General features: G+C 42.0%; 2 protein-coding genes and 1 long non-coding RNA gene across 6 annotated transcripts; 2 read left to right on the plus strand and 1 right to left on the minus strand.

Moving 5' to 3' along the window:
• Positions 1-38,296: 38,296 nt before the first annotated feature.
• Positions 38,297-41,034, plus strand: il12ba (interleukin 12Ba; the record flags this gene model as incomplete). The annotated part of the gene is made up of 9 exons (XM_082505451.1): positions 38,297-38,312; positions 38,424-38,455; positions 38,951-39,035; positions 39,125-39,412; positions 39,503-39,605; positions 39,878-40,107; positions 40,194-40,357; positions 40,507-40,628; positions 40,872-41,034. 9 exons carry the CDS (start codon positions 38,297-38,299, stop codon positions 40,921-40,923), a joined length of 1,092 nt encoding a protein of 363 aa, XP_082361577.1. The 3' UTR covers positions 40,924-41,034.
• An 8,060-nt stretch (positions 41,035-49,094) lies between these two features.
• LOC309719694 (transcription factor COE1-like) lies at positions 49,095-104,750 on the plus strand. 4 transcript variants are annotated; one of them, XM_082555988.1, is made up of 17 exons: positions 49,095-50,102; positions 51,025-51,181; positions 52,348-52,411; positions 53,116-53,171; positions 54,511-54,584; positions 56,033-56,101; positions 78,707-78,788; positions 80,682-80,823; positions 83,194-83,324; positions 85,291-85,417; positions 92,424-92,512; positions 95,876-95,941; positions 96,521-96,683; positions 98,240-98,419; positions 100,014-100,211; positions 100,453-100,521; positions 101,724-104,750. In XM_082555988.1, exons 1-16 carry the CDS (start codon positions 49,969-49,971, stop codon positions 100,518-100,520), a joined length of 1,800 nt encoding a protein of 599 aa, XP_082412114.1. In that variant the 5' UTR covers positions 49,095-49,968; the 3' UTR covers position 100,521; positions 101,724-104,750. The 4 variants fall into 4 exon arrangements, with proteins under 4 accessions (XP_082412114.1, XP_082412113.1, XP_082412115.1 ...); XM_082555987.1 differs by having other exon boundaries at positions 101,727-104,750; XM_082555989.1 differs by lacking the exon at positions 100,453-100,521 and having other exon boundaries at positions 49,096-50,102.
• A 1,030-nt stretch (positions 104,751-105,780) lies between these two features.
• LOC309720467 lies at positions 105,781-111,147 on the minus strand. Its single transcript, XR_014280492.1, has 3 exons — positions 110,943-111,147; positions 110,436-110,588; positions 105,781-109,009 (listed from the first exon to the last, which is right to left on the minus strand). It is a non-coding gene; the product is annotated as an uncharacterized lncRNA (long non-coding RNA).
• Positions 111,148-134,895: the final 23,748 nt, after the last annotated feature.

A 134,895-nucleotide genomic window follows, 5' to 3' on the forward strand; every position in this document is an offset into this window, starting at 1 on the left:
CATCCTTTACTTAGTAGAAAACCTAAAAGCAAAACGACAAAAGAGCCACAATTAAAGGCTTCCCGGGCAGAGAAGACACTCAGTGAAAGGCTTGAAAAGAACATAGCATTTCTTAAAAATAAGGAATTTTTTTTTTTTAAATGGTGCCATTAGGAGCACAATATATCTCATCTTCCTGGTTGCTAACTGCTTCTGAAATGTTTTGATGTTTATTATTATTATTGAAACACCACTCTGTAAGCTGCACAACCAGTTAGTGGACTTCTTTTTTCTAACCAAACTGTAATCAAAGGCAATAATGATTTTCATTTTCAAGTCATATCCCAGTAGAGTGGCAATTAGCAGATGCCCTATTTTGGGAGCAGACACAGAACATTGGCTACCTTGTGAGTACATACGCAGCCTCGGTCCTCCAACTCAAGCCAATCAGACCCATGTGGAGATTAAGGCCAAGAACTTGGTGTGGGGTGCGACTTGAAAGAGTTCCACATCAAAACACACCACTACCTCACTCGACTAGAGGAGATAAAAATCTACTGATCTCGTATCTCACTGTGTCATCACTGCTAAACACATTTAAAACCTCTGAGTTACAGTTTGTGTAGCATTTATAAGCTAATCTTTGGCTATCTCTCACAGGCCCTTATTGATCAAACATGTTGTTAAGGTTCAAAATTGAGGAAGGAGAGTACAAACCACCCTTGGTCCAGAAGCTCTTGGTCAAACAATGATTTTAATGAATACACGCGTGGGAAGACCACTCTGTACGCAGACAGGGATTGATCTTCAACTTAATCAAAGCATAAACAGATATTTTATAGCATCAGGGTTTGATTTACTGACGCCCCTTCATACGTCACAGACAGGATATATACATACGTCAAATCAAAACCACAATGACCTTTTAACACAGTTTAAAAAGAACATCGTCTTCCATCTTCATAACAGGTGCATCCTGTCACTGCCGGATGCTCGCTTGTCATCTTGACACCTCAGCAGCAGTTCGGCGACAAACTGCTCTTTTTGCAACCCCAAGCAAAACATGATTAAACTTTCACCTATAAATGATTCTCTAACTGAGTGTGTGTGTGTGTGTGTCTGTGTGCTAACCACAATTGCACCCTGTTTCACCTCGCGACTAGCGCCTAACCTCTAACCAGACAGAGAGACAGAAGCCACTCTGATATGTAACAACTGAAACTATGTATGTGTCCTCTACTAAATAAATGTTTTAATCAAGAACCCCTACTAAAAGCTTGATACAAGAATATGAACATATAAAAGATATTAAAATGAACTGTTGTGTAAGCATGTACTGCAATTCCTTCTATGTTCTAGTTTTCCCTCAGCATGGATCATCTAGACACTCTCACTAGATGAAGCTTAAGACCATTAATGAACCTGAACATCAACTCAAATAAGCACAGATATGCATTGTGTACACAATAGTTATAACTGCATCTGAAATACAAAATTAACATCATCATAAACATCTTAAGGCCATCTTAAAGCTATCTGTTACATTGTCAAAGCAATGATCATACTGCAGATTATATTATTAATGCAATGGTAATAATGATGATTATTTAACAATAGCAGTAAAATAATTTCCCTGCTCCACACTCCCTCTCTCGACCTCTGGAACACCAGAGGTCGCAATACATTTTGTCCTCGCTCAGACCCTCTCTAGCCGTCCTCTGGCTCAACCAGCTCCCATTCGAGAACACTCCATGTGTAAGCTTAGGTTTTCTCGGTCCCTCTCTGGTGGCCTCGGACCTCCCTGTGGTCGTCGAGATCTGCAAAGGAAACAAAACACCTTTTCCTGCACCTCCCTAACTTATCCTATTTGGGACTCTTCAATCAAAAGCATGATCCTAATTATGCTCTTAACTTATTGACTTGTATTTATGTATATTCTTCAACGTTCCTCATCACTTTAAAATTCTTTAAGCCCTGCTTTCACGTCCGGTTGCTCGCTCTATTTTCCTATCTGATCATCGACCTCCTGTACACAAACTGTCCACCTTTTTAACAAAAAATCATTAGAACCAGCCTATTCTACTAAAAGCTCCAAAAGAAAAACAACCACTTTAATCAATTAAGTTTAAGCATATAAGCAATTACTCCTGTATACATTTCATCATAGCTAAATGCTGCCTTGAAACAACTCCTGTGTGTTAACACTAACTTCATTTTAAAACCTCACATTTCCTATGTTATCACCTGTTTTTGGTATAGCCTTTTATTTCATTTTGCTCATTTTAATGTAACAATACCTTCTAATTCTAGTTTATCAGACTTAACCAAAATATATGCTTTCCTTCCTCTTTGGTCCTTCTTTAAGTTCAGTTAAAAGCTAAATGAATTTGAGGCCTTTTGCCTAGAATCAATACTGTCATGTGTGTTTCTGTGTAATATCTGTCTGTGTAAGCCTACATTATAACCACTACTTCTAGAAATCAAAAGAAATCAAACCTGTTCTCCTCCTTCAACCCTCACTAATTTTCCCCTAAGGATATCTTTTTGTCAACGTGTCCCACAATTTCCCTCTAAGATTTGTGCACAGCTTTGAAAAACCGGCATTGTATCTTCTAAACAGGATTCAGTTCTTTAATCCTTTAACCTTAACATAAAAATAACAGTTTCAGTTTTACCATATCCAAATGATCAAAAACCCCAAAAGTCCTAAAATGATCCTAAATTATTAAACAATTAAATTAATACACCCTAAACCCCCCTTTATTTTGACACATGAAATGTGTCAAAATACTATACAAAACTAAAAATGCTCAGTTTTCCCCACTCATGTTCCAATCTATATCATAAAAATAAACTTAAAACAGAACAATTATCAGTCATGTGTTTCTACAATTAATGGTAACTGAGTTATATCAGAAAATGCCTCCCCCGTAACATTTGGCCTTCTCCCAACAATATACTATAATCCCATAATCTAACCCCAGTCAACAAAACAAAACAGAAATTTTCTCTGGTAAAAACAAATTGTTTGTCCACATGTATTCATCCACACCTTCATCCAGTCACACATTCATTCACATGCAGTCACACCATATATTGCTAATAATGGAGCAAGTAATCAGATTCTCCACCCTCAGCAAAATGAGCTCAGTCATTTTTTATTTTCCATAGGAAAATATTTCTTTATGCTTTTGGACTGGATTGACTCGCATAAAATCCTTTTTACAGGGACTTACAGGTAGCTTTCTCCTTAGCCAATTGTAATCTGGAAAGCCCCCTTATATTTGCTCTTCCCGAGAATTTTCAGCGCCGTTATTCACTGTTGCAGGCCTGCTTAAAACAGAAATGAAAAAATAGAGCTGATTGTTAGCTCACAAAACACAAAACAAAATCACCTGACAGGTTTTCTTTAAGTGCACTGTTACAAAATAATGGGCCCAATTTTAGACATGTCCATGTTTCCTAAAACTCCCTCTATTAAAAACAAAAACAACAACAACCCGAACCTAACCGACAGAATCAACCCATCACCACAACAACCTCAACAACCTTAAACACACAAAAGTTTTGCCACCACATAATTTCACCTCCTCAATACACCGAAAGTCTCATTAAAACCACACAATTTGCACACAAAAATCACCCCCTTTAACATACTTAAATTCAGCATAAAACCCCCTTACGACAACATATAATCACTAAACTATAAATTTCCTACCCAAATCTGCACTTCTCTTCTCTGCTATGCTTCCTCTTCTGAAAGTCACTTCCACACACACACACAGGAAGTTCCTTCGTCACCACTCACTCCAACTAATTTGCATACTGAGTCATCTCTCAATGAGTTGCTGTAACAGAAACATATGTTTAAACATTCCCAACTCATTAAATCATTTTATTTCTTTCTACAGTGATCACTACTTGATCACTCAGTACGAGAGAGCACTCCTAAGTCACTCTTTTTAAAACTACTTTAATCACTTTTATTTTCATAACTCACTCCCTTTGTCCTATGGCTTCTTCTATTCCTCAATTACAAACTCAAATGTATTTTATGTTTGTGTATGTCAATTTGCATATGTTGCTTTTGCAGTGTGTCAGACTCCTTCATAATTCTCCACTTAAGCCGTCAGTTTCTTTCCCAAATTTACTAACCCAAATTTTAAGTTCCCACCTTATTAACAGCATTCCTGCTCCTCAGCCAGAAGTCAGGGCTCCACTTGCCACTCTCCCCCTCTGCCTCAGCCCAGCGGCTTTACCCTTGAGGTCCCGTCTTCTTCACTTCATCTCACCAGTGAGTCTGAGCTCACAGGGACTGAGTGAGGCCGAGTAATCGTGACTGTGCCTGCCTTAGGTTGTCCCAGGGTTTCGAGGTGGGATCTTACCCGTCATGGGCTATCCAGCCTTCCATACTCGCCTGATACGGGGCCCAAGTGGGCAGGGGAGGGAACACACTGGCTCTGGAAATTAAAGGAGTGTAAGCTGCTTCCTTCATTGCATCTTATATTAAACTATCTCACTTCTGATTCCTTCCTAGAATAATTTCACATATGGCACTTTGTGTATGTGTGTTTTCTATTCATTAATGTAATTGTCAGTTATTTTCTCTCCCGGTCAGGGAACCACATTATTTTCTCTCTTCATTTTACCTTCTTTTGTTTGTTTGTAACGTTCTACTTTAGTTCTACTAAATCTTGATGTAAAAACAATACGCCCTTATTTCACGCACACACACTCTGCATTTTGCCTACGCACACACTTCTCTCTCAGACTTCCTCTGTTCACACACCGCCTTGCACTCACTCTACTATCAACTTTCATAGTGTTATTATTATTTAGTATTTTGTACACCTCTCACAGAATCATTCAAATCGAGTACTCACAGCATTCACATCACAACCTTCAACTTTCACTTTCAATCCTGCAAGACGCAGAGATGGACATCCCCTTCACCTAACATAAAACTAAATTACCATATCAACATACAATTACTGAAATTCAAACTCAAATACACCGTCCGTTTTAATAAAGTAAAAGAGTAAACGGGTGCACCCAGTGTATGTACTTATGCGTTCTTGAACTGAAAGAAAAAGAAACTCAAACTTTTATAACATCACTCATGCCTCTCTCAAATTAAAAACACTTTCAAACTTTAAAACATCCTACTTTACATCACCAAAGAAATACCTCTCACACCTTTATTCATCATTCAAAACCTTCTAGTCACCGCATTCACACACTTAAAGTGTGACCAGAGTTGAGGAATATAACTCAAAACACACTTTCCTAAGAGTATTTTAGACATGCTTGTCATAATCAAAAAGAGCAAGTAAAAAACAAACAAACAAAAAATTGAAACCTCCATTAATTCTCACCGCACACACAAGAAATTAAAAATAAAACACACCAGCAACTAATGCTGGAGCGAAGTTACTACTGAAAGTAATATGTTAATCTTAAGTATACACAGTGCACTCAATATATTTATATATCTACATCCAACTTCAGTCAATTACTATACATCCCCTACGGCAACTCAAAACTTTATTTATAGTCCTCTAATAAACATAAATGGCATTTTAAACACACACTCAACAATGTTTGCAGCAGTATTTGTAAAACCAACTGTGGCTTAAACAGTTCACTGCTTACTAATTTGCATTTTCACTCACACACACACCGTCTAAAAATAGCTCCAGCATTGCCTCAGACTCCTTTCACACAGAGATCTCTTATTTTATATTACAAAGACATCTTATATTTACAACCACTGTCAGATCTGTCAGCTTTAGCGCCTACACAATTTCGACAAATTTAAAATAACCGCCCAGCGGATAAACTCCCTGAGTTTTTTGCGACCAATTAACCAGTATCTGTCCAACAGTTTCTGGCCTCATCTCTAAAGTCCCTAACACAATTTAAAAGCGTCAACCAACCCAAACTTTGCCTGAAGCTCTATTTTTTTGGCGTTTCCCAGCCAAGGCTTTCCCCGAAGTTTTAAGTTAAAGTTACACGCCCGAAGTCCAACTTCTTCTGACCAAAAAAGCGCAGACTACCGTTCCAAACGGTAAGGAGACTCTAACTCCTAGCTATTCTGGAGTGCCCCAAGCTCCACAGTGACCAACTGACTATCCCTCTTCGAGGACAATGCCTAAGCGTCCTTGGCATTGGCAAGCGTTACCTCTGAGCACTGCGCTTCCTAGAACCCCCACGGTTCCGTTCTAAAATAATTTATAATACTTTTGAAACAACAGTAAACACCCAACAAAGTGTAAGACTGAAGCAGGTCCAACCTTATAACCAAAAAATAACCAAATTCCCTAACATACTAAAATCATTGAGCAGTCCAACTGCTTACCACGGTCCAACCGTATTAAATCCTTTTAGCGGTCCAACCGCATCCAATCATTACCAGCAGTCCAACTGCTTTTAAATCCTCAGTACTGCCATGAGATTCTCATCAAAATCAAAGCAGACATTTACCGGCAACTTTTACTGAATAGACATTTAATTTTATCATCCAATTCAGCACACTTCGGATAAAATCAACAGGCCTGTGCCTACCTCTTTTTAAAGGCGCCTGTCCCCTCAGTTTGGTTGCCGGGTCACGCCTGCCTGTCTGACCACAACGGACCATACATCACCGTCTACACCTCCAATCCTCCCTCCTCAACCACCGGACGAAGCCCCCAAATGTTAAGGTTCAAAATTGAGGAAGGAGAGTACAAACCACCCTTGGTCCAGAAGCTCTTGGTCAAACAATGATTTTAATGAATACACGCGTGGGAAGACCACTCTGTACGCAGACAGGGATTGATCTTCAACTTAATCAAAGCATAAACAGATATTTTATAGCATCAGGGTTTGATTTACTGACGCCCCTTCATACGTCACAGACAGGATATATACATACGTCAATCAAAACCACAATGACCTTTTAACACAGTTTAAAAAGAACATCGTCTTCCATCTTCATAACAGGTGCATCCTGTCACTGCCGGATGCTCGCTTGTCATCTTGACACCTCAGCAGCAGTTCGGCGACAAACTGCTCTTTTTGCAACCCCAAGCAAAACATGATTAAACTTTCACCTATAAATGATTCTCTAACTGAGTGTGTGTGTGTGTGTGTCTGTGTGCTAACCACAATTGCACCCTGTTTCACCTCGCGACTAGCTCCTAACCTCTAACCAGACAGAGAGACAGAAGCCACTCTGATATGTAACAACTGAAACTATGTATGTGTCCTCTACTAAATAAATGTTTTAATCAAGAACCCCTACTAAAAGCTTGATACAAGAATATGAACATATAAAAGATATTAAAATGAACTGTTGTGTAAGCATGTACTGCAATTCCTTCTATGTTCTAGTTTTCCCTCAGCATGGATCATCTAGACACTCTCACTAGATGAAGCTTAAGACCATTAATGAACCTGAACATCAACTCAAATAAGCACAGATATGCATTGTGTACACAATAGTTATAACTGCATCTGAAATACAAAATTAACATCATCATAAACATCTTAAGGCCATCTTAAAGCTATCTGTTACATTGTCAAAGCAATGATCATACTGCAGATTATATTATTAATGCAATGGTAATAATGATGATTATTTAACAATAGCAGTAAAATAATTTCCCTGCTCCACAATGTCTACTTTTTTATTCTTTCTTTATGCTAAAATGTGAAATAAAGATTTCTTCTTTTAACCAGTGTTGGGGTCATTACTCAGTATTAACAAATACTCGTTAATGTCCTTAAAAGTAACACAGCACTTTACCTAATTATTTGAAAGTAATGTGATACACTAATCATTACATTACCACCTCATTACTCCAATAAATGAACTGAATCACATTTTCTCATGCTTACCAGTTAACAATATCAACCTCAGGCTACATTTCCACACACTAAGACAAATCACTAAGCTGACAGCACAACACAATGATGAAACCACACTAAAGACTTCACAGCGACTGTGAACAGGTAGAAATGGAGGCTGCAAGCATGATTGCTCATCACTGCCTTTGTTACAGGTCTGAGTACTGGGCTGGGGCTGACACAGGTTTATCATCACTGTGTGTTCTTGGTTAGTTTTGTGTTAGCATGGTTTCTGTGCACATGATTGCAAAGAGCTGAAGTTGTGTTAGCAGTATAATGTGATTGTTTCTGTCCTTGAGTTTACACTTTACTGTCATGCTCTTGTCATTATGTGCAGTAAAAATAAGAGTAAAGTGTCTCTATATATTTACTCCTTAAATGCTGTAGACCACTCCACCATTTTCCTCCTCCTGCAAACAAACTGAAATCCACTAAATGTCTCACAGGTGTGCAAGAAGAAAAGAATGTTTGTTTCCTTGTAATTATACTACTCAGGATTTCTATGTGTATCCCATATACTCCAGGGTCCTAGGCTTTTGTATCTCTGATTTTTGGAGTCTTGTTTATTATATTTTTATGTCTTTGTCTTTTGGTTACTTCCTGTTTCACTTTGAAGGTTAGTTTTCTGTTGTTTCTTGCTTTGGTTTTGCTTTCTGTTTTCCCCACCTTTATTCTTGTCAGCCCCACCCTAAAAGTCTTCACCTGCACTGATTTTTTTGGGGGGCTGTGCAACCTGTCTCAGGCTGGCTAATCAGGCCTTTGTGTTCCTCCTCATGCCCTCTCTTGCCCTGGATTGAGTGATTTCCTTGAGACTTCATGTTTTCTTTCCTTTTCCAGTTTCAAAATTGATAAGTGATCATCTGCCAAAAGGTTATTCTTGATGTTCCTGAATGTATTTTCAGTGTCCGAGATACTGTAGATAGATCAATACTTTGTTGATCCCACAAACATGATCAATTTTAAAAATAGTACTGTGTACAATAAACAGCAAAAACACAATAAAAAGTGCCAGCAGTGTCTAGTAAGGGCTTTGTACTATGAGATCAAAGAGAAAAAAAAACATATATACAACAGTAATAAACAAAGAAAAGTAAAAATTAAGTTAAAAAACATTAAAAGTAACACTGACACTGTGTCAGAGTAGTAGTAGCAATAATAAATATTATATACACTATAAAAACAGCTCCATGAAGATATAGTACCAAAGTATTGGATCACATCAATGATCTTTATGCTTATAGCCCTGTTTTCTTAATAAGTTGTAGTCAACAGCATTTATACATAAAATGCAGAAATGATCTGTTTTGTCAGCTATCTTATGACTGCTTTATTGTCCCTACTCTCTACTCTACATTATTATCGATCTTGCCCTTCTTTGCCACTTCAAATATATTTATACAGCTGGCATTTTGTGTTTGTTGCAATGTCTGCTCCTTTTTTGGCCTGGTCTGTGTTATAAGGAGATTTTTAATCTCAATGGGACATTTTACAAGGATCTAAAAAATCCCTCTGCCAAAAGCTGATTGCAGATTCTACCTTGTGATGGAAATGTTCTTTCTGGTTTCCAAATGGCTTCATATCATGCATGAGAGATGTGTTTGGCAGATTATAGGTCAACAAGTCATTTACAACAGTTTAAATACCAGCAATCACTTTTTGGCAGATGATCACTTTTTGGTCCAACACCAGCGTTCTTTCCTGGCTTCCAACCGGCTAAACTTCATTAATGTAGCCGCACTTTTCCAGTTTTACTGACCAAAGCACTTAAAGCTGACGCTTCATGCTATATTACTCTACAGTGCTTTACCTCTCTTTCAGTCTGTTTTATGTGCTTAACCTTTTCTTATATTTCCCACAAAGTAGCTTCAAACCCAGGATATGCTGAACTTGCTTTCTGGTACAGGCCTCTGTTTGGCTCATTCTGATCAGGGCTTTAAACTGGGTCGTTCTGCCCTGAAGTCTTCCATCTGTCAGTTGAGTTACACAGGTTAAAATAATGACAGTAACATGTTTTGATGTTATAAGTGCAGACTATATTTTTTTGTATTTTTTTAATGTCATCATATAAGGCAAACAGATAGTGGCACTGCAATAAGTAAAGGATTGCAGTTGGCCTACAGTATCTAACCTTGACATTTTACAAAAAAAAAAAAAAAAACAAGCTTAGGAACAGAATTCCTTGTACTGTGTTCAAGATTTGACATTACATCAACTGACATCTAATGCGTGAGGTTAGAGTTTTTTTCATTTGGCAGCTATAAGGCACAAAGGCTGTACCTGCTGCGGAGACTCAGGTCGTTTGGAGTGGAGGGCCCACTCCTGAAGACCTTCTATGACTCTGTTGTGGCTTCTGCTATCTTTTATGGCGTGGTCTGCTGGGGCGGCAGCATCTCTGCTGGGGACAGGAAGAGACTGAACAGGGTGATCCGAAGGGCCAGCTCTGTTCTAGGATGCCCTCTGGACCCAGTGGAGGTGGTGAGTGACAGGAGAACGGCGGCTAAGCTGTCATCCCTGATGGACAACATCTCCCACCCCATGCAGCAGACTGTGACAGCACTGAGCAGCTCCTTCAGTGGGAGACTGCGGCACCCACGGTGTGGGACGGAGAGATTTCGCAGGTCTTTCCTCCCCACTGCTGTCAGACTCCATAATAAAGACTTTAACTGATCAAGCACACACATCCATACATATGCAATAATACTAAGTGCAATAATCCTTTCTGTCATCGTTGTATTTTTACTCAGTTGTATATAGTATTTGTATTTGTATTTGTATTCTATTTTTATCTTATTGTATATTTATTTTATTCTACTGTATATAGTATTTTATTTTATTCTATTCTGTACAGTTGTGTACTGTATTTATTCTTATTGTATTCTAATTTTTGCCTCATAACTTTTGCACTGTCCACTCCTGCTGTGACAAAACAAATTTCCCACGTGTGGGACTAATAAAGGTTATCTTATCTTATCTTATCTTATATTTTGATTTTTATAGAAGCTGCTTACTGCACCATGGAAATGTATCCATACACTTTAATCAGTGAATTTTTAATCTGCACCTTAGGAACAGCTCACCTGTCTGTTCATTTGCTTTTACATCCCAATCAGTCATTTTTCAATGTGGAACATAATTTATTAGAAGTTATTAATTGGGCCCTGCGACAGACTGGCGACCTGTCCAGGGTGTACCCCGCCTCTCGCCATATGACAGCTGGGATAGGCTCCAGCGACCCTGAAAAGGATAAGCGGAAGCGAATGGATGGATGGATGGTTATTAATTGGTGTCCTATAACATTTCATCCAACCCTTTCTTTATAAGAGCCATAGGTGGGTTTTGTTGTTTGATGCTGCAGGTATGTCGATGGAAGCGAAAAACTAACTTCAATCATATTAACCGTTTGTCAATACTGAAAACAGCGAGATCAAACTGTAGCAACAATCAAACAACCACAACCTGCTGTGGCTGTTTGATGGAGCTTCCGCAACCTGGTGAGACAGGAGCTGCTGTCTGGAGGTTTCGTGTGGCAGCCGGCTTTGCGTGAAGGAGCTGCCTGTGAGGGGCAGTTTAGCAGTGGTGCCGAAACTGGTTGGATAATTGGCCTAAAGTAAGAATATAGTTAAAGACCTTGTTTTCTGTCTTTAAGTCATGCAGTTTTCCCCAGCTTTGATATGCTGCCAAAATATGTTTCTGACAGAGAACTCAGATCCTGAGACTTAGTGCTCACACTGACACATTATATCAACTGGGAACGCGCTTTTTGTTATTTTCGATACAAAATCTTTAATATAATCCCTTTTGACCCAAAGACGGAAACACCTACTGAGTTTCTAAATGAGTGGTTAAAATCATCAGTCAGTGACTTTTTCCCCCTTTAAACAAAACTTCACAAACCATAAAATCAACATAACATTTGACTCCAGTTGAAGTAAGAACTCTTCACAGAAGATAGAAAATATGTCTTAGAGTTAATTTTAGATGTTCTTCTTTCAATATTTGTATATTTTCACAGTAAATTATTTATTTTATTGTACTATTTCTTTTTTTTTAATCAGAGAGTAACACCATAAAACAAATTCTGTGAAGAGTAGCATCAGCCTTCTTTTAGAAACAACAACATATACATAAAAAGATAGCTATCACTGACATACTTAGAATTACAGCACAGATATTAACCATTAACCAGTGCTTTATTGCACCATTTGGCCCGTTTAAGGTCATTATAAACCACTAATTAATGTTTTTTCTGCATCATCATATTTTTATAGTACTAATCGTTTAAGTATAGCTTTTACCTCAATAACCTGTGCCTGACTGTGCATTGATAGTACAGGAGGTGATGTACTTGAGCTGTCTGACTATTATGAAATATATTTTATTGTGTGCTTCTGTTTATATGTGCTATAAAGAGATAGCACATTTGAAATATCTTATTAAGCAAATAATGTTATTTAGATGGGTATTTAAAGAAATACAAAATGGCAAACAATAAGAGTGTGAATAACTTAATTCAATTTTTCAAAAATTATATAAAAGAATAAAGTAAGAACTCCACACAAAAGTAAAATAATACTGAACAATGGTTATTTTACTTTTCTTTTAATGCTGATATATTTTTAGTGTAAATTTGCTTTTGCTTTATTTACGTATTTATTTTTTGCGATAAGCACTGGCTTCTTCTTTTGCATTTTTACAAGATATTTATATTATAATACATGCAGCATTAAATAGGGGCTTATTATCGTGTATATTAGCCCAGTGTAACCTTTTAAAGTCAGTTATAAACCACTTGTTAATAGGGTTTTTTTCAGTGCATGATCATATTATCAAAGTACTAATCCTTTAACAATGACATTTACCTAAATAAGTTCATAGTAAGTATAGCCGGTGATGTACTCAAATGGTGCTACCAAATAGACTATGTTCTCTTTATGTTGTGTCTTTTATTTACGCCTCAAGTTGTGTTATATTGTTGGAGTTTTCTTTCCATTTTTTAGGTTCCTTACTTTATAATCAGATGACTCCCTATGCGCAAGCTCTTGGCAGGGGGGGGGGGGGGGGGGGGGAATCATTTTCAACAGGAAGAAACCTTTTTTCATATTTCCAAAAATCTAAGAGCAACTGCAGTGCCTAGATTTGGTGTATAATTACCAAACATGTGTTTTTAGTTTATATAGTATCACAGACATTTTCTGTTCTCTGTTACGCTTTTATTGATTGGTCACTGAAAGGTTAGAGCATGAAAACAATGTGGATTATATGTCATAGCCTTGATAGCCACCACATCTGAACCACAATATGTCAGAATTAAAGCAGCAGCCTCCAGTGTTTGACTGCATTGAAAGTAAGTACAGATGGTGATGTACTGTAACTGTGTTACTATAATGTATGCTGTGCTATTATTTATTATTGCTCTCTTTATATGTACTATAAAGAGGTAGCACATCCAAAATAGCTTGTAACAGCTGTTATGTTATTTATATATTTATGTAAAGAAACACAAAATGGCAGGCATTACTAGTGTCTAAATAATTCAGAATTGCATCTTTCTAAATCAAGAAGTTCCTCTGTTGTTGTTTCATTTTTTAATTAAAATAAACAATGTCTGGGCTACATCTTTAAACATTTATTCTATTCAACAATTATTCATATAATAGAAAATCACAAAAGCAGTCACCTCAGCATGATTTATTTCGTAAGGTACAGAACCTACAGTAATAGAGAAATCCCCAACAATGAGCAAACACTTGGCACACTTGGCAACAGTGGGAAGGAAAAGCTCCCTTTTAAAAGGAAGTAATCTCCAGCAGAACCAGTCTCAGCGATCTGCTGTGACCAGTTGGAAGTGAGAGGAGGAAAAAAACAAATTATTGAGATCATTAGGTTGCATTCCCAGTCAGTGGTTAAAAAAAACAAAGTTAGCACAACCGCTGACATTTTGAAACTAACACTGTTTTATTTTTTTTGTATTTCCACAACACTAAGAACAAATGTACTGACTAGACTTGGTGTATAATTTCCTGACAGATGTTTTTAGTTTATACAGCATCACAGACATTGTCTCTTCTCTGTTACGCTTACATTGATTGGTCACTGAATGGCTAGAGCATGAAAACAATGTGGATCATATGCTATAGCCTTCATAGTCGACACATCTCAACCTGGTATATTTTAGACATGCTAGCTCAGTGGTTCCCAAACTTTTTTCGCTAGGCCCCCCTTTGTTTTACAAGAAAATCTTCACCATTCTTTGTTTTCAAACTCTATTGCAGTTTATTTCACTCCTCAAACATTTAGTGAATAATTAAACAAATAAAAGTAAACTGCAATAAATTACAGGTAGCAACAAAATAAACCACTAACTCTTTTACGTACACGAGTATTTTTGAAAACCCAGCGTTTTCTATGCGTTTGGACCTTTCGTCCACAATAAATGGCGTTTTGGATAACCGAAAACGGGGATTTTAAAAACTCCTGCTGGGGTGGAGATTTTTGAAAACAAAGTATTTTGAAGACAAAATACTGTTGCTGTTAAATTTACTATCTGCAGGTTTTACACGCTTACATATTCACACGTAGTTACTGTCTCTCCATTTAGAAAGGCAGAGGCGTCAGTGTAATAATTTTACGTGTACTGTAGTTGTCTTTTTCCTGTGTAATAATATTCAACATCGCTATCAATATATTTTTCAAAAAATGCCTCTCTGTGCAAAATGGGTTCAAAAACATAAAAAAAAAACCTGTGGGATACTGTTTGTTTCCCAAACAGTTATTATTTGTATCTCACTGTAACTTGACTGCATAAAGAGGTAACATTGCCAAAATTTCAGTGTTTGTGAAGTAAAATCAAGAATGTGGGATACTGTTTGTCCGTAATTTGCACAGCCCAGCGCGTGCTCCCCACGCAGGGAAAACAAATTCTCCTGGGGATACCTACCTTGGCACTTGTGCAGGTGAAGCCAAAGGGAAGATATGTTTCATCACATTTTGTAGTCTTTCGCTTGGAAAGAAGTTGGTTTGGAAACATATTTGGCTTTCCTTTCTTTTATTGCCCCCTCGCAATGGCTCTGGGGTGCCCCCCCCCCCCCACTTTGGGAACCACTGTGCTAGCTAATACTTTCTAACACCATAATCAAAACAACAAATTAAAGAACATTTTTTCTTGAGGAATAGTATTCACACTCCTTTAGAGCCCTGTTGTATTTGAGAAGTAATACCGAAAAAAAATCCAACAGAAAAACCAGAGTGTCTTGTAAGAATACAGACGCTGCTGCAACTATAATAATAAAACAAACACTTACATTTCTTGTGATATAAACCAAAGTCAGACAGCACACACTAGGAAAATGGATAAAATGAAGACAGGAAATGTTGCTGAGAGGATTTGCAGCTTTTGGAAAGTTAAATGTTTAGTCACTGGCGTACTAATTTTTCTGTAAAAGCCTGGTTTACGTCTGGATTGATACATTTTTTGTGCAGTCTAGTGCCACTTAAAATAATTGCATAACACACACAGAAGAGACGTCATTAGAGCCCTGACTAAGCATGAAAAATAGGACCTTATCACCCAACCCATGCCCCTATCTAGCTGATGAATTGTAAGTACTGGTAGGTAGGAGTAATAGTAACATTTCATAAAGCAGCACCACCTACAGAAAAAAACATTGCTCGATTGTACTGAAATAATTATGAAGTGTTACTCTTATTGTCCACATATAATACAGTAGATAGCAATCGAAGCCCTTACATGCACTTTGTGCCTGTCTGTAATTTTAAATAAAGCCAGCTGTGATAACAGTGGACCGAAACGAGGATCACTTTGATGAACTTTCCAGTCTTGCTTGAGGACAGGACATGCAGTGTTAACTTTACCAGCAGATTCCAGCCTATTCATTAACAGATTATGACTCAAGATCATCAGGGCAAAAGTTGTTAAATCATAAAATCATTTGGCTTTGCTCTTGAACTTGTTTTGTAGCAACGACATAGTAAAATTAGCATGACTGGCCACAGTGTACTTCTATGAGACATAAGCGTACGTGGATGAGGGAGACAGTAGAATGCGACAGGAGCCGGTCACATCAAGGTGCTTTGTGTTGTAAAGCAGAGAGTATAATAGAGAAAATATGTGTTAGTTTGAAGTAGAGAAAGTATCGGCATGCCGATGGAAACATTTTAAACCTCTCAAAAGTGCAGTACTCTACTTGTGCCATGACACTAACACGGCTAAATAAACTGTTTATTTGATGTTAACCCCATCAAAGTTTATATCAAAGCTCTGCTGGGACTTGAACAAAATTAGAAACTTTTCCACATTCCACACTCGTTTTGACAAAAGGTTTCAGAAAGAAGCCTCACTTTTCCAGTCTAAGCTCACTTACACTGTTCACTAATGGGTTTTCTCATATTTGATGCCAGTTAATAAACACAAATCTTGGATTTATTACATATGCAAATACACATTTATTATACTGCATCAGTTAAGAGCTAAATACTTCACCAAAGGCGGTAAGGAATAAATATTTTAAGCTTGCCCATGTACACTGTTTATACTAAAACATCACCCCTGATTAAATGGGCAGACAGAGAATAACTAAACATGTCTTTCATAACAGAGGTTCTTTTTGTATGTGCCTTCATTCCATGTGCCCATCGTGCTAGCTTAGCTAATGACATCTGCCCTCTTTACTCTAAACCCTGTAATTAACTTGCCATTTGTGTCGTTATTCAGCTTGCACACAACTTTTTAACATCAGTGATTGCACTGTATAGTTTAGATAACTTTACTTGTGTTGTTTTACACATAATTGTTCCTAAGATTATGCCTGGAAATTTTTTAAGAGCACTTGCTTATCTTCAGTGCTAGTTTTAAACTGGGAAAGTTGTTTTGAAGGCGCACTATTTATCGTCTAACAATTCAGAGACCTGGTTTATTTGTCTCCAAAATGATTTTTGCTTTGTTTTTTTGTTGCTGTTTTTTTTTTCCTTTTAATTTTCCGGTTATACATATAAAACAGGGGCACTGAGTTATCAGTTTATCTGAAGCACAGACAAATGGCTGCTATTAACCAATGCATGATAGGCTTTGGGTTTTCTACCCAGGTTCTGTTCCAAGATTGGGAGTGATGAATAATGTATCTTTTTAATTCAGAATTTAACTAAAAGATGCATTAGCACAATCTCTTATATTAGTGTTGTGTTCCGGAGGAGAGTGGATATAATTATAGAATCTGATTGCGCTCCATCTTCGCCATCATCTCTGACGTGTTGTTTACGAAATACGAATCAAAGGCATAATAGACTGGCATGCACCTGATCACTCACCTGCATATAAATGGGAATATTTAGCAAGAGCAGAACTGAATCCCAAAGAACCTGTGAGTGAGAACAAGAACAAAGAGGCAGGATGTTCCAGGACCTCCTTTTTTCTTCTTTTTTCTTCATCTTTTTTATTCCCACAAACCATCTAATTATAACCAATGAACTGGAAGATGTTCATTCTTAACAGGTTTTGAACCTTTTTTTTTTAAAAAAGAAAAAAAAAAGAAGAAGAAGCCAAATGTTAAGTCCAGTATTTCTGGCTTTGGATGATGCTTTTGCTACTAATATTCTTTGTGACTTACGGCACACAGAGATAAGAAACTGTGTGCGAGGTGGGGCTGCTGCAAATATTATGGTAAATTACTCCAGAGTTTGTCTGATGTTTTATTGTGTTTTTTTAAACACAGATTATACAGGATGTTGGCCTCTTCCTGACAGCGGTTGCTATAGCAGCAAGATTGCAGATGTACCCACTTAGAACGTTTTGTATATAAGAAAACTAAAACTCGCAAAAACCCCTATAAAACCAGGCAAACTAAACAGAAATGAAAGCAGACTGTGTAACATCAAGGATTCTTAAAAACAGACCCTTACTCTTACTCGACTTGGTGGTGATACCAGTTGTAGGACATCTGGTGCGTGACTAAAACCTATACACATTTTACAATCAGAAGAATAGCATTGATCATCTTGTTACAATGCACTGCAATGGTTTTTATTTATGTTGATGTTATGGTTTTGTACCACCCTCCATAGCAATGTGGCCTGCTAAGCTACAAGAAGTGCTTTGGAGGAACACAAGAAGGATCCCGATACTTTGGCACAGCCTGAAAACACTACAGAACGACAGGTTAGCCGTAAAGCACAACCTGCTTTATCCTCCTTTTGGACACTAATGATGTCAATAATATACAAAACAAACACATTGGCTGAAATAAGACTTGAAGTTCATTAAAGCGAATCTTCCGAGGTCAAAATTCATGGTTGGAGTAGAATCATTTTCTGATAGACTTTTATACAATTTTCTTTCTTTGTGAAATCAGTGTCAAAAGAATGGATGTTTAACCTCCATCTATCAGTTACACACAATGACTGGAAGGCTGCTTTAATGTTTGTGGCTGTTCTGTGTAGGTCTTGTTAATGTTGTGGGCCTTGTTCAAGCTGGTTTAGATTGTGTGCTGGGTGAAGAAAATATAATGAATGAACAGCCTCTGTAGACCACAGTTAATTCTCACATCAAAAGATGTGGTTTTGTCATCTTAAAAATGTGACATGCACACAAAAGGATGATGAAAACTTATTTTCACCTGCATTTTAAGTCCTGGTTGGGAAAAAAGGCTGTTTTGTGTCCTCTCGCCAGACAATAGTCAGGGAGCACAGCAGCGATAATCCTTCCAGTAATAGGAAGCAAATGAAAACGGGAAAAACATCAAAACAAGCAACAAGTATTCATTCTGAGTCCCAATTTTAAAAAAAAACATATATTTTTAATCATTTTATTATGTAAATTTTCACATTTTTTCTTTGTGAGGATTTTGCTGTGTACAGATTAGCATCAAATTGAAAGAAAGCACAACTCTAGTGGTTGCAAGTGGTTGCTCTGTTTTGCTGTGGAGGGCTTTTTTATGACTTGGTCCACTTGTCTCCATAGAGGTAATGGTTATAAATCAAATGCAAAATGTTACAATGTTGTTCTCAGTAATCAAAATAAAACATTTCTATCCCCATGAGATTGGTCAGGTTGACACTGTTCTTAAAGGTAAAAAAGATAAATTGAATGATTATGACCAAAAATGCCATGTCCAAGCACCCGGAATAGGTTTGAACAAGTAATAAAAGGCCTTTTTAGTGTGTTCGAGACATTGCAAAAAATAAAAATAAATAATAATAACATCCTCCACTGATAGATTTAGGATGCTTGAGTCATAGGTTTTTCTTTAGGATGCATTTTGATTTTGCTGAGCTGAGGCCTCAAATGCAAGACACAGAAATAATGGAATGAAATGGAAAAACAGAGCTTTATTTAGGCTGGTACAAAAAGTCCACAAATATGTCCAAAAATGCAAAGTAAAACTAAAATCCACAAGAGAAGCCAGGCAAAACAAGGGCACAAAGAGAAATCGGGGCTACACATCAGGGAACATGAACAGACATCTTGACAAAGCAGGAGAGGAGAGACAAGCTACAAACACTCTAAGGGCTGACTCCAAGGGAGGACAAACGGCTCGGAGATGAGACGCAGGTGAAAGTAACAACAGGTGAAAAGAGTCAGGGAATCAAAGGAAAGCAGACAGGAAGTAAAACTAATACAGGAGATAAAAGAAACTGGCCTACAGAAGAGAAAAGACTTCTCACTAACATGAAAACAGTGGCAAGGGAACAGCTGAGGGAACTGAAGAAACTCTGTTCCAGTAAAACACATATGAAAACTACTGAAAGGTAAGAGTGGTAGGAATGAGAAGAAAATAATGTAAAATAAGAATCAACACCCACATAATAAGTGAAGCTTTACATCCTAGAATGAAAACATCGGTGGCTGAAGGCACTAGATCACGGGGGCGTACTACAACGCCAGATTAATGGATTACTGAGCCATAACGAGCTAAAAGTCAGTTTAGTTGTGTCAGGGAAAAAAAGCTTCGTGGTTACTTATGCTGAGCACACAGCTCATCAAAACCAGGTTTTGTTCAGAGTTTTAGTTTAAAATTAGAAAGAAAGTAGCATTTTTCTCTGGTTCCTTTATTGAATCTGTATTGCACATGGTTTTAAGTGCAATACAGATTCTGCTCCACAAATAAATATTATTCATGCAATTTGTTAAGCAAAACCACCCAAAGAAGTCACGTGAGTGCAAGCAGTATGTGACATTGCAGCTGTAAATTGCATGTGTTCAGTTGCTGATGGTGAAAATATATAAATATGTTTTTATTCTTGATTCTAATCGGCTGCAAATTCTCTTTTACATTCCTGGAATTTCAACTGCTTTTATGTTCTTCTTTATAGGTTTTTATTACCATTTTATATTCACTGACAGTGCTGTCAGAAGAGCCACATGACTCCTTTTTTTACGTGAGCATGCACAGAGCCCAAAGCAGGAAGACTGGTTTAACAGCAAGCAGATAACAACTGTCATGATACCCATTATCACTGGCTGGGGTTTTAGATTTTGTAAAGAAAAAGCAAGAAAAACGCAAAGAAACCTGGTTGTGTTGAATTTCCTTTATAGCATACCTCTCACACTAGAGAGCACTGTGACACCTTTTTAATGGCAAGAAGATTGGATGGTTGGTTTGAGCTTGACATTAACCTGTAAAACAGCAACAGCTACAGTGTGTAGGACTACACAACAGGAATAGGGCTGAGGCTACATAATACAGTACATAAATCCACAGTTCATTACCCATTAAATATGTGCTGTCAGCACTGCTATAGATCATGGGCTGCTGGTCTGCAAGGACATTAGCCGTCAAGCGCAGATGGCGACATCTAAGCATAGTCCCTTGTCACTGTGCAGGTGTAGAAACTGTGACTTTGACATAAAACACTACACCATACCAGCAAGCGCTCTGCCAGACCTGGTATGTAACTCTTTCCGAACCGTGAGCTGATATTTAAGCATTTAATTATCCAGACTGTCTCACACCCTGTCCATTAAATTCCCAGAACCTGGATGTAAACACCTGCGGACCAGTTGTGCTCCCAAACAGGTTTTGGAACAGATCCAAAAACAAAACTAGGTCATGTGTTTGCGAAGACAATGTGGCTGTGTAGCTTATAGAACACTAGAAACCAGTTTAGTCTTACATACATTTAAAAATGATTGCTCATCTGGAATTAATCACACAGAGACACATTTGTACCTCTGATGCTGTGTTGTAGCCACCACTACACACTCGTAGCATGTGTGTACTTAAGGGTATAAGTGCAGCTGTTCTTTCTCTAGGGAATGCCGATGAGTGCATTGAGCTGAGACAAAACATCATTAGAACCCACTGCAGAATTCTACCAGTCACCAGAGTGTGTGTTACAAGTTTCCCAAGATATTCTAGCTCTGTGTGAAGTTACTTGCACCGATGAATGGTGGTAAATTGAAAAAAAAATGTTTAAAAAGGACAGGGAAGCGGTAAGAAAAAAAGAAAGAAAGAAATGACATGGAAATCGACTGAAACAGCAAACAGCAGAGTTACGTAAGGGAAGAAAATAAGTTCACCAGAACTTGCATGAGTTATGACCATGGGAACATTTTTTCTTTGTTTTCACTTGACTTAAACGTCCTAATTGCGGGGAAAAACATCTCATTACAATGAAATATTTACTTTTTCACCCTCCACATTATTCCCAAATTCAGATGAGTTTTGTGCGTGTGTTTGCACGCACAAAATGTACTTAATCTAATTCCACAATGTTGCTGTATTATGAAGGCTACTAGATTATCCACATCTTGTGCATTCCAGTTGAGTTAAAAAGGTCATTAACTTAATGTTTATTTATGACAAATCTTCTATCTATAACCAGGTCAAGTAAACAAACACACACACACACACTTGTCATGTAGTTTTTTTTTCCTCCTTTTTTTAATGTTTTCATTATATTCAGCCACAGAGTATATCAAATGGACATTCTCCCTTATCATTCATAATTGTGCTAAGTTCTGCTATGTTCTTGAGTTCCATCCAACCCTGTGTACTTAGTTCTAATGTTCCTCTCAGTGCCATGCCATTGGTACAGATGTGTACACACATGTGCACACGTTGCTTGTGAGTTATCCGCCATATTGGATGTGATACAAACATCGGTTGCAGGGGAAAAAATTGCTAGCTGTTGCTAATGGGTGCTACACCAAAAACCAGTTTGTGATTGTGTCGGTGTGTAGCTGTCATGGTCACCTGTAGTTTTCATGTAAGACACCAATGTGTCTGGTTGTAGTAAAAGTGCTGCCAACGTGCTGCCTCTTATATTGCCACAGATCCACAATAGCAGACATGTGGCACATAAACCAGATACTGAGAAATCTTGTCTTCAAAGTAAACGTTGTGCCTTTTGAGCTTAACTTTAACTTTGAAGGCAGATGTTCTCAGTTTCCGGTTTATGGGGCACAGTTTCACTAATGCCTAGAAGGTTGTTGGTGAGAGTTTGCATACAAGTTGGTGCATTCCATGAAAATTACAGTTGACTGTGGCAGTCTGCTATGATAATAGCTGATGGTGCAGCACCTCTTAGCGACACCCAACATTTTTTTCCATTTTTGCCTTTTAACTGGTGGTTGTATCAAATCCAATATGGTAGACAACTCTTGAGCATCATGTGCGTGACATCACACAAGAAACCTCTGTATCCACTGGCATAGTGCTGACATAAACCCCAATAATCACAAACTTTTTTGTTTGTTTCTCACTTGTACCTATTGTGGAATTACATGTGATACTATAGCCTGTAATCTTTGGTTTGAGAATGTAAGCATATACAAATCAGAAATGCTTACTTGACTATTGAGCTGATCTCTTGTTGCATGTTGTTTGTAGTTTTTTTTTTTTAAACATGCACCAAGTTTTTGCATTTTTATCTCCACTATTGATCTATTCCTAGATCTATTCTAGTCCAGCCACCAGCTGGACCCTCTGCAGTTTGCCTACCGGGCAAACAGGTCGGTGGATGATGCAGTGAACATGGGGCTGCATTACATCCTGCAACACCTTGACCGCCCGGGAACTTATGCCAGGGTCCTGTTTGTGGACTTTAGTTCGGCTTTTAACACCATTGTGCCTGAACTTCTTTCCTCCAAACTCTCCCAGCTCAGCGTGTCACCAGCTACCTGTCAGTGGATCACCAGCTTCCTGACAGACAGAAAGCAACAAGTGAGGCTGGGGGAGATCACCTCTGAAACCCGGTCCCTCAGTATTGGTGCCCCTCAAGGATGTGTCCTCTCACCACTACTGTTCTCCCTCTACACTAACGACTGCACCTCCAAGAACTCAGCTGTCAAACTCCTAAAGTTTGCAGATGACACCACTGTCATTGGCCTCATTCAAGATGGTGATGAGTCTGCATACCGGCAAGAAGTTGAGCGGCTGGTACTCTGGTGCAGTCAGCACAATCTGGAGCTGAACACTCTTAAGACTGTAGAGATGACAGTGGACTTCAGGAGACATCCCTCAACTCTGCTCCCCCTCACCATATCAGACAGCCCTGTGTCGACTGTGAAGATCTTCAAGTTCCTGGGTACAACCATCTCCCAGGACCTGAAGTGGGAGACCAACATCAACTCCATCCTCAAAAAGACCCAGCAGAGGATGTACTTCCTGAGACAACTGGGGAAGTACAGTCTCCCACAGGAGCTGCTGATCCAGTTCTACACTGCGGTCATTGAGTCTGTCCTGTGCTCCTCCATCACAGTCTGGTATGGAGCAGCCACTAAACAGGACAGGAGCAGACTGCAGCGGACTGTACAGGCAGCAGAAAGGATCATCGGCACCCCCCTGCCCTCCATCCAGGATCTGTACCTCTCAAGAACCAGGAAACGGGCAGGGAAAATCATCACAGACCCCTCACACCCTGGACACAGACTTTTTAATCTGCTGCCCTCTGGCAGACGGTACAGAAGCCTGCAGACCAGGACCACCCGACATAGGAACAGTTTCTTTCCCCTCGCCATCTCCCTTCTTAACAGTTGACCTGTCACACTGCTCCCACTGCCAGACTGCAACTGCACCTTATGTAGATTTTGTAGTATTCATTCCACCTCATTCATTTCTGTATTTTATGTATATAAGTTTAGATTCGTTATTTATAGTTGGTTTACACAGCTTTGTGTATGTATGTGTAATGTGTATATATAGAGATGTGTGTGTGTGTGTGTGTGTGTGGTGTGTGTGTGTGTGTGTGATTTACATTGCTGTGCTTGAGAGCCACCATCTACCGGAACCAAATTCCCTGTATGTGTCTGCACATATACTTGGCCAATAAACACGATTCTGATTCTGATCTGTACTTTATCTAAGTATTTTTTCTAGAGTACATTGCAAATCAGACGAGTAAACTATACATGTAAACATGTCAGGTGCAGTTAGTCACTGAAGTAACTATGTTATTATTTTCTTACGTTCCTGGAAGGCAGTTTGACGGTTGGACGTGATCCACCAGCTTCTCCATTTCCTGAACGTCTTTCTCACACTTGCTCAAGCTGTTCATTGAGTGACGAAAGAGAAAGCAAAGTTTTGGCATGACTGCGCTTGAAGAGGCTGCCTTGTTGGACATTTGACATTCCACTGGCACAGCATCACAGGTCTACTTCTCCACATATCAGCTTGTGCAGCCCAGATAATACAATGTAACCAGACCAAAATAGACCATTACATTGGACCGCTGTTAGCTGCACTACCACTAATTGTGAATCACCCTCTTTGATCCAAAATTACCCTTTAATGCTTCTGAGATATGACGTACCACCTTTAATCAAATGTACAGACAAACAAATGCCTCAGACCAGAGAATGTACGAGTACTTTCTGTCTGTCATACACAACTGCCTGTACAAGGAAGCTGCTCAGTATCACTCAACACCTCTGAATGACAGGAATAACACACAACATTTCACGGAAGAGTCATTCCTGTTTATATTTCTGAAGGTTGATGTTTAACTAGCACACCTTCTTTCAAACCCAATTACAATCATAGACACAAATATACATCAGCCAGAGCTTTTTTTGGTCAAAAATAAATACAAAGCTAAATTTGTAAGGCTCAACAAGGCCCAACAATATGTCAGCACTTTTCTGTCTTCCTTCTGTAGTCCTTCAACCAAAAATGGCAGCTGAATGCAACATGCACTATGTTTTCACTCAAAACATTTCTAAACTCTTCCATTTATGTATATTATTCTTACTTGATCAGACAACAGATGAGATCAGGCGAACAACTCCTTGGACTATGATGTCTGCAAATGGCATAGTGATCTCAGCATGGATGAGAGGGAGGACAGTGGAATAGTTAGGATGGCCAAGGCGGATGGGTTTTTAAATACTTGGGGTCAACTATCCAAGCCAATCAGGGCATGTGGAAGAGAAGTGAAGAAGAGCACAGAGGCAGGTCGTTGAAGATGGCCTTCCGTTGTTCCCTCTTAGGAAGAAGCTCAAAGAGGTGGTTTATGGATGTGGTGAGAGAGCACATGCAGATGGTAGGTGTGGCAGAGGAAGATGCAGAGGACAGGAAGAGCTGGAAATGGATGATGCACTGTGGTGGCCAGTAACAGGAAGAACTTTGTTTGGGCATGCAATTAAAGCCATGTTTAGTATTTTGCAGGTTTAAAAATATTTGAAGAAAATGTATTTTTCCCCATGTCTATATAAATGCTTATGGATTCGTAAACAAATAAAAGTGAAGCTGCAGAAAAGGTTATCTCTATAGTAACATCACCCTTGTCATAGGCTTCAAATGGAAATCTCTTAAGTGTTGGGGCCACTAAAGAAATGACAGGTCATTCAAGCTCCCTTTGTCTCTTTGTCATCCTTTCATTAGCATGACCGGACAGGCAAAAAAACATTTGACGTTGCTATGGTTGGGAGGTTCTACAGTACACACAGCCGGACGACTTAGCCCTTTTTGTCTCCGATTTCTTTGGCTTTACTTCTGACTAGAAACGCTCCCAGGCAGAATGCCAGGATCCCCGAGAAGAGTTCAGACGTTTGTCCTGTGCCACTATTAGGATGCCAAGATAGAAAGAATTAGATTCATTACAAGAAATATGAATTGGGGGAAAAATGAAAAAGAGATATTCATTCTTTGCTGGGTCAAAGGTTGAATCATTCGGAGCAGATTTGGCAAGTCCTTTTGTGCAGATGATGTCTCTGATACGGGCAGATACTGGAAAACACACAGAAAGGGGAAGTGATTACACTTATTTATCCTAGCTGATTTTAAGAGTGCGCACTTTATGCGAACACACAAACACAGACAGTAAATGACCTCATGAGACAGCCTGATAAAGTTGTCAGACAAAAACAACAACATCTTGTGCGTGAGCCAGCAGCTCCTTTTAATCCTACAGTACCACCCACAGATTCAGGCAAAAAAAGGCCAAAGCTCTGTCCCACACACCATGAGCTCTTAGAAAGGAAAAGCCATCCTCCCTGGGAATAAAAGACATTTAAAGTTGAAATTAAATAGCCTTGCGTGATACACTTAAATTAATCCTGTATGTTCCAGTATAGGGAGTCTTTGTAGAAACTGCCTATAAAGTCTTGGCAGTATTGGAATAATCCAAGTGTCACCATTTCAGAATGCAGCTCTAATTGTTTCAACCCGACATATGATTTTCTAGAAATATTAAAATCCTCCAAATTTGAATTAACACTATTGTGTGAAACGGGAGGAAGGAGCCATTTCATTTCCTGGCCGGTTCCTCGTGGCAATTCAGAAATATCAATTAAGTATTTTATAAGATATCAATCTTGGGATAATGAACACCTCTTCCTCCTGCCTTTGTGACAAAGATGTCAATGTGATGTTCCCCATAATTATGTCTTGCTTCAAAAAATACACAATGGGGAAAAAAATCAATGTCCCAAACATTTTGTGGAATTACTGTATTCTTCAAATTGATTGTCCCCTTCCTCCTCTCTTGTCTGTTGAGATAATCATTGCTTGAATCTTAGGACTAAAAAAGAAAAAAAGAAAAGAAAACACACAAAAGGCCTCTTTGTAAAACCAAACCATAGAGCTATTTGATAGACATTTTATTCTCTAACAAGTTTTTTATGTCAAAATCCATCCAAAACTTTAATAAAGTGACTTACTGTTGTGTTTAAAGAGATGGTTTATATGCAGTCTGGCAAAAGGTGATACAATGTCGAGAAAATCCCCCACCTACCCCTGCTCTCCAGCAGGCTACCCCTCACTGACTGTGTTCTTCTGAGAGAAGGTGATAAACGGTGCAGCACAACCCATTTTCCTGAGAGAGGACTATAGAGATTGTACGACCGTGGAACGTTCGTTTCATTAATACAGTTTCATCTGTACCAAAAGATGAACTCTCTGAACTTTTATTAACTGTGGTGAAGGGAGGGGTGTTGGCGTTTATTCCCCTTTAAAATAAGTAAAACTTATTGAGTCAAAAGTTTTCTGATTGCATTGTGGATTCAGAGAATGTTTTTTGTCAGTGAACCAATTTGTGAAATCAGGGTGTGCATCTTTTTGCAGTCTTTTAGTCTAAGTCACAGGTGTCGAACTCCAGGCCTCGAGGGCCAGTGTCCTGCAGGTTTTAGATGTGTCCTTGATCCAACACAGCTGATTCAAATGGCTAAATTACCTCCTCAACATGTCTTGAAGTTCTCCAGATGCCTGCTAATGAACTAACCATTTGATTCAGGTGTGTTGACCCAGGGTGAGATCTAAAACCTGCAGGACACCGGCCCTCGAGGCCTGGAGTTCGACACCCCTGGTAAGTTGAGGACCTTCAACAGATTCCTGCCTGATGATCTGGGACTGTACACTCATAGAAAAATAACAGCACATTTGTTAAAGATCCTATGGCTTTAATTGTTTTAGTCTAATATTTAAATCAGGACTGAAATGAATCTTGAGCAGGTCTAGGGCCATTCAATTAAATTCTGTCCAGTTTTATTTATACAGCGCAAAATCACAACAGCGATTGCCTCAAGGCCCTTTATATTATAAGGTAAATACCCTGCCCTTTTACCCTAGTATTAGGGTAAAGACCCCAATAATACAGAGAGATGACCCAGCTATGAGCAAGCACTTGGTGACAGTGGGAAGGAAAAACTCCCTATTAACAGGAAGAAACCGCTAGCAAAAACTGAAATTTGATATTCACTTTTCTTGGTTGATGTTTTTTTGCTACAATAGGGATTCTAAAAAACAGAAATGAAATAATAGCTATTATAACAGCCCAGCAATGAAGAAATAAAAGCAAGAATGAAAGTTATGTGTCACTAAAACACATTGTTTGGATATGAGGTTGGAGACATGGTAGCAACATGACATGGCAACCTTCTTAGTGTTTTTTTCTTTGATTAACATCAAATAATAAGGGGCAGGGAAAGAAATACTAGGGGGCACATATTCATTGTCATTTTTTGACAATAATAACATAAGAAGATGCATTATTATAGATATAAATATAACTTTTACCTGTCGGTTTAATGTAATTTGGTGGTATAAAGTGTAAAGTGGTGCCATATAGGGTTAAAATAAAATGAGTCCTTACCATAAACCCTGAGGAACTCCAGAAATCAGTGAGCGGTAGCGTGGACTCATGAGTGGAAAAAAACACAACTTTTATATTGTCATATAAGGACAAAAACACTTTGCAGCTGCTGTCTATAACATGACTAAAGTCTGATAAAAAAAAGTTTTATAACTATGAGTTGTTACATTCAGATGGCTCGAGGCCAGTTTCTTGAATGAGTGATTACACAGTCTTGAAAAATCTTGGGACACAGCCAAAGGATAAAGAACCGTTAATTATCCATTACTTCACACAAAAATATGGCAAGCCTTCACAGGGCTTAAGGGGTGTTTGGGCTCATTTAAGGAGACTGGTTTAAAACTCAATATATTAAAAAATATTTTGAATATTCCTCAACAGATAGCTTACACTGATTGAAACATGAACGATTTGAAAGACTTTAGTGTAAAAACAAAAGAGTGCAAAACTGTGTTAATAAGTCTGAATTAAAACAGGGATGAAGCATGCACTGAAGTTTGCACTTCTCACTTGGGTCATTTCATGTCAAATTAACCAAACTTTCTGCTTGACCATCTCCAAGTTGCATAAAAATTGTATGTCAGAACATAAAGATGTTTTTTTTAACTGGTCCATCAATGGCACTTTCAGTCCCTTAGTTTGGCACATTGAATGTTCTCAGAGATTATTAAAGATAAAAGCCTGAAAATTTCCCTGGTCTTTTTTTATATCATCAAACCGAACCAGATTCTGTAATTTGGAATGGATACATCAAAAGTTATCAAAAATGCAAATTGTTTTAGATGGAGTTACGTAGGTTTCGAAAAGGAAAAATATTCACATATTAAACAAAATTATTTTCTAGGTTATAATTAGGTACCATCTTCATTTTATAAATCAACTTTATACCATTCAGAAATTATCTGTAGTTGTTTTTTATTAACATTGCTCAATTATGGTCATTTACATGACTGTTGAACTTTTTTTTATGATAAGAAAAACCAGTGAAGATTTCAGGCGTTTATCTTTAATAGTCTTCAGGATATTCATGTTCAAACATTGCCTCAGTTTTCAATGAAAATGAAACTAGGTCAACAGATCAGTTTTCAAAGAATATATATCTTGAAAACTACTATGATGTATGAAGCTGAAGTTTCACAGCACTTATTATATAAAAAAACAAACAAATTGACATTAATAATGTGCCTAAAGCCTAATCTTCCCCCACCTCAGTTTCACTCGTCATTCTTTTCTATAAGTGCAAATGTCATAATTGATCCAGAGTGCCCAGAGTATCCTACACTTTAAAATGTGCAACCGAATCTAAAGTGGATGCAGAAACTAAGCTGAAAACACTTAGTATGCTGTTGCTACCAAAATTAGGTTAAAATTTCAACCCACTTCCATGCTTTCAAAAGCGCAAGCATATTTTGAAACCCTTGTTTACCCTTTGGAAATTACTATCAAATAAAAACAGTGATCAGATATGCAGAAGTCAACAAAATTTATGAGGCCAATACACATGCCCTTGGTAAATGCTTGGTCCAAAATATGCCTGTGATTAAGTGTAGACTGAAGAACATGTGGTGTTGTAAAACAGATTAATTAAATATGTTTAGAAACTCTGTGGCAAATGAGTGGGAGTTTTGTCAACACGGATATTAAAACAGAAGCGGAAATGATTTTTACCGCAAGCAGTGGATGATAACAGATCTGAGAAGATCTATGAAGGAGGATCACAATGTCACAAAGAGTGGGGTAAAACTACAAAAATCTTAATAAAGGGGTGTTTGAACAGTCCATCAATCCCAGTTATACCAATTACTACTGGTACAAGGTAGCCTGGATACATCGTCAGAAACATCAGCACATGCTCCATTCACACTTCACTTTTTTCCGTAATCTAAAGGTAGTTTTTCTTTGGCCTCACTGTTCATGCAGATGATGGACAATCCAAATACATGACGACATACCTCTGGTACAGCGTAATGGCCCACTAAAGGTTATGTAGATACTTGACACGTTAAAAAAATTTGACCTTTTGTATATCCTCAGGATCAAACAACAGTAGGAGTGAACAGGATGCAAAGAGTCAAGTACGGTACAGTTTGAGAGATTAAAGTAAGCTTGCTGTCTTTAATCACTTTAATACTATCTCCGTGTTGGAATGTCTTCATTTTAAAGTTTGACTTTTTCTAACTGCTACAATTTTGGTAATGAGTGTTTTTCTGTTTTAAAGAGCAACTTGACATTTTCAGTCACTGAGCTCCTTGACCCCATGAATGTGTGCACGGATCCATCTTCCTACTAATAGAAAAATAGAAAATTTGCTTTCATTTCCAGAAAACGTACCTAAACGAATTGATCGCCACCAAGGCAGTTGTTTGTACTCAGAAATACAAAGAACTCTGGGCAAAAAGAAAGCGGTTTAAATAAGGTGGCTTCTCTATACGTCTGTCCACTCTGTTCCTCGCGTTTTTCTACCACACAGATTAGGTCATTACGGTCTTCTCCTTTCCCCCTTTGTTTTCCTACTTTCCATCCCTCGGAAATGAGATCATTGCACTGATTTCATTCCAGCTGTTATGGGCTGAGGCCACATTCCAGCACACAGCCACAGATCACAGGCTTATACAGAGAGTCTCTCCCAGCTGTGTAATTCTTAACAGCTGCAGCGCAAGTTATGAGATTTGAGCAAGAACACCAGTCTTACTCAATTAAATCCCAATCCATGGTGGAAAAACGTTGAGCCACAGTATTAGTGATGGACTAATGTTGCTTGCATTGTATTGAGGGCATAACTGATCAAACCACAGAGATTTAATATGTGGCCTTTCTGAATGTTAGGTTGCTTTAACTTCTTAAACAAGTTTAAATTTGGAGGCTGAACGCCTGTGGCCCTCTGGGGACATCTAGTGGTTGCAAATAAATAGTACACAAAAAGGGTTATTTTTATGGTAAGTTTATAACCAGATTCCTCTTTTAACATTTACAGAAGAATAGAAGCCACAGTAAAAAAAATAGTTTAATGCAGTTTCTCTATATGAATCACACCCATCGCAGATTATTCTCTGGCAGATTTTCTTTGGCAGATTTTCTCACTAAACTACACACACAAAAAAAATTTCATTGACCGAGATGATTTTTTTTTAACCCTGTCGGTTTGATTTCAGAATTCTTTGTATATCATACACAAAAGAGAACTTTTTAAAGTAAATTCAACCACCAACAGTTATTGTCTGCACGTTTCTCCCTGACACTAAACAGAAGGTTACACAAAGATGAGGCTGTTCAACCTGGGCTATTCTGTCTGCCAAACCATTGAAACCACTGAATTTTCAGTCACACAGGCCTTCCCTGCCCAATAACATACGTCACTAACCCTTGTCATCACATTCATGCTGTGATTGTTGTGTTGGCTGTTTACGAGTTAGATGAATGGGTTAGAGAAGTGAATATTGTAAAGATGTTGTAAATGCTGTCTTCAGGAAACATTTACAACATCATAAAGCTGTCAAGCTCCCATTGTTCCAGATTAGGAAATGATCAGGCGGCATTTTTTCCTGATTTAGCTGTAATGAAATCTCACTAAGCCAACATGTCTTACAGCCATACACTATGTGAACAGAACATCTTAATAATGCCATCATACAATGTCTGCAGTTACAGCTACTGAAACTGTAGACTTGTTTCCATAGAAATGTTTGAATTAGGTTGCTGCCTATTTTCTCTGATTGGGGTTTCGTTTTGTCAAGTCAGTCAGCGGCTGGGTCCCTCCCGGTGACTAAACAAATCATGATGGCTATGATGAATGTAAACAAAGCAAGAATGTACAGATTCTCCACAGGAAAGTACAGGGAGAGCTATTGAAACCCCATCAAGTACAATAAAACTGTTATTCTTCAGGACCTGATTTACACAGGTCACAGACCAAGAGATGGGTAAATCACAATTTGGACAAGTCCAACTTCTCAATTGCTAAAGAAAGAAGGTAGTTGTTTTAAAACTAATACTGTGTGTGTGTATGTGTGTGTGAGTGAATGTGCATGTGTGTGCATGTGTGTTGGGGGCTGTTCATTATTTTGTTCTCCTCTTTTTTAATCCCCAGCTACCCGGTTTCATTCTGACTCCCTGGTTTCCCCCTGAAACCAGGAAGTGTCTTTTAATTTGTTTCAGTTTCCATTTGAAGATTTTGTTACAGTAGATATTATGTCATTACTTGACTGCTCTCTGTGACGTCTGAGAGAAATTTCTGTACCACAAATAAGCCTCGCATAGAAGTGGGATACCTAACCTATTAGGAAAACAGGTTGGGCATGCCCAACAGGTTAGCAAGTCATGACATCACAGTGACATAACAATAAATGGTGAGCTAATGTAGTGTTTGGTCCTGGAAATACTAATGAATAGGTTCTCCAGATTTAGTGTATTTAGCTTTTGTTGCATTACATTTGTTAAAAAATAAATCTACATACACAATTGCTTCTTACTGAAAAGTTGCTGTGGTTCAACTCTTTCACCATCGGAATGCACAAACATCAAATGTTTTGTCACCTGACATACATGCACGTAGCAGAGCAGCCTGTCATGTCAAAAATATTCCAGCTACAAGTATGATCCAAAACAACTACAGCTGAGAGCAAATGACGAATCATGTCTTCAATGGGAATGTGCAAGGACTGGGTTTAATAATATGAATGTCAGCGACACAGTGCTTGAGGCTACCTAAGTATTTTTGTCTGAGGCCTTGGGAAGAAATGTGAGTACAGTAGATGCCTCCCCTGATGCCTGAAAGTGCCAAGAAGCACCAACGCCTATCCATATATGGACCATCATTGAAAAATTACATCTCAAGGGGGAAATGGATCCAAATTATTCCTTGTTTCCAAGGAAATAGAAATCAAAGTGATTTGAGTAAGAAGGCTTGTGGACCGTTGAAAATCATTTTGTGATCCAGGTGTGCCATGGTTTGCTTGGGCCTCCAAAATGATGACCTATGCTCCATCCTGTGCTAAAACTATGACGCCATCAGGTTCAGGCAAGTGGATCGTTTTTGTAGCTTGGTCTCAGTGTGCTAAAACATGCATGCTGCTGGTTTCAGAAAAACGTCAGCATGCACAGTTATTTCAGAACATAGAAATCAAATCTAAAATAAGTTACTTATCTTTGATTACTGCAATAAATAAATAAATAACCCTAATATTGCTTGCTGAATTGGACTGTGGTTACACAAGGTTAAAAGGATTAGTGCATCTGATTTTTGGCATGCAGTTTACTATATGAAGAAGCTATTTAAAAACTATTTGCTTAGTGGTTCAAAATTGCTGGTTCTATTTTTCTTACCATTTACTTCAGCTAGGTTTAATGTAGATTAAGTTTTAGCTGTTTAGCCACATTAATAATACAGTACAATTATCTGACAAATTTAAAGACAAGAGGGTACAGACACGTTAACAGCAGAGAATACAAAGTTGCAGTTCGATTCACTTGGTATGAGGAAATAGTGTGGCCAAAGGAAGGGGAATTTGGAAGTACTGATGATGAGGCTGTAAATTGCAGGAATTAGCCTGGCAGTAGCAACAGCCATTCAAAATATGTTTAATGTTCATTATTGTTTTGCAGAGGAAGAATGTAACCAGATTCCCTTATTGTTCACTTCTTGTACTGTTTTGAATTTTTTTATCCAAAAAGAACCAGTATTGGCCAATATAAGTTCACATGACAGAAAGAGGTTCCTTCTTTATATGTTTCTACTGTAACCTTAGACATGATAGAGGAAATCTGTTCTGAGCCATGACATGTTCCAAACTATACTTAAAATTAATCCTGGATAGGCCAACTTTGATAACTTAATAAAAATGCTCCTTAGTGTATTACGGTCCTGTATATGAATGTAAGGGGACCACTGTGGAAGCTCTGATGCTTTATTGCACAGAAAAAGTGCTTTGAATTTTAGCCCTATTCACTTACATTGAAACCACACTTCCCAGGAAGAATTCTCAAAGGCTCACTGTAACAAACCAGGTACCTGTCATTTAAACCAATGGCACTGATGGCTGTTCTAGTCACCTATATTCTAGATAACTGGTGACTGAGCTCTTAGTCTTTTTATAATATGAAAACACTTCATAAGCACATCTAAGTGCAAGACATCACAGTGTGATCAAGAGAAACATTATGTCTGTTTCCTCTGACTCTACTTAAACAGAGGGAAGACCTGTTTGCATGACTGTTGTTTTTTTGTGGACCCAAGCAAGCACTAAACGCAGATATTGTTGCACATTTCCTGCTTGTAAGTAAACTGAACTTTTCTCTAAGAGTCCATGCCCCTGACAGAACGATCGGGCCACAGAAATGGATTCAGTTGTCCAACGTTCTTTTGTTCAACATGAAGCTCAATTGGAAAGACATGAACAAATACTGCAACACATCTCTGGATAACAGGATGCCATGCTCCAAAGGCCGAGTTCACCAATGTCTAACCCAGTTTCACCCCAATCAAATCCCAGTTCTTCCTCTGTTGCTACTGTTTCTCCACCTCAGCTTACGACAAGTCTTCTCTGGTGAGTTGGAGAAAAGTGGTGGCGTCTTCACTCAGTGTTTTCTGGCATTTAGGTAGCAGAGCCATGCCTATTCATCTGACAGTGCTAAGCTCGCATTTTCTTGTAGAACTATTACAAGAACGCATGCTGCAGTGGGCACAGGTGGTCCTAAATTCTCACCCTGACCTGTCATATGTGGATTTTCTTTCCAAGTTCAGAAGTTTTTTCAACAAGGCATAGACTGTTTTCACTTCACCAAGATAAGAGAAGTTTTGCAGATTGATCCACTGATTTTTAGATTCTTGCAGTTGAAGCAGGATGTTTAACCATGTTAAATAGCAGCCTTACCTCAGATGTGAGGAAAATCCTTTCAGATTGGATTTTTGCATGGTTTATGACACAATATGGGGACTGAGTTTGCATCATAAGAACTCTCTGCCTCTTTGGAATTACTTATTTTGATGTGTATCACGATTGATGATCACATATGGGAGTATTGGTGCCCATGGGTCACAATTCTCAGGGAGCATTGCATTGGAGAGTTCCCAGCTCTGGTGGAGTTTCCACAGAGAAGCAAACTATGCTATGCCGCAAATAAGACAATGAATGAGGCCAACCCATGCAACTTGGCCTAACCCATCTCACCCCCACACCCTATATTGTCCTTCCTTTCAACCTGTTGCTACCGTGTTCACTAAAACCTGACCTGTACAACACCTATCACTTTGTCCCAATCAAAGAGTGAACTGGAAGGCTGCTTTCGACATTCACCTAGCTCAGTTTCAAGTTTCCAGTAATGCCATGTGGCCTCAATAACACACCTACAGTCTTCCAATTCTACTTAAATTGTTTTGTTTACAATAGCTCTGTTAGGTCCACCAAAAATCCTTCAGAACAAATTCTTTATTAAGGGAAAGAAATGTGAATTTTATGTTTATCCCGTTTCTTTCCTACGCCACATCATTGACATCATTGAATCAACACTGACCTGGCCAAGGTGCAGGCAGTAGTTGACTGGCCCGATCAGTTCACCCAGAAACAGCTCCAATAAGTTTTGCTAACTTTTATCACCTTCCTTACACTCGTTTCACCTCATCACCTCATCCAAATTTCCTTTTCTCATTGTTTCTCCCCAGCAGAACATAACTGTGATGTCTGTGACCAACAGCTCTTTATCGGGAAACTGAACTGGCCCTGGAAAAGTGGATACACAGGTTGGTGGGCACTGAGCATCCTTTCATTCTTTGGACAGATCATAAAAACCTCACCTACCTCAAAGCAGCCAAACACCTCAATGTCTGGCAAACTGGGTGGACTCTGTTCTTTACCCTTTTTAACTTAGTTATCACTTACAGATCCTGATCCTAGAATATAAGACCAGACCTGTCAGTTTTCATCCTCTGATTTTGCTTCTCTTACATAGGAGATTGAGTTCCTGTTGCCTTCTGACCTCATTGAAAGTGGGCCTGTCTATTGTAAGAAGGATCATGGATGTCAGGAGACATGGGCGAGGACTCCAGTCATTTTGGGATTCCCACCATTTGTATGGCATTACTAAGCACACTTGTGCATCATCTTCAAATTACACTGCCTCTGCTCAAAAGGAGGGAAGACTTTCATTCAGGACATGATTGCTGAACTAACACCCCATAATCAGCTCCTGTCTGAACATTTGGCTTTGTTTTTGTCCATCTTCCAACTCCTGTACAAGAAATCCTGGTGTACTTTGGGAGAGAGTTTGGTGACAGCAATTATCTTCATTAGATTGTTGTTTTGTGGAGCTAAGCTTGCACTAAACAAAGAGTTTTGCACATTTCCTGCTTGTAAATAAACTTAACTTATATTCTAAGTCCCACATTTGAGTTCATTCAGTCTTTTTCCCTTATCACAGCTTCAATATTTAAAATAATAATACTTTCAATGCATTTCTTTAAAACTGGCATAGTGTCACAGTGGCTGTGTGTCTTGCAAATGCAGGACCCAAAACACGAGGAATAAACTATTAGGTGGTTTTATTAAAGTAAACTAAAGCACAAAAATAACATGAATAACAAACCCAGGAAAATCACATCTTTGACACAAGAACAGACTGCAAGGGAGGACACAAACATGAGGGAGACCAGAAGCCCACTTTAGGATGAGTATTTGTCAGACACGAGAGCAGCTTTTTCTTCCCCCTATAAACCTAACTTTTGTATTTGTCGTCAAGGTGACATAAGACGACTGTTAGGGTGGAGGCAGAAAAAAGTTGTTCAGAAGGTTGATAATGAGGTCTTTTTATTAGTTCTTTCACATTGTTATATATACAGTGCAGCCAACTAAAGCAAAATAAATTAGAAAAGTTTAAAGGAAAAAGAAAACATTTCCATTTAAAGATCATCCTAACAAAATTGAAACAGCATTGTACTTCATGGGCAAACCCCCTTTAACAAGGGCCTCTGACACTATGGGCCACCTACATCATGACCTACCATACTGCCCCTCCAAGAGAGTGGCCTCCCACTCGTTGAAATAGCAGTTAAATACCACTTAAGGATTAAATAAATTAATAACGCTCAATCTGTCATTCAAATATAATGATGATAAGTTAACAGTTGGAACATTAGCAAAAATATTTTTAGAAAATGCCTCAATTCTGCAAATGTTTAAAACCAACAGATTCTTTAACCTCACCAAATGCCACCCCTCCTTCATCCTACACTTGGCACATTCCCTCCCAGGAACTTTACCATAAAAGGAGGCCAGAAATGGCTTTTGCTAGCTGGAGGTCAGGTGTAGTCTGGAGGGGAGGTGAGAAACAAAGTAGACACAAATCTTAAAATACTATGCAACTTTTTCCATGGATTTTAAAATAGTCTGTTTGCGAAATATACAGCAGTTAGATTAAAGGCACTGCGGGATGATTGGAGATCACAGGCTCCCTGTGACAATGACATTTTGTCATCATGCAGCTTATGTACTTCTGCTTGCGTTAATTCATAGATTAGCTAATAAAACTTCGGTTTTTTTGAGGGAAAATATTACAATTGTGTATTTGTATGTGACTAAGGAGGGGTTTTTTTATTTTGTTTTTAAAAAGTGAAAAAGTTAGGGTTCAAATTTGGTTTTATTATAAAAAAAAAAAAAAGGTCAAGCGGGGGGTGCTGGGAAGTGTTTTAATGCCGCAGATGAGGCGCCAAAACTGAAAGTGAAACTTTCGCGAGCAGCAAACGAGCAGGAGCTACGATTAACGGTGCTAGCAAAGACAAGATGATAATAAATAAAGGTTACACACGCTTACAACTACCGACACATTCACACTGATTGATGTTTAAGGTGCATCGTACCTGTTACTGCTTTGTTCAATGAGACACGACTGGGAGTGAGTAATGAATGGGTATATAGGTTTGTTTATTTGGACGCAGGGAAAGCGAATTTCCTCTGGACTTTTTCCCCTCCATCAGCACGACGAGGGGAAATTTGGCCATCAGCGATAAAAGGCACCCAAAATAACAGGATCTTCGTTAAGCGTGGAAGGTACTGACAAGGTAAGGTTGTTCTTTACAAATCTGTTGATATATATCTTAAAAACAAAAAAGGTTAATGTTAAATAATGACGTAATAATACAAAATAAGAGTGGTTATAAATTGCACAAGTATTATAGAAGTAGGTGTGGCTTGTTTAATATTTAAGCTCTTTGAGTTGACTGATTCCTTTTAGCATCACAAATGCTGCCGTTAATATCAACTTCTCTTTCCACAGAGTGTGTTATGACTTTATTTATCTAATCTTATTATTTATTTATTCAGGCAGTTGGACACTGATCAGAGTTGATGGCAGTGCATTTCTGCTATTGCAGTGGGTTATTACAAGTGCAGCTTTACTGCCATTTGTAAATACAGGTGTAATGTCTTTAAGCATGTGCATCCAAGAGCCTGTACTACTTTTATTGCATTTTTACTGACTTCCTTTGTGCCCTCTTCTTCCAATTTTTATTGATTTTTCATGATTACCTCCCTGTTCTGTCTTTTTTTTCACTCAGATGAAGTGGTTTGCTTTCAGCATCATCTGTGCAGTTTTCCAAATCAGTTACCAGAATCCAAAGCACTGGACTCTGTTGCCCAACAGTAAGTTTGATAGTTGGGAGAATCTGTCACCCTAAGTTTAAATGATTGATTCTTTTCAATCCCTTGAATGTGAATCTGTCTCCCGATAGTTCTGGTTTTGGAGGTGGATGGCACTTTGGCTGAGCAGAACCTGTTGTGTATGGAGTCGCCAGAGGAGCTCATTGGGAGTGCCAACCAGAGCCAAGAAATCTTTTGGAAGAAGAATGGAATAGATCAAGCTCAGAGGGGAAACTCATATCGAGTGCAGCTAGAGGAAAGCTTAGGGGGGGGCAACTACACCTGCCACAGTGAGGATGGATCTCTTCTCAATCATACTATTGTTCTCATCAAAGAAGATAAGAGCAAAAGGCGGAAGATACTAGTGAAAACTGACGAAGGTGTGTGCAAATTTGACACAAATTATACAGCTGAGAAAACTGGATACATTTTAAAGTATTTGTCTTGTGCTCTCTGAATCGTCTTGTTAGATTATCTCAAGTGCACGGCTCAAAATTACAGCGGCGAGTTCTACTGCTCCTGGACCTGGCACAGCAGCCGCAGTGGCAGAGTAGCATTTATCAAAGCTCATCGGTAAGCGCACGTTGTACTGCTGAAACCCTTTCGGTTCTGCTCACCAATAACAACAATAAGTCATCATGTAGGAGCTGAGATTGCAGAAAGACATCCATAAACGCCCAGTTATGAAAGGAAACATGTTTGTGATTTTTAAAGGTCATGTACAGGGAACCGTATTCCATGTTTAAAAAAGATATGATAATAATAATACAGCTGCAAATGTTTGTCCATGAGAATCTTGTACAACCACTTGACTAGAAAAGTAAAAAAAACATGCATTTCTACAGTGTTCCTGACAGCAACGCAAAGTGCTCTGTCGATACCAGCGGCCAGTGGACGTGCTCCTCAGGTTACGGCAACTTCAGCTGTACCTTGAGCGACAACAGGATCTCCTGCCTGGACAAACAGCATTGCCCTTACGCCGAGGAGAGCAAGCAGATCTGCGTCACTGTGTTCGTGTTGAGCCAGCACTTTCTGTTGGAGGAATATTTTCAGCGCTTTTACTTGTCAGAGATTGGTGAGAATTCTTTGGAGGAAGCTTCCTCTTTTATGGCTTTTCATTGTTTTGGTCTTACTCTGGTGTTTTGCTTCCGTCTTAAACAGTGAAACCTGACAAGGTGGAGATTGCTCAAGTCAACACCACAGTGATACAGTGGAGTTACCCGAGCTCCTGGAGCAGCCCCTACTCCTACTTCCCTCTCACCTTCCAGATTGCACAGCTCAAGGATGGTTGTGAGAGCTGTGACAACCCTTGCAACAACTATCAAGTAAGTGCCATTTACAGACTGTAAATATTTCCAGAGGAAGAAATGAATATAATGATACACCATATGTGTTAATTGATATGATACAGTGCATGAAGGGTACATGTATAAATGCGTTGGGGTTTTTTTTGTTTGTTTTTTTTTAATTTCAGGCTTTGACACTCCACTCTACAGACACTTTTCAGTTCAAAGTGAAGCAAAGGGCTAAGGCTGTGTGCGTCAGAGCAAAAGATGCTTTCTCTTTCTCACAATGGAGCGAGTGGAGCCATAAAAGGTTGGTGCCACTCAGTACTGTAACATGGGACACTCGGCATCCGTTTCTTCTGTAAATCTTGCAAGCCACACGTTTTTCCCCATAGGTTGTGATCACATGTCAGAGTGCCGACTGCGTGTTGTCTCTTGGCCTTGTCATTTCCACTTTTTACATAACTCACCGATGGCTGTGGTGTGTTTTTGAGCCTTAAACTTCAGTCTGTCACAGTGCCAAATGATTCTTTTATTTCTTTTCTGTTTACAGGCTGAGGAACCACAGGAAGAAGAGGAACAAGCACCTGAACAAACGAATATAAAAGAGGAGAATCGTGGCGCTTTATATATTTATTTTACAGAATAATTTTTTTTATTTATTTTTTTTTTGTAATTTCTAATTGTGCAAGTAAATAAAGTTGAGTTTTGCTAAGCTTGGACTTTTTGTCACCTGTCTGTTGCATAATATTGGTGAAACCAAATATAAGCTACCAATCAAATTAACACATCACCCAGATTTCAGACATAATCAGGAGACACTATAGAAGTCATTCAAGAAATGACTGTAGCACTGTTTTCCTATCAGCTTTCAGAAAGGTCAGTGATGTAATATTAAACCCCATTTTGCAGAGAACAATGTTTGAATAACACATGTAGATGGAAATCAGGTGCACAGAATTTCTGTCCTTTCCCTAACCAGTTAGGTGAGAGTGTAGTTTTCGGTAGAAACTCCTCTTTGCTCTGGGACAAAAAACAGAAGTTTCATTAAAACAATTGTTATTAGTCAAGATCTGGCACCTGTGGTTTCCTATATGTGCTTCTTGCAAGGACTTTTTTTTTTTTTTTTTTTTTTTCTATCAATTGCCTTCTCCATGGTTATATTACAAAATTATAATTTCAGATTAAATCATCACGCATCTGCTTTATACTGAACTAGCTGGCAGCTCTGACTTTTCCATGGGATTCTCTAAAGGACAATACTTTTCTGTAAGGTCAATATATAAACAATTTCTGCCAGTATTGATATATTAGTAGAGCAGCATTTTCCCTTAGCTAAATACAGTAATATCAAAACTGAGCTCAGAGTTCCTCAGCATGCTTGGTTTCGAACACTCCTATAAGAGGAAGCGCACATGTGATAATGTAAGCTTAGTCAAACAGCTCGGCAGTGACCTTTAAACAAAGGAATTGTCAATGTGATTAAAACTATTAGTCAACACAATCTGGCATTTTCCTTTGCCAGTAACTCTTCTTCAGTGACATTGGCACATCGCTACAAGCATGACTGGTTAACAGCCTAGCGCTGGTGGCAGTAATGTTTACCCTACACACTTTTTTTATATAGTTGAGGACAAAAACAGTGCCAGGCCTGAAAAAAGAATAATCCACAGTAGATGAGCAGTATCTGAAAGCCATGTCCTTAAGAAAAGGGGGGGGGGACATGCATGTGGTCCTTAAGTTTCAAATGAGACTCATTGGAAATGGTCTCAGTGGAAGGGTGACTGCCAAAAAGTCATTCTTAATGAAGAGAAACAAGGAGTAAAAGGCTGAGGTATGCCAAATTACACAAGTATTGAACTGAAAAGCATGCAGTGGCGCACTATCAGTCATGGATTGGCCTCCTCAGAGCCTGGATCTCAAATTTATTGAAACAGTGTAAGATAAACTGGACAAACAGCATAAAAGGCAGCCAACATCCAATAAAGATCTTTGAATGTCCTTCAAGAAGCATGGAGAACTCTTCCTAAAAACTACTTCAATGACACAAAAGGTTGCCTAAGAGAGTTCAGGCTGTGTTGAAGAATAAAGGTGTCCATACCAAATATCAAGCTCGTTAGAATTCCACAAAATATATTATTGCCCGATATGCTGTGTTTCCATTTATGTGTCCAAATGTCTGAATAAATTGTTGAAACTACTTCCCATTTTCCAAGCAAAATAGAAAGAAATGAGAGATGGTTCAAGACTTTTCCAAAGCAATATAGCTATAAAGAATTCTGTGTTTAATACTGTGTAATGTTCACCTGTAGTTATAACCTCTCCTATGAAACTATCTTATGCAGTTATAATAGTTTGCAATACCAGTACCCAGTCACTGATGCCCACTAGGACTTTCTTGGCAAATATATTGATAAAAAATATTATTCTCAAACACTATTTACAGTGGGGCAAAAAAGTATTTAGTCAGCCACCGATTGTGCAAGTTCCCCCACCTAAAATGATGACAGAGGTCAGTAATTTGCACCAGAGGTACACTTCAACTGTGAGAGACAGAATGTGAAAAAAAAATCCATGAATCCACATGGTAGGATTTGTAAAGAATTTATTCGTAAATCAGGGTGGAAAATAAGTATTTGGTCAATAACAAAAATACAACTCAATACTTTGTAACATAACCTTTGTTGGCAATAACAGAGGTCAAACGTTTACTATAGGTCTTTACCAGGTTTGCACACACAGTAGCTGGTATTTTGGCCCATTCCTCCATGCAGATCTTCTCGAGAGCAGTGATGTTTTGGGGCTGTCGCCGAGCAACACGGACTTTCAACTCCCGCCACAGATTTTCTATGGGGTTGAGGTTTGGAGACTGGCTAGGCCACTCCAGGACTTTCAAATGCTTCTTACGGAGCCACTCCTTTGTTGCCCGGGCGGTGTGTTTTGGATCATTGTCATGTTGGAAGACCCAGCCTCGTTTCATCTTCAAAGTTCTCACTGATGGAAGGAGGTTTTGGCTCAAAATCTCACGATACATGGCCCCATTCATTCTGTCCTTAACACGGATCAGTCGTCCTGTCCCCTTGGCAGAAAAACAGCCCCATAGCATGATGTTTCCACCCCCATGCTTCACAGTAGGTATGGTGTTCTTGGGATGCAACTCAGTATTCTTCTTCCTCCAAACACGACGAGTTGAGTTTATACCAAAAAGTTCTACTTTGGTTTCATCTGACCACATGACATTCTCCCAATCCTCTGCTGTATCATCCATGTGCTCTCTGGCAAACTTCAGACGGGCCTGGACATGCACTGGCTTCAGCAGCGGAACACGTCTGGCACTGCGGGATTTGATTCCCTGCCGTTGTAGTGTGTTACTGATGGTGACCTTTGTTACTTTGGTCCCAGCTCTCTGCAGGTCATTCACCAGGTCCCCCCGTGTGGTTCTGGGATCTTTGCTCACCGTTCTCATGATCATTTTGACCCCACGGGATGAGATCTTGCGTGGAGCCCCAGATCGTGGGAGATCATCAGTGGTCTTGTATGTCTTCCATTTTCTGATGATTGCTCCCACAGTTGATTTTTTCACACCAAGCTGCTTGCCTATTGTAGATTCACTCTTCCCAGTCTGATGCAGGTCTACAATACTTTTCCTGGTGTCCTTCGAAAGCTCTTTGGTCTTGCCCATGGCGGAGTTTGGAGTCTGACTGTTTGAGGCTGTGGACAGGTGTCTTTTATACAGATGATGAGTTCAAACAGGTGCCATTCATACAGGTAACGAGTGGGGGACAGAAAAGCTTCTTACAGAAGACGTTACAGGTCTGTGAGAGCCAGAGATTTTCCTTGTTTGAGGTGACCAAATACTTATTTTCCACCCTAATTTATGAATAAATTCTTTACAAATCCTACCATGTGGATTCATGGATTTTTTTTTCACATTCTGTCTCTCACAGTTGAAGTGTACCTCTGGTGCACATTACTGACCTCTGTCATCATTTTAAGCGGGGGAACTTGCACAATCGGTGGCTGACTAAATACTTTTTTGCCCCACTGTAAATATGTTTGTATGTCAAATGTTGATGTTAAAAAAATAGCTTTTAGCTTATTTAATCCCCGTTATACAATGAAAAGGGCACGCAAACACACTTTAGTGTCTTGTGGCTCTAAAACGTTCAGTTCAGCAGTTCACTAAATTAATGTTTACTGGTATTGGTGTGTGTGTGTGTGTGTGTGTGTGTGTGTGTGTGTGTGAAGGGTCCTAACAACCTGAAACTCCAGTCTAATTGTTAATGAAGTATCATTTAGGACCAAATTTCCATGTCACATGCAAGAAAAGTCCAAATAAACAACATCAGACCTAGTGAATCATAAGCGACTCTTGTGTGCATTGGTCTGTAGGTTATGGTTGTTTGTCGCGAGGCCGTGGTAGCTGTCGCGAAGCTGTGGTGGCTGCTCTGTTCACTTCCCCCATCTTAAAAAAGCAGAAGAGGTTAAGTGACATAATGACTTTCGGGGCGAAATACCAAACAAAAAAAAAAGATATGACAGTCCTGATCTACGTTTTAGTTGTCTGCATGTGACAGAGAGTATTTGTTACATTTTTGAGAAATGTTTCAACTTTTATGCTTATGAAAAAGTAAAAGAATACTATGATTTATCTTAAATTTTTCATTTTTAAAAGTGGAAATCTTCTTTAAAAAGCTTCTTTAAAAACACTAAATCGGTATCTTAGGGTTATAGTAGATAGGCCTCTGAGGTCAAATGAGACTTTATGAATGCTATGACATGATCTTTTGATAAGTGATTAAATTAGATCCTCACTGGTTGCAATAACACTTTTACTGGCAGTTAATCCATTAGTTATTCTTTGATTGATGTAAACCATCAGAAAATTATTAAAAACAAAGGCTAATTGTGATTTACCCACGCTAACGCTGACATCTTACCACTGACATCTTTCTAATCTAGTCAGACCACAAACCAAAGATTTTAATTGACTTGCATAAAGAACAAAATATCAAATCTGCACACTGGACTTCAATATATCATCGAAACAATCTTGTGTTTTCAGCTTTAGTTTATAGTAGGTGTAATTTAAAGGAGACGTCTGTGAGGAATTATAACATTTGCAGCGAACATGACCTCAGCTCCAATCTAACCACAATGCTGAATGCATCACGTGTTACATTAGCCACGTGGTCTGACTGGAACAGCATACAGTGTGTCTCTGATTAATGTAGGTCAAAGGGCATGAATGAAATCAATTTGTATGTTTCACAGCTGTCAGTACGGTAAATACAATACTGTTGGTTGTGACTAAAGACAAATAGAATACTTGGTTCTGACATAGTCAGTTTCTTACAGTTTCTTCTAAACCAAGTAAAGATAGTTTCTGTCTCAGTTTCAGTGTATGGATGGATTCTTGTGCAGAGCTGGTAGAGTTTGATTTATATGCAGTTTAAATAATTGTCTCACCTGTCGGAAAACATGAAGGGCACAGCCTGATACCCACTACAGAGTCACTGTTCTTTGCTTCCACTTAGTTCTACTTTTGACATTTTTATATACATGTATTTATGTGTATACATGTGATGTGTGATGTGATGTGTCACTTACGCCTAGTCTTTAAAAAAAATTAAAAATTGCTTAAATTGTCTCTGTGGGGTTTACACTGTGGCCAACATATCCACGGAAATGGGTTTCTATAAGCAAAATGAGGAATGATTATGACTTCTATAAGACAAGGTCATCCTTACTGAGCCCATCAATAGCAATTGGGGGGGGGGGGGTGATATTTCAAGGCCAAGGTCATGTTTTGGTACACTGAGTGTATATTGTGTGCACATAAAAATATTGTTTCTTTCTATATTTTGAACAGTTTAACTTTTAAACACTTGGTTTAAATACACAACGGGATTAGATTAGATTAGATTAGAATTGCTTTCATTCATCGCTGCCGTCTTACTGACCTTATCCACTCATTTCCTGACTATGACAATCATGGTACAGAAATGCAGCCACATGGACATGCTATGCAAGTGCTGCTGAGACTTGATGGCCCTCTTGCGTCGTGTGATGTCTTTTTTACCCCACTAGATGGCAACATTGCACCTGATACGTGTGCTTTTCATAGGTCTTGACCTGAAATGAAACGAGACTGGGGATTGCTAGAGATATGTAGCCTAAAGGACTGAAAAATGTACAGCACTCATTTTTCATCACAGCAGTTTATTAAATTTCTAGTCAATATTTGCTGACGCTATAAAAGCACTTTAGGAACAACAATTATACTTGTTTTTTCCTTTCATGTTTTATGCTGATATTAAAATGGATCGAGTCTACTGGTGGCTTGACACGTTTTAAAAGGCAAACACCTATATTTGTCCACTTTATGTCGACTGGAGAGCATATTGTAAGACATACGCTCCGCTCTCATAAGCATATGCCCTGATTTTACAACTAGTGATTTTTACGAGTCTTCCGTTCAATCAGGCCATTATTATCATCAGCCCAACCTTTTTGATTTACAGGAACATCTGGCTGTACAAGAGACGGACTGCAGCGCCTACAACTCCTTTCTCATCAGTTACTTCAAAACGTCTAAATCACGCAGGGAATTTTAATAGCCTTCCCATATGTGGACACTTGAACATGAGTCCTCGTCAAGTGTCCTATACGCACACACATATGCAGACGCACCTTTACATCATTTAAATGGCGTGCGCATTCCTGTTTGCGAGTAAGGACCTGAGATATTTTGCAAACCTTACGTCCGGGTGCCAAGGAGTTAGTAAATCGCGGTATTAGCATGGCTGGGAGATCGGGGCCCAGACTGACATGCCTGTTTTTGGATACTGGGACAGTGATATTTGGGGTAACCGTGTGCGTTGGTGTTTGGGGATATAAATATACGCCACCCCGGAGGCCTCCGGTGTTCGCGCGGGCCTGCATGCCGACCAAGGCAGACAGATCACTTTGAGGGAGCCACAATCAAACAAATGTGCTGAAGGATAGATATGAACTTGTGCGTGCGTGTGTGTGTGTGTGTGTGTGTGTGTGTGTGTGTGTGTGTGTGTGTGTGTGCGCAAAAAAAAAAAAAAATCGTGAGAGACTTTTTATCACTATTTATTGTGTCGTGTACTCACGTGGTAGGGTGCTCATATTTCTCCTCCCACAGCAGGAGACATAAATAAACAGCTACAGAAAATGATGAGATGATTGCCGCGGGTTTGGTGTCTAACCTTGACCGTTTATGGCATTTCTCGGCGGTTTGCTGGTCGCTTATTATGCCGAAAGGTCACTCAAAAAGTAATAGTTAAAAACAAAGTAAAACTTGTTTGGGGTTATTAGAGTGCCAAAATATATAACCTCATAATTCCAAATAGTCTGTATTTTGTTTTAATTATACGTGAGCTTTTTTCCCTGAGCCCGCAACCGCCAGCATCAACGTGTCAGACTCTTTCATTTGAGCCGTTTTTTGATAAAATCTTAATTTTCAGATATAGCCTCCTGATAAAAACAACAAAACCAAACGACTCTTTCATCCTTTCCATTTCATTATAATTAAGCAAACAGTACTTAGTGAGCAGATGCCTCCCCCGGACAATTCAATTTGACAATTTAGAAATGACTCTAATGATCGGAGGAAAACCAGGACTGGCGAGCAAAGTGGGGAGAGCTGCAGCAGCATCCTCATTTCCTGCTAGAGCTGCTGGATTTGTTCGTCCGGTCTTCATGCATGTGGGCTCACCGCGCAGTTTCATGGCTCCGTGAGCAACCATGCAAATTTTTTGTCACACTTTTTTTCTTCATCTCTTTTTTTGTGCTGTTATTGTTTGTGAGCAGTTGCTTTTGAGTGACTGCAAATTTCTTTTTGGGCAGCAGGACGCAGAACAGTTTAGCTGTAATCCTCATATTTATGTTGGATTCAGCATTTAGTCCCGCAAGATTTATGTAATGCATCTAATCAAAGCTAATTTCAAACCACCGGGCTGTAACACAAAATTGTGCGCAGCGGCTGCCAGGCTCTGTTTTTTCTTTTTTCTTTTTTTCCTTTGGTGCGCTGAAACTTTGTTAAGCCCATAATCTGCCGGAGTTGATACTCTGAATGAACACTTGGACTTCTCCGTGCAGTTGATTCCGAATCTCGTGTGAAAACAACAAGACGGAGCTTCAGTTAAAAAAAAATACAAATAAATGTTTGAATAAAGTCCTTTTTCTCCACAGCACACGCGTGCAGAATGTGGACAATTAAAATATTGGTTTTTTGGTTGTTTGATGTTGAATTAATCTGAGATATACGCATAAATCTGCGCGCAGATGGTGAGTGCTTCTCGGATTGTTTCACTCCACTAGTGCATGCTTTGTCACATAATAACGAGACAAAAACGAAAAAAATGTTTGTATATGATCCTCATTAGAACATTTAATCAGAATCTGTTTGGGCTTTTTGCAGATGGATGCGGGGATATTTCGTGGCGTGCAGTTTCTCTTGCTCTTCTCTTTGCTCACAGACGGAAAACTATATGGATCAAACTAACTTCCTCCCTGGAGCTGGTGTTTGATTGCCATGAACATATTAACTGTCAGCTCTAAACACTAAACACAAAAAAGATTTAACACGCACACATCACGCACGCACAGAGAGAGAGGGAGAGCGCGCGCAAAGCTTCAGGCTAAGTGGCTGGGGCGGGACAGTGCGCGGAGCGAGGCGGGGACAGAAGGCAGGCGGGCGGGCAACGTGGTGGTCGGGTTGGTGGACAGATGATTGTCCGCGTTATTAACTATGTTTGAGGCGTGCAGACCACGCCTCCTTCACCTACTAGTCCTCCCCTTTGCGTGCAGACCACGCCTCCTTCACCTACTAGTCCTCTCTCCTGTTTGGCATCCCAGAGATGGTCCAAAGTGATTCCTCAGGGAAGGAAAAAGAGCGCAAATCACCCGAGCGGGAGATGAGGAGGAGTTGAGCCGCTGCTGCCCGGGACTGCCGCTTAATTGCGCGTAATCTTCCGTTTCATTCATCTGAGCTGAGAGAGAGAGGAGGGGAAGACTTTGTAAATAAGGAAACGGAGCTAAGGAAAGCGAAACGCGTTTTCATCTCCTCGTTTTTCGTTTTCTCTTTGGACTGTTTGTTTGCAAAGAAAAAAAAGAAAAGAGAGAGAAAGAGGGGGAAACTGACATTTTTGCTCGCGTTTATGTCAGCTGCACCTTGATCCCGGGGACTGTCGCCAACTCAGTGCAGCCTCTCATCCTGCGCTTCCCCCCTCTTTCATCGTTTCTCACGCTGTTCATCTTCACACAGCTGCTGCTTCCCCACTCCGTTTTCCTTCTGGAGTCGCTGACACGAGGTGCAGCTAACCTCGGATGCTGACAGCTCCCGGCCTCCCTTTATTCTTTCTTTCTTTTTTTTCCCTTCCACATGTCGCATCTTTTGTTTACTTTGAGAAACACGCCGCAACTAAACGCCGAGTGAAACAGACCACGCTACTTTGCTCGTTCTGACAGCGCGATCAAACAGACAAGCAAGAGGAGGGGAGGCAGGAGGGGAAAAGAAGAAGAAGAAGAGAGAGAGTGAAAGGAGGGAGCCGAGGAGAGGAGGAGAGAGAGAGGGGGGAGAGAGTGAGTGAGAGATAGAGACAGTGTGAAGGTGCGTTTTGATGTTTGGCATCCACGAGAGCATCCAGAGGAGTGGGAGTAGTATGAAAGAAGAGCCCATGGTGGCCGGGATGAACGCGGTTCGGACATGGATGCAGGGCGCCGGGGTGCTGGACGCCAACACAGCCGCCCAGAGGTGAGCCCAAGGCGGCCTTGGCGGTGCGCTGACTGCGGGGCGTGGAGACCGGGGATATGGGGGGGAGAAAAGCCGCTCAGATCTGCGGTGTTAAAGACGGGAGAGCGGCTGCATCACTTGGGGCAGCACGAGTCCCCAGAGGACGCAGTTGTGGGATAATCACCGCTCCCCCTCCAGGCATTTCAAGCCCTTTTCCCCTCATTTTTCTCTTTCTTTTTTCTTTTTTTTTAGCTCAAAGTCCGACTTACTAAAATATTGTATGTGCCTCGAAGTTTTTTATTTAACGGATTTCAGGAAGAAGGGGCTGTAACAGTGACTAAAACTCCAGGGCGAGCGGGGTTTAAATGTTCCCTCAGCATAACTTTAGTTTGAAAAAGTGAGCGCTGAGTTTTGCTTAGACTTTTCAGCTCACTTTGTTGTTTACTCCTCCTTTATTATTCATATTATTAGTAGTAGTTGTGATTTTGTTGTGATAAAACCGAGTAGCTTATGTGCATATAGAATTATATTTTTCAGGTCTACAATTTCGCAGTTTTCCCACAAAATAAAAGAAAGTGAATTTGATTTCATTAAAGCTGCAGTAGAAAGTAATGACGCTAACATGGACGACAGGCCTACCATCGAGAGAGCAACTGATGTGTCCAAATTATGACGTTAATATTAAATAGTACGTCGAAGCAATTTAACTTTACGCTTTAACATTTAGCCATATTTCTGTAATTATTGTTGATGAAACTGCAGCTTTTTTATTCAACTGCACAGAGACGAATTTTGCCAGCGATGAGGTTGAATCTGAGGGCAGGTTTCTGTCGTGCTGTGATTCTATTTTCTTCATTTTATTCTTTTTTTTTATTTTTATGTATATATATTTTTTCAATGCCCGTCGTTTTGGATGCTAGTTGGTCTGTGCTTGTGTCCGCAGCGGAGTGGGTCTCGCTCGGGCACACTTCGAGAAACAGCCGCCCTCCAACCTCCGCAAGTCCAACTTCTTCCACTTCGTCCTGGCTTTGTACGACAGACAGGGTCAGCCTGTGGAAATAGAGAGAACCACTTTCGTCGACTTTGTAGAGAAGGAAAAGGTGAGTTTGCAAATTAAATATACAAACACACACACACACACACACACATATATATATATATATATATATATATATATATATATATATATATATATATATATACATGCCTTATTATTTATTTTCATCGTCTCACTGCCTGTAATAAAATATTCAAAGGAAAGAGTACAATGTTTAAATTGCAGCGAAGCATCGACTGACGCCTGACAATATAGTCAAAGTGATAAATTACCAAACGCACACAGCAGGGATTATTACTCCCGAAGGCTTTCCTGATGTGATTTTTAGACGTGGGTTCCTAAAAAAATATAATACTTTCAGACTTCTGATTATATTTGTCATTACTCTGACTTTCTTCATAGCTGCAAAATAATGAATATTACACATATTTACAGCAACTTTTGCGCTCATCTACCGAGAACCATATTGACTTTTATATTCTGTGACAGCTCAGCACAGCATGCAGCCCATTCCTGCAGGTGCTCTCCTGACAAGCTTCTTCATTTTCACATGTTTTTTTTAAATTTTCTTTAAAAAGGGAACTTTCAATATTAGTCTTTGAAGTCACATCGATATAGGAAAATGTTTTACTTATTAATAAGTGCTGCATTTATTAGCATTTAACAACGACTTCTTTATAATTAATTATAGTCAAATGTTTTTGTGCTGCCCAATAAGAAGACGTTACACATTGCGCGTTGTCGTGTTGGGGGGAGATAATAAATGTGTAGGAAGTTGTATCATTTTAAAAATAGGAAATAAAATAAAATGAAGCTGTGGGAGAACGGTAGAATAGTTTAGGTTACAAAGCTTAAAAACAAATTTAAAAAACAGTGTTTTAAAAAAACAAAAAACAAAAAAACAATTAATTATTAAGAAGTTGGGTTTCTTATTCTTTGTCAAATAGCCTCATTAAAAGTTACGGATTCCTTTTTTTTTATTTTTCTAACTCTTCTCTGCAAACTCGATACGAAGAGGTGAGAGAGAAATGAAAACTTAATTTCACTGTATATATATATATATATATATATATATATATATATATATATATATATATATATATATAGATAGATATATATATATCAAGTTGTAGACATGCAGTCGAAGTACCAGGACGAGGTGGCTCGCTTGTCTGCTTGCTTTTACCGGGTCTGGTTTAATTTTCATAGGAAATGACGGGGGAAAAGACCAACAATGGGATCCATTATAGACTTCAGCTCCTCTACAGTAACGGTGAGTTTGGTTTCCATAATTTTTATGGAGCAATAACAGAAGCAGCGTGTCAATGAAACGTCAAACGCAAGTGAGAAAACTCTGGAAATAAATGTTTTAGGTGGTCACTTGGTTGAGCTTCGGTTTAGAGGTTTTATAGTTTTCTTCTATGGATTTATTAGCTTTCAGGCAACATGAAAGATGATAACTTCAGATATTTTTAAATTATTGCATTATTACTCATAAATGAAAAAACAAAAGCATGTTTTTTAATTATTATTTGTATTATTTATGTATTTATTTATTGCTGTTTCATTTGCTTCTACCAATAAACGCAGTGTATTTCTCTTTAGGAGTAAAAAACTCCAAGCTGCAAAATAAAACGTCTTCCTTTTAAACTTTTTTTTTTAAAGTCTTCCTTCCTTCGTTGAACAATTAAGTTGTATTGATTATGTTTTAGTAGACTCCTGCTGTGCTTATTTTCAGTCTTAAGTTGATACTAAATATTTATGCAGATAAAATCAACACAGTAAAGACAGCAAATTGAATTTTCAAGTTCCAACCAAACTGACAGCGTGCAACAAATACTGAAAGTCATTATTAACAGTTTAGACTCATCGTTTCCATGAAGTGGCTCGCAGGGGAAACCAGAAAGAATACATTTTGTGCTCAGAGAGATTCCCCAGCCCGTAAACGCTTTGACTTTTTAACGTGTGTGTGTGCAGGGATCAGGACGGAGCAGGACTTGTATGTTCGTCTCATTGACTCTATGACTAAACAGGTAAGACGTGCTTCCTTAGACTAAAAAACAACAAAAAATGAACTCTACAATGGTTTGCTGGCTCTGTTGATCTGACTGTTGACCCCCCCCCCCCCACCCAGCCACCCAAACCCAGCCACCAACCCCCTCCTCTTGCCCCCCCCCCCCCCATGCATGCCTGTGTCTGGGACCCTCAACTTCAGCACAGCACAGCCTGCTTGATAAACGACCTGTCTTACCTGTGGAATACATTTACAGAGGCCCAGAAAAGTAGAGGACATGTGTCCTCATATTCTACCTCTGCACAGCAGCTAGTGAGGGTGTGTGTGTGTGTGTGTGTGTGTGTGTGTGTGTGTGTGTGTGTGTGTGTGTGTGTGTGTGTGTGTGTGTTTAACAGGCAATATATAAGTGTGTGTTCACATGAATGTGTATGTGTGTGTGTGTGTGTGTGTGTGTGTGTGATTGTGAGTGTGTGAATCTCTCGGTCGTGGCGATGTGTTAGTGTTTGAGAGAGACAGTGATGCATGCCAGCTCACTCTTTGAGGACCTTGACCCTCATTTCCTCAATGTGAAACAGAACAAACTATCCCAGAGTGTGTTATTGCCAATTCAATCGCACAAAGAAATACAGAGCAGCTCATGTGGGCTGGCGCACTACTGAGGGATTTCACCGCTCGGATGAATTAGACAACGAAGAAAGTGAGCCTCTTCAGCGCTGTTTTGATATCAGGTCTTTTGTTTTGCCAATTCTTCCTCTGGTGCCATTAGGCTTGAAGAGAGTTTGTCTGAGATTGAAAAGAGTAGGAGGAGATGTTGTTTGTGCGAGAGCGTGTGTGTTTGCATGTTTATCGGCGCCCGCACGCGTGTGTGAGTGTGTGTGAGATTGTGTTTGTGTGTGTGTGTGCAGGGCGATCACAGCCCTGGAGAGCATGTTGAGTGGGGTTGGAGGGGTAACCAGACTAGATTTTTGGACGCCGTGCTGTATGGACCAGATGGTGCACTATACTCCAGTCTGGCAGTCCAACTGCTCACTGTACACCACGTATAAACATACGTGCATGCACAAACACATATGCACGAGCAGTAGTACACACACACCAACAATTTTGCTCTTACTGTCTCTGTCAGAACAGAGAGTTCCTGTTCAGGAGGACTGGATTCCCACGATACACAGATTTGCCAGATAGACAAACACTACTCCCAGATGAAAGACACACACACATGCACACACATCTTTCTGTTTTTTACTTGCCCCCTGCATCGTAGTTTGACTTTTTTTTTTCTCTTAATACACCACTGAAAAAATGTAAACTACAATCATTTTAACTTTCTGTTATCTTTCCCCCTCCCCTTTCTTTAGGCCATTGTTTATGAGGGCCAGGACAAAAATCCAGAGATGTGTCGGGTGCTGCTGACCCATGAGATCATGTGCAGGTAAAACGCAAAGCATTTTATACCACATTTCTCACTCCGAAGATGTCTTTGTTGGTGTAAAGAGGGGGCAAGGACATGAGGAGCACTGCTAAATTGCAATAGAAATCTTATCATTTTCCTCAAAGTGGGTTGGGGAGACGGGCCCTGGCCTATTTCTGTTGTGCGTGTATGTGTCGGTGTGTATGTGCGCGTGTGCATCCCTCTCATGTTCAGCTAATTAGGACAAGGAAAAGCTCATTACTCAAACCCATCCTCCTCAGTTTGTGTAATACATGCAGTTTGCTGTGTCCTGACAGTGAGCTATGTGCAGAGGGAGACAGACTCAAATTACACATAAAATAAAGACACACACACACTCAGTCAAAAGTAGTAAGCTGGGAGGACTCTCACAGTCTCGTTGCATGCATTCACAATCAATAAAGGCATCACACAGCGTGCGATTGTCTCTTACAAAACCAGCCATCTAGAAGAACATGTAAGAATTGCATGGAGAAAAATGGCTAGTGGCAAAGTGTAGACACTTCCTGGTTATCACACAAGGCAATTTAGACCACTTGTTTTCATATGCTGCAGGAAACGGTCGAGATCAGAAATCTGATCTGGCTCTCCAGTCCTCTTGTCCTGGGGGACTTGAGAAAGCAGGGGGAGGGTCAGTCTCTCTCCAGCCTTCTCTCACTTGCTTCGATGTCTTTCTTCATCTCCTCCCACACACACACACAGATACAGTAGATGCACACATGTAGTCAGACACAGGTACACACAGACATGCAAAGGCTCAGGTGAGCAGACAAGAGAGAGAAAGGTAGACGCAATGATACTTTTTGGGGGGGAATACAGAAGGGGGGGTGTCGACGACACACAACACGCTGTTACATAGCGGTGCAGTCAAATGATTCAGAAAGGACTCGTCACATCAGTATGCAACCCCCTTCTACCCGGCATGCACTACTCTCCAGGTCCAGTGGGACCACTCTGTGACCCACTTCTGAGAGAGAGAAAGAACAAGCGAGAGAGAGAGGGAGAGAGGCGGGATAGAGGGAGGGGACGAGCACTGAGGAAAAATAGAGAACATAAGATGTCTGGTTTTGTGATGTCTGACAGAAATGGAGCTAACCTGAGCCCTGGAGGCTAATTCAAGTTTTTATCCAGTCCCATTCAAGCTCGTTCCCGTTCTCCTCCAAACTTTGCCTAAAAATCGCCCGGCTGATCTCGCCTACTGTAGTGCAAAAGCCCCAGTCTTACCTTGACAAGCTAAACAGAAATCCAACCCATGCTTCCTCTTGAACTCCACAAAAGTCTCACGCCCCCTTTACTCCCACATCCCTCTCCTATATGCTCATCTGCTTTCTTCTCCCCTTAATGCTGCACCTTATCTTGCTCTCGCTGCTGTTTGCATCCAGGTGACTAACCCCCCATCCTTTTTTTTGTCTCATCCCCATCCCCTGCAGTCGATGCTGCGATAAGAAGAGTTGTGGCAACAGGAACGAGACCCCATCAGACCCTGTCATCATCGACAGGTAAGCAAACTTTGCCCTTTGACCCCGGCACGATGATGCGCTGTCACCGCAAACACAAGTGCAGCAGGTATAACTGTGGAGGGGTGTGTGAAACAAGCGCTGTGGGCCAAGTACAGGAGCAGTAAATAATGGCAGAACATACAAAGCATGACGAGAAGCCATTTAAATTTTTAGCGAAAGAAAGCAGTTGGAAGGGGTCTTTGACATGTGATTTGGCTGAGAAATTGCAACCTGCAGGCCTAATAAAGCAGCCACAGGTTGTTTTCTGGGGGTTTTTGAGCAGCCATAATTGTCTGTGTAAGCAGAAAGTGTGAAACGGCAGTAAATTATATTCCAGCTGTATGTTTGTGTTAGTGTGTTTGCGTGCGTGAAGTGGAGGAGCAATCACGGAGCAGTCGAGCTCTGCTTCAAGTGTGGTCAAACAGCGTTTGTGTGGTCGTGCTGATGACTTAGCTGATGAGCAGTTAGGGTTACAGCTACTACGCTCTGGTGTGTGTATTTCTGTGTATAAATCTCACTCGTGGATGGCTATTGTTAGCTGGGTTGTTTTTTTTTTACACACTCACAGTCTTTTGCCTTTCTTCTGCTGTCATAAACTACCTCTGACTGATGCAGCAGCTTGCAGGATTTATAGTCAGAGAGATTTACTGTCCGGCCTCTGCCATGTGTGTGCGTGTGGCACGCGGGAGGACGAGGGAAGGTATTTTGCTCGTACTCGAGCTGTTCTCGTTCGTGCAGATTTAAGGCGGTTCTGATCAGGACTTAAAGAGAACTGAAGAGACTTTCCATGAAGGAATTTGGAATGTATTTTCTGATATTCAACTATGTCCTAGCCACTGCGTCATTGGGTAAAATGAGGCAGATTGTAGTCTATCTGATGTCTGATTTGAATTTGTCACATTTGAGTGTATTTGTGTGAGTGTTAATGAGGCAGTGACCTGTGCTATCTGATGAACACAGCTGTCCCGTTCTCACTGCTGCTCTGTGGAAAGCTACTTTTTTACCTGTGCGAGTGTGTGTGTACATATATATATATATAAATATATATATTTATGTGTGTTCAAGTTTGTGTGTGTGCATGCGCCACCCTTGTTCCGCTCCACTGAAGCAGAAGGCCTCACCTCAGCGCTCCCTGAGACAGCTGCACCCCACCACGTGGCCTCAGACAACACGCCTGCCCATCACTCTGTGCCATATTTCTGATTTTTGTTTTTCATGTGTGCATACTTGTTGAATTTCTCATCTGCACGCTCCGTTGCTCCGTCTTCACGGACGCCATGTGAAAACTTTTTCTTTGGGTTTGCCGCGGTTTGAGCACGACCAGCCTTAAGTGAAGCGGCCTGATCCTCCCGCCAACAGCTTTTCCAACACTGAGCATGTGTTGTGGTCGCTCGCTGGCGGTATTCCCCCGACGCCTGATGGCTCAGGTGTGAGGGCAGCATTAACGAACAACAAATTAGAACAGGGGGAGAGAAAACAACAGCAATATCTCTGTTTTCCTCTCCAGCGAGCACTCTTTCTGGACAGCAAAATAGGTCAGGTGAGAGGAGAGCAGTTAGGAAAGGTTGGGGGGTAGCTAGTTTTTAAAAGAGGGGGGGGGGGGGGGGCAAAGGGGATTAAGCAGAGGAGGGTTTATACGTTTGCTCATTTAGTACCAATATATTCTTGGCAATTGTAATAATCAGGGATTCATAAACAAACAAACAACTGTGAGGCTGAAACTGACTCAATTACCATGAGCTCCCCTCCTTCAAATTCATAAAGAAATACCATCAGCAGCCCCTCTCCACCCTTGAAGTTATTTAGTTCGTTAAATAAGGGCTCGTTAGCCCTCTGCTGTTTCTCAGAGATGATTAGATTTTACAGCCCTAATTAGCTGGGCTAGCTCTAACTCTTCTGGAAGAGTAATGGGTCTGATTGCCTAATTAGCTCTCTCTCGTTAAGATTGGAGAAACAGGCCACTGCAGCAAAACCACGGGAATGAGGAAAAATAAAGTCAGCTAATGAGAAACTTATTTGATTGTTAGGAGAACAAATCTGGTACAGTGTGGATTGGCAACGCTTTTGGGTACTGTACTCGCTCACCGGGAGAGTCTCAGCCCTTTCTTTATCTCGTCCCCACCCACCCCCTCTGTTGAAAAGAGAATTTGTTTGGGCTTTAAAGCATCTACGAGGAGCAATATGCTTCAGATGCTTTGTTAAGAAGCGTATTTGTTTAGGCAGGAGTCGCTTTAACGCGACGCCAATCTGTACCGCTTTCTTGGCTGTTTTGATTTAGGACTATCGTGGCTCGCGTTGTCATCTCTCTCTCTGCTGTCTGATGTGGATCAGCGCTGAGGAAGGAGAAGAAGAAGAAGAAGAAAGCAACTCGTGCCATATTTTATGTATTTAACCTCAGTAGCAGCGAGTTCTTGGAAATTCAGTCAGACCTTGACATGACACATTGAGTCTGTGCTTGACACTGGGCAGGAGAAGCATCTGAAAGGTGTGATGCTCCTGTGCTTCTGCTCCCCAGGGAAACATGTGTGGTCCACTTTAGCCTCTTACAGAATCAGGATAATATGAGGGGGAGCCCTTAACCCCTAAACCTCTACTTCCACTTCTCCCCATCACTCTCGGTTAGCATGGGGTTAATCGTATTCAGCCACAGTGTATGATCGCTCTATCACGTGCCCTGATGGGCCCCAAATCACAAACACATTTCCCTCTCACCCATGTAAAGCTTTTTTTCTCTCCCTCCCTCTCTCTGAGTCTTATGTTTGTCTTCTCACTGAACTATTTTAGTATATGCACTTGGTATAATTGTGGACAAATGTGTCAGCCCTATTTGCAGTGGAGGGGGTATGGCAATCCCTCCAGCACCATGTGTCCTCTCCTGCCTCTTACCACCTGTGTCCTGTAGCCCTTTCCTGCTCATCCAGCTCCCATAGGCCTGCTGCAGGGTGTCCCCGAGGCTGGGAGAGCCTCTCTGGAGGGGTGGGATAGAAACACTCTGTGACCAGCGATAAGAATCCACTGGTTATCATGCGTAGCCCGCAATCCCTCTTCCGTTTGCAATGCCAGGACGGGCACAAAGCGGTGTCAAGTTTACATGTACAGACAATGTTATTTCAGGTTTATTGCTGTTTTTTCTTTTCTTTTTTTGAGGGTGTGTTGGTGTGTTTGCCTTTGCACACACTCCTGCAGCCCGCTGTTGATGTGGCCCATTTCCTCGCATGCGTGTCTGTGCTTGTGTATCCGCATCAGTGTTGGTTATTTCCCCAGGAGCAAGTGTGTGTTTTGATAGAGGCCATTTCCTGACAAGTGTGTGTGTGTCTTGAGTGAAGAATGTCGGGCAGGAAGTGCTCCTCCCGGGGAGGGTGATGTCATGGCCGACAGCTTCCTGTTCTCTGAGCCAGTGGAACAGGCTGACTCCTCAGCTTCACGGTGGGTAGTTAGCACTTGTGAACCAGGTTTTGGTTCACCTATCAGCTGTGTCGGGTCTACACCTTTGCTTAAAATAAAACACAAATAAACATCGGGTCAGCGTTTTTTTAAACACATCATTTTTCCAGGCTCATGTATGGCTAGTTTATCTCAGGTCCCTCTCTTGCAAGCAGGGAACCCCCTTATTGTTTTGGTTGTTATGTTTGGATGCACTTCCTGGGGTGAGAGGTCATGTGTTGCCTTGGCTGGGCTAACGTGCACTAGTGAATAATGTATGTCATTGACTTTATGTCAGCCCTGCCAGCCCCCCAAGCAGAGCCCACCCATGTTTAATTCATCCATCTCATTTGTGTGTGTGTGTGTGCGTGTGCCTGCAAATATGTGTGTGTGTGTGTGTGTGTCATTTAGAGGCCCAGTCTGCACCTGTCCAGCCATTAGCCCCCTTCTCATTTGCATTTGATGCTAATGCGGTTTACTGGCAGTGCCTTCCGTCCCCGTAGCTTAGTTTCATTTTCATATCCATGACTGTGTTAGTGAGAAGGTGAAGGCTCACACTTGCACCGCAGTGATCCTCTCACTGTACACGCTGACACCTGAAGGTCTTTATCATTTGCTTTTCTTTTCCACATCTTGGGTCAGTTTTATTTTATGCAAGATTGTGATTCTTTTTTTCTTTCCCTTTTTTTTCTCACAGCTGGTTTTCTGTTGTCCATCTGACCACCTATCAGTAGTTTGGCATTTCTCTAGGAGGGAAAGAGAAACTAGAAACACCCTGGGAGTGACACTTGCATGTTCAAGTTGTCTTGCACTGTCTCCCCAGCGACTTTTTTTGTTTCCGTCATAACTTTTATGATCTCGCCTTGGCTTGATTTGTTGCCTTTCTTTCTTTCTTTATTTATTTATTTTTTTTTGGTGGGGGGGGGGGTAATGTGCATTTTCTTTTTTGTGCAGTCTTAAGCAGGATGCTATGGGAGGCTTTGAAAAGTACTGGCCCTTAGCTGGATCTGGTTGTTTGAACGGGGCTCGGGGGCAAAGAGGCGAAGTTGCCGGCTCATCGATATGCAAGCAGAACTCCCCTACCTCAGGTGCTAACGGCCTTGCAGAGCTGCCTGAGCTGCCTCCAGCCCAAGTGCACATGCAGGCACGCGCATGCCCAGTTGCAAGGAATCCACAGGCGTTCAGAAATATAGCATGCACAGATGTACACTGACCTGCAGCTTTTTGCATCTGTTTGCTTGTGTTCTTCCCCCCCCCCCCCCTTGCATTGGAGGAAAGCATGTCCCCAGGGTACGGGCAGCTACGCTGATTGACAGCAGGGAGTTTGGAGGTCGAGGAGCCTCTAAAACAGCGCTGCCACTTTCTCTCTCATACAAACCTACAACCTCCCCCCAAAAGCTGTCTCACTTTTATTTGCGATAAATTGCCACGCAATTCTCAGAGTTTATGCCTGGGAATTGTTCTGGGGGGGGGGGTGAGTTACTTCGTATCAAATTAACCCTGGATAAGTTCGTTTTGTGGAAAGGAAACAATTAGGTACATGTTGAACACATTATTTTATTAATGCTTTTTGTGGGCATGTGTGTGTTTGTGTGTTTTTGTTTGCTTAATTCTTTCCCCCAATAAACTAAAACTGAGCTGCAATCCCACTTTATAGGTATTTAAGCTGATTCTCTCCCCCCTGCTGAATGAAGGTAACAGCCAGTTTATTAGTCCATATAAAACATAATTTACAAATGTCATAACAGTGAAAAGTTCATAGTTTCACAACACCAGGGTTTTGGGATTTTTTTGTTTGATTTTTGGCCGGAGCCACATAGCACCGTTGTAAGCTCTATTTTCTCTCCAAACTGCTTTGTCATTACTGCTTGACATTCCCCGCTTGACCTGGCTGCTCTCCTTGGCTGTTCCCTCTGCCTTTGTGTCAGTGTTTGTTCTGTCCCAGAATGGAGGGGTTTGGCTGGCCAGAACTGACCCAAATGAGTAGCGTCCTACTTCTCTGAGAGCTATTTAAGACATTTTTTGGTGTTGGAAATTGCAGGTTAGAGAGATAGGGATAGAACGGGAGTGAAATAGAAGGAAGATATATTTGCACATGCAAAGGACCTCATGTGCGAGTGTGTGTGTGGTGTACTGCAAGTGAGGAAAGAGTAACGTTTTCCAGGATTTAGTCCATGATTCGCCCTAGAAGATGCGCTCAATTTGCTTTTCAAATGAGGCGTGAAGAGCATGTGTGTGCGCGTGCCCCTCCAAGTGTGATGCTATACATTTGGACGTGCAAAGCTGTGTGTGTTAGTGTGTGAGAGGCTTTGTTTTCCCCGTGCTCTGATGTGCGCAACCCACTAAGTGCTCTCTCACAGCCAATGTGATACACAGCTGCCCGTGTTGCTGCTCTTAATTGAATAGACACACCAGCTCCTCTCAGTGAAGGATACTCGGGCATCCTTTCGTAGCAGGCTGAGCCAGTGTGTCATCAAGCAGTGTAGCTTCAAGCTGCCCCGATCGCAGCCCTCACTGATGATTCATTGTTTACTGATTGTTTATGCTAAGTGAGGACACAGACAGTATGTCTCATGCCAGCTCCATACACCTCCCCAACCCTCCTGATGTTTCACTTCCTATCAGCCAGTAGTCCCTCCTCTGGTGTTTTACCTCAGCGCCGTTGCCCAGGATGTAAGTCCAGGTGTCCAGGATGAGCGCTTGTGACACGCTGTGCCCGAGCAAGATGTATATTCTGTTGATTGTTTCCCATCAATCTGTCCAGGAAGAATGGATCGCTGGCCAGGCGCTGCGAGCGGTGCTCTCAGTTTCACATGTCACAATGGAAGGAAAACCTGCACGCCATGTGGGAGATTGGGGGGTGGGGGGAGATGTGCTCTGTGATATCGGCCTTGGGATCCTGCGACAAAGTTACAATATTAAAAGTCATCTTCTGATTATTCTGCGCAAGATTTGCTTTTAGGTCCAGCGTTTTCAAAACCATAAAAAGAAGAAGAAGAAAAAGCAACCAAAGGCTATTTAGTTACTATGTCATCCTCTCCCAGTTAAACCTCTTCATATCTGCTCTTATATATGAGTTCTGTGACACTGAGCTTGACTAATTTGAGCTGCGATGTTAAGAGACAAAAGGAAATCTTCAAAGTAGCATCTCTGCCATAATTAAATGTAAAGCAGTGGACGTCAGTGTGCAGACAATTATGGTCAACAGCTCAGTTCGATCAAAGGGATGATATATTCTTACATTCCTAATATATTCTTTTCTTTTTAACTTTGCATTAATCAACAACAAATGAGACCTAAGCACATGTCACTGTTCCACCTCAAAAAGCAGAGCTGGATTTAAAGGCCTTTGTTTGTGTTTATGTAACTCATGTGGGGAGACAAAGTAAGGCGTAGGCAATCGACTGAGGCACTTTGTTGTTTTACACCGCCTTCACCCCCCCTCTCTTCTGTGCGTGCCTCTATCGTTGTTTGCTTGTTTACTGAGTGGCTTGACCTCACTCGGAGAAATGTTCACTTGTTTCCTTTGCTTCTGCGTCTCCTTCTGCAATCTGTGTTGCTCCCTCTGCTCTTCTCCATCCATGTGTCTCCCCTATCTTCCATCTCTCTCCCTGTCTGTCTGCCCCTCTGCCTATGTGTCTTTTTCTCTTTGGTCCTCCCACTCAGAACTCCAGATTTAACTCTGGAAGCTTTTCGGTTAATCACACTTGGAATTTTCCTCGCTTTTTGAACGCTTCTTCCTCGGCAAACGCGTTCCTCCTCGATCTGCTCCTCGGCTGCAGGAGAGACTGCGCGCTAATTATCCCCCCAGTTATTGGCTTCCCCAAACACAGGAGCTGTGATTTACATGAGGTGACATTCAGTTCAAACACACAGACCTTTGCAACCTTTTTCTCTGGAAAACAATTAACAGTGCCGCTTTCTCTTCTGCCTCTCTCTCTCTCTTTGCCGTACCTTCTCTTTTTTCCCCTCGCGCGACACCGCTCCCTCCCTGCCTCCCTCTTCCTCTGGCTATTGTCTTCGCACAAACAGACAAGATTTACTGCCAAAAGAATGAAGGGGTGTGTGAGGTGTGACTGGCAAAAATTTTTTATATTTTTTTGTCTTAGCAGGCAATTACTTGCTTGTTAATTTACAGCTATTCTGTCGAGGTAGCTTTTCAGAGAGGAGTTTGGAGGAGCCTTCGAGAGAAACAGATAAGGCGCCAAGTTTAGTTTTGTAGAGCTGAAGAGGACTTAAATTAGGTCACGTTTTTACAAAAAGAAAGAAAAAGATAAAATAAAAGCACTTTATCAGATTCGTCTGTATTTCCTCCATTGACCTGAGTAAATATGACACACGCTCCCTCACACGCACACACCTATGAAGAGACGTATAGCCTACACAGGCACGTTCAAACACAAAGACAAACTTACAAGCGTGCCGTTAATGAAGCGCATCTCTCTTCTGTCATGACGCCCATGTTAGCATGACAAGATGTTTACACACACGATCACGCCAGCACCTCTGATGTGGGCCCGGATCAAAGAGAGATAAGAGGAGAGAGAAAAGAAGAGGCAGGGACGCGACGGTGAGCGTCAGGTATGGGATGCTTTTCTCTGTTTGACAGGAGGACGGTTGTAATAGTACCCCACTGAGAGGCTGAGAGTGAGACAGATAGACAGACAACAGAGAGGGAGGCGTATACCTGGAGAAATATATTCTGAAAAAGGGAAGACTTTTCTTCTTCTTCTTCTTCCACTGCAGAGGACTTCTCTGAACTCAACCTCATTCTCAAATCTGGAGGAAAACAATTAGATCCACCCGCTTCCCCTTGTCCCGCAGTGTAGATTACAAATGAGCAAACCTGGCATTTATCACATTACTACAAACATTTATTAAAGCCGGTTCCCCTCTAAAGCTGCAGAGATAACAGTGGGTAATTGCAGAGACTGGCTCTATTAGTTAAGTATGCCTAATGTCACTGCCTCAGAGCATTAATGGACGCCGTAGTATTATGTTCCTGCACTCATTACCACCCCACTCCCCTTCAAACAGATACACACACACACATCCACACACCATTCTCTCCCCCCTCTCCATTGACCCTGCAGCAGGAGTCTGTGCCACTCTAATGAGAAATGGAAAACACCGCTCCGCGAGCTCCAAGACACGTACACACACACACACTCATTCACACATATACACGGACACACGCACACTCAATGGGAGACATTACAAGGGGACAGAGGGGTACACTATAATCACACACGCCCAGGGAAACAATTGTGCCGTTATCAGAGTGATCACATTATAAAAGTTTAATAAACACCAAACGGCCTAATGGTGAATTAGCCCGCATCTGCCCCGTGTTGTGCCAGGCTATAATTAGTGATTTAACAGAGACAAACAAATGTTTTTTAACCAGAGTTCGTCGCAGCTTTAACAGATTTTTAGTCAGGCATAAATTATCGAGTTTGTGCCGAAATTAAAGGGAAATGAAGGTCTTTATTCTGCGCTCCTCTTGACTCCAAGACACTAAAAGTCTCACACACACACACACATACATGCGCACACACAGAGCCATACAAACACTGAACCACCAAGAGGAGAGTTTGGCTCAAACCCCAGTCTGGTTTTCTAAGTGGCACTTGAGATGTGTATGGAGAGAGGCGGATGGGTGCTTGAGATTGTTGAGGAGGAGAAGAGAGAGAGAATGAAGGGGGGTGGTGGAGGGGGTGGAATGGAGAAAAGAAACAGGAAGAGATCGTGGTGAATGACGTGTAGTAAGTCAAGAGGAGGTGGGGGGCACTTTCTTTCTTCCCTCCCTGCATGGGCAAATGCAATTGTGTGACTGTTTTAATACGTGTGTTTTTGCGTGGACACATATGCATGTGTGCATATGTGGGCAGGGACGGGAAATCGATGACAATTTATAATTTAACAATCACAGGGACTATCAGTTTTTATACAGCCTCCATACTCATTCATCAATATTACATCAGGACTCAGACTCTCTGTGTTAGGGAGTAGGAGGGTGAGAAAACAGCTGAGGAGAGAGAATATGGCTTTGGTCCAGTGTGTGTGTGTGTGTGTGTGTGTGTGTGTGTGTGTGTGTGTGTGTGTGTATGGTGGGCTTGGGGGTGTTGGTAAAGGGGGGAAGGAGGGCATTTGCTGAGGTTGTAGAAAACATGGCTTCCAGCATACACAAATGTGCAAACGCACACCCCAAGCTGCATGAGTGTATGTGCGTCTGCATCTGTCCGGCTGCTTTTGTGTGTGTGTATAGGTGTGTGCGTCGTTGTGTGTGCGTGCATGTGTGTGCGTGTATGTGTGTGCTTGCCAGCTGAGTGACAGCTTACTATTGATCTGTGGGAGGCCACGGTGTCATTAGACCCAGTATGGACCAGCAGGCACACGTGGAGGTCAGGGCACAGAGTTTGTGCATAAGTGCATGTCTGTGTGTGTGTGTGTGTGTGTGTGTGTGTGTGTGTGTGTGTGTGTGTGTGTGTGTGTGTGTGTGTTTGAGTGTGCATGGAGGACTGGGGGACCAAGTGTTCAGTAGTGACAGGCTCAAGCCTCTGAAAGAAAATCAATCGTGTCATAAGAGGAAGGTTTCCTCCAGCCTCCTTCTCCCTCTTTCTTCCCTCCTCCTCTTTTTTCTCTCTCCTCTTCTCATCCTTTCTCCTCTTTTCTCCCTTTTTCTCCTTTTCATTCTCCTCATCTGAGAGGTCATCCACCCACTGCTCCATTTATACCTTTATCACACCCTTTTTTCTCTCTCACTTTTTTTTTTTTTTTTTGGAGACTGTTTTTCTACCACACGCTCATACACAGCACTCCCCGTGTCATGCATGTGTGACATACGGATCAATTCAAGAGGTTAACCTAGCTAAAACTGAGCCATTAGTGAGAGAACTGATCCTGGATCAGCCCTCATTAACTAAAAGGGTACGCAAACTGTTTGTCCAGATAAAAGAAATGACATCCCCACCCAAACCAAGGCCAATTAACCGAGAATGCTGAGACTAGTTGAATTGATGGCACGCCTTGTTTTGTTTAACAGAAGTTTGGTTTTGAAAAAGAAAAGAAACTGATAAGACTTTCTTTTATTGTGAATTTAAGATGTCCTTCAGTTATTTATCATTAAGGATGAGCACACACAGACACACACACACTCTCGTATACACATAGGGCAAGCATCCACCTGTTCTCCTCTCCCCTGTCTCGCCTGAGGGGACTAGTGTGGTAGATAACAGTTTGAGTGGGCCTTCTGCAAAACACTAATCAGACCTAACACTGCCTAATTAGCACAGAGTCCACTGATTGGCTTACAGCAATAATTAACACAGGTGAGAATAATTAGCTCCCCATAGACCTGTTTGTGGCTGCGTGTGTGTGTGAGAGAGAGAGAGAGAGAGGGAGAGAGAGAGGGAGGGAGTCTGTGTGTGTGTGTGTGTGTGTGAGTGTGTGTGTGAAGGATGTTATTATGCAGTCTTGGTCCCTAGTGAGACTGAGGAGGCAGAGAGAAGAATCAAACTCATTACTGAAACCAGGCCAACCTGTGTTAGGTGCTCTGCTTTCCCACACCCAGAGAATTAGCCACACAGAGATCCACCTCGTATTTCTCCTTCTCACTCACTCTCTCTCTTTGTATGCATGTGTGTGTGTATGCTTATACTTTTTCCCTTTTCTTCTTCTTTCTGTCTCCGTCCCTTTCCCTACCAACCCCACCCCACCCCTCCCCTCCCCTCCACCCCCTCCCCCATTCCCCATTGCTGATGAGTGAAGGTACGTTTGAGGAATCTCACCGCTAGCTGAACCTGCTAAGATGAGATGAAACGCAGACGCGGAGCATCTTTCGATCACATTCTGTCTCACCGGTGGTCTGCCTCTTTCTTGTATCCTGCACCCAACCCGTCTTTCAATCTCTCTTTTCGAATAGCAAGAACGTCAGTGACTGCCGCCCGTTCCTCGTCATATAAAAAGCTTTATCATGCGCTTCACCCTCTCCACAACACGCGAAATACCGCCAAGCCGCTCAGCTGCATAAAGAGGGGGACTGAAGAGCCTCATGTTTGTCTTACAGAAACAGAGAGCGAATGGGATAATGAGGTAGACTGGGGAGGAGAGACAAAGAAAAAGAGGACGTGACATTGTTTTGCTGCAAGACTGGCCGTCGTTCATCAGTCTGCGAGCAGTGTGGTGTCCTCCATCTCACTCTCCCCAGTTATTTTTACCAAAGTGCTGCTGCTTTGATCAAGCCGACATCACAGAGAAGGAGATGGGCATAAAGACATTGAGAGGGGGGTTAATATTGGAACACAATTGACGGCTTGTCACTTTTTAGCTCCCAGGCACCAACATCGCCAAGTAGTTAGTTAGAGAGCGTAAGATAGAGAGGGGGTAACACACACATACACTCACATATACACCTCCAAGAGCTTTTTGTGTGCTAAATAAATAACAACCACTGATGTAAATTGGTGTTTCCTGTAGTGTGCGGCTGTGTATTTTTCATGTCGAGGCATTTTAGAGTGGTTTCGGAGCGCAGCATGTACAACTAATGAATTTAACCCCCCGAAACTGAGTGTAAACTCACACAAATGCACAGTTTCGCTCTCATGCGCACATGCTCACTGGGAAGGGAGTCAACCATTTACCTGACCACAGGTGAGCCACGTACCAGGCGGCTGATTGCCACCCACGTCTTCCTCTCCACACAACTGTTCTCCACCCACCGGGATCCAAGGGGAGGCGCCAGGGGTAACATCAGGCTGTAATGGCAAACTATCAGAGACATTGAGGGTGCGGGAAGCTCACTGCTGGTCGACTGATCTCCGGCGTTTCATTGACAAGGCCTCACATGTTCACTAGATTTGTTTTATTGGGGGTTTTTTTGTTCTGTTTGCTCGTGGTAAACACTCACCTCTTGTAACAGGCAGCTACTGCCTCTGTCACACCGAGGCTGTCAACACAACATTCAACCTGCACCGTAATCCACATCACACTGAGCTGCACAGCATACAGATACACACACACACATGCATGCGAGATGTACTGTATGTATGAGCGAAATAGATGTACTCAGAGGCAGCTTAAATGCATATAAGGGCTGTTAAAGCTGTGTTTATGGGAGGCATTTGCATAGTGTTCACAGCGCGTTCTGTTTCCCATACACACACAGGCGCAAGCACACACTCCTAAGAGGCACTTCTCTACCACAAACACTCTCAATACGCCTTCCTGACTTTAAAAAAAATGAAAGAAGCTTGATTGAGGCAAAACAAGAAAGGCTGTTTTTTTTCCATATTTCCTGTTTCAATAATTAATATGCATGAGTTTTATGGCCGCTTAAGATGCGATCAATTATTCATTAACAGCATGTTAATTGCATCCACAGTCGTGAATATTTAACCAAACACTAAATCAATGAGGTCGAATGAGCAGCAATATGGACACTTTATAAGCTTTGCCAAAAAATTAGGTTAGGCTTTAATGAAAAACAGGAGAGAACAGATTGAAAAGGGACAAAAAAATGTGAAGAACCAGCTTCACAAAAGGAAGGGAAGTTTGTGTTAGAAAGCAAACAACTGGAATAAATGCATGATCGTTGTAATATTATAGTCAGTAACTCTTAGCCTTTTCTCCCATTTTGTCTCTTTTTTTTCTAATCTCCTTTTTTAAATGGAGAGGATGTAATCTCTTCATCTTTGCCCACTGTAGCCAGCCTTTTTTTCACTCTCAAAGACTCCAGACTGCTTTGTCCTGGATCTTTGTGTGCTCGTGTGTGTGTGTATGTGTGTGTGTGTCTGCGTGTCACAGCGGTGTCTGGACAGTGACATTTCTCTGCTTGGATAACCATCGCGCCCTCTGTCCCTCTGTCCGTCCAGCCATGACGCAGGGTAATGTCACCTGTCAGTCTCAAACTCCTACTTACAACCGCTGTCCCCCACCCCTCCTCAACTCTCCCCCCACTCCATCCGCATGGAACTTCACCACCCGTACACCACCTTCTCACTGCGACCCTAACTGCCCCTTCCCTGGACCTCACCTGGGGTACAAAGCCCTCACCATCTTCCTTTTCCTGCTCCTTTTGTCCTCTTCTCCACTACCTCATATGACTCCATATCCTCTTGGTCTTTCATTGTACATATCCAAATGGCAACCCCACCCCTTTATTCCCCTTATTTGCCCCCCTAGGACCCCAAAATATGGCATAGGAAGACAGCACATATAGCACTAGTCAAAGTCAGCAAAGTCAGGGGGGTGGGAAGTTGACTTTTTGACTGGGCCCAGTTGCATTCTGCGCCTGTTTTCAATTATTCTCCTGGCACTGGCAGGGTGGAGGTTTATGCATTATATGGGAATGTAATTGACTATAACTGCCCTCTTAACATTAACCAGGTGTACTAGCTGAGTGTGTGAGATTAGGCCCCGGGACTTGGCTGTTATGGAGTGTTGGCCTGTCTGTGAGGTTGTGTTGTTGTTGATGTATTTATATCCTACTCCTGTGCGGTGCCGCCCATTACCACCGCATTTAGATGTGCCTTTCCCCGACTCTGTGCGCATTTCTGTGCATGCCTGTGCTTATGCGTGCATGCACTAAGCTCCCGCTCGCTCCTTTTTGTGCAACTTCCATCATGCATCTGCCTGTGTGCGTGTAAGAGTGAGAGAGAAAGTAAAGAAAGAGGCAGGATACAGATACAGCCTGCTTCAAGGGGGGCCTGACTTTACAAGGACAAAGTCAAAATGGGCCCATTCACAAGGCTGACATGCTGTGATTTGTATGTATAGTGGTGTGCAGCCTGCAGGGCACTAGCCCAGGGGCTATCACAGACACCCAGACCAGTACACCAGCAGGGGGAGGTGATGGAGGCGAATCGAGATTGTGTGTGTGTGTGTGTGTGTGTGTGTGTGTGTGTGTGTGTGTGTGTGTGTGTGTGTGTGTGTGTAGAGAAAGAAGGGTGTGTGATGGAAAAAAAAAGAAGCATCAACAGACTGTCAATCAAGCCCTAGCCACAGCTTGTCACTCCTCGATAGAGCTCATCCGGGGGAGAATGGGAGTCCCTGGGACCCCGAGAGGAGAAAGGAGCAGGTGCTGGAGGGAGGGCGGAGGCAGCAGGGAGGAGGTGACTGTCTGCCTGTCTCAGTGACTCAAGCTTGATTTGATATTTGATACCGAGCATGTGGCATTTGAATGCAAATCTATTTTGATTGTCTCACCGTCTGATAGGGTTAAAAGGAATCTATAGGGGATATGCATGCGTGCATGTGTATCAGAGGGCCGGCTGGAGACATTCACATGCACAATATAAAAAAGAGAATTATTCAGATGGATTATATTACTGACCATTTTGCCTGCATCAAGCAATCCCCCGTCTGCTCTCAAAGTGATATACAGATATTTAATAGAATAAATTCAAAAGGTAAAAAGGTCAGAGGTCACACAAATGGGCCATGTAGTCATCATCGCCTCCTTGATGTTATAGCAGAACTGAAAAAACTCAACTGTGTGCACACACATGATGTGCACATGTACATCTGAAAATCTGAGCCCGTGCAGGATAATTATTTTTCCTGTATGCACGTGGAGGATTGTGTTTAAAAGCAAGCATGCCAAGTAGGTAGACAGACGGACAGATAGATCGATGGATAAAGTCGGTATTACTGCAGTATGGAAATCTGAGGCTCAGTTCCCCTCCCAATTAGAGTAGTGACTTCTGAAATGCCATAATACCCATTAATTAGCAGGCTGCTATTTTCTCAGTGATTTGGCTAATTAGTCTGCGAGGCTCTACACTATCTGGACCATTATTATTGGGCTGAAGCCATGCAAGCACACTCGCGTGCACGCCCGCATTCAAGTTGGTGCACAAACACAAGCGTACTCACCATGTACCTTACAACTGGAAGCACAGTCGAGACTAATTTAAGTGGCATCATTATTTGCTTGCGGGACAGCATGAAAGAGTTTCAGCTGAAGAATGGTTTGATGAAGACAGACACACACACACACACACACAAACACGCACATTGCCCTCATCGTTAGCTATATGGTCTTCGTAACATGGTACTGATACTGGCAAAAGCCCATCCTACTGTTAGAAACATAAGGAAAGCTTTTCAGCCCTCTGTAATGACTTGGCATGTATGTGTGTGTGAGAGAGAGTGTGTGTGCAGCTCTCTCTCTCTCTCTCTCTCTCTGCTTCGACAGTCCATCAGTGTCTCCCACCGGACAGACAGGCCACTGACACAGCACCACAAGGCCAGGAAACCTCTTCAATCACTCCCTCACTTTTCCTTCTCTGTCAGGCAGCAGAAAGACGTGATTGATCTGTTGTTTCATCACCACCATGATAAAAGAAAGAAGTTGCTCTTCTTTCAGTGTGTGTGTTTGTGTGTGGCATCCACCTTCTTAAAACTTTATTAATCATCTTCATCAATAACACAGCCCTAACATTGGTCATCTTATACTTCGCATGTGTGTATGTACGTGTGTTTGAGCGCACGTGTGAATGTATGCTCGCACCCCTTGCAGCCCGGTGAACTTCATAAGTGTCCCATCACCACTTTAATCAAATTACTTATGAACCAAAATTGACAGTTTTCATTAATTATAAAGGATTATTCTAATTGCGATTCAAATTTATTCATTTAGAACAGACGGCATTCAGTAATGTTTCAGGAAATTTGCATATTAAATGGAGAGGGTAGGCGATTAGCTATGCTAATGTATGCATGATTCCTTATTTTGTGATTGGTGGGCCATATGTAGCAGGCTGGGGGTGTGCAGGTGAGGAGTCTAGAAGGAGCTGTAATATGTTTGATAAACACAGAAGGATGCAAGGCCAAAACATACACGTGCACACGTATTTGCACACACACACACACACACACACACACACACACACACACACACACACACACACATCTGTGTTCAGTATCAGTCTCCCTCCGTCACACACTCTTTCTCTGTCTTGCATTTTCTCGGTCTCACCCCGCTCCCTGTTTCCACATTCCTCCCTCAAGACCCATTGGAGGAAACAACTTTTCACCCGAGAACAAACATGGCACACTAATTATGTTTCTGATTTCTGATCCTGCTGCATTTAGAAACATAACCTTGAGCCTGTGTACAGTTACAGTCACAGTTATGATTTAATGTGGTGTTTAAATGGAACAAAAAGAAAGAACTTTTGCGAGCGGCACATTCATCCCCACAATGTATGGGGCCGGTCCAGGGTTGACACAGTGCTCTTTATCAAGCTATATATAGTCGATGCATTATGCATTAAGTTTAACATGTGCTTAAATCAACAGTATTCAATATGAATGCATCAGTCTTTAAGTAAGGCAGAGGGGAGAACAGTTAAGGTAAATGACTGCACGGGGAGGTACACAAAGCAGGCTGAAGGGCCCGGTCTCACACACACGCACACACACACACGTGCGCGCATGCATGCATGCGGTCACACACACCCTTCGGCTGTGTGGCGGTGTCAACCCAGGCTGATGACAGGGCCATTATTCACTGGTCAGTCCCACGAGGGCAAGGTTTGGGCTGGACAGCGTAGTAACGCGTCCCAGCATGGCAGGACAGCGGTGAGGTGAGAGGGACCAGGACCCTTCATTACTCCCGTGGTTGGGGGCCTGGAGCCTCTCTTTCTCTCTTTGTCTCTGTCTCCATCAGATTAATGGGCCAGGCCCGACAGAGGAAGTGTTTCAATCAGTGCCGCCTGCCAAGATTGTCCATCACCTAGACAGCCTGCTATTCATCATGGCTTTGATACACAGACGCACATACACACACACATGCACAGATGTTTATTTGGTTGCATTTTTCTGTGGGTGGTTGTGGCGTAAAGCCAGCCCACAGGTAGCGATCTTATCCGGCTACAAGTTGTCGAACCGGGCGCTCTTTTCTCCGTCATCAGGAAGGCTCTCATTTCCTTGTGTCAAAGCGCTCGGCGCACAACTTCTCAGCTGAATTTTGAATGATCTTTTTCGGATGAAATGGATGAAACACAATTGGTTAAGTGTCTCTGGGACTTCTGTCCCCAAGCTGGGACTTGAGCTCCGGATCCAGGGGGAAGCGAGGAGAGATCTTTCCCCAAGCAGAGCCTCTCCCCAAGCGGCAAAGGCACAGCGTGGATCCCCCCACGCTCCCTGACCCGTCGTCTCCCTCCTCCTGGGTCCATTTGTTCTGAGAAATATTTAACGACAGGGCAAATTCAACCGGCATGACGTGCACACACATCGAGCAGATAAAGAGGAGGATGGGACGATGTGTGGAGTGAGCTCGAAATGAATTTTTCAGCGCAGTGAGATGTTCTATTTGAATAAATCATGACACTTAAGATAGACATGAGGGCAGTATAGAGGTGCCCACCACTACTTTGAGGAGTAGCACTCCAAAGGAATGAAGTGCGTGTGCGTGTTTGGGAACGAGACAGAGAAAAATGGCCTCTCTTTGTCCATTTACTTCAAAGTTTTTGTGTTCAGTATTATTTTTTTTACATATTTAGTTAAATATTTTCTCTTTTTAGTCAAGTCACATCACTTTATCTTGCACCGGGTGTTTCTGTCACTGTCTATCTAAAGTGGGCCATTGCAGACTATTACAGGCTGGTGTCCGAGACTGAGGGCCAGGCCCAGAGACAGACCTGGTTCTGGATTATTAATGTCCCCCCAACCCCGTGGAGCCAGGCCGCCTCCTCCACCCAGTGCCACCCCCCCTTCCTCTGCACTACACCCCTGGGGTCAGCCTGCATGGCTCCTGGTGCAAGGCCCCCCTCATAAATCTCCCTAAATTAGTGTGTGTATGTGTGCACGCGCGTGCGTGTGTGTGCCTCCATGCTTAAACATATACTGCAGGCAGGGAGACAGGTCACCACAAAAACAAGCCAGTCAGGCTCTCGGTTGAAGTGTCAGTGATGCATGGCGGAAAGAGTGCAAGAAAGAGTTGCAGAGGAAAGAAAGAAAATGAGAAATGAAACACGAGGGGAGGAAAAGAAAATATACAAAACAGGAGTTGAAGAAGATATTTGATTCCGTGAGAGCGCCAGACTTCGCTTTTAGTTTGGTCGCCTATTTATTGCTCCTTTAATATTTTTTTCTTGTTTTTTTGTGCTGTAACATTATATTTGCTTACAAATATTTACACTTAATTTGAATCTGCCTCTGACTTCATTAGGATTGATTTCCTGAGCAAATCTTAATGCTTAATTGCTGAAGTGCAGGAACTTCCATCCTTCTACCTGCCTAGATTAGTTCAACATGTCCCACGGTGGTAACAGGCATGGGGAAGTGCTGTTGTGTCACTTAGTTAACCCCGGAGACAAATGGCTCCCCTCCGGAGCACAGTGAATTACACACCTCATGAAGCATATTAGGAGCCAGACACAGGGGCTTTTCTTCTGGAGATGATCTGTACAGCAGAAATGGATGGAGGGAGAGGAGAGGGCTGAGTTATGGTATCACCCGCAGCCATTTTTACAGCGCATCAGCATCAGAACAAAACAGAGAGAGAGAGCGAGAGAGCAGCATGAGGAGGGGTGAGGGAGAAAGAAATGGCAGAGAGATGTCCAACAAAAGGTGGAAAAGATAAATAAACCAAAGCTGCGGAGGAAGATAAAAAACCCAGAGTTCCAAAGTTATCTGTGTTAGATTTGACAAGGAAAACAACTCTTTACCTCATTTGTGGCTAATGTGGCAAAATTATTAGAAAATATAACAGCATTGTCCCTCGGAGGCTTCATTGCTGTTAGCTAATCACTTAGACAATCTTTATCACCACAGTAATAATATTTAGATGCTACAGGGATTACTTAAAAGTTGTGTTATAATTGCTTTTCCTTGTTTTGTTTTTTATGGGCAGAGGGTGAGTTTGTGTTTAATTGCTCCAAAGTGACAAATAATGCCCCTTATGATATGATGAAAGTGTGAGATCATTAAATTACTACGCCGACTGGCTGCGTGTGTTTATTCGTTCAGGGTTTTTTTTTTCTGCTTTTACAAATTTATGCCATGAGGCTTCAAGAGGCCAAGCAGTTATTTTCACAAATTCACTTCCACAGCCATTTCTAGATTTGGAGGGGGGGTAATTACGTGAAAGCAAAATGGTTTTATTTCATTTAATCCAGCCGGCGCAGCAATTTGCACTGGTAATATTTGTAGCTGTGGAGTCTGCACAGTAAAACAGCTGAAAACCACAAGAGTTTCAAATACAAACAAGGTAGAGGGAGGCTGTAATTGAAGCACGACCGTGCGCGGGAGACAAGGGTGCGTGTAAAGCAACTGAAAATTGATGTCTTCAGAGAAGATGCTGTTTTATTTTTACATTTACTATGTATAAGACTTAAAAAACATCATATGCTGGCCTGAGGAATATAAATACAGAAGTAAGGAGGCAAAATCCCCAAACACACACACAAATAAGTTGTCAGGTTATCCAAGTGCTTTTCGGCGTTCAGCTTATTCGTTTCATTATTTTCTATAAATCTTATACAACTACATTCCCCTACGTCTCCCTATAGTAAAAAAAAGTAAAGAATTAAAGATACTGACTTTGGTAGGACTGACTCTGTAGGTCCTGAGCCTGATAAGATGTAATGTGACCATGATTATTTTGCTTGGTGTTCCCATTTTCTTGGACCAAACTACTCTCACACGCCGCCATGTGCATGGAGAGAGTGAGAAGCAACAATTGTTAAACATCAAATGGGTCCCCTATTGATCAAAAGCAAAGAAAACAGTATAATAGGGAGCTGAATCGAGCAAATGAGAGAATTACAGGCTATCTGTCCATATTTACCGGTCAGCTGTCAATCAGATTATCCATAAATCCGTATGGTAATCTCCTTGCTAATGCATATCCACCCCCCACTCCTACAGCACACACCCACACTCTGTTGATCCATGTAAATGTGTGCCAGTGGTGATTCCAGTCCCCTCGGCTCTCCCTGGGAGACGAGATGGAGCACAGAGGAACCAGCTCGCTGCAGTTTTGTAATGTTTCCACACGGCTGACTCGAGACACCTTAAATCATGTAAATAATGAATCAGATGATGCGCGGTTGTGGGAGATCCGCATGCTGACATATAGAGCAGCATATGAGGCGTGCTGACTTTCTCTCGCTATGTTTCAGGAGCAACCCAACCCCCTCCTCCAAACTCTAATATTTAACCCTCTGATTTGGTCACCTCTGACTCGGCTGACCCTAACTTTTCTCCTTCCACTTATCCATCATCTATCTGTCATGAATAGCGGAGCAAGAGGAGGAGGAGGAGGGCAGTTGAAGAAAGCGTAGAATCGATGAATTAAACAGGAGGCGCAGCTAGGAAGGTGGAGTATGTTGGACAAGTGGAGGTAGGCCACAGCTGTCTGTGAGGCTGCTCCCTGACCTCGAGGAGACAAGAAAGTTGGGAGACCCTCAGTCTGTGGGGTCTAACAGCCACTGTAAAAAAAAAGGGGGGGGGGGGGGGGGACTCCATCTCTCTGCTTCATGAATTATTGAGATATTGGCCTACAGCTTCTAAAATATACAGGAGGGTGGTCTGTCTCTCCTTTCAGATTTCACATACTGTCTACTCGTCTCTCTGTCTATGTTTCTATCAGTTTCTCCTCTCACTTTCTGCCTCCTCTGTTTTTTCCCCTCTTTTTCTCCCATCCCCTTCTCATTTCGATTTGGCCGCTCGAGCCAGCGAGACTGTAAATCAAAGCACAAACAAAGCCAAAGAATAAAACAGAGCATCAGAGAAAGACAGTTTGTTATTGAGAGCATATAAGAGTCTTTTTTTCTTCTTCTTCTTTTGCTTCAAGAGGAGCATCTACCACTAACCAGCTGTCACGCATTTAAAAGTTGTCAGGGATAAATTCACGAGTTCTTGTGTTACATCAGATGCTTATAATGCACACAGCAGTAGGCTGGCCCTTGGAATGAGACATAACTCCAGCTTGTCCATTTATCTTCTTTGCTCCTTTCTCTCTCTCTTTTTTTTTCGTATCCCTAGATGAAGCAATTGTCCAAGGCACGCTGCTACTTACAGTGTTTCTCTTGACATGTTTCTGTATGTGTGTCTGTGTGTGCCCGCACGTGTGTGTGTGTGATGCGCTCACTCGTGCATGATTATATCTGAGGCGGTTGGCTCCAAACGCGCTGCCCAGTGCAGAATCCTAGCCATAACAAATGAACAGAGGGGAGAAAATAAGACATATGAAAGAAAAGCTGAGCAAAGGAGTGATTCTCTCACTGGCTGGTCGAGATCTGTATTGTAAGCAGTTTCAGCTGTCAGCACTTCTTTGAGCTACCTCAAAGGGAAGTGGGGGGGGGGGGGGGGGGGATTGGGGGGGGGGGGTCGGTGGTGGTGGTGGCGTGTGTTGTAGTTTCATTTTTCCCCTTTTGAGGGTTCCTGTTTATTTGTACACGGCGCTGTTTATTTTCGCGGCTCATTTGATTTTGGTGTTTTTTGTGTGTTTTCGTTGTTGTTGTTGTTTTTTAAGACAGACAGACAGCGCAGAAGGGAGAGTGACGAGACGTACAGTGGTGTAGGTTCAGTTAAAGAAGAAGTTGTCAGGCTTCGAGCCTTGAGGTGGGGCTAGGGAATAAATTGTCAGCCGTCCCCCTTCCTGCTTTACAGCCCACCCCCACAACTCTCCCCTTTACTCCTCCGACCCTCCCTCTCTCCCCCGTTCTCCTTCCCCTCCCTCCCTCCTTCATTAAGTATTGATGCGGGTAGCCATACTTGCCATCTCAGCCTATTAATAATGCATGGCAGGTGCTGTTGATGTGGTCTCTCACACTGAGATTGAGAGAGGCAGGAATGACAACACTATGCTGCAGAGTAGCTACAGCACAACCTCCGTCACACGGCTGTGCAGCTGTGGGGGGTGGGGGGGGTTCTGCGTCTGCCCTGGTGAGTTTATGGCAAGCTGTGACAGCAGCTCCAAGAGATGGATATACAAGGTAGCATCTTACTCAATATCCCGGAGCTGTTTTTACATAGAAAAGTGCCTTTGTCATAAACAACTGATGGATGATGGTGGGATAGTGTATGATCCTTGTCTGCCACTGCTCTTTTATTTGTTTTATTTGTGTTGTGTGTTTTATTGAAGGGAGCTCGCACTGTTTCAGTGACTCACAGGTGCTGTTGCAACAGCTCATTCGGTTCTCTTGCTGTTTGTTTCTCTTGCACGTGCAGGTTCTTCCTCAAGTTCTTCCTGAAGTGTAACCAGAACTGCCTGAAGAATGCAGGGAACCCTCGAGACATGAGGCGTTTTCAGGTGATACATAACTGTCTGAATGCCTAGCTCAGTGTTTATAGTGGACAGGAGTAACACTTCTGTCTGTTTCTTCTTCTTCTTCTTCTTTCTTTTAAGGCTACACACACAACCACAGCAGAATCTCCTTCCCTTCAAAGAATAACAGAAAGAATTCAAAAGATCTCTTTCTAGTAAAAATGTCCAGAAGCCACAGAGCATAAATGTTCGAAAGTTACAAAAGAATTAATAAACAAATGTCCTGAGGACTCAGAGAAAAGCATCACAACAAAAGAACGTTCAGTTCTAAACCCACATATGAAAACGCCACAAACAAAGCTGCAAAATGCCTCATGAAACGATAAGTAGATGTGAACCCGTTAGGAATGATAAACCCAGCTTTCTATTTGAAAGCTCTTCAAAGCATCTTTCTGCTCTTTGCTTTGACAACTCTACAGGTTTGGATGACTCCTACTGCTCTCACAGCTTTGTTTTTGGTGGCAGCCACTGGCTCCTTTAAGGGAAAAAGCTCTGAGAATCCACTGTGCACACACTTCCTGTTCCTTCTGGAAGAAAGGCTCGCCACTGGCAGCCATCTTGGCAACAAATTTGGTGGTTATTTTGAAGCCCCTCTCTAAGTGAATGAGGAAATAGCAATAACTTTAATTTCAAAGGGACATAAGTGTTGCATGTGTAGAATCACCAGTGAATCAGAATCGATTTTTAAAAGTTTTCCTAACAAGTTACACTTTAACTCTTCATGTTATAATAAAAATACAAAATACTTTGCACGTGCATTTGTGCATCTAAACTGGCTAATAGATGTCCAGATGTGAACAACCCCCATATATGCATTCAAGGAATTCTCCTATGAATTTCTATTACGGATCATTGGTGTCATGTGTCCAGTGCAGAGAGCTGCTGGCAAAGGTAGAGAGGTATTTAGCAGCTAAAGAGCACGCCATTTCTCTCAGAGGTTGGTGGAGACCAAACCATAGCTAAAAGGAGAGTGCTCCACATCTACAGGATGTGTAAGTAGGCAAATGTAGGCTATGGTTTGCTAATACATCACCAACACATACTGTGTGTTCCCAGCTATTTTCTTAAGTGACCAAAGTGGGGTTTTTTTTTTACTAAACAAGCACCACAGATATGGTAAAGCAAGCAAAATAATGTCAAATTAACCCCTCTGGGACAACAAATAATAGAAGTAAAACTTAAAAAGTGTAAAACATACTGTTCATAAAAAAAACAAGTCCTAAAAGCCATGAACGTGTGAGACTATACGAATAAATATTATAATGTAAATAGGAGTATTTGTTAAACGTAGGTTAAAGATTATGTAATGTGTGTAAGCGTGTGTGCGTGTGGGTGGGAGTGAATCTCAGGGTACACGTATGTATAGCGCAGGTGACTGGCAGGTCATGTGAAAGTAAGATATTGCTGTCATTCATTAGACAGGAAGGAGCAGTAGGGTCATATAAGTTTATACTTCTTCCTACTCACGTTCAAGCATAAAACTTGACTTACTTATATACAGATGATTAATATATTTGGGTTTTTTAATATTCATACATGTCAGTTGTGCTTTATTCTTTTACATGTTTAAAATAAATGTATATACTTTACAAAAATAGTGATTCATATGTTAAAACCCATTTATTCCTAGAAAATATATCTACCAGTCTTCATGAAGTGTTTGGTAAATTGTAGATATAACAAAAGAAGTATAAACATGTTTACTTCAGTGTGAAAGTAAGTTAATCCACATAGCATTTTGCAAGAACTCCTAATGCTTGTCCGGCGTAATCACGACAGCGTTCAATTACTGAAGATTTGTAAGCAGCCACAACAGGGTGCTGGTTGTTGTTTTTAACACCTTGTTTCTCACTTTCTTTTGGTTTTCCTTTTTCTCAGGTGGTTGTGTCGACTACGGTGAGCGTGGAGGGTCACGTTCTGGCCGTCTCCGACAACATGTTTGTGCACAATAACTCAAAACACGGGCGCCGAGCTCGGAGGCTGGACCCGTCAGAAGGAACGCCATCCTACCTGGAACACGGTATTTAAAGCGAGAACAAAACACCTCGGCTCTCTTCCCCATCTTTCTTTGTCTCCTTCACTTTATTTCTCTCTCTATGACTCCACTCCTCTCCCTCCCTCTCTCAACCCCTTCCCCCCTGTCTGGCTCCACACTCAACCCTTCCTCTGTCTCCCACTCCACTCCCCTCCAACCTCCTTTCTTTCTTATCTCTCTCCTGTTTCCTCCTGGATTCTCACTTTCCTCTCTTGTAGGGTTTCTAACTCGAGCTAAGAGAGGAGTGAGTGGTAGCTAGTGAGTCTCTTGTCTCTCCCTTGTGGCTTGCTCCCCTCAGGTCTCTGCCTCTGGGCCTTCTACTCTGCCTCGCATAAGCACTACGTGTCTTATGAGGTCTGTTCTGCTTAAAGCCAACACTGGCTTTATTTCCTCGGAGACCTGCTTTTATCCTCCAGCCCTCCATCACTCCCCATCCCTCAGGTTTTCAAACACACCCATACACATACTGAAAAGCCCCTTGCACACACATACATACACACCCCCGCATGCACAGTCAAACCCAAACCTTTAATACTTCATAATGACATGTGCACATGATTTAGGAGCCTGCACTGATTCCCAAGTCCCTAATCCAGTTATTTTCTCATTTCGATTTCCCAGACATTGAATAAGAGAAACATATTTTTTTTTCTTTGAGGAAAGTCAACCTCAGGGATGATAATGACAAAAAAATAAGCGGGGATTTACATGATGGCCTATAGTAGATTGCATTAAGATTGAATGTTATGGTTAAGTCTTTCTAATGACTATTCTCCAGAGGCAAGGTGGACCACTTGTCCCTGCGACTGGTCTCACAGATGATTAGAAAAGTTCACAAAGATGAGACATATTGGAGACGTCAGCGAGGCTTGGATCTTGCACATAAAGAAGAGTCCACACAGGACACCAACAGATGTTTCTCATGTTATAGAGATTTGTTTGGGAATTTCTTCCCCTCTGATTTTCAGTTTTCCCGGTGATGGGAGTTAAAAAGGAGGAACAAGAGGAGTAAAAGGAACAGAACAGGTTACAGGGAGAAATGTAAATGTGATGAAAGAATGGGGGGAAAGTGCCCAACAGTGTAAAGAATAGAGAAATAATTTTTTTCATTAAAAAGAGGACAGTAGTTTCCCATTCCCCCCACCCCCCCACCCCCTTTCTGGTGTGGGTTCAGTTTGTGTGCAGGATGCGCAACTTTGGGGCCCATTTCAGGCGGTAATAGATGAGCAGTGCATAGAGTTGAACAGATGGCACCGAGGAACACCCCAAAGTATAATCCTATCACATGGATTCACGTTCCACCATCTGGTTAATCCACACACACACAGATACACACATAAACACACACATGCACATCGAGCGCACATAATATCAGCGGCTGTGAAAAGGAGGCATCTTAGGCCATGATTACGGCCACAGATTGCTGCTTGGTGAACGCTGATCTCTGCAGGCGTATCGGGGGGCTAAATATCATTCCAGCTTGTTGGGGAGGATCAACAGAACAGGGAGTCAGGCAAAGAGCAAAGGCTAGGCTGCAGGGAAAAAAGTCAGCCTAGTCTAAAGTGGATTATGCCGCTTTACAGAATTACAGCATGTCTGACAAGCTGCATATCTGTTAAGGAGAGGAGATTTAGCTTGTATAAACATGTATTTTCCCAATGCTGTTCTTTTCTTCAATCACACCCAGCAATCATAACACCAAGAGATAAGGTCAAAAAGCACACTGAATGGCAGTTATTGAAAATGCTGTTTATTGTTGTGGTCCCACGTACTTTGTCCCATAAGATGCGAAGAATATGCTTAGAAGGAAAACACTGGGAGCTTAGAAAAACCCATTACAAATGTACCGGGCAGAAGCTGGAAGGAGTCCATGTGGTCGTGCTCTGAGACACTGGCTACTACACAGATATATGAAACAGGCAGCTGAGCAAGAGCTAAGTGTTTGGCTAATGAAGGCAGTGTATTCAGAGGGCAGAGCTACTGTTGGCTCTGCTGTGTTCCCCGGTCGCATGGCCTTTGATCAGACACTGAGCACACCTGACATTTACACGCCCGCACGCTTTGCCACGTGTCATAAAACAAGTGCACCGCCGCTACCCTCACACGCGGGGCAGGGGTGATGTTTAATAACGGGGCGAATATAATCACTCTGATTAGTATTCCTCACTCGCCCCCCGACCCCTGGGAGAGAGGCGATAGGTGATATATGTGTATGTGTGTGCGCATGTGTGTTAAAGAGAGGGAGAGATGGAAAGTAGAGAGGACTATGCATGCTGCCAATAGCAAAAGACCTTCTAGGCTTTCATTAGGATAGCAGTTAATCTGTTATATATATATTTTTTCTTTTTTTTCCAGCAACCCCCAGCATCAAAGCCATCAGCCCTAGTGAAGGCTGGACCACAGGGGGCGCAACAGTCATCATCATCGGGGACAACTTCTTTGACGGCCTACAGGTCATCTTTGGGACAATGCTGGTCTGGAGTGAGGTTAGTCACAATTTAGTCATATTTGTGTTGTTTTGTTTGTTTTATTTTTATTGGCTTGGTATACTTCTTATATAGCCAGTGTGGGCAAACAGTCTTTTAAATGCTTCATTTGGGAACCATTATTTTTACATTAGATTAAATACATAATTGTGATTTAAAAGTGCCAAAAAAAACTTGTAACACTGTAGCATCACACTTTTGATAATGTTGTAATTATTTTATGGACAAATAATATAATCAGATAAACCCTTGTTACCCACACTGCATGAAATCACTATTACTAAACAGAGAGCAACCATCTGCAAATAGCCTTATTTAAATTCCACCAAAACTACATCAAATGTTGAAAATGAGGCATGTTAAGTTGTTTCCAGCATATGGAAAAGCTGGGCAAATACATAAATAAAAATCACCTGGAGGAAAACATGGATCAGTGTGTGACGCTGTTGTCGGATAAAAACCAGAACCCTTAAAAAACGATTTTCCTTTATTTGAACAGAACAAAGCATATGTCGTTGTTGAGTCATGTTCAGCAGTGCTGATCATCTGAAGTCCTGCATCAAGCGAGAACAGGACAACATTTGGCTTTCACAACTACTCGGTTCCCAAACACTTGCATCGTGTTGTTAAAAGAAAAGGTGATGCAACACATTGGTAAACATGTCCCTATCCCAACTTTTCTAAAACGTGTTGCTGGTGTTAAAAAAATCTAAAATTTGAGATTTTTTTTCAACAAAGCAAAGTAAATCCTTTTAGTTCCAACAAATCATATCACATGTTTATGCAATTCCTACATTATTATAGGGTTTAAATGAATGGGAAAGCACAGCATTCTGTTTTTGTTTGCATTTCACACAAAGTACCAGCATTTTTGGAAATGCTTTTTAATTGAAATCGCAGTCATGATTAATAAATGATACTATAAGAAATAACTGTTTGCAGGGCTATAAATGCATATTAGAAATACTTAACAATCTCAATAGAAGCCTATTGTTGCATTTCTCTCTGTCAGCTCTCACTTCTGTCATATTGCTATTCACCTCTCTTCCTGTCTTTTAATACGGTGCTATCTTCCGTCTTGAAATATATTCACATCGTACAGTATGAATCCCTTTGTAAGGAGCATCTGCTACATGACTAAAATGTAAATGGAGTCTATGTGTGAAATTGAAGGTCAGTGAGCAGTGCAGCTAAACAGCTTTCTCTTTAGTAAAGGAATAATTCTATAAAAAGCTCCTATATTATCTCGCTGAGAGGTGAGTGGGGCCAAACAATGCTAGAATGAAAGCCTAGCTAAGTGAGCAATGAAAAGGACAGCTAGAACAACACACACACAGATGCACACATACATGCGCACATACACAAAGCGCTGGCAGCAGCAGTGATAGCTTTTGAGCACTGCTAGTTTTGAGTGCTCGTTCACTACAGCGTGCAGGAAACAAGCACTCAGCGAGGTCTCATCTGTGTTTTGTCTTGTTACCGTTTTCCTTCAAAGACCCTTCAGCGTGAACACACGTGCGTGGCGAGCGGGCTCATCAGCTGCACTAAGTGAGCCTGTTTAAGACACAATTGTGCTTTAATGTGACTAACGGCAGCTTCAGCTGACAGACACGGAGACAGGGGCAGGCGCATTATACATTAACTCGCATTGTTCAATAGGCGTACGCAGAGGAAAAGTGTGTTTTATTCATAAACAGATAACTGCTTTTGAACCCCTCTTACAGAGTCCATGTCAGCACCGATAACCATCCCAAGCCTCACAGTGACATTGCCTTAGGCTACGAGGCCACCTGAGGGCTCGTAGCCAAGCGCATCATTTTCAGGCCGATTATACAAAGAAAAAAAGTCAAAGCTGCAGAGGAAAGGTCCGAGATGAGCCGAGAATACCCCCACCCCCACCGGTGCACATGTTTAGATATGAAGTATCATCACATTAATCTGCCTGGCCTTTCTACTTTTCCTGTAGCTCATCACCCCCCATGCCATCCGCGTCCAGACTCCACCCAGACACATCCCCGGGGTGGTGGAAGTCACACTCTCCTACAAATCCAAACAGTTCTGCAAAGGCACACCTGGACGCTTCATCTACACAGGTACCTTTACACTAACATTTACCAATCTGCTGGCTTTTCTCCCAGTTTCTCTCAATTCTACATACAACTCATGTAGAAGAAATTGACAGCTATAAGCACATCAAAATCTTCACACGCTGACTTGAAGTTTTATAAAAATCTCACTTTATTGTTATATACATATATATATATATATATATATATATATATATATATATATATATATATATATATATCTGTATTCCTAAAGTTTTGTCTTTCAGTTTATAAGCTGTCATTTCTCTGGACGGTTTCTGGTGAAAAATGTGCATGCTAAGCAACTTAAAATTCAATAACAGAACTCAATAATTCAGTGGAAAAAGCCTGCTGATCAGAGGAGGAAAAGCATCTGCCCTCTTTTATGAAGCAGGTGAAGGTCAGGAGGAGGATTAACCTTTTGATTGGTGGGATTATTGAGAATTGACCCTGTCGAAGACGCGATTCAGAAAGGAAGAGGTCCGTGTGGAGTGTGTGATATTTATTTATTTATTTACTTTATTTTTTTGATGGTCAGCACAGGGGCATGAATAGCTCGAGTGTTACATCAGAGCACGCTGGTGCAGAGTGAAAAAGGCGCCGCGAGAAGAGCGGCACAGAGAGAGTGAATGTGAAGCTGTGATTAACCAATGCAAGGCCACAGGTCCTCTGGGAGACTGTGAATCACATAAATCTGTCTGTAATCTCAACCACTGATAGACTTAGGCCGTAAGCCCCGGCTGGAATTACCAACATTTGACAAAATCACAATTGAGAGAAAGCGCGCGTGCGTCACATTGCTAGCGTTTCCTGCATCTTGTGTGTTCCTATGCGTCACAGCTATGACTGTGTTTTGTGTTCTTGTGGGGAAGACTGCAATAGGATGCCTGTGTTTGTTTGCACGTAAGTGTGAACATAGTCCAAGCGCACACATGCACGCTGACAAGTAACTGCATTACTAAGACACAGGGCAGATGGGTAGGCAGCCTTTGCCATGCCAGAGCTGTCCAACAGCCCACACTCTGCCAAACCCATAGAGCTATGCGTGTGTGTGTTTGTATAAGTGTGTGTAGGTGTGCATATGTGTATACGCAGCCTTTTAATGTGCCAGACATGTGGCAACCGCATGCATAAACGCCCTATCGCTTCCTAGTCCTCCAATCTTTCACCTTGTCACATTCACTTATTCAAAACTCGGCTTCTTTGAACAAATTCATTCTTTCCCCGCTTTCTGTCCCTCCATGCTCGGCTTCCGTGGAGGCGCATAGAAGAATCTCAACAGGTGAGAGGTAGCAAGAGGTCATCCGCTGGGTGCCGAGCGCATGCGCCACGGTGCCGCGTGCCAAGAGCTGGCGGTGACAGAGTCAAGTGTGTCGAGGCACAGACCCCAGTTCTACTTTTCACACACTTCATTCCAGCCACCCCCGTGGGCAATTGTACGTCTCAAATATAGGTTTTTGTCATTTTACTTTCTCCCAGTGAGGAGGAAACCTGCTCACATTTAGCGGCGGGAAAAAAGAAAAAAAAAGAAGGGGAGGATGAGCAGGGCATTTGGAGCAGAAAAGCAATCGATGTGAGTGGAGAGAGAGAGAGAGGTGGATGAGAAAGAGGAGAGAGGAGAAAGATGGGAGCGAGGGATGGAGGATTACCATGGGCCATGTTGCCCTCCTGGGTCTGTTTGGCACCAGTTTGAGCCCAGTTGCCAGTGGGTACTAATCATGGAGGATTGGCAGCGCTGCGTGGCAGCTGGCAGCCGGCACATACACACACATCAACACATCCCCACACTCACAGACATGCATATACTCCTATATTACATGTGCATGCGCGATCACACACACATGCACGCTCTGAATTACATTGGGGACAGCTGGCATTGCTAATCAACTTCTGCTGAGGAGAGGAAAGCGAGCAGCTCACAGACCTAATTAAGTCAACACATACCCGATACTGCTGCTACTGCTGCTTTGCAAACATACCCGACACACACACACAAACCTACCCACATAGCCCTACCTATAGGTTTATCCCCTCCGCCCTTCTCTGCATCATTATCGATACTCTAGAACCAGCCACCACCAAAATGAAAAAAAAAGAAGAGACGAGAACTTTTGGTGCAGAGAAAATTCGAAGAGAAGCTATTACAGTAATGTGTCCTCTGCCGTCTCTGAGGACTCCTGTGCCATTAGACTTCAGAAAGCTCCAATTAGACTCATCAAAGGCAATTAAGCTATCCACTGATAAGAATAGAAGAATGTTTTTTTTAATTCCCTGCTCTTCCTCTGTCTTTTTATCCCCTTATCCCCCTTCTGTTCCTCTCTCTGCCCTCTGCCTTACCCACCTTTGGGGCTGAGAGCTTTCCCTAATCTCCCTCACTTTCCTCTGCTCTCTCTCCCTCTCTCTCATTATCAGGTCAACCCCCCCACCCCCCCTGTACAAATGCATCTCCATGTTTGGTTGTGTATCACCTTTTACTAGATTGCTGTCTTTGTAACATTCATCAAGGAAGCTCTCTCTTTTCTTTTTGCCATGCAACATAAAATGATAATACCCAACCAGTGCGGCCTATGTGTGTGTACCTGTACTCATGTGTGTGTGTTTGTGCGACACAAGGATGCCGGCCATAGATTGGGGGAGTTGATGAATCACCCTTGTCGTTCAAAAGGCAATCCCTCCCTCCTCAGTATGCAGCCTTGTCTGCTTAGTGCTTCCACTACAGCTTCTGCTGATATTAAAAGGCTCTGCTGGCTCACATTAAGGCTGGCACCGCGCACGGTGACACGCATCCGCGCACGCACAAACATTAGGGGTAGTTTTTCAGCGCTCAGTGCAGATTAGGTGTGTAGGAAACATCACTCAGTTGCGGCAAAGAGGCGCGGGAACAGTGAGGGGGGGAGAAAAGACAAAAGTCAAGAGCAGAATTTAAACCAGCTGCTGCTGACATCTCTCTCCGTCTCTGCACGCCTGCCTGTGTGTTCCAAATTAGTTTTAGGACTGTCAGTTGTCTCTCATTTTATACAGTGCAGACACTGTATTGTAAAAGTGTGACACAGGTAAGTGCTGCAAACAAGAGTCTGCAGTTTAAAGTTAGTGCTAGCTCTAATTAAACTGTCCCGAACTGTGGTGAAATCTGCTGGTGATGCACACTGAGAAGCACTGCTTTAATTACAAATCACCAGAGTGCTTTAAATTCCTAAGTATATGTGATCCTGGTTGTGTTGATATCATAATTTTGGAGACGCGTGCATGATAATCAGCGGGAAAATCTCCCGCACATGTTGCTGCATAAACAAACTTAACATTAACATAGACAGACGTAGTCTACATTCATATACACACGTGGATCGCCGCACGCATGAGCACGTTCGCACATCACACAGATGCACGAATGTGGCACGAAGTCATCTGGCAATAAAAGTGGGGTGCAGCCACGAGCTGGTCAATTACTTGTCTTGCTCCTGTTTGTGAATGCTGTCTTTTATTGAGCCTGGGCGGGATGCCTGCTGTTGATTAAAACGGCTGGTCTACAGCTGGAGACAAGGCCAGCTGAGATAGCTGCATACATTCCCGTTTACGGCACGCAGTCTTAACTGCGAGGAAATTCACACCTCTATTTGAGATTGAGATTAATTTTCTGCACCATGTGGCTTGTCTTGCCTCTTTAGCATGCTCCGTTCTTATTACGGGAGCATCTGCTCCATGATGATGATGTAAATGAATTTCGAATGTAGATTATTTTGTTCCCCGCCGAAATGAGCGGCGCTCACCGGAGGAAATGATTTCTCGTGTTTTCTTATATCTTAATTCAAGCGCACACTTTTCATCTGGATTTTTCAGAATTTGCATTCTCCCAGCGAGAAGCCATGCTGTCAGGTATTGTTAACTGTCGACATGCACTTCTTTTTTTTTTTTGCGACAGATAATTAGAGCTTAGGTTGTAGTAGTATCCACACCTCCATTGATTTGTAGAATCTCTCTGCACACACACACACACAAACACACACACACATTCTTTCCCTCCTTCCAGCCCTCTCTCAGGCTCAGCCTCTCCTCTCCTTTAGGAGCAAAAAGCTCTACTCATCTGTTTTCTGTGTATGAATTTCCAGCCATGCATTAGTCTCCCTGACATGTTCAAGCGTTGCTTTATTTAGCTTGTCGGATTCTGCAAATAAACGCAATCTCAGGGTTTATGGAAAAATGGATAAAAATTAGATTGTAAGGTATTGATCTGGATTGTGAGTAGTTGGTGGGGGTGCTGTGCGTGTATGTGTGAGAGAGGTGGTGTTGGAGGTGGGGGGACGGGGAGCTCTCATGTGTGTGTGTGTGTGTGTGTGTGTGTGAAGAGGGTGGGGCGTGGTGGGGGTGAGCAGAAATGAAGCCGTAATTCAGGGCTATTGAACCCCCTGCCACTGGCGGCATCGATCGCCAGGCAGCGGTTATGAGATCACACCTGAGCACTGGAGACTGCAGAGGGGAGGGAAGGACGGGGGGGAGCTGTGCGGGCAGGGGTGGGGGGAGACGAGGGAAGGGGGAGACGAAGGAGTAAGGAGCGAGGAGGAGAGAGAGAGAAACAGAAGGTTGTGATATGATCAGCTCCTTACCCGCTGTCTGAGGGCCTGTTAAGGTGTTAACATCAAGCCTCAGAGCCAATTACCTAACCCTGCAAGTACACTACCCACTCACCTCCTCACACTCACAGTGTTGTGACACAGAAGGAGAAGAAGACAGGGCAACTGGACGCTGGCTGTTGTTCTCCCCTCCTCCTGCTCTGTGTTTCCAGGACAACTCCACTCTTCTGACCTCTCAATTATCCCTGATCCCCCCCCCCCTCCCCACTCGACCTTCTACTCTTTGCACCCCAAACATCCATCCGAAACCCCCACCCACCCACCCCTTCGTACACACTCCCCCTGCGGCTCTGTGGGTTATTATAGTGAAATATGAAGCGATGTGGATTCTAGGCTTCATGAAATTTCCATGAGCATTGATCTGATCTGATGTGGGTGATTGCTAGGTGAATCCCTCCAGTCCAGAGCTGTTGCTCATCTATTCATTTATTTATGGCAGTTATGTTTTACTGGCTTTGATTTGCTCTTCTGGAGAGCGACAGCTAAGGATTATAAATATACCTGAATAGGAGAGTGTGCTTGGAATCCTGGAGGGCAGCAGCGCACCACTCCTCTTTCCAACTTGGAAAGTTGTTTTTTCTTTTTTTTTCTTCTTCTAGCATTAATTCTTGGTGTAAAATGTGAGATATTGAGCATGGATATAAGGGCATAAAAAAAATAAGACAATCCCCAAAGAGGCACAGGCAGATAGTTAGTGATGTGCTTTGTCCCCCACATACTCGTCTTCTGGTTTATGGTCCTTGAAAACGAGCAGAGACAATATCACTTCCTCTCTCAATTACCAAAATTGTCTCTTTATTTGTAATAGGGGTATCTATGTATGTCTTGGGTTTTTATGCTATTGTTCACTCGAGGCTCATTTGGCACATTGTGGGGAACTGATAAAAAATTCATCATAAAAACAAAAGCCTCTGAGACGAAAGAGAGGATGTTGTCGGAACAATCCCTTCCTCAGACTGAAGGCCTAATCCAGGGCAAATCCTCCTTAAAGCTTTAGAGAGATCAGAGAATAGGGAAGTAATGTCAAATATTTGTCCTCGGAAATAATTCATACTTTATTTGTTGCATGTGATCGCCTCATTGTTTTGGCTTATTTTATCAGCAAACCAGCTGGCCCTGTAATGTGTGTCATTCTCTGTAAGCTGAGCCAGCCTCTGGCATCTCTACTTCGACTTTTCCATCTCTTTGCTGTCTTTGCTTCTAGCTATTCACCTTTCCTTTCATTCACTCTTATGGATCGCTGGAACACTCCACTGGGAGAGCTGTCCAAATACATTTGTGTTGCCAAAACAGAGCATCACCCATTCTCGCTCCCGCACGCTGTTTTTTTCGGTCCGTGTGTTTGAGCGGGCGGGCTCAGGAGGAGCCGTGGTGAAGTCACTGGAGGTCCAGCAGGACAGCTTGTACTCATAGCCTCTAGGGGCCTTTTTTCTGGGGGCCGCCTAGTCAGCCTGGCTGCTCAGATGTGAGGCGAGCAGGGCATCAGCCCCCAGGAAACGTCCAAGCTGCGACCCACAGGGGAAACAGACGGACGGCACAGACGCATACAGGCGATTCTCACGTGCAATGGTGCCTTTTCTTTTTCTTCCATACAAGCGCACATTTACTGTTTCAAACTCTGTCCGGAAGCAGCGTCTTAAAGGCTGTAGCGCAGGAAAGTTGTCAAGACTGTGCCCTGACTCCCCGAGGCAGCCCGCAAAGACAGGAGAGGGAGAGACAGTACATTAGGAATGAATTATGTGGAGAGAGCACTTATCCAACAATCCTCCTCTGAAGTGTTTGTACTATAAGCCTCAGATCTTCATTGTATTTATTCTAATGTTTAAATATTCATGGTAAACCTTCTCATATTCAATTACCGAAGCACGACCACAGCATGCAGAGAGTGCTTTCTCCCTGCTGCCTGGATGATCTGACTGTGTGTGTGTGTGTGTGTGTGTGTGTGTGTGTGTGTGTGTGCGTGCGCGCATGTGTGTGTTTAGCTTGTTCCCTGGAGCGATCAAGCCTTTGTTATATTGGAACCAAGCTCTGTAATTGCTTATATTAGTCGCTGATCAACGCAAGACCACAGGACACACACACACATTCACTTTCCCTGATTCCTGACAGTCTTTTTATTAACCACCAAAGCGGGCGACAGAGAGAGATTCATTACATCACAGGCAAACAAAGACACACACCAGACCTAATAGAGAAAACCCACATTTTTCAGCGTGGTTAGTTTAATGTTGAAATATTCATGGATTCAGTTATGTCTGCTGTCACTTGCTTCTCCCGCCGTACCTTCTCTGGTGCTTTTGAACATTAGGTGTTTTCATCATTAAGGATCAAGCTGTAAATGTTTTTTTTCTCTCTCTGCCTGCTTCCCTCCACTTCCTGCTCAGCGCTGAACGAGCCAACCATAGACTACGGCTTCCAGAGGTTACAGAAGGTCATTCCCAGACACCCTGGAGATCAAGAGAGATTACCTAAGGTACAGTGCCTCTGCTCCTCTCATGTGTCTGCTCACACTAGTTGCCAAGCACAATAAATTCACAAGAATCTGTCTTGGTAACACTGGTACAAAGATGTATTGAAAACCTCTTGAGTTTCATAGTACGTAGGATATACATGGCACAAGGACAGCATGACCTCTTAGACAGAGGAACAAACCATGCGCTATAGACAGTAGGCCATACATGACACTATGCACTATGCACATAAACATTTAACCACATGTTCATGGTCATTTTCTGTTCAAACAAACACTTTATTTGTGCAATGAATGCACAAGCGACTCTATTCATCCTTCCACTGAGTATAAGGTCATTTGGACTGGCAAAGTGGGAAGAGGAAAGGGGATAGATGGAGAGAGGAAAAGAGAGGGAGAGAGAGAGAGAGAGGAAAGGAGGTTGAGGGGAGAGAGAGAGGAAGAGAGAGGCAGAAGCAGGTTAGGTGATCCATCATAGCTGTCCAGTCTTACCTCCTGCTGGGTCAGTGGATCGAAGTCAACCCCGGGTGGACTTTATTACTTCCAACACACACACTTATCCACAATGCAGCACACACACACACACAGAAATGCACACAGACTTCTCTATGCCTTCATGTGCACGCACACACACACACTCAGTGGAGGGAAGTCACCACCAGGCAGAGATGGAGAGCACAGGTAGATGCAGAAGGAAGATAGAGAAATCACTTGTCCTCACTGTGTGTCATGTCTGGTGGATACAAGAGTTGTCCCGGTGAGTTCTGGTCTTTAGCCTATCAACCCCCCGTATCTCTCCAAATATCTTTGTATCCATCCATCTCTTTTCCTCGCCTCCTCTTTCTCCCTCGCTTGGCGGTGTCTCTTTCACTTCTAAATGAACAGCGGTAGCTGGCAGGCCTGGTTGTTCATTTCAGCTCTATTGATTTGTGCCTTTATTGAGGTAATAACAGTTTGTTGACCACGCTTCTCTCTCAACTGTTGGCCTCAATCATTAGAGAGGGGCAGGAGAGGGGCATATGCTGGCAACTTCTTGAGCTACAAATGTCCATTCAAAGCTACCTTGGCACAAGCCTCTGTGTGGCTGTTCTTTGGTGGGTCTTTAAACTAGATTCAACTGACTGGGACTATAATATATTCCAATATATTGGCACTTTGACGAACCCGCCCCACCCCCAATACACATACAGCGTGCAGAGAATAGGCAGGATATATACCAACCCCTGTTCTATCTCTGTATGTTGCGATAATGATCCAGTGATCCAGCTGAAAACAGCCCCATACTGTGCTGTAGAATAGTCAGGCAGTCAGACTGAGCGGGGACTGCTGGGTAGCCAGACTGCAGGGTGTTTAGCTAAGGCTGCGGTGTGGCTGGGGGTCTGGGGCTGGCTAATGAGTGACCGCCCTGCCAGACGAGGCCAGGCTCTGCTCTGGATCAGGTTCCCCTTCCTGTTGACGTCTCTGTGGGCCTGACTTTACGGGAAGAGACCCTGCGCCCAGGAAATGGTCTCCCCTTACAGCAGCAGGGCTAAGGAGGCAGCATGGCGCTAACCACATTTATCTGTTTATCAGAATGACTCTGGAGCGCTGCCTAATCGCGTTTAGCTACTGGACAGATCCCTTCGCTAACGAGAGACTGATAGGTACAGACAGGGCACAGGAGCATGAGAGAGTGATTAAAGGGGGGGGGGCAAGTGAAAGTAGTTCGGAGGCTCAGGTGAGGGGAGAGTGAATTATAAATGAGGAGATGCACGCACATAATAGACCTAAGGAGAACGAGCAGAATGGCTGGTGCAGAGAGGGGCAAAAAAAAAATTAAATAAAGAGACTGATGTTGCACGAGTGCTCCCGGAACACCGTTACACTCCAACTGCAGATCTGTTCATGTCCTAATGCCTCGCACTTCCTTCATTTCCCCTCCTCCCCCGCTTTCTTTTCCTCCTCCTCTCTTTTTCCTTCATCCATCCATCTAACTATCTAGCAATCCCTGGGAGGCATGGGGCGTCGAGGAAAAGCAGAGAGAAGGAAGCGAGGAGCAGTGCATACATACTAAAGAACCACTTACCTTCCTAGGGCCTCTACATCTCTCAATCACCTCAAACAGGCCTCCTTTCTGGTCTCCCCTCTTCCCAGCTCTCACCCTCCTCCTCCCCTCGCCTCCTTTTCTGCCTCCCCCAGATAGTGCTAGTAATGGGAGGTTAACACAGAGGCAGCGCTCCCATTATTGAGTGAATTTAGCACCTCGGACAGCGCTCTACAATCTTTATTGCTTTGCTGACCCTCTCGTCATGTCCTGGGCGTGCTCGACAGCCTCCACATGTGCATGGCTGCGTGTGCGGTTACACTCGTGTGTGTTTGCGTGTGTGTGCAATATGAGGTCTGATTGAAAGGCGGCGTGTCACGGAACAGAGAGCACACATGCTCCGGGGCTTGTTCACAGCGAGGGATACACTCAGGAGAGTATAACGCACAGCGTGAGTGTGCGCGAGTGGAAGAGAAAGAAACGAGGAGAAGGTTGGAGGGGAGGGGGCTGCAATTTTCTGGTTGTCGCGCCTCCAGCATATATCCTGGCCCCGGCACATTAACTTTTAAAAAGGGTTTTGTAGGACTGTAGGTGTCGACATCACACACACACACACACACACACACACACACACACACACACACACACACACACACACACACACATATATATATAAAGACTGCCTGGAGTCACACACTCACACACTCAGGGAGGAAAAAAGAATAGAGACAGAGAGAGGAGGGAAAGGGTTGTAAGCGGTGGAAAATGAGTGCGGAGAAGCTGCGTTAGGATAAATGTTTGATGTGGGAAATTCCACTCGGCGGTTTTCACCTGAGCAATGATGTTCTACATTTATCACACAAAGTGGATACAGGGCTATTCACTCGGATCATTACCAGGGTTAATACAGGGCAGGAGACGGGTGTGTCCCGGCTGACGAGGAGAGTTGTATAGCCGTCAACCTGATGATATGTTGTGTTAAATGAGATTGATGCGTGATCATGTGCGGCGGGTTCGTGATCCATCAGCGACAGAGGAGAGAGAGAGAGTGAGAAGATGTGGAAGATAGTTGACTGATAGAGAGATATAGGCTCATGTTTTATTCACAGATAACAGTATCTTCCCTCTGCTCTCCCAAACTGCCCAGCTAGTAACAAAGTGCTGGGATGGGCCCATTTCTCTTCCTCTCCCTTCCTCTGTCTACCCCTTTCCTCTCCCTCACACTCTCTCTGTTCTGCATTCACAGCATAATGCAAGGAGTGAAATGTAATAAAAGTGACTGAACTCTTTGAGCCGCCACACTTGTGATCAATCCCCCTTCCTCTGTCTGCGCTTGATTGCAGGAGGTGATTTTAAAGAGAGCGGCAGATCTGGTGGAGGCCTTGTACGGGATGCCTCACAATAACCAGGTAAACTCTCTCTTACACACACACACACAGACAAAAACACAAACAGCAATATCTCTTATTAGACATTATTATTTGTTTGTGGTTCGGGCCAAGTGGCAGCATCAAAGGCGCTTATCTCTGCTGGCGATGTAGCACCCTGCCGTGTTCGCGCAAGATCTGGGACCCACAAACATGCACGCTAGACTATGTTAGAGCTTTTTATCAATGCAGAGGGTGGAGATGAGATTAGAGGGAATGCAGAAGGCAGTTGAAGAGGAGGAGTGGCATTAAGGCTTGAGTCTGAAGGAGGAAGAATGGAAACCCAAAACAGGGAGGAAGAGGCAGGCTAAAGATCTGATGTGTCTGTTTAATGAGCCTTTCCTCCATTTACTGAACCAATCCCACCACTCCCAGCGACAACTGATAAAAACCACTCAGCTCTGCTAGATTTACATGTGCAGTATCTTGAGTGGAGATCTAGCATTCTTATCAGGCTACAAAGCCAACATCAAGGGTATATTTTCCCTCTTCTCTTCTCTTTTCTTCTCTGTTACTGACCACCACTCTTTTTTTTTTTTTTTGTTCCTTCCTCATCGTCAGGAGATGATTCTGAAACGAGCAGCGGATATCGCGGAGGCCCTCTATACAACAGTCCCAAGAGGGCACAACCAGCTAGCCAGTCTTGGCAGCAGCTCTGTTCATGCTGGCATGATGGCAGTAAACTCTTTCACCGGGTCAGAGGTGGCACAAACAGCCAATCAGGGTGAGCAAACACACCAGGAAACAATTCTGGCCTATTGTCATGGGAAAAGGAAAAAATGTTTATTTGCTGTTGTCCATTTAGGGATGACAGCAGGGTGGGGGGGGGGGGGGGGGGGGCAACTGGCATTTTATTTTTCATGTGGGAAATTTAGAGATAGTGATTTAAGAGCATGGAGCAAATAAGAAAGTGTGAAAAAGGAGGACAGGAGGAGGAGAGGTGACAGTAAGAAACGGGGAAAACTTGAAAGAAAGATGGTGAGAGAGTGAAGAATGGAGAAAAAGAAAGCCGTGGATGGAGTACGATGGAGAAATATGAGTGGGTCCTAGGGGTGTGTATATTAGACTGGGGTCGGCCCCTGTCTGACAGAGAGAGATGTGGGTGCAGTCAGTGGTGATTCATCACATGTATCGGGGGAACCAGAGGAGAGTGGATGGACCAGCCTCTGGATGCATCTCAATAATTCCAATGAGCTTCCTCTGCCCTTCATTTTCATCCGGAAACATTCTTAACCTATCGTTTGTTTCACCCTCATATTAGATGAAAATGTAAACTTAATCAGGGAGGAGCAGAGTGATGAAGAAGTGAGACAATACTTGTGATGAGTAGCCTTTGTTACACTAGAGCAGGGGTGTCAAACATAAAGCCCGGGAGCCAGAATCACCTCAGTAAAATCCGTTTTGACATCCCCACACTAGAGAGTGGAAATTTCAGATGTTCAGTTCCAGCCATTTTTCCCCCACCTATGTTATCATGTTGTATATTGTATAGATATTGTGTAGGCTCACTTTGTGTCTTCAAAGCAGCTCTGACCCATGGGTGCCCTGTAGTGTCTGGTACTGGGATGTTGGCAGTTTGTGATGTGGAGTGATGCATCCGTGTATGAGGGATGTTCCTGAATCCTGTAGAGTTTGAAGGCCGGGTGAACAGATTGGGCACCATTCATGTGCAGGCAGGGCACACCGTCGTGCAGGGCAATGTGCAGGTGGGCGTTACCACGTCACATGAATGGCAGTACCCGAGGCTTCACAGCAAAACACTGCAGTGAAACAATGATTTTCACTTTGCCCGTCAGCGGTTTTAGTGTTGTAGCTGATCAGTGTGTATTTATAGTCTTCCATTTTACATTGTTCTCCTTCTGTTCACTGCCCCTGTAAAGCATGAAAGGTCCTGTCAGAAATACTAGCTTCATTCTTTGTAAATTACAAGAGAGCCGCCAAGGCCTTTTACCGTTAATTGCCTTATCAATATATCTAATTCTGAAGAGGAGCCAGCAGGGTGATAGTCCTCTTGTTTCAGGCGTTGGAGGGGGGGTGCGGCTATATCCCTCTCATATCATTCTTCCTCCACTCTGTTCATTGCTTTTTTTCTCTCCCATATGCTGTCTAAGATTTTTCTAAGAAAAAGCAAAACATTTCTTCTGGCTTGTAATGCTATGTCCATTAGTATGAAAAAAGGAGCATTTGGCAGCAGCTGCATGTAGGCTTTCTTGTTTTGGTATGCCTGCCATCTGCTATACCTCTAACACTCTCCATCCCCCTTTCTTTCTCTGTCTTTAGGTTTCAGTAGGAGTACAAGCAGTGTGTCCCCTCATGGTTATGTCCCCAGCTCTACTCCCCAGCAGAGTAGCTACAGCTCTGTCTCCACTAGCATGAATGGCTACGCTAACTCTGGCATGGCAACCTTGGGCACCTCACCCAACTTCCTCAATGGATCTGCAGGCAACTCGCCCTATGCTAGTGAGTAAATACAGTGCATACTAGAGCTGAAAGTTTGGGTGGGGATCAGCATTTTGTAAATGACAGAAGACATCTCTGAGAGGAACTGAGAAGCACGGCAGGAAACAAGAATCGACACGACAGGAGAAAGTATTTCAGTTCAGCTGGCTCATCTGTTTCTTTAAGAGCAGAGTCAAACACAAATCCCCGCTTTATTGGCCAGGGGAGGAGATCACCTAGCACGTCCCAACACCTCCTCGACACACACGTGCACACACACACACACACACACACCACCTCTGCTCACACACACTCACCCTCTACATTAAAGACTCTTGATTAAATCAATAAACTAATTGCTAGAGAAGCAATTCCATTTCAGCTCTTTGATTCCTGGGTGTTAACAAGTATTTTAACAGGCTCATCGGCCCCACACAGACACTTTCAATCAATGGCCCCTCGGCCTGCCTTTGTAGGTCCAATTTTCATTAATTGATTAGTTAGGCCCCTTCATAAATGGATTATGACTTTATTGCAAGGATTTGTCAGGAAGAGCCATAAAAGCTAAGTGTTGGATAATAACAACAATAAAGGCAGAGGCAGATATCACAGGGCAGGTGAAATACGGCTCAGCTGATTGTAAAATCACTGAAGGGGGAAATGCTCTTAGTGTATTAGCAGACAAAAGACAAACCCGAGAGAAGTGGATGGATGGGATGATGTCAGAGGACATGATTTGGATTGTGAAGAGTTGGGTCATTTGGCTGTGTGTGCCTCTCATGAGGGTGAATTACAGTGGCCACAGTAAATCCAGCTAACGGCTATCTTGTACAAAGCTTTTGATTTCATTTCAGAAGCACTGAGAAGCTCTTTTAGATATGAATATGTTCAAAAAGTTTCTCTATCTTGCATTTGAAATCTTCAATCCACCGTTCCAGAGGGGATGTCCCAAAAGTACAAATCCACATCTAGCCCTTAAATTACATGACATATGGTTAACAACTGTTTAGAGTGCTTTTAAGGTGGTGAATGATGCCTAATGTGCAGTTAAAATGCAAAGAGCCAGTGGGCAAGCATATTGCTTATGTATTCTAATTTTTTAAACCTTGTTGGTTAAAACCTCTAGCATAAATATCTGTGATAAAGTAGATGTGTGGGAGCTTTGTTTGTAAGTTGCCCTGAAAACAAATTACAGGTTACAGTACCTAAAGTTGCTGAGGAGATGTTTATCATCCCCTGAGCACAGGATGAGTCATCAAAACAGATTGATCAGAAGGGGGAAAAAACGACCTCAGGCCATTTTCAGCATTTTCCAACTAAACACATTTTTGTGTAAGATATGGAAAATCTCTTTGCCAAATAATTGCTTAACAGCACAACAGGTAGCAAAACAAGTCTGAGCCAGTTGATCTGAAAACAACATGTCACCCCTCCTGCCATCATCCATTGACCAGTCCCCTTCTGTTCGTCCCATCTGCCTGTCCTCTGCCCTCGGCCCTCTCTCTAACCCCCTTTCTGCCATCGTCGTCCCTTCCTGTCCTTCTTCCCTGACATACACCTATGACGCCCCTTCCTAAAACACCCTCTCCTGCCCATCTCTCTCTCTTTCCCTCAGTCGTCCCGTCCAGCCCGACGATGGCGTCGTCGACCAGCCTGCCCTCCAACTGCAGCAGCTCCTCTGGCATCTTCTCCTTCTCTCCAGCTAACATGGTGTCTGCAGCCGTCAAGCAGAAGAGCGCATTTGCCCCCGTTGTCCGACCCCAGAATTCCCCTCCTCCCACGTGCACCAGCGCTAATGCTAACAGCCTGCAAGGTAAGCCGCTAAGTAGCCTCACGCTAACTTGCTGATGAATTTGAAATTTGCAGTATGAGCACAGTAAAAAGTTTTAGTAAAAATATTTGCTAGGAATTGTTCACCCTCAAGCTTTAATCCTGCTTTTCCTCACCTCCTATGATAACGTCTCACTTTTACTCCTTCGATTTTCCTTTTTCTTCCTCCACTCCTTTTTTCCCCCCTTTCTTGGCCCTCCCTCCACTCTCCTTCCTCACCGTAGATCAGTCTTTTGTGGACTCTAGCAAGTACTCATCAGCCAGCTCTCTGCAGGGCCTGGCCTTCTCCTGAAGTATGTTACTCCTCGCTTTCATTTTTCTCTTTCTCTGTTTTGGCTTTCCACTCCACGCTATCCCAGACCGCTCATTTGCACCATCCTGCCCTGCCCTGCCCTTCCTTCTCGTTTCTGTTTTTATTTGTCACTCTTGACTTGTCAGATAGTCATCATGCTACCCCATATGTGTTATATTTCCTGTTTTCACTTCCTGCTTCCTGCCCGTCCTCTAGTTGGTGCGTCTGCGGGGGGAGGGTGTGAAGGGAGGTCGTTATGCCACCACGGGTCACTCTGTTCTCTCATTTCCATCGAATGCGGCACGGGGTCTGTTCGTCTGGGCAGGATGTTGTATGGTGCTGAGATCCTGAGAGAGAGAAATGATGGATGGGAATCTTTATCAGAGCCCCAAGCTAAGCACTTCCTCACTTCCTTCGTCGGCGTTGATGAGCTCTGACCACTGTGACCTAAGGGCCAATGGCCACTATGCTCTGATCACACTGACACGCGCACACACACACACACACACACACATGCACACACCATTCTGTTAATCCCAACAAGTGGGAGACACTTAGGAAATAACCTGGGAATTAGTGGATTGAAGAGTGGGGGAAATCAATAAGGAGCCAATATGTTATATGAAAAATTTATATCTGTGATGGTTTCTGTGTAAGAAAAAAAAACAGGATAGAGGGAAGGAGTGATGGGGGGAGGTGGCTTGTGGGGAGGCGGAGGTGCAATAGTTGGTGCTATACGGAGGTAAAGATGTGAGTATATCTCATGGATTTCATTTCCATGTTTGAGCCTAATTTTCATCACCTCTGTCATTCCACATCAGTTCATACTCTCCCCACCCTCTCGTTTGAGTCATTCTCCGTAATGCACATAATAGGCTTGCACCATGTAGCTGTTAACAATTAACAGCGGCAGCTCTTGCATGAAGCTGTTTAGGAGGCCTGTGAGAAGCTGAACAATGTTGTCGATGCGCGACCAAGTCAGCGGCAGCGGCGGAGGGAAATGTTTTGATTCCTGGGGCCTCGGAATGAAGAGATAATGAGGGAGAGTCGTCTTTGTTCGCCAGATGCTGGAGCACATTGCTGTTATGTGACTGTTGTGATGACAGATGAAACCCAGCAATCACATGACTGACCTTTCTCTCTCTTTCTTTACCCCTCAATCTCCCATTCACTCCTTCTACCTCCCCCTCTTTTCCCACAAAGCAGCGATTCCCGGGATGATCGTTCCACCCATGTAGAGGATCTGGGATAGCTGGAGATTTGGGAATGTTGAGAGGAAAAAAAAGACAGTAGCGGAGTCTGGTGAGTCTCTGTTATGCTGCAGAGCTAAAGTGAAGGAAGTCAAGATAAAGACGCAGGACTCTGTTAAACTCAGGCCTTTCCATTGGGATTTCATCTGAAGGCGATAGGAGAGAAAGAAAAAGGGGACAATATGAACCTTTTGTGATGTTATTTCCCTCTTGGTTGAAATAGTGTAGCTTCTCTGACACCATGTTGGATGGAGTGTATAGAGACTGATAGTTTGCCCACAGTGTGACACTGACCTCATGAAAAGAGCATTTATTTATCTTTGTGTTTATGCCTGTAAGGTTTGGGTTTGATTACTGGAGGCCCCCACGCCGCCTTGCAATCCATAACTCGCACAAACAACAGCGAAGTGTTGGTTTGGCCATGAAGTTTACAATAACTTCAGTCACAAACAAAGGAGCTTTCCTTACCGTTTCCGCCTCTCTAAAACCGCAGAGCGACACAGTGGCCAAATGGAGAAGGAAAAAAAAAGTTCAGCAACACAGAAAAAAATAGAAAATCAACCATTGATTTTGCTGCTAATTTTCCAATAAATCTTAAAAATTGTCTAGCAAAACTGCCCCAAGCTGTTTAAACATCACGCCTTGCTTTTATTTTATTTTATTTTTTTAAATCTCTCTCTCTCTCATTTTGGTTGGTTTGTTTGAATTTTAATAAAACTGTGAGGATAGAGCTGTTTGCAATATGCTTTTTCTGCTTGACATGTGAAGACAAGGTGACGATGAGAATTTAGCCAAAACTGACGAGGTTTTTAGTGAAGACTTGAAAAGCCAGAGGATGTGTGTGCGTCCAGCCAGCACTGTAACTGAAGGAGCCTAGCAAATATCAAATTAGAATAAATGCGTGATATATGTGATATATTTTTGTATATATAAAAAAAATGTTCATTTTGGGGTTTTTTTCACTTCTTTACTCTTTTTTTTGCGATAGCTCTAGTTTGAAATGTAAACATTAAATGTCTTAAGGCAGCTTCTCAGTACAGAAGATAGATTTACTGCGTCTTGTCAATATCTCATTTGCTAAACATGAGAAACATGGGTTTGGATACAAAAAGGGGATCCCTGTAAAATACCCTATAAATAATGTATTTATCCCTTGTATTTGTACATTGACTCTCACCCTCGTTTAGTTGTGTTGTGTAAGTTTAATACAGTAAGTGAACACTTTTCGCAGTGTTTCGTTTCATTATTTGCTGTTGTCTCTCACTATTTAAATGTGACTTTTTTTTTAAATCTTTGTTCCTTTTTGTTTTTTGTATGTTGTTTTGCATCAGTATGCCATGCTTCTGTTTGTTGATTCAAAACATGCCATTGTCTATTTTTGTATTATTTGTAAGTTAATAAAAAAATCTTTTTTTTTTCCTTATGAAAATGTTTATTGTACGGCAAAAAAAGTAGCATCCTATTCAGAGTATTTCGTTGAAGTAGATTTTTTAAGAATATAAACACACATTAATATATACTGTAAATCTATATCTTTTTGTTTGAACTCTGAGGCTTTCAGATTGATACTGTTCTTGAACTGATAATATGCATGGGTTCTTCTCTTGAGTGACTCTTTCTTTATGTGTGTGGAAAACCAAGAGAACAAACAAATTGCTCTGTTTTTCTTTCTTTGTGTTCCTCTTTTTTGCCTCCCTCCTCTTCCTCCTCCTCCTCTGTTCTTCCCTATGTTATTTATGCCTGCTTACATACTGTATCTATATACTCTTTCTTTTATTTCTGTCACTGTAATCTTTACCAGCAGTCTAGATGCCTTAACAATGCAAACCCATTCTTCATTCAATCATGTGTACAGTTTTTCTACCCTCACCACAATTGTCTGTTGCCACAGAGGAATTCATGAGAACTTGGGGACAAAGCACAAACCCACTCTGTTTGGTGGTAAAGCCAGACTAGAATACAAAGAGCCATAATTCAACAATCACACACACACCCCGATGTACTATAATACTGCAGCAATGGCACGCTTTGAAGGACAAGTTGGAGCGGCCTTTCTCAGCTGTGCTTCCTGCACGTTCGGAGAAACACTTTTTGTAGCAATTATGTAGCTTTTTTTTAATGATTTTGGCAGCATGATAGTGACATTTCTCATCAACCACAGGATCACAACAGTACGACAACACATGGCTGTTTTTATTGTAGTACAGAGGGGCGCACAGTGAAGACAAGCGCTGCCACAGCACAATTTTAATCTCTACACAGAGTCGTAGGTCTGACTCCAGTATCCGACAGTCAACCCAGCCCCCAGTCCTTCACCGTCTGTATTGGCCTTTGGACAATACAGCTTCATTTCAAGCTAAACAAGACTAAAAAGAACATGTGATGAACCACAAAAGGGAGCTCCTTGGCCCATCAGACATTTCTGTAGTCTTTTTTTTTTCTTTTTTTTCGTGTCTGCCGTGTGTCTTCAAGCTGTTGCTGGACAGAGAATAGGGCTTTTTCTCTCTCTGCTTTTTCTTTTCTAGAGCCTGGTTTTGTTAAGGGGGTAGAAAGGACAGTTTTAACAGAGGCGCCTGCTGACAGACGAGTGTTTTTCAGGCACTTGTGTGCCTGTGCCGGTCTGGGCCAGGGCGGGAGGGGCCGCAGCATATCTGTTTCAAATGAACTACAGAGGTCTGTTGTCATACAATGGCATCTTTGTAAGCAAAAGTTCCATCCCAAATATGAGTATCAGTAATGGGTGACAAAGTTTTTGTATTTAGGTAACAAACAACAAAAAAAGAAGAAGATGCAAACCAAATAGCTGGTGTCTATTTTTTCCTCTGTTTGTCTTTGACTGCAAATACACTGAACAGCTCTATGATATAAGGGAAGAAAAAAAATCTACTGTATAGATTGTTATTGTTTTTGATGAAAATTGAGCTGTAAGATAACTTTTGGAATCTCACAATGTTGAATTAAAGTTACCTCTTGTCTGTGACTTTGTCAGGTGTCCTTTTATTTCAAAATATGCCTCATTCCTGATTTATTTTATGTTACCGGTTTTCTCTGGGCTTTTTTTTTTTTTTCACTGAAAATGCCTTCTCCAATTAGCTGACAGGCAGCTGACTAAGAATAGAGGAGGAACGGCTACGGCTTATTCCACAGGTCAGAAACAGGCCTGCATCCTTTCCCCTGCTCGGCTCCTTTCTCTAATGAATCTAATTCATTAATGCATTACTGATGGCATGGTGAACATGGTTAGCCTGACAAGTTTCCTCCTAAACATATTAGTTAATGATGATTCCAAGGTTATTAATTGCAAAGGCACCAGCCCACCATAATTGAGTCATCATTTGCATACCCGGTCATCAGCAGAAAATTAATTTCTTTTTTATTTTTTGCATATCTAATTTAGAAGGCTGCGATTGGATTAGCTCGTGAAAACAGCGGATCCCAGGATTCTGCTGACCTCAAAGTATTCCAGGGTCTCCTCGGTAACTGGAGGCTTCCGCAACACCAAGGGGCGGTGAGGGGGGAAAGCAAGACGACCTGGAAGTACTGATGAAATAAGGGCTCGTAAACACTGCGTGCGCTTGTGTGTGTTTGCCTCCCTAATTGCCTAAAGGTTCATAACAACACACAGTCTTTTTTTCCTCTCTCTACTAAGTCTAATAACAGAGTTGATAGTTTGCTGACAAACAGTAAAGTGGGTGGCGGCGTGCATGATTTAGCAGTAAGAGGTGGGATATTGAATTATGGAGGTTGCACACTTAGTCCCGAGGAAAATGAATCCTGGAGCCTAATGTTTTTGATTAGCAAGCCGAGCACCAATGCCGCGTTGCACCGAGGGATTCGGCTTCCCCTAAATGTAGCTTGCAGTGCAGCACATATACACACCTACACACACTGAAACACACACACACTCATAAATCATAAATACACATAGACAAAAGGTGAACGCATTTTGCTCTTTATTTCCAGCTGCTTTTCAGGCCCCAGATAGACTGGTCAGTGTGGGAGGAGGACAATAGGAGTGGGAGGCCGAGGGCAGCGTGGAGCCAGCAGACCTCAGCCCTCTGGAGACGTAACATTAAAGACGCTATTCCTGGAGAACTACTCCACTGGATAGAGCCGGCAGAGCCCTCGCACATCAAGAGAGGTGCTGTTCAGGAGCTTCTGTGCTACTAGTACCCTAATGAAATATATTAATGCACACATTCCTCGCTCTCCTACTCCACCTCCTTCTTTTTTCTCATTCTCCTCCCTGCATGGACACATGAAGGGAGGAAGAGCGGAGAGATGTATTTGAAAGAAAAACAGGAGTCCCCATGGGGATCTCGGATAAAGAAGAGGAAAGGAAAGAAATGGAAAGGAGAGAGGATGTGAGTGTGTGTGTAGGGGGATATTCAGAATGGAGGCAAGGCTTAGACAGCGAACAAAACACAAGGAGAGGAGGGATGAATATTAATAATATTCTGTGTTGGAAAATAGTCACAATGGACATCATTGAAAGACGCAGAGAGGCAACGGGAAGCGAGAGCCATCCCCGGCCTTACTTACTGAGCGTGTGCGCACCTTCCTGCATGCGCACGAACACGCCTGCCATATTTGAGCACACCTCGAACAAGTGTGTACTCACAGTCGGGTTTTGCGCGCCCGCTTGCGAGGGTGTGTGGTCGTTTCCCACAGTAATTATCCCGATGACTGTGGGTGTCTGTCTATGATCTGTGTGGTACCTGTCAGAGGGAGCCCAGCAGAGCCCGTGCTTTATATTCCCTGTAATTGCTGCTGCTAATTTACTGTGCGTTGGCCTAATGAGTAGGGAGGTGAGGGGCTGGGGTATGTAATGGATGTTAGAGAGATAGAGATAGAGAGATGGATTTCACCACTGGCGGCACACAGAGAGGGAAGAGGGGAGGAGGCCGGCGAACTGTGTGTGTTAAGCAAGCATGTAGAACACTTATCTTTATTGTTCTACTAAAATGAAAAAAAAAAAAAAGCAAAAAACCAAAACAAAAGATAAGCTATTTGCCCCTCCAACACCACCACCACCCTCCTCCTCCTGCTTTCCCTCTCCCTCTTTCTCCCCCCTCCAGCTGACAGTACAGTGGCGACTACAGCGAGCGCATTAGACGAGCTTTTTGTTATGTTGATTAATGATAAAAGCAAATCCATAAATAATATAGATTATTTATTCCATTTATTCACATGCTAATTAGAGCTAGAAACAGATACCTCAGAGAGATGGCCCTTTTTTTTTTGTACACCCCCCTCATCTGTTCCGGTGCAGTCAGATAGATAGACCAGCTGACATTCACCCACACGCATAGACAGTCACACGTTAATGTCATTCACACTTTGAAGCACCAATGGTATCTTGTGATGGGGACACGTCCACCCTTCATTTCTCCCTAATGAGGTCATGATAGAGGCCAGCGGTTTCGGCACGCCACACACACCCCTCTGTTTTTCCAGGCGCACACATTTGGCGAGCGCTGGATTGACAGGGTCGTCTTTGATTGATGCACCGCGGTTCTTCCACATGTTCTACAGCTCACTCATTTAATTATGTTTCCTAAGCATCATTAAGTACCATTATATTCTATCATATTGTAATGAGAGAGGTGGCCAGTCACAGGACAAGCTAATTGGTGATTAATGTTGTGTATCAGTGAGAGACGAACGCAAGATTGGCCGTTTAATGACAAAACACTGTATTTAAGTGCTGAATGTGTAAAAAAACACAAACAGAGAGGGGAAATTAGAGAGAGTGTGATTGAAATCAAAACAGATATGGCCTCTTAGAGGTCTAATCTCTCACCTTTCCCTTCACACACACTCAAACACACACCTCCCTCCCTTCCCTCCTACCTTAAACACACACAAACTTCCTGCATTATTCTGAATTGTTCACCTCTTAGCTGCATTAAGGACACTTACTCAGGTAATGCTGGAGCCTGTCTCTGCAGACATAACTTACCTGCTCCTTGAGATTAACCGCTAACTCAGTATTGATGCACTGGCTGCATCACAGGTACACACACACACACACACCCAGCACACAGATACAAACATCCTCATCTGGTATTGATACGCCGCGCGGCTGTAGGTGTTTCCATTTAAGGTCAGTCGATTGCCTTAAGTATGTAATGTTAGGAGGGGGGTCCGTAAACATGTCAAATTAGCAGTAATGAATGACCAGGCACTGGCAGGGGGAACTGTCAGGGTGCACGGCCAGGACAATACATTACCCTGAGTTATCCTAGTCTGTCCTCATTGTAACACACCCACAGTGACTGAGCAGACACGGGGTGTAAACTAGTGGGACCCATTCAGCGGTCACACACTCCACTTTAATGGTCCGTGTGGCTGATTGGTGCCCAGGAGATGAAAAAGACTCGAAACAAGAAGTAGACACGTCACCAGAGCACGGAAAGTTCAGGGTAAAATATTCTCAAAGCAAAGTTTAAAGATTGATGGACACAACCAGGAAGGTAGAAGGGGAAAAATGCATGAAAATAGATAGAGAGATAGATAGAGGACTAAGCTAGAGGGAGAGAAAACAAACTGTGGTATTTATTTTTTCTTCTCAGTGTTGAAACAGGAAAAGGACCTCTGGTTTAATAAACCATGAATCCTTTCACAGAGGGTTTGTATGTTATTCTTCGGAGGAACAGATACGTGAGGAGGAGAGGAGAGCGAAAGAGAAGCAGGGAGCAGCAGGGGGGGAAAAAGAGAAAAAAAAAGATGCTCTGCAGCCATATGAAATTTGCTCTCCCCACTTTACCAACACACACACTTATACATCCACTCTTCAGCCCACTTCCAGGCTGTATGTTAGTTTTGGGTAAGAAGTGTGGGATGAGGAGGGAGGGATACACATCCTTTCCCCCTCCTCCTCCTCGGACTGGAACTGAAGAAGCATAAATGAGAAGTAGAAGATATACTTTCCATCTGTAAACACTCAAATTCCTCTCTCTTCTTCCTCTCTGCATTGTGAAAACGACCTTCTAACATATCCTGTCCACACGGAAAATCATCTGTTCACCACAGGAAAGCGCTCGCATCAGTATGTGGCACATACGCACAACGAGACTGTCCACTTTAATTTCTGAGCTTGTCCCAACTATATGCACAGTACTGTGGCAATGGTGATAAATAAACATGTACACAAGCGTGAACCTACTGTTTCTGTATGTTGTCTCCTCGCCTCCCACACTCCTCTCCACGTCTTCTCTCTCTCTCTCCCTCCCCTTCCTGTAACAAAGGTTACATTGATCATGTTTCTAAAAGAGTCTCTGTATTTCCACATGGCCCAGCCTCTGATATGTTTTTCTTGGCAGGTCCGACTTCTACTTTTGTCATTCACTCAGCATATTTTAACAAATTAGAAACATTAGAAACCGGGATCGCGGCAATGTTTTGGTTTGGTTTCGAAACTCTTACAGTCCCCACAATTATATTTCAAAACACGGGCGAATTGTTTGACAGCCTGAGCGGAATAAAACCCCTAAAACAACTTATTCATTAGAAACACATGCTCTCGCAATTACAGCTTAGCATTATGTTAATGTGTGTTTGCACTGGTTCATTTGTTGTCGTGTGAAAGGCTACGTCGCCAGAGTGCGAGCTCGGGTTCGAATGTGTGCCTGCTTACACGCGCGTGCCCTCTTGCGCGGTTGCGTGCCGCATGTGTGTGCGTGCGCGTGTTTAAGGGACAAAGGGACACAGTGCTCCACATAACAGCATTACAGATGGCTGTTGTGAGTGGTTGTGACAGTGAAAGCGAGTGAGTTCCCACTCCATACAGATGTACTCTGAGTGACCTTACAAACACAGTGGAACTAAAACAGGCCCCCTACCTCTCGCTCTCACTCTGGCACACACTGTCAATTCTCACTCAGCCCTTGCGGGGCACTAAAAGTTGTTTCCTGAGCCAGGAATACATCAAGGGCCAAGAATATATAAGCAGGGAGCAGGAGAGATGCATAGCTAGGGTCCAGGAAAGCATAACTTGGACTAAGTAAATATTGGACTGAAGGATTAGTAGCTTTTGCCACCTATAAAAGCAAGGCTGCTATGCCAGGGGAAGTTAACGACCACACGCTCTGACTTTACCGTGGATTGTTTTACCAAGGAGCTGCTGTGGACAAAGAGGACATTTCAACAAGATCACGTTATGGAGGAAAAGAGGAAAACGAGAAATGACTTAAACAATTGCCCCCTTCCTTTCACTGACTTTGAGACAATTCAAAAACGACTCGAGTCAGGAGAGGGGTGATCTTTATGTTTCACTTTGTGAAAAGCCCAGGCCCACCACTGTTGCTGCTACTTTTAATTTTCTTTTGGATCCTCCTCTCAAGTAAGAGAAAAATGCTTAACTATTTCTAATATCTCAAAATTGTATAGCAACATTATTTGCAATGATTACAACAGGTATATGTAAAAGTTAAAATGGTGCTTTTCCATTTTTAATGTGTGTTCAGAGGTCTTGTGGAATACTTCTACATATTGGTTGGGAAAAAAAAAAAAAAAAAATATATATATATATATATATATATATATATATATAATTTGGTATTTTTTGACAGAGCTGCTTAAACTTTGATAAATTCCCAAGCTTCTCAAATGTGAAAATGAAAACATCAAAAATCAGGGGATGTGTAGAAAGAAGGCTGCTTACCAGATTCAGCTAGCTCCTTGAGGCTACATTCAGATCGGTTAACACTCACTCGTCGTCTCTGGTTTCTTCCGTGTTTTGGGAACATCTCCCAGTGCCCTTTCATTTTGCTCTTTCTTCTGGAAAACTCGCTCAGTTTGCATGACCCCTCAAACTCTATTATGAACAGACCGTTTAGATTCAAAACAAAATAGCTTGCAATCTTAGCTTTTATTTTCACCACTTTCTCTCCTTGCAGCAAAGACAGCAAAGATTAAAGAGCAAGATTTTAAAACACCAAAATAAATAATGGAGTTGTCTAATGTTTGAAACAGGGAGTTGCAGTCTTTGGAAAAGTTGGAAAGAGTTTTCTAAAATAAAAACTTTTTTTAAAGAAAGAAAAAAATGCAGCTACCACTAAAATATTAAAACAAACAGTTATCCTGAGACATGGACAAACAGCACTGGTATCAGGTACTACGACCAACTTTAAAACTTGTTTTTTTAAGATAGAAAATTTATTTTACTTACCCAGACTGCACCCTCCATCACCATAATGTCAGCGTTACAGAATAAAGCACAGCGCAGCAACTTGCTGTATATATATACTGTGTGGGTTGAGGTAGCCACTATGTAGCGGAGACGTGTGTTTGTTCACTGGGAAGAGGTCATTTAGCTTTGCCTATGTTCTACCTCTTTGTGTGACCCACATAGCGAGAGATTCGGTAGTGCTAATGTAGCTTGCTTGTTGGCAAGAAGTCAAGGCTGCGTTGCTTGCCTCCGCTTTTCTGACCCCACCCAGGATGCAATGGGGTAGCTTGGAGATTGTTTGGGGCATGAGTAGTGTAGGTGGATAACGTAATGCCAAAAACTATGGCGTTATTTTTGTGCCACTATTCTGAGCGCGCGTAAAAAAAAGTTTGCAGGTGTAAGTGTTGCATTTTGAGGAGAAATTTATTTTGAGCAAAGAAAAGCTGAATATGAGTGAACAAAATTCATTCCTGCATGCAGAAAATGTTTTTCAGTGTTTGCTATTATCCATACACACACACAATAGCAGCCCCTCTCGCTCAGTTTTTATATTTGCGCTCGCCCGCAATGTGTTGCTCGCGCTCTCAACATTTCTGCCCATGCGCGCTCAACTCTTTATGTATACCGTTATATTTGTGCCACAAAACCAGCCAATCACAGACTGACTGAAAAATCTGATTGGCTGTTTTGGTCTCCAATCAGCTCGAAATGACGAAATGCAATATCCCAGAATCCATTTCGTCCAAAACTCAAACAAGGCAGTGGCGGAGGAACACAGAGTGGCAGAGTTTGAAATATTACTCTTTCTGGGTCACAAAATAAACTTTTCAGATATTTTCATGCGAGAGTGGTGCTGTGTAAACTTCTAATATCTGCTTGATTCATCAAGACATCACATAAGTGCTCTAACATTTTCAGAGATGCCTGTTACCCACCAGCTGACCGGGTGGTCACTGGTGGGTCACTTTATTCTATTTAGTAGGAAATAGAAATGCTTGATACATTTTAAAACATACAATAGACCACGGTTTGGGCGAGATACAAGTGCGTCTTACGAACATTGCTTGGAGTGCAGTAGGACGTGGCTAAAGCAGCGGTAAGCTACATCGATGCTACATCTTTTCAGCGAGAAAACAAAGTTCATGCTACTTAATGTCAGATCATTAAGACAGAGAACAACCAGTGATTAGTGACGTTACCCTGATGTCTTACTGCTGAGAACGCTACATTAATGCTAGAGTCGCTGTGTGTGTGGGTCACCCAGAGACAGTTGGAACATAGAGCACTGCTAAGCAAACAAGAAACGACCTCTTCTCAATTGGTAAGCACATATTTCTGCTCATAGCGGCTACCACTACCCACACAGCAGTTATATTTCAGCATTACATCACTCTGCTGTCTGGGTAGTGTACCTTTATCAGTTAAATCTCTTCACACATCACTGATCCCCTTGATTACACCTTGTAGATTTTTATTTTTTTTGGGGGGGGGGGCTTTTTCACACCGGAAAAGTCACTATCACAATATTTCACCAAAATCGTTTCACGTATGTCTTAAATTAGGTGTTCCTAGCCTTAACACAGCTAAATCAAACACTAAACCGTTGGTGGTTGAATTCTTCGTAGGTATAGAGAGGGACAGAATTATTAGACCCCTTATGTAATTTAAAGTTTCTGTCAAAAATCTTTCCAAATGCTTTTTTAACAGCGCCAGGGAATTTCAACATAACACTCCTAAACATACTATGAGCAGTGATGTGCTTTAACTTTGTAATGCTCATACCTTGTAAAATCATGTTAAAACAGAGGTTTATCTTCCAATTTACACACAGTGTAAAAATTCCAGCAAGAGTTTGAGCTGTAACATGAGAAAGCAAGAAATCAGATTAGACTTCAGAAAAAGAATTGTTGATGCTCTCCAAGCAGGAGATGGATGTACAAAGTTATCGCAGCGAGTGTCAAGAACTGGAGTTGAAGCCACACAGTATTCTGTACTGTGTGGCTTCTCACTTCTCACTCCTCACTCAAACCTGAGGTAGGAAGTGAAAGATTTCAAAGACTGTGGAACAAAAGCTAGTGAAGGATATATCTAAAGACTCCATAACAAGTGCCAAGGCACTAGTGAATGACTTAGCCAAGCTGGGAACTGTCTCAAAGAAGGCAATTACTAGAAGCGTGCACACCAATGCACTGAGAGGTTGCACCCTAATAAATATTTTAACTTTTGCAGAAAAGACACTTTCAGGCCGATTGAAGTATACTAAGGACAACCCGGAGAATCATTATGGATGCTGGAATTGTGTCCTCTGGTCAGATGAGACAAAACTACAACTTTTTGTGCCACAGAGTTGCTGCTTATGTTTGGAAAAAGAAGGGAGTGACGTACAACCCAAAAACACCATCCCCACCGTGGAACACGGAGGTGGGAGTATTATGCTGTGGGGATGCTTCTGTCCATCTGGAACTGGAAATCTCAACAAGGTGGAAGGAATCATGACGGAGAAGGATGTGTGAAGTTTTTTAAAGAAAAACTCAAGCAGGCAGTAGAAAAACTTGTTGATCTCAGTGCTGCAAAAAAAATTGAAAACTGGTAAGTATCTATTGGAAAGGGCATAAGAGAGAACCCATCAGAATTCTTAAGTTAAGGCTTGCTTTGTGTATTGTCCTTGCATATTTTGTTTATATTTATTTGGTTACTCATTCTTGTCTCTTATTCTAGTACCAGGAGTACTTGCATCCATCTGATGTTCTTTACCTTCATCTAATTGTCTTCTCCGTGTATATAAGTTTTTCCCCCCATGTCCTCTGTGAGATCATCTAATCTTTCCATGTACTTGCCCCTGTTTTGTCTCCTGGTTTTTGCCTCTGCTTGCTCTTTTTGGTTTTGCTTGCCAAATGAAACTGATCAGCCATGTCCCTTTCCATGTGCTTTTACTTCATACAAATTGCAAATTCTAACCTAGTCTGTAGAATTGTGCATTTGGGTGCACCCTGCTTGTCATCACTGGCTGAAAATTAGTTGACAGCTACTTCCCTTGTGCTACATAATCAAAATGGTGATCATGCAGCATATGGAGCACTGCATATTTGGAAACAATTAGCACTCCATACTGAACCATCATGGATCTCATATTGTTCTAGGAGTGCAATGAAAAATGTCTGTTACAATTATGATTAGTCATGGCATATGGCTAAATACACTCAAGGGCCATTTAATGTGTATCTTCTTGAAGACTCTCCCAAGACAAGGATAAAATAAACAGTAAATGTAAGTAGAATGAGAAAAAAAAACGATCCCATACATCCCTTAGAGTTATGACTCTTGGTCTCCATCAAAGTACAAAAAGATACTTTTCCGACCCCCTGTAATTTCTGTGCAGTCCCTCATTGTGCCTCTCTGTTTTCTTTTTAAATACAAATATATTTTTAAAGGGTATGTCTTGGAGCACTCTTCTGCTTGCTGTGATGTTGAAGCTGATTTTGATTTTTTTTTTTTTTACTTTGCTTGCTCATTCTTTTATTCATCCTCTGAGCCAGCTCTTTTTCTGGTGGTGGATTGTGAAACAACAAGAATGTTTTTTATCTTCGTGCGGTCTCACCCGCAACATTTGTTTCCAATTTGACAGATTTTGGAACAGAAATTCTTGGGAGAGAAACTGAAGGTTGCATGATGGTTCAAAAATAAGCTCTTTGCAAAAGTCCTCCACCTATTCCTCAAATCTCCACCCCCACCCCCCTCTCATCAGCGCTCTAAGGCTCTCTCCACTTTACTTCCTGCAGCCCTTCTCTGCTTTCCTCTATTGGTTTAAGTCCAAACAAAGTCACCTCATCGTGTATTGTGGGAGAGATTGTAAAGTTTTCATCGAGTCCATGTGGAAGTGATTTGGCTGTAATCTCCAGTAATTGTGACTGTAACACAGAAACAAGCTGGAACAGATTGGCCTCATATTTTTTCTTCAGGGTCACTATGGGCTTATCTCAATATTTAGCGACTTGCCTGATTGAGTTATCATATCACATTTGCTGTTAAGAGCTGAGTGATGTCAACAAACGTAACTAGAGAGCGCAAGATGTTGCTTTAAATCACAGAGAGGAAGGTTCCTGTTTGAAGAAAGCACACACATCAATGTCAGCGTGACCCGCGGAGACCCGACTTTTTAAAATGCATGACATTTAAGAGCGTTGGTGGAGATGTGAAACAGAAATGCTGTTAAAAAAGGCACCATTACAGCATGACCTATCCTAGATCTGAACCCAGTTTCCCCCGACCCATGTCACACACACACACACACACGCACGCACGCACACACACACACACACACAGAGAAGTCAAGAGCACTCTGCTCAGTTGCTGCTGAGGTGCAAATGGTTTGCCTCTATGCATCATTGACCCAACGCTGCTCCTTCACCTACTCTCACTCCTCTGCCTGCTCCTTCTTGACTCTGTCCATCAGTGCTCACCTCACTCACCCCTCTCTCTTCATATGCACTTTTTGTCTCCCGTGCCCTCTTCCTCCTCTTGTCTCTTTGTCCTCTGTTCATGGTACTTTTTTCTTTTTGCCATTTTTCCAACTCATGAATTGTTTTCTCTATGCTCCCTCATCTCAACGGCTCTCAGTCACACGTCCTGATGAATGAGTAATCTTGTTTCATTGTACTCAGCCATGCCTTGCCCGTGTTCGATAATGGCTCATTTGATTCTTTCCCACTAGCGTTTGGTGGATGGCAGAGACTGGGAGCTGGGAGCCGTGCAGTTATCATAAAGAGCATGTCAACTGTGAAGCCACAAAGCCTGCGAGTGATTAAAACCCTTCAACTCAGGGTTACTTCATCACAATCATTAGTCTTTTCTTGTCCTACCTTCTGGCTGTAAAACCCACACAGCCTAACCCTCCCCGTCCGTTAATAATATTCACTCAGCTTCTGATACATTAGCCAGTGAATGATAGGGCAAAGCCCTGGCCTAATTGCTTTTCTTCTTGTAAAGTCTCAATTCATTTTTGCTGAGATGTGTGCCTATAGTGTGCACACGTATGAGCCAACACACACGCACGCACAACCTGAAGCGCATACTTTCACACACTTGCACTTACACACAACCCCACCTTCCCACTGCTGTTTTATGATGGATGGGGCTGAGGATGCACGGGGGAAGGGGTGGGGGGATAGACTGTAAGGCTGCGTGTATGTGTGTGTGTCTCTGTGCACGAACAAGTGTGTGTGTTGGTTGGAAAGAAAGAAAAAAGGAGAGGGAAAGAGAGAGAGAAGCTGAGCTGAGGAGCTCTGATTAACGACACAGAGAAGAGGTCCCAGAGGAGTTGGGGGAAGAGCAAAACTATCTGGGGCCAGCTGAGAGAGAGAGAGAGAGTGTGTGTGTGTGTGTGTGTGTGTGTGTGTGTGTGTGTGTGTGTGTGTGTGTGTGTGTGTGAGAAAGATAGAGAGAGAGGGCACAAAAAACAGGTATAAAATGGGGGCGGGTGGGGGTGGTGGGGTTGAAGATGTTTTCTTTTCATGCCTTTCATTACAAGAGACTCACAAACACATGAAACTCTGCATATCCGTCATGATCATCTGCAAACCAGAGTATCAGCTTTATCCACTTTAGCCCCGCTGCTACCCGGTGCGTTCCTTCTCTCCTACCTACTAGATTCGACACCCACCCATCAGATTAAATCTTCTCACTTTACCTTACTTAGGATCCTGCAGCCCAGCGCCTCCGGCTTCTGTCCACACAGCTGTCAGAAGGAGAAACAGGGTGTGTGTTGCCAGAATACAGGCCATCACCTCTCTCTGATTGCACATGAGAGTAGAGGTAATGGGAGTGTAATAGCACCTTAAGTACCCTGCTCTCACTGACACTGGCTGTATAGCATTACCCCTTGGTCTGACTGTGCGGCAAAGTGTATGTGTGTGTGTTTGGTTGAGGGGGGGTGTATGCATTGGCATATGCACAAGTTTTTCTTCTGTCAATCTGCTTGTCTGCTGTGGATATGTGTGTGTGTGTGTGTGCGTCTCTGCTAACACAAGTCTGATCCAGGTTTGAGTGTGCTGTGTTTTCCCTGAGGGTCGTCTGAGCCGTAGCGATCAAAGAGAGAGATGGAGGTTAACTGACCAGACCCGAGAAGCTCCACAGAAGGACCGGAGGGACTCCTCTCTGTTAGCCCAGGTACCGATCATCTGACACATAAACACACACAATCAGTAGAGCGGTGAGTGTACAAGAGGGCAGTTTGAGCGATCCGGGGGGATTTTTAAAAAATCTGTAAGGCCCAAACTAACTTTGTCACTTCACTCACGCAGCCGTACCCTTTCACACAGTATCCATTACCTCAGATACGTTTGCTACAAAACATCAAATAGCTTTATCCCAACTCCTACCTCAGTTCTTTCACAGAGAGATGCCTTCCACTGATATGGAAGTCCTGTAAAGTGAGTATAAGGTATATAGCAGTGCTCCCTGGAGAAAAACTCAACGACTAGTCTTGTACTAGAAAGTTAGACTGTATTCCCGAGCAGCTCAAAGTGATGACTTGTGCTGAAGGACTAGGGAGTGGCACACTTCTGCTGGAAGTTAAGCTGGAAGTTGTGTTCTCGAAAAAAGAAAGAGGGAGAAGAAGAACAATCGCGTTCGTGTGCGCGAACGTGTGCAACCGTGCAAACGTGCGTTGGGTGTGGGCGTGTGCGCGTGTGTGTGCGTGTGTGCGCGTTTGTGTTTGTTTAAAAATGAATGAGAGATAACCATCACAGGCAGCTGCCGCAGTGAGGAGAGACGACTAGCACCAGCTATGCGGCAGAGAAGTTTCCGTGGAAATAACATCGGCTACTTGTTGATTCCACGGCTGCTTACATGTCTCGTACATTTTTATCGCAAGAAGGCAGATCCTTTAATTGCTCGCAGCACTACAGTTTAATGCTCTGCTCTACACAATTTAAAGTCCTGCATTTTCAAAGCATGCTGATAAAAGTGCAGAAGTGGTTGCAGCAAAATGCAATTGAGTATTAAAAATAAAGCACTCATTAAAGTCCTTTTCACACTGAAGTGATGCACTACTGAATTCCACATTGCAATGAACTGTAGTAACAGTATTGGTCTGTGTAATCAACACTGTTTATTCCGCTGTCCCACGCAAACAGAAATGATCAATAAGACAATAATGGGCCACACTGTTGGACTGGGTGGCATTTTTTCTTTATTGTGACGAATACAGACATTTCTTTGATTTAATTCTGACTAGTCAGTTTCACTGGTAAAATAAGGAACTATGTTTTCGTGTCAGAACAAAAGAAGTGTACAAAGTGTCATTTAAGTCGAAAATTCACCCACTGCTTCACTGGGTGAATGGGTTAAAGGACGTCTTTCTAACTTTCGAGACTTTTTTGAAGATCAGCGCACTAAACCTGTGGTGGCTCGTCATTTGCGACCTCTCGAAAACTCATAAGTTGATGTTTTTGAACCGTAGCGGTGAGTGAGAGGAAGGACGCTAGCATCAACTAGCTAGCCGGTCGTCACGGCAAAGCTACAAGAGCGTCTCTCAGCATGGGCCCGAAAAAAGTTCTGTCAGCCGAGGAAGGAGACGATATTAAGAAGTTGCTGGAGTTTATGACAGAGGAGATTTCTACTGTCAAACTGCAGCAGAAAGCCATCCTGGACCTGGTCGAGGAAGTTAAGGCTCTCCGCATCCAGAACGCCGAGAAGGATCGGCGGCTGGCGTACCTGGAGAACAGAGTGGCGGATTTGGAGCAGTACACCCGGATGAACGATGTTATCATCACGGGGCTTCGCATCAAACCCCGGTCATACGCCCGGGCGGTCGCCACTGACAATGTAGGAGGGCCAGGAGAGGAAGATGTCAACTCCACGGAGCATCAAGTGGTTACCTTTCTACGGTCCAAAGGTGTGGAAGTGGATTATAACAACATTGAGGCTTGCCACCCTCTACCCCGAAAAAATGACAGTGACAACCAGCCATCATTGTGAGATTTGCAAACAGAAAACAGAAAACAGCACTGTTAAAACAAGGAAAGAAACTGAAAGGATCCGATGTCTTCATGAACGAACATCTGATAAAAAGAAATGCGGACATTGCCAGGAAAGCACGTTACTTGAAGAAACAGGGAAAAATTCAAAATACATGGACCACCAACTGCAAAGTATTCATTAAACTCAATGGAACACCGGAACAAGCCAAAGTGTTGGTCATCAGAAATATGGAAGAGCTGGACAAATACTGAGGTCAACTTACTCTGGAGGTATGAATACACATGTGACGTGACACACAACACAACACATGGCACAGTCCAAAAGAACTTCATCTGCATCCGGCAACAATATCAACATAACTCATTGGAATTCTCTTTATGATAATCTGGAACTGAGAACATTTCGATACACAGACCATAATGTTCTAGACTTAGAAAAGGATATAGACCCGGAAAATAATTTCTTCTACAACATCAGCTGTAACTGCTGCTACTTCACTGATGAACAGTTTAAGCACACCATCAACACGGAAAATAAATTATCAATAATCCATTTTAATAGCAGAAGTCTGTATGCCAACTTCAACAATATAAAGGAATATCTAAATGAGTTGACAAATCCATTTGGAATTATTGCCATTTCTGAAACATGGATCAATGCGGAGAAAGGAATGGACTTTGGACTGGAGGGATATGAAGTGAATTTTGTAAATAGAAGGAACAAGAGTGGAGGGGGAGTAGCTGTGTATGTGGATAAAAACCTAAACTACAAGGTGGTAGAAAGTATGACAACTGTAATTGACAATTTACTAGAATGTATAACAATTGAAATTTATAAGGAAAAAGAAAAAAATGTAATAATTAGCTGTATATATAGAACACCTGGCTCTAGTATTCAAGTATTTAATGACTTCATAGAGGAAATATTCTCTAAAACAAATCAAAAAGTTATGTTTATCTGTGGTGATTTTAATATTGACCTGTTGAATCCAAAAAAGCATAAAATGAGCGACGAATTCCTAAACACTATGTACAGTTTGAGTTTACATCCTAAAATAACCAGGCCTAGCAGAATTACACCACATTGTGCCACCTTACTTGACAATATTTTCACTAACAATATGGAAAACAACATTGTGAGCGGATTATTAATTAATGACATCAGTGATCACCTACCAGTTTTTGCAGTTTATGACACTAATTATAAGAAAAATCAGCATGAAGAACAACTGAGATACAGACGTGTAAGGACGGAAGAAACTATGACTGCATTTAAGAACGATCTATTAAATCAGGACTGGGACAAGGTGTACAAAGAAGCTGATATTGATATTGCATATGGCATATTTTTAAGAATATTCATGGAGTTGTACGATAAAAACTGTCCAACAATAAAATACAACAGAAAGCACAAATATTCAGATAGACCATAGCTCACTAAGGGTTTACAAAATGCATGTAAAAAGAAAAATACACTCTATAGGGAATACCTAAAACAAAGAACAAAAGATGCTGAAAATAAATATAAAAAGGTCAACAGCTTTAATCATTATTTTGTAAATATTGGACCAAAACTGGCAGAACAAATTCCTGAGTCACTGCCATCAGTAGACTGTAGTGAAAACCTGATTGATAGGAACCCTAACTCAATGTTCCTCACATCAGTGGAGGAAAAAGAAATAATTGACATTGTACACATGTGTAAATATAAAACATCTACTGATTGTAATGATATTGACATGAAAATCGTCAAGAAGGTCATTGAAGGAATTGTAGGACCTCTAACATATATTTGCAACTTATCATTTCAGACGGGAAAAGTGCCAAACAAAATGAAAATAGCTAAAGTTGTGCCGCTGTATAAAACCGGGGATAGACGCCACTTCACAAATTACAGGCCTGTTTCTTTACTACCACAATTCTCCAAAATCCTAGAAAACCTGTTTAATAAACGATTAGACAAATTCTTAGATAAATATAAATTACTCTCTGACAGTCAATATGGATTCAGATCAAAAAGATCAACATCTCTGGCATTAATCGAATCAATTGAGGAGATTACGAATGCTATAGATCAGAAACAGTATGCAGCTGGAGTATTTCTGGATCTCAAGAAAGCATTCGACACAATCAATCATGACATATTAATTAATAAACTGGAACGGTATGGGATTAGGGGGGTTGTACTGCAATGGGTGAAAAATTATTTAAGTGACCGGAAACAATTTGTGAAGCTGGGTGTCCATTCCTCATCATGCTTGGACATTGCTTGTGGTGTTCCACAAGGCTCTGTACTGGGTCCAAAATTATTTATTATTTATATAAATGATATTTGTAAGGCATCTGATATATTAAAATTAGTATTATTTGCAGATGACACAAATATTTTTTGTTCTGGGGGGAATCTAAAGGAGCTGCTGGATACAATTACTTCAGAAATGTGCAAAATTAAAAAATGGTTTAACAGGAACAAACTATCGCTAAATCTAAGTAAAACTAAAATTATCTTATTTGGGAATTCCCTTAGAAATGCACAAGTGCAGATTCATGTAGATGGTGTGGAAATTGAAAGAGTACTTGAACATAAGTTTCTTGGTGTGATTATAGATGATAAATTAAACTGGAAGTCTCATATAAATCATATACATAACAAAATTTCAAGAAGTGTCTCAATCTTGAGTAAAGTAAAACACATTCTGGACCACAAATCACTCCACATTCTCTATTGTTCCCTGATTGCACCGTATTTGAATTACTGTGCAGAGGTTTGGGGCAATACTTACAAATGTTCGCTATCATCAATCTTTATATTACAAAAAAGGGCCATAAGGATAATCCATAAAACTGGTTACAGAGATCATACAAATCCACTATTCTTAAAATCAAAAATTCTAAAATTCACAGATCTGGTTCATTTTCTCACAGCACAAATTATATATAAAGCAATAAATAACCTGCTTCCTGACAATATTTTAAAAATGTTTTCTAAAAGGGAACGGGGATACAATTTGAGGGGGGAATTAAATTTAAAACATCCTCGTATCCGTACAACATTAAAAAGTTTTTGCATCTCTGTGTGTGGAGTGAAGCTGTGGAACAGACTAAGTAAAGATATGAAGCAATGTCCAAGCATGGCGCAGTTTAAAAAGCGGTTTAAGGATATGGTTTTTACAGGGTACAGGGAAATGGTAGAGATTTGATAGGGTGTTCTTGTCTAATATTTTCATGTGTGTGCGCATGCACGGGTTTGTTGGTATGGGTATATATATATATATATATATATATATATATATATATATATATATATATATATATATATATATATAATTGTAGGCTCTGTATCCTTGAGGTGTTAATGGGGTTATTGAAAATGTGTATATGTGCGTATGTGTGTATATACGTATGTATGGATAGATAGAAACATATATGTGTATATATTTTAAAAAAAAAAAAAAAAATTACACATAACATATAATGTAATTGCAAGGAGGTATTTCTGTAGTCTATTGATACTAGATAGTGGAAAAGGGGTGGGATTAAATAAGCTTATGCTTCTTCCTGCTCCTTTTTGAACATGGACGTTATTTGGAGTTGTGGTTGCTCGTTTTCCTTTTGTTTGCTTTGTTCATTTGTCTCTTTTAATTCTATTTTTTTTATACTTTTTCAACATGTTCAAAATAAAGATTCAATCAATCAATCAATTCTGCTGATTTTTAAAATTTATTCTATTACATATGTGTATGCAGTTGGCATACACAATCAAATGATGGGGAAAAAAGCTACACAGATTTCAAGCCCAATGAGCCTGCATGTCATCACAGGAGCCACAGGAGATAACTTTTGCAACTGTGAAGGTGGCTACAGTCAGACAGAGATTACACTAATCTATTTTACATAGCACAAAAGCCAGGAGAAAACTTTTACTGTCTGAAAAAGAACATGAGATGAAGAATCCAGGCTAAGAACAGACATTTATGAATAAAGGTCAAAGATTTTTGGTCACACTAACAGAGGATCTGCTTGGCACAAATAAAAGGTGATATTTCTGGATAAGAACCTCTATCCATATCCATATATGTCAAAGAAGAAGCCACCTCAACACAAAAGATCAAAGATGCCTTATCTAAAGATGAAAATAGTCTTCAACAAATGCACTGTTTAACTCCATTTTAGACAACTCGTGCAAACGCTACAGTGGCCATGTTTGCTTTATAAGAAAATATATTAGTCAGCTGTATGACAGTAAAAATTAATATCTTAACTCTTAGAAAGAAAGAAATTTGCTTTGAAAACCATAGGCAAAGCAGAGAAGTTGTGATGGAAAGTATTGAGAGACAGATTAAAGTCTTTTCATGGAAAAGAAAAAAAATATATAAAATAATGCCAACAATAACGATGTGGTTTTCTTGAAACTAATTCAGATGTACTATAATGTATTTTCCAACAACACTCAGAGCCAAAAATGTACCTATTTCGTGCAGCCACATTCAAAGATGGGACTTTGTGTGGCTCGTTATGGGTGATGTGAAGAAGTCTCTCTCTCTCTGTGTCTGCAATTTACGAAGTTGCAGACACACACACACACACACACACACAAAAAGTAAGTTGTGAAAAATAAGAATGAGAGAGAAATACTATGCTTGCTTTTACTTTCATGCCTCCTCATACCCTGTCAATTGCTCCGTAACGTGAGAACGGATGTGGGCTCGTCTGTTTCAGAAAGTTGTTCAAATTGCTGGATCTGGCACCACCTGCAGAAGCTGATGAACAGAGACCCGCCGAGGCTTTTGACTTGTGAATTTTAACATTTTCAAATAGATTGTTAGCCTCAATGTAATGCTTTTATGATTATATCTAAAAGTGCACTTAAAAGTGTGCTGCAACTTGAAATGTCTATATTCAGAAAAACATAGAAAAAATACCAAATTAATTTGCCCATTACATATAAATAAAATTACTTTTCCAGCACTGCTGTGGCATAACCTGAATATTGCTGCCCCGTGCGGATTGCATATTAGCCGTATTTCCTGTATGTGAGGAATGGTCAACTGTCCTTTTCCTGGAATAAACAAAGTATATCCTTATCTTTCAAGTTAAACATGACCCTAATGGTGGCATTGGAAGCCAGGTTTTTTGAGTAGGTGATGGTAGTGTGTGTGAGAATTCCTGTGTGTATATGTGTACAAAGAGAGGGGGCGGGGGCCACAGGATCCCACTGCTGGGTAACATCTCTGTCAGGACGGCTTTGCTCCATCACCACCCCGCTTCCACGCACACACACACGCACCCTCCATCAGCACCCGCTCAGGGCTCATCAGTCGCAGTGGCGCACATGTGGCCGGAGTATTCCAAACAAAGGTTTATAAAGAGCTCAACTAAGACTGGCTGATGTGACAGTCAGAGTACTAATGATGCCTGGAGACCGCTAAATACGCCACTGACAGACCAACAGCCTGCATGCCACACACACACATATCACACACAAGTTTTCATTTTGGCATGCAGCAACAAACTTTTGCAATCACTATGGCAGGATGGAACACATGCTCACTGTGGCAAATACACAGATCCACACAAACCCATACAAACACACACACACACACACCTTGTGCCCAAGGGCATCTGTCCGCAGCCTAAGAGCTCCCAACTGTTGAGGAGAAACAGCTCAATTAGCTCAGTGAAGGAACTAACGAAACACATCTATCTGTGCACACACACACACACCATCCACCCACCCACCCACACACACACACACACTCGGAATCGCATTGATCCTTTCCCAGTCTGTGGCTCTAATTGGTGTGTTGATGATACTGTGAGAGTGTGAGATCCTTCAGGCATCTATAGAATGACTTCCAGCTCTTTATTTCTCATTTAAAGTTAAAAATACACCCACGAACCCTTCCAGTTACATGCTGCAAACTATATTCTCCCAAAAATTCCTTCTGAGAATCTTTTTCTTATTGCTGGGTTTAAATCTAATTTTTCTGGTATGCACTAATGCCATATCTGCGATCACAAAAAAACACACACAGTGCAGCCAAAAGAATCCATTCCAATGCCATAAATATCTAATGGCTTGATGACTTTGTTGCTCCCAGTAGATTGAACAGTTGTAAAAACCATCTATCCATTATGTGCATGTCCATTAAAATTACGCACGCAAATGCTCAATGAGCACCTTCGATTCAAATACACACCACCCACACCTACCGGCGTGCACACGTACACTGCTACGGCGAGTTATTGAGAGCAAATGGGGTAGAGTTATTTCCATAAAGGGTCTCAGTGGGTCTCAAAGATCTCTATTCCTGCCGACTGGGAGCGATTTAGCGCACCACTCTCTGGTATATTAGTAACTAAAGACGTCTGGGGACAAATCTGCTCTCTCTAAAACCCTATCCCTCCACTGTGACCTCTAGAGCATTCACAACTAGGACTGGGAGCCACTCTTCATCTTTTACCTTCTCTTTTCTGCTGACTATCAGTGTGTTTCCTCTTTCTTCTTGACTTTTACTTCTTGTTTTTGTTTTTTGTTTTTTTTTGGGGGGGGGGGGGGGTTACTATCTTCTTCCCTTTTTGAGTGGAGAGTTTATTTTTTTTTACCATTATATATATATATAATAAAAAAATATTTCTTTCTCTTTTTGCATTCCACTCATATTCAACCCTATTTTCCACATTTCTTCTCTCTCTCTTACATCTATCCCATCTCTCTCTCTTTTTCTCACTCTCTCTCTCTCCATCTCCCCCTCCCTCCCTCCTTGGCCCCAGGGACGGACTGCTGATAGACTGTGTACACCAGCTGCCCAGGGGCTATTTTTAAGGAGCATTTGTCCTTCTCTTTCCCTCTGGAGACTGACTCAACCCAACAACATCTCGTCCGTGCACATTCACATGTGCACACAAACACACACAGGCATTAACACATGCACTCATTAGCCCATGAGCATGCATGCCCCACACTTTTTTCCTTTCGCACACATCCTCCGTCCAAGGGCATTCTGTAAATGTAGGGGCAGCTTGTAGAGCTGTAGCCTACTGCTTAACTGCACAGGAGCCCCGGCGCTCCCCAACCAGCCTCAGAGGGCTCATAAAGCTTCCCTCCTCCCAGGGCCTGGCTAATATTCTCCCTTGTTCTAACCCTGTCTTACAATAGTTTGTAAAACAATACTGTAAAACACTGTTGCCGACTATTGCGTCAGGCTGCTTTCATCACTAAACCCACAGCAGCCAATAGAAGCCCTTGAATAATGCATACAGGAAGTCGGAAGATTCAAGTTCCATGGCGCCTGGCGTACTGCAGCTTAACATTGCTGTTGTATGTCTTATTTGACCCTGCTGTCCTATCATTTATGCAAATGAAAAGTGATATTTAAAGCTGAAAAATACAGCAAAAATAGTAGTTGGGTCTGTAGTCACTGGAAGACGGCATGAATAATGTCATCAGTCTGCTTACTCCAAAAACAGTCCTAAAAAATCCAAAAATGATTTCAATTCCCATTTGTAACCTTGGTAATAATTGTAAAGGAATTTGTTAACAAGCTACTAAATCATGTTCAAAGCGTAAAATCTAGGCTGTGAACCTTGCTTTTGTGTTGTGTTCAACCACTCCTGCTCAAAGCGAATGTAAAAGATAAAATGAATCCTCAAACAACTGCTCCAGCAACCTCGTTAAGACATTATTTACTTTCATCGTTAGCCAAAGAAGAGGACACTAAAAATCTGTCAGCAGCCTGAAACGCCTGCTCGAGTGTCTGAGCACTGTTTAATTGTGCCATTTATCAGCCAAAAAAGCCTACACACTCATAAATAAACACAATGCCTGTGCTAAGGAATTATAAAAATGTCACGCCAAGCCCACAAGTGAGGCCAGCGTTGATGCATATTAAGCGATTTAGTCAGTGAAGGAGTGGAGCAAAAAAAATATGATGGTTAATTTAAGAGTCATTAAAATTGTATGAATGTGCATTGCGCCTGCTTAGAGTGGGATTTTCTCTGATCGGTAACGAAGAGGGAGAAAGAGCAATACAGGCTGCCACACAATGTGGTGTATAAACCCGCTGATTGACCATGGAAGAGACAAGCAAACCTGAGAGAAGAGGTCCAATCAATGTTTCTGGAAACAGGGAGACAGGCGGGTGGGGGCCATGTGTGGGTGCAAGTATGCATTTTTATGTATACTTACATGCAAGTGTGCACTGTTTTGCCTGTATATGTTTACAAGCTTGTGTTTCATGCATATTGAAGCGCATGCTTGTGTGCGTGTTTGTGTGTGCGCATGTGTGCAAAGAGACTGTGTGCTTCCCTCATTTGAGGAAAGACAATGTTCTACATTCCACAGGGGAACAGAGTCATTACCGAAGCAGGAACTCAAGCCTGGAGGCCACGGCTCTGCATGTAGTGTGAATAGATCGAGCTAGTTTCTCGCTGAGACGTGCTGTAGAACACTCGCTCCGCCATTACCAGTGCCCCGCAGTTCAAACCTCACTCCCACCTTATTTCAGCTGGGGGAAAAAATAAAAAAGTTGACAAAAACAAACAAGTATCTCACCGTGGCAGCTCTGAGGTGGTTTTATCGTTGCTTTACATGCAAATACTAACTAAATCATTTGCATTTCATGTAAAATGACTGTTTAGTGGACATTTTGGAGATGGCATGCAGATCTAAACAGTCTGATTCACCATGAAGCAGAGCTTCTTTGGCCTGGCCTCTGAGGGATATGTTGGCTCTGAAGCCCTCTGCTGCCCTCTGTTGGCGGCTTAATCTCAATCCTAACCACCATTCATTCACACACAGTGTAGGTGAAGATGGACATATGGCAGCTGCCTGTCAATAAATAACAGGTATGGGAATGACTCTTTGTTCTCACACTCCGCTTTTGTCCGTTTCCCTCCTGACATAAAGCAGACTCTGGGTTAATTTCCCACGTTGCTGATACACTCAGGTCGTTAGCATGCCCCACAGGAAACTATTGTTGCCTCATAATAGACAGTAATCAGAGGTGAGGTCTGATAACGCCTGCTGTCACCTGATGCTCCGTCTGTTTGCTTGTCTCATCCTCTTTTCTTCTCAGTTTCTTATAGCATGAGGACCAGATGCTGTGTGATGCAGTCTACTCACACTTACAGATCTATTCTAAATGTACATTTCACAGCAATTTGTAGGTTTTTTTCACCCCTTTTTTTCCTGTACTCTTAGCCACTTAATTAGGCGTGACATATCTGGGTTGCGATAACCCTATAACACATCTATACGATGCTGAATCTCTTTTGATAACACAAATACACGCATATGCACACACACTTTTAAAAGAAATGTCTGTTTCTTTCTAAACCTATCAGTGAACTTATTTTCTTACATTTATCCAACTTTAGGACCTTTTCCTTCTTTGGTCCAGATCCCATTATGCATTTTCGAAACTAACTCTAGCACCAACACCTGGTCCAGGACCTTGCAGTCATAAACATTGTTGTAGACTTTCAGTGCCCTCACAGTATAGGCACAATAGCGTTGATTTTGATTGACACCACGGGTGATGTGCAGAAAAAAAATGAATATTTACAGTATTAGTATTAGTCATGGTAAAAATTCCAGTCACATCACATACATACGCTTAAACCACCCTTGATCTATAAACAGACTGAGAACGAGGGCCTTGATTGGCTGAGAGAATGATTGACAGTTGAACGAGTGGAACCTTTGAATGTGGAACTCAAAGGGAAGATGGGAAGTGTGTTTGTGCAGGTCCCAAGGGGGGAAAAGCCTGGATTTCACACACACACACACACACATGCGTGCATGCATGCATGCGCACACACATATACACAGAAATGCACACACATTGTGATCTTGCTCTACTTTGGGCTGTGCTCCACATGAAAGCGTAGATGCTTCCTGCTGTTTGAGACGAGCTGTGTGTAGCACTGCAAAAGAACATACAGGTCTGTATATACATGTAGACGGACAGGTCTGCGTGGAGACCAGAGCAGGTGAGATTGTATCCATCTTGTGCTTTGTGGAATATCTCTCTTCCTTTACCTCTCTCCATGTCTGTTTTTTTTTCTTTTTTATATATTTTTTATTTATTTTTTATTTGCCTCTTCCTTCTTCTTTTTCGTCCTCTTCTGCTTCTTTTTTCTTCCTTTTATTCTTCTCCTTCTTCCTCTCCTCTTCTTTTTCTTCTTCTTCTGCATGTCCCCAGAGAGTAAAGTAAATGAATTTCCTTCTTCCTTCTTCAGATCAAACAGCAAATATCATTTCTTCTGTCAGTTTCTTTTCTTTACTTTTTTTAAAGAGATTTTTTTTAATCTGGAAATTTAAACGAAATACAAGCATAAAAAATTCCAGGTTTCGTTGTAATCATATTTTTCATGCTCCTGACTAATCACTCCCTCAAAAAAAAAAAAGAAAAAGCGAATATAGAAAGAGAATGTATCATTGTGTTCTACAAATGGCACTCCACAAATGTGGAGGCACTGTGCCCTTGACTATCCCCCTGCTGAAAGTAAGTCTTAGCCAATTAACAACGTCTTCCACTAGGTCTACATGTGCACACGCAAACACACATGTGCGTGCACTCAAACACACCCAAACCTCGCAGCTCATGGGACTAAACCTCATTAACTGCTCTGAGACAGACACTCTCTCTTTAATCAATCCTTTTCTAAGACTGCGTGCGCACAGAGGAGCGTTGACAATACAACGTGCAAACGCACACTCGCACACAAACACATATATTTGGGAAGGGGGGGGGGGCTTAGATACATTCACACACTGGTCTCCCAGAGAGAAAAACATGGTCATTTGCCAGGGTGATTCAACTCTAAAACACCCTAATTACATCGACAAAGCCACTTTGTTTTGGTGCTGGATGAAATGTGAATGATTTTGCATATTATTATTATGCCTCTGAAATATTAACCAACCCCAAGGGAGTTTATCTGCTCTTTTAAATATATGCAAATTATTTTATTTTGGTTTGGTTTGTTTCCAATGACTTTTGTGAATTGTGTTTGGATAATTAAATGAGTGCGTGCAGATGTAGAATCGCAGGCAGTACCTACATGATATGATGATCCGCCAGATTAGCATACAAATTAGGAATGTTGCACCTCGACTGCTAATCGACTAACTTTTGTTTTCATTGTAACCTTGACCTATTTGAAACATCCACCCAGTGCTTCACCAACCGAGAGGGAATGTAAACACTGCTCCCGCGGCATATGAATTGATAAGGCTCGTTTGATATTGTCCTTCATCCCAAACACTCCTCGTTTCACGTGTGTCAAGCTCCTTCAATTAGGACTTGGCCTTCTATCTCGCTGATTCGCGTAGCTCCGCTGGACTGATGCTGTGCAGGAGATTTACTGCGAGCACTACAGGTACTGTGGCTTTCAAATGACGTATTGGACCTGGAAGAGTTGATGTGCAGAGCGCCAACATTTCAGCTCTGTCTTACCTCACTGATTGCCTTGTGAATCCCTGATGGGTTCCGCTTCGTACATAATCATTTCCCTAACATGGGATAATTTGATTCTATTACTCTAACAACAGCGCAAACAAATTGCCTACGTAATTTATTGTGCCAATAATAGCAAAAACAGATGTGGTAATGGCACTGCAGTTTTCCAACCCCACATTTATATGGACTTAAACCAAACTGCATATAATTGTTAAAATACATTTATGAACACCCACCCAACATTTTCATTGCCCAAACATGTCTAATTATGGTTTGGCAAAAAGGGGGTGATCTCCAGCCCCCGTTTCTTAATTCTTTTATACTTTTACACAGCTTTCAAAACTCCCCCTAGGTCTGTTTTTTCCACAACTTCCCCCATCAGTTCCACAGATTCCTCTCTCCTTGTCCGAGTCGATTCCTGGTTAAAGGTTCAAGAGGCAAAACAACCTCAGATATGCTGTCTTTACTGTATCTCAATCCTCTACAGTAGGCCTTGCCTCTTGCTCTCCTCTGCACGCTCTACCTCTCCTTTCACTGGTGTTCTTTATGCCCTCTAAAGCCCTCTGCTCTGTCCCATTTCTCCCATTGCCTCGGGTCCTTTTTGACACCACTGGCATGTTAATGGCCCAATCAGAGCCACTGTCCTTGAGACTCTCACTTTGGCTCATTTTCATACACCTCACCACCCCACCTCCCCTCTCAGATTTATAACCTCTGCTGCTTACTGCTCCAGATGTTTTGTTCTGTTTTTTACTCTCTGTAATTGCTAATTCAATCTGGCTGTAAAGGAGCAGATGCTCTCAGGACTCGAGCATACCTGTGTGGGTTTCACTCTGTGTGTGTCTGCGTGCGTATGTGTGCGCGAATGCTTTCCTGCCCGTGTTTAAAGCAACACGATCGACTCTAACACCCCTGACTCATAAACATAACCCCCTCACAATTACGCCTAGCTCACTTATTCTTGCAGAGAGAATAAGACAACAGCGGTTTTAACTCGCACACAATTGCACACTGGCATCAACTTCCATTACACCCTGCATTACTGTCACCCTTAAATCACCACTGCTGAGGTTATGCTGGTTTAGCAGGACTGACAAGTTGGCTTTGGAGGTCTAAACTGCGGTGGGAGCCTTCTCATCAGCCTCCTTGTATTTATTTATTTTTTATCATCTTCTATCCTTTTTCTCACCAGAGAAAGTGGCAATCCACTCCGGTTTAGAGAGAAAAATAAACAGACTGGTTATCCGCAGGAATGCGAATGCTACTCTCGTCCCATTAGGAACATCTGCGAGTGTGGCTTGAGATCACAGCGGGTTGTCTGTACGACTTTGAACATGTGACAAGCGGCCTCATTGTTTAAGCATATTCAATACCTACACACTGTGCCAGATACGCTCTGTGCACTTGCATAACATATCTATGAAGGGCACACATATTTACAACACATTTACATGAAAGCAAAGACCCACATAAAAGCGCACACCCATCATTCCTTGCTCACATACCCACACACACACACACACATGAACACCACTGTGGACCTGTCATGTGTCATGCAGACAGGGGTCAGATACTGTGTGATGTGTGTGGGGGTTATATCGCTTGGGAAAAAGGACTAAAGATCTTACCGGGGCTGCAAGAGGGCCAACAATAACAGCCTGAAATATAACAGCAGCAAAAGAACCCTCGCAGTGACAGGAGGAAAGCCGGGCCCCAAGCCAAGCGACTCCACAGATCAGAAACTCTTCCACGGGGCACAGAGATGGGCAGGATCACTAATTCATTGCTAATGTGCAAAACAAAGAACATTGTTTTATAATGACACTGTAAAACAGCAAAAGAAAAAGAGCGCCAAGTGTTTCGGCAGATTGGAAGCACATGTTTGAGAAGGAAGAATAATGGCAGAGCTGTGCAAGTTTTTCTGCACGCATTCCCAGTTCAAGATGATGCTCTGACCACATTTGTCATGGGAACTTCAGCCATGTAAACACACAGCCTTGACTCCCAGTGGTTGCACCGACTGACACACACACATATGCACGCACACACTTGAACAGCGCTGAGCACACTCACCCGTGTGCAACACACAAGCATTCTCCAGTACCAGAAAAGTCAGAGTGCCCCCTAGTGCTGCTTGCTTTACCATTACCATGTGTTTGTCTTCCCCAGTATTTCATCTCCTAAAACTCACAAGTCGTTAGTGACAACTTGGTCTCAGTAGACCAAATTGATGATCAACTGAGGAGCAAGATGATGAATAGAAGACATGGTTACAAAATATGAAATATCAAGAAAGGGTTTCCTTTCTTTTTTCTTTTTTTCTTTTTTTTTTAACATATCCAAAGAAAGAATGTCTACACAGATTCTTGCAAAATATGTTTTTTTTCCTTTCTTTTTTGAACTTTGAGACTGTGCAAAGCTTTCTTTGGCATCACCTCTCAGCCATGAATAATGCTCAAGATTATACTTTTACAATTAAGTCTTCTGCCAGCACCTTTTCCCCTCCCTGTGCCGCACAGCATTGCACTGTTTTCACAACAAAATTCTCAAACACTCACATTCACCCCTTCATACGGGATTCTGATCTTTAAGGACACAGGGCTTTTTCAATCAAAGCTTTGATTGAATACTTTGCCATCCTCAGCACTCGCACAAACGCAAATACACACCAGTTGTTGACAGAGAATGTCTCGAGCAACATCATTTACCACTTAGGCCCCTCCCCGAGGACCGTGCCATTCCTAATGCGAGCCAGATAGTTTGATAGCCCTGGTTTCTGTCGAGAAGTGCACGTCAATCAACAGCTCGTGTCAACGTCACCAAGGCAAAGTGTTTCTGAAAGATCTTTTTACTGAGTGCCTTTCTAGCCATCCCTTTCCCACCACACCCTACACGCAGTCACACACACACAAACAAAAACACACTCAACACATGCACAAACATACACACAGCCATTTCCATCTCAGCAATCACTTCTCCTAGAGTTCTCCTTTTTCGGACGTGTAACAGTAATTGAGGTTTTTCCCTTGGGTGCAGTGCATTCTGGGCCGTTAAGTGCTGTTTCTTGTTTTTTTTTCTCAAATGGGTTGTATTTTGGCTATTGTGTTGTTTCTTTCTGCTTTCCTATAGAAGTGTAAGCAGTGGGCCATATTTACATGTATCATTAGAGAATAGAAGCCCTGTCGATTGCGGGGCATGAGTGGGTTTATCTTGCCCCGTGGAATATCAATCAATACGACAAAGAGGCTTAACACTTTTTGCACACGCCCAGTCACTGGAGAATCAAGAAAAAAAAAGATGTTTCAGATAAAATGACTACTACCAATCATTTAATTCATCCCAAATAAAAATGACCCTCTGGAATACATATACGGGTAACTCATGAGCCAACCGTGTCTATTAAATATAATACACAGTCTTTCAAGGGTGTTCACTTGCTATGCTGACCTCCCTGCACTCCACATAAGGCCTGGTTTGAGTACACTCCGTGACCTTTCTGCACGTTGATGACGTTGTCCGTCCAGAAGAGGGAGTGATTGATCTGGATTGACACAAACAGCCAGTGCCCTGCCTGGCCTGTCACACAGCATCACTGGGTCACTGTAGCATGCCTGAATGCCAGATGAGGAGGGATGGTGAACACATGGGGTGGTGACCCGCTGTCTGTGATGCAGCCCATAGTTTGGGGGAAGCTGGAGTTCATCTGGACAAAGAAGAGCACCCATTCCAATAGTGCAGGAAGCTGTGTGAAGTCAAAGCCAAAGAATTTTGCTATGAAATAACAAACTGAGGAAAACGTGTTATAGAAATGGTAACTCTAGACAGTATAACATTGTATTTTGGAGATGTGTGATAGCATAAAATATCTAATGCTGAACAATATATTCAAAGATCTCTTACATCCAGTTTTATCTTCATGTTTGTTTTTGAGTTTGTTTTTTTAAGGAACTGAAATTGTTTAGTTCTCAGTGCTCTCTAATAGGAAAAAAAAACCTTTTGTCACTACTATGGCAACACTGGCCTAATGCAGCATAATGCATCTTGTCTCAACTTCCTGTGAACCTTAATGACTATAAGCTGAAAGCACAAGTGATATAGAAGAACACATCTTTATAGCAGGAATGTCAAACTAATTTTATACAGCCCACTTTCAGTCAATGTAAAGAAGTATACCTATACAGTTTGGACAGTTCTTATACATGATAAAGAAATGCTGCTGTAGCAACAAGGAAATCTTTTAGCATGATTCTTTGGGCTTAAACTGTAAAAAATAAATGTGTTTTTAAAAAGGAGTTCTGGTAGCTCATTGCTCAGACTGCCCTGTAATTATTAAAGTTTTTGTTAATTCACAAAAAAAATGTGTGTGACTCAGAAACCCCCCCCATAAACATTTCTATAGTAGATCGAAAAATACTGCTGGCTTCCAGTGCGACCCCTCAGGCTCCTAGTAGATGCAGATATGTTATCAATTTGAACATCAAAGGTGACTTTTTTACTGAGTTATCATAT

Source organism: Aulonocara stuartgranti (genome assembly GCF_965226115.1).
Source record: "Aulonocara stuartgranti genome assembly, chromosome: 2".
Classification (NCBI taxonomy): domain Eukaryota; kingdom Metazoa; phylum Chordata; class Actinopteri; order Cichliformes; family Cichlidae; genus Aulonocara; species Aulonocara stuartgranti.

Excerpts from the sequence above, each read along its gene's own strand:
- LOC309719694 (XM_082555988.1), top strand. The coding sequence starts at position 49,969 with ATGTTTGGCATCCACGAGAGCATCCAGAGGAGTGGGAGTAGTATGAAA. Across the intron at positions 56,102-78,706 it reads GACCCTGTCATCATCGACAG|GTTCTTCCTCAAGTTCTTCC; the intron begins GTAAGCAAACTT and ends TTGCACGTGCAG. Across the intron at positions 83,325-85,290 it reads CAATGCTGGTCTGGAGTGAG|CTCATCACCCCCCATGCCAT; the intron begins GTTAGTCACAAT and ends CTTTTCCTGTAG.